Raw genomic sequence first — 144,179 nt, 5'->3', positions numbered from 1 at the left:
GTTCAAAGAACATGAGTCAAAGAGTTTGTAAAAGGCTAAGTGATATATCTGGTATTCCTCTGACCAATTCTTTAGGTAAATATCTGGAGATCCCCCTCCATAGTGATAGAGTTTCTAAAGCTTATTTCAAAGAGAGACTTTCAATAAAGTTAATAGCAAATGTGCTAGTTGGAAAGCTAAAACCCTGTCTATGGCGGGCCGGCTTACTCTGATTCAGTCTGCCAATGTGCAGTTTCTAATCATATTATGCAAGCTTGCAAATTGCCTGAGCCGGTGCTTAAGGACCTTGATAAAATCAATCGTCGTTTCCTGTGGGGGGATTCTACGGAGGGGAAAAAAATTCACCTCGTTCCTTGAAGAGAGGTTTGCCAACCTAAAGATAAGGGGGGGCCTATGGATTAGACAAGCAAGGGACAATAATAAAGTTTTACTTATGAAACTTCTGTGGAGAATGTGGCAGCTTCCTTCTTCTCTTTGGGTTCGCTTGTTATGCGGAAAATATAGAAAAGATAAGATTTTTGGTGGTCCCAATGAGAGAGTTATTAATTGTTCCTTTCTCTGGAAAGGCTTAAGCAATGTGTTCTCAGAGTTTTGCTCTGGGATAGGTTGGGATATGGGAAATGGAAATTCCATCAGTTTCTAGAATGACATCTGGATTGGTAAAAAGTCTTTACTAGAGGTTTGTACTTCCCCACCGCCTCTGGATATTCGGGATTGGAGGATTGCTGATGTGATTGACTCTGGGGGGGATTGGATTTGGTGAAAGTTTGATTCTTTCCTTAATATTGAAACTCTCTTGAGGATTAAAGGAGTTAAGATTAGTAATAAGAAGGAAGATAGGGATAGGAACTGTTGGGCTTTGACTAATAATGGGATGTATACTTGTAAATATGCCTTCGAGGCCTTCAATCAAATTTTGGAGTTTCATCGCCCTGATATTTGGAAAAGGATTTGGGCTTTGAAAGTCCCGTATCGCATTAGGAGCTTCCTATGGCTTGGTGTCAAGAATAGATTGCTGACTAATACTAATAGGAAAAGGCGACATTTGGTGGTTTCGGGGGCGTGTAGTAGATGTAGAGGGCATGAGGAAACCATTTGCCATGCTCTAAGGGACTGTTCTAGGAGTAGAGAGGTGTGGAGGAAAGTTCTCCCTAACCAGTTGTTGTCTGCCTTCTTGTCCCATCCTGGTCTTGACTGGTTTACTGATGGTGTTAATGGTAAACTGCTGGCCAATCAGGAGCATGGTGATATCATCTTTGCAGTTGTCTGTCACCAGATTTGAAAATGGAGGAATTTGGATATTTTTGAAGGAGAAACGGTTATTATTCCAAATTTGGTTGATTTCTTCTCTAAAAAATTCTGCAGTATTATTGATAGCTTCATAGAGGACCCTCTTGTTAAATCTATCCAGAGGAAGGCGGTCCATCTTTTGGGCTGGTGTAGGACTAGCAGAGGGTTGGTGAAGTTAAACACTGATGGCTCCTGTCTGAAGGATGGGAAAATCGCTGCTAGAGGAGTCCTGAGAGATGATGGGGGGGGTTTGGGTTTCTGGGTTCGCTCAGAATCTTGGGATGGGTTCTTCCTTTTCTGCCGATCTTTGGGGGATCTTTTCTGGCTTTAGACTTGCTAAGAGTCTGGGCTTGAAGAAGTTGCTTGTGGAATCTGATAACCTCGAAGCTATCAAAATGATATCAGAGGAGAATACTTTTTGTTTGAAGAGCCAGAATTTAATCAAAGGTATTAAAAGGATTTGTTCTTCCTTTGAGTCCATCAACTTTAGCCATATTTTCAGAGAACAGAACCGGGTGGCAGATCGTTTAGCAGCTGAGGGCCACGAGAAGATGTTGGGAGTCACTACTTTCGCTTATCCTCCTACTTTCCTTACTTCTCTCCTTTTGGATGATGTGGTGGGGTTAGCTTCCCAAGGCTAATCCCGGGTTAGGCCTCTTTTTTGGTTTTTTGTTTGTTTTTTCCTTTCTTTTTCTACCAAAAAAAAATAATTAACGTTTTAATGGATTTGTATGTTTAAATATAATTTATTTTTGGGGTAAATTCCAAAAAAAAAACCATGTGGTTTCATGTTCTTCCAAAAAAACCCTTGTGGTTTGTTAATACAAAAAAAAAGACTGTGGTTTGCGCCGTTACCCCGAAAAACGGAAAATGGCTTAACACCGTTAAAGTGCTGACGTGGCACATGGGTAAGGTTGGAAATTCAATTTATTTTTTTATTTTTTTATTTTTTTTCCTCTCTCTCTCCTCCTCCTTCCTCCTCCTTCTTCTTCTTCTTCTCTCCTTCTCCTTCTACTTCTTCTTCTCTCCTTCTCCTTCTCCTTCCTTCTTCTTCTTCTTTTTTTTCTATTCTTTTTTTTTAATTTCCGATTTCCAGATTTCTTCGGAAATCTGAAAATATTCCAGATTTCTTCGGAAATATGAAAATATTCCAGATTTCTGGAATTCAGAAATCTGGAAAATTTTCAGAAATCTGGAAATTTTCGAAACTTAAAAAAAAAGAAAAAAAAAAGAAGGAAGAAGAAGGAGGAAGAAGGAAGAAGGATGAGAGAAGAAGAAAAAGGAAGAAGAAGGAGGAGGAGGAGAGAAGAAGAAGGAAGAAAGAAGAAGAAGGAGAAGGAGGAGGAGAGAAGAAGGAAGAAGGAGAAGAAGAAGGAAGGAGAAGGAGGAAGGAGAAGAAGAAGAGAAGGAAGAAGAAGGAAGAAAGAGAAGAAGAAGGAAGAAGAAGGAGAGGAGAGAGAGAGAGAGATGGAAAAAAATAAAAATAAAAATTCGATTTTCCGATTTTACCACTGTGCCACGTCAGCACTTTAACGATGTTAAGCCATTTTCCGTTTTTCGGGTAACGGCGCAAACCACAGTCCTTTTTTTTTGTATTAACAAACCATAAGGGTTTTTTTAGAAGAACATGAAACCACGAGGGTGTTTTTTTGAATTTACCTTTATTTTTAATATTCCAAATTCTGAATAAATTAAATACTAAAATTTTGTATAAAATGACAAAATAGTAATAATTTAATAAAGGCTAAATTTATAAAAAAATGGCAAAAACTAATATGGAATAAGGGTATAAAAATGTCTTAACACTAACATAATAAATAATACAATTTTACTCTTAAAATCAGCACATTCGACGTTGGACGAATTTCAAACATTTTAAAAACAATACAACTATTTTATTCTCAAATTTTGTACTAATTGTATCTTAATTCGTGATATGGACGTTTTATCTTTATCTTTTTAGAATAATTTACGAGTTACTTTTGAACTAATAATTAAGTTTAATGTTTAATTTCACGTGTGTTTCAATAAATCAACGAGAAATAATAAAATATGTACTTTTAGTTAATTTTAGTAATTTTGAATCTCGTTTCATTATAAATAATATAAATAAAGTACTTCGGTTCCATGTTTGTGCTTTACAGGCTTAAGGAACGCACGCAAAATGCAAAAGACAAACGAAATGCCTAAATTGGCGTGTGAAGTGTGAATAAGATACTTTCGACTGAATTTCGGCAGTTAACAAAGTCAACCGAGCAAGCTGTCTCCTAGCCAAATTGACTCACACACGGCGTGTGGGATGTATTACACGAGCAATGATGCTCACCACACGGTGAGTGAAGCCTTGATTTTGTCTTGCTCAACCTAAAGCATAGGTCAACACGGCGTGTGAGACAGCCACACGTCGTGTGACCCAAATGTTGAAATTGTGTGTGAACGAACTTTGGACCTTTATAAATTATAAATTATGATTTATGCCTCGAACTTGATATAAATAGGAGTGTTTGGCATTATGGACACGTGGCACTTTATGGACCCACGGATCTAACACCACGTGTAAGAACGTAACCTTCAATCTAATCAAAGAACTTCTATGGAACATTTCCCATAGAGAGTCCCCCATGCGGCTAGGACGAAGACTCATCCCAGTAGAAGACTTTCTCTAAAACAAGACTTCCAATGAAGAAGGATTCCTAATACAGATAGGATTCCTAAAAGAAGAGGGACTCGACATACACCTTATAAATAGACAAGTATGATCGCACTAAGGGGTACGTTAACACTTTTATCTCTTAACCCATTCACATTATTCAACCCTTTCAAACACCTACTGACTTAGGCATTAGAGCGGGTTCGCCGGACTTTGGTCCTTCTCTAACCTTTTATTTTGTCTTACAAATGTATCCTATGAAGGTTCGGCGGGAAATTCGGATACATAGTTACAACTTCAGATACTCATCTAACATTGGTGCGTTGAACGTGGAGCTCGAACAAATACGTAAAATTCAGAAAAACACAATAATGGAAGAAAGAAATCACATATAGTCAGAAATCAACATAGAAGAATCTAACCTTGAGTCAGGGCACTTCTCAAGTCCTTACGGATGAGCTCCGCCATAGATTCTATTTTCGCAAGCCCATAGTTATCTATCAAAGGATGTGTTTTGGTGGTGCTTTGTCCATCATTATGAGACATTGATACATTTGTTTTCATTCCTTATTGATGCCTTTGCCGAGATTTGTATTCAATAGATCTTTTCAACACTTTATTATTTCTGTGTGGTGATTCTGATCCATCTGAGTATCTTTTGGTTTTGCACTTACGCATTGGGGACCCTCACACACCCATATGCTTTTTTTTTTAATTTACGATGGTATAGAAGAAATTCGACCTCTTTTTCCTCCCTCATTTGGTATGACGAGGAGTTAGATCTGGTCGTATCTTTCCATGTAAGACGTTGAGGGAACGATCTTCCTTGTAGGAATCCTTCCAATTGCTCCTAATGTAGGAGGAAGAGAGCGATCAAGAGTAATAGAAAAAGAAAAAAATTCGTACATGAGAGAACTTTAGATCCTGCTATTGAAAATAGATAAGAAAAATGATCGGATTTTGATGAATTGAAATTGTGAGAACCTCTCTAGTGATCCGGTTTCATTGGAACGTAGGAATAAGAAGTGGTTTTGGAAGATGAACATATCTTTTTTGAAAAATGTCGAATAGATAAGTAGCGAGAGTAGTAATTAGTTTAAAAAAATAAACTAATGGTAAATAGTAAACTCTAAACATGATAGAAGCACTAATAAACTAATAACTTTAGGTACTCAGGGGTAATAAACTGCTTCACAAAAGACGTTAGAAACATGGTAATCGAAAAATACACTAATTGTAAATAATCTATAAAATTACACATAGTCAAAACCTTTTTTCTTTCGACACATCAGCAAGTACTCTATAAGTTTTTGAGTTTCGGCAATGTTTGGAGCGAAACGTCTTAGACAGGATTTAGACGAGAATTGAACGGGTGTATTTTAGCCGAGGTAAGTAACTATCAACTATATTTTGAAGTTTATGTATATATATATATATATATATATATATATATATATATATATATATATATATATAATCAAAGAATTTTCAGAAATTGATATTTAAGGATTATACGAGTATTTTGTAAAATTGGGATTTTTCATGATTTTGCTTTTTATTGTGAAATTATGGTTCAAATGAAGCTATTGACTATACTTCTATGTGAATTTAAGATTTTACTTGATTATGTTGATTTAAGGCTTCATTTGGTTGATTTACATATATACATGTATGTTTTTGGTTTCAATATATAAATGAATTTGATGATTTCTTACGAATTGTTTTTGGATTGAGAAATCTGTTGCGGTTATTGTTGTTATTATTTTGGATTGAAGTCCAAATATGATTTTTATGAGTTGTGATATTTCGAAAGATTAAATGGTTTTGTCCATCTAGGATTGCACGGGGTAGGAGTTGTATTTGTAAGACCATATCTAATGGCGATATGGCCAGAGTGCACGGCTGGTAGTCCTAACTGTTAGGCAAGGAACGAGATATAAATGAGATATCTCGATATTGTTATGATCTACACGGGTGGAATTCGAGGATGGATACAATATTATATATTTTATATGTTTTTGGTTTACTACTTTGACTATATTATGAACTTAAGTTTTGAGTATATTTTATAAGGTTTGATGATTATATTATAAACTTAAGTTTTGAGTATATTTTATAAAGTTTTGATTAAATCCCTTTATAAACGTATATATGTATCTATGTTAAGTAAAGTTGGTTTTTATAGCTGATAGTTTCTTACTGAGATTTTTGTCTCACGTTTTTAAATGTTTTAATGTTTTTAGGTGATGTTGATGCTAATGATTGAAGATTATAGTATAAAGAATGATTGGAGTGAAAAATTATAGATACAAGTATTGTTATATTGATGCCAATCATTATTCGATTATTTGAAGTTTAAGAAAAATATAATATCGTACATATTAGTGGTTCAAACGTGATTCTTTTTGAAGTCTATAGAACTTGGAGATAGGTAAAATATACTTGATATATATGCAGTGGGACAGCTGGTCAAACAACAGGGAACAGCGGCAAGTACTCTATAATTGTGACAAGTATTCCTTTTGTTCCATTTTTTATATAGGCTTAATATATTATTTGTCTCATGAACTTGTCCAAAAAGCTTGATTGATCCTTTGAACTTTCAAAGTGTCCCGATAACCCACTGAATTTGCATAAAATGTCCAGTTAGCCCCCCTGAACTTGCATAAAATGTAATTAATTAATCATTCGGTTGTAAAAAAGTAAGTTAAATGCGGAAAATATATTACACATGCTTTAGAATGTTATTTCATAATTTATAAAATAGATTAAATCATATTAAAAAACAAATTTATACTTGTCCAACTATAAAACTTTTTCTTCTCTAAGCTGTGTGCAACATATCTTCCACATTTAACTTACCTTTTTACAATCGAGTGATTAGTTGATTACATTTATTTTACTCAAGTTCAGGGGGCTAATTGAACATTTTATGCAAGTTCAAGGGGCTATTGAAACACTTTGAAAGTTCAGGAGGCCAATCAAACTTTTTGGATAAATTCAAGGGGCAAATGATGTATTAAGCCTTTTATATAGACAAAAAGCATCATTAGGTCATTGATCTTTCATTTTTTGATTCATTAAACCCTTGATCTTTTAATTAAATACATTAAGTCCCTGATCATTTATTTTTGGTCTCATTAAGCCATTGATAACCAAATTAATAAGTTGTGAACATCTAATTCTGTTAAAAATACGTTATTAACTTAATTTGCATTTGAAATTATTAAAAAAATATATTTTTTACAGCTTGAATTAAGGTATTTACAGTTTTCCTATAGTCATATTACACATCCAAAACTGCTTTCAAACTGTGAAAAAATACAAATTTCGAATAGAGGTGCAATGAAAACAGTCTGTTAATCGAATTAAATGTTCACAACTTACTAATTTGGTTATGAAGGGCTTAATGAGATAAAAAATAAATGGTCAAAGACTTAATGTATCCAAATAAAAAAAATCAAGAACTTCATCAACTAAAATATAAAAACTTAGGGGTCCAATGATGCTTTTTGCCTTTATATATAGGGTAATTAATCTATTAGTCCATATATGTTGATAAAACACACTGTTTAGTCCCTGTATTTTCAAAAACACATGATAAAGTCCCTAACCTTTTTCTCGATGAACTGTTTAGTCCCTAACGTTTTTCTCGGTGAACTGTTTAGTCCCCGCCGTTAGATTCTCATGAAGATTTTGTTAGTCAATTTGGATTTGCGTTCTTCTTTTCCTTTCCTTTCAACTCTAATGCATCCGAAATCAACTTTGAGTGTTCTTCTTCTTGATTTTCTTCTTAATCGTTCAAATTCGTATCATTGGGTCTGTTCTTTTTCTTGTTCTCCATACAAATAGCTTCTTCTAAATTGGATTTCCTCTTCTAAAGTTTGAAAGTAAATACTAAAGGGTAATTTAGTCATTTCCGAAGTCATAAACGGTAAAAAATCTAACAAACAGATGGAAGGACTAAACAGTTCACTGAGAAAAAAGTTAGGGACCTTACCATGTGTTTTTGAAAATACAGGGACTAAACAGTGTGTTTTATCAACATATAGGGACTAATAAATTAATTACCCTTATATATATAATAGATTTCAAGAAATTACATATTAAAGTCATCTGGATATGTAATAAATGGCGTGATGAATCTAAATACCTAAATGGACCTCTTGGATCAGTTTTATAATTTAGCCATAATATAATTAGCTCAAAGCTTCATTCTCCGTAATAACAAAGCAACCATCATCTCGCACTATACGTCGTTAACCTCGCCCATTATCGCAATCGATTTCATCCAAATCGAGATCGATTGCTTAGACCCCAAACCTTATAATTATTGACTTGCGTCCTAGGTCCGAGCTGTTCCAAACTCAAGGTGGGTGATATTTTTCCTCCTTTCATTCATTCACTGATTATTCTACATATTTATGAATACATGTCTATTTTATGATTTCTCTTCGTCTTACTTATGATTTTATTGATGGATTCTTGGAATTCTTTTGTGCGATAGTGGTTAAAATTCTGAGATCGCTGCTTAAGCTTTGACATGGTCAATTTTAGTGACGAATCATCGTTTCCGGTTTTTTTTTTTTTTTTTTTGGTTATGTATATACGGTTGTCAATTGGGAAACTGAATGATTGGAAGCGAACAATTGATTGCCTTTTATGGTGGGTTTTTAAACTTCTGGTTCTATTATCCTTGAAATAAATTAGTTGGTTATCTTATTTCATTAGATCATTATCATTATGATTTGGTGCAATGGAAAAGTTTGAAGTCGTACAAATTGCTTATTGTTTTTCTTCTATATAATTTGAGATGTGCCTATTCAGTGCAGTTGTTTTGCTTGCCTTTTGAGTTATTCTAACGGTTTATACAATTTCTCTTTAGCAGCGCTAACTCTTACTTTGTGGGATTGTGATGGATACCAATAATTGGAGACCTACTGCTGCCCAAGGCGCTGAACCTTCTGTGGAGACAGGAGGTGATTGGAGGACTCAGTTGGCACCTGATTCACGGCAAAGAATTGTCAATAAGATGTTAGTATTTCATTTCGTTCAAATTCAATAAAAAGGCTTTGCTTTGCTGTAAATTTTGTTATTGCATCAAAAACTTTCATTAGCAGTAACTCTGTTCAATTTAGTAATTTATTTGAATGGGAGACATTGGAAATGACATTGTAGTTTGTTTGTATTAGGAATGAGCTTGATGCAACTTTATTTGTTATTCATATTCAAATTCTTTTCTTAAAACAATTGTGAACATCTATTTTTAATTCAACAGCGGAAAATGTGGAGTTTAAGTTTCTATACCTGCATCACAAAAGGCCAATGGTGGACTTTTAATCTTCAACTGAGCTTACATGCACAATTCAAAACAGATTAGAACTTTTCAATTTCAAATTATAATTGTTTTGCTTGGCATCCTTTTTTTCTAACATAGCAATGGGTAGTGGTTTGTCATGATTAAAAGTATCTATGGTTTTTGCTTCAATTTGTATGAGATGAGTGCATTACAATTTTATAATTGGAAGGTAAATTTTTTGGTTTACATTATGGAATGATTCTCAAAGCTTTTATGTACAAGATAAACCCATAATAATAATACATTAAACAAAATCATCAATTTCGCAATTAAGGCTGTAAATTTTTTACTATGTTAGTGTAAAAGATGCTTTTTGTTTCTAAAAAAGCAAAATCTCCAAGATACAAACTCCAAGACACAGGTGAACAAACAACTCTTATGGTCTGTTACCTCCAGGAAAAATAGTTGACGAGAAAAATGATGTGGTGGATAATGTGTTGCATATTTTCCAGTTTATGCAATTTTGCTGACATGCAGTCATATCAGAATATGACTCTGTAAATGCATTCCTATGCTATCGGCATGTTATCAATCGAGGTTTTCTGCAGTAGCTGCCTACTAACTTTCCAATGCTCATAATCTAAATTGAAAACTTAATCGTTTTGCATGCATAGAATGGAGACATTGGAGAAGCATCTTCCATTTTCTGGCCAAGAGGGGCTAGAAGAGCTGAAGAAAATTGCTGTGCGTTTTGAGGAAAAGATTTATACTGCTGCCATGAGCCAGGTGAATATAGGGATAGGTGATGTTAAGATTGAAAAGTACATTATTGTTTTTGTTTCGTCTAACTTTCTTCTTTTTTTTCCATGATCTCTGCTTCAGCCTGATTATCTGCGCAAAATATCTTTGAAGATGCTTACCATGGAGTCTAAGTCTCAAAATACAATTCCCAATCCTTTGCCATCCAACCTATCTGGCAACAACAACAGCCCCCCTGATTCTGGAGGTAATTCCTAGATTGAGAAGAATTATGTGAAATGCTAGTCAAACTGTTAACTTCATCATTTTTCCTTCTATATTACTGGAGAATCTAAAGTGACTACATATCCTCTCTCTCTCTCTCTCTCTCTCTCTCTCTCTCTCTCTCTCGCTCTCTCGCTCTCGCTCTCTCTCTCTCTCTCTCTCTCTATATATATATATATATATATGAAATTTGAAAAGTTAAAATTCTTGAACAGAAAGGCACAAAGGAAATACAAGACTTGGGGGCAGTTTGATAACCAAATTCAACACTTAAAATTAATGTATTAAGTGCTTATTAGTTTTAAGCTTGTTTCATAACATAACCAAAAAATTTCAATGAAGTCAAAGATCACTTAATCTTACAAGTCAGAATATTTAACTTAAAATTTCATGTTCAACATTCATAAAATTTTATATACAAATAATTTATATACTCTTTAGTTATGTTTACATTATTACTTTTCATATAGTTTCTTATGCAAATAATATTTATACCTGAAAATACATCAATATCCTAGAATTCAATATTTTATTTCTAATATTTTATCAAACAACTCCACTGATTAAGCATTTATAATATTCAAGACTTTAGTATTTATTTTTTTCAGCACTTAATTTCAATTCTAACAAACATCACCTTAGAGTTAGACACTTAGTTCTTTTTCACTAGAGGGATATTTTCTGATTTTTGAACTCTTTGTCCATCTATTATTTTCTTACATAGTTTCTGTTTTCGTCCATCCTGAACAGCGTCTCATAATATGCAGTCTCAAATTCACAATCAAGGGCAGCCTCTTCCTATGGCAATGTCAGCTAATCAGTCGCAAGCACGCCAGCAAATTTTATCACAGAATATCCCAACTAATATGGGATCCACAGGGGTTCAAAGTTCTGCCAGTTTGACATCTTCACTGCCTCCAGTTTCTGGCTTATCACAAACTTCTATCCCTAATGTTGGGCAGAATCCTACCATGCAGAATATTTCTGGAGTTTCACAGAGCTCATCAGGGAATTCAATGGGGCAGGGGGTGCCTTCCAATATGTTTGCCAATCCTCAAAGACAAATGCCAGGAAGGCAACAGGTTGTTCCACAACAGCAGCAACAACAACCACAAAATTCTCAGCAATATCTGTATCAACAACAACAACAACAACTTTTAAAGCAGAAGTTCCATCAGCAAGGAAATCTTCAGCACACGCTTGTACAATCTCACATGCAGCAACAGCAGCAGCAGCAAAATCTATTACAGCCAACTTCTCAGCAATCTAGTATGCAAACGTCATCTGTTATGCAACCTTCCATGATTCAATCGGCGAATCTCTCTGGTCTTCAACAGAACCAGCCATCTCCGGCTCAACAATCTGGGCAATCTACGCTTCAACATCCGCAATCAGTTCTTAGACAGCAGCAACAGATGCAACAGGTTGCAGTCGTTCATCAACAGCAACCACCAATGATGCAGCAGTCACTTTTGCCTACTCAACAGCAGCAGCTAATGTCCCAACAACCAAATGCTGCAAATATGCAGCAAAATCAGTTAACTGGGCAACAGAACAATGTCGGGGACATGCAGCAACAGCCGAGGCTGCTGGGACAGCAAAATAACCTTCAAAATCTCCAGCAACATCAGCAGCAGCATTTAATGGCTCAGCAGAATAACCTCTCAAGTATGCATCAAGTGCAATTAGGCTCACAAAGCAATGTCTCTGGTTTACAACAGCAACAGAAGCTGCTTGGAACCCAACCTGGAAATTCGACCATGCAAACTAATCAGCATTCTTCGCACATGTTGCAACGTCCCAAGGTTCCGCTGCAGCAGCAAACACAACAAAATGCATCAAACATGTTGCCAGCTCAAGGGCATCAATCACAGCAACAGCTATCACAGCAGCAATTGATGTCACAGATGCAATCACAGCCAACCCAGTTGCAACAACAGCTGGGTCTGCAGCAGCAGCCTAATCAAATACAGCGAGATATGCAGCCAGGGCTCCAAGCATCTAGTCAAGTGCCAGGCTCCTTGCTTCATCAACAGAATGTAATTGATCAACAAAAACAATTATATCAATCACAAAGACCTCTTCCAGAGACGTCAGCAAGTATGTTATACATCCTTGCAGTGCTTAGTAATGTGATTGTTTGCATATGAGGTTGTGTCTTAATATATTTTTCATACATGCCTAAGTTTCTATTACTATTTAATAGCTTAATGTTACATATCAATGGAAAAAGAAAGTTTTAAGGACTATTTATGATAACAGTTCTCTTTCATAGTTTACAGTTATTCTGTTATTTACACTTTATTCTTGTTTTTGTGTATTGCTTTCCCTCTAGGCTATATCAGCTAAGTTAGTTAGAATTAAGCTATTTTGATTTATTCTTGTGGTCCAGCTGCATGGAATAACAGCTGTCCTTGTCCTTGTAACTGTCCTGACCTCAGTCCTATATTAGGGGTCATGCTAGTACATTGTGAGGTATCCTGAAATTAATGAAGATTTTATTCTCTTCTTCTCTCAACTTCTCTCTTTTCTATTTCTATTTCTCCTTCTTCTTCCTATTTCTAATTCCTGTAGATCAGAACCGTAAGTTCTGACACTTCACAGTTCAAGTCAAGGTTGTTTGCTATTTAACTTTCTGAAAGATTTGTGAAGGATTTAAGGATCATTTATTATGATGTACCACATTGTTTGTCATAGGACTGAGTGCCATAATTTCCTTCACTTATTCTCAAACCCATTCAGCATGTATTTACACCTCAATTGCATATTCAATTAATTATTTCATTGTTCTTATTGTACAATTTCTCATAGCATCACTTGATTCAACTGCACAAACTGGAAACTCAAATGGAGGTGATTGGCAAGAGGAAATTCACCAAAAGGTAATTTCATTTGCTTATTGTGTGTTGAGAGGAAGCTTATTTGCTACCAGACTTAACTAAAGGATTTTCCTGTTTCATATGTACTAGCCTCAACATGCGTGCATTGTTATACTTTGATAAGTAGCTCTTTCCTTCAGTTTCAGTTTCTTGTGATTGTTATTAATCTGCATGATTCGTATTTAATTTCATTTACTTCAGCTATGTACTTTGAATCAATTCTAAAGATGAAAGGTCAATAGAGAAAAGTGCAAGTGAAATAAATAGACAGCTAGTTCAAAATTATGTGGTAATGATGTGTAACTGCTGCATTTTTATAGCCAGATTTGTTTTATTGCCATAGCTATTCATTTTCTATAGGCGAAAGTTCTTTTAGTATTTGAAAGAGCACAATTCAAAATTCAAATCAGGGATGACCAGTGACAAGGTTCATTTATATTTTTTAGGCTTACAGAATTTTTTTTCTTTTTGGAAGGGTCTTTTATTTTAACATCCATTTGTCCTTGGAAAAGTAGAATAATGCAATAAGTAATTTTGGAAGATGTAAAATGTGCTATATTGTCAACTAAACTGGCAGATTACTGGGACGTTTCATTCTTTTACATTTTATGACAATAAGCATGCCTTTGTCAAGCATCTGGCGATGTTCTCTTCTACAATTTTAGCTCTTAAGTTCTCATAGATTCCCCTTATGCATGCAGATGGAAAACTTCTTTATTTTGTTGTGTCAACTGAAGAAATGGAGCACTTCAAGAAATTAACTATTATAAGTATTAATTTCTTTTTTTTTTTTTATTTCTAGATCAAAACAATGAAGGAGATGTATTTGCCTGAACTAAATGAAATGCACCAGAAAATTGGGTCAAAGTTACAGATGGTGAGTTGGCTTGTTCTGCAATTCACTTGTGCTTTTATTATCTGTAGAAACTAAACATTAGTTTTCATTAATTATTTCTGGAAAGATTTGATGCAATTCGTGAAGCTTATAAGTATATGGTCTTTGTTTTCCAGCATGATTCTCTTCCACAACCACCCAAACTAGACCAGCTTGAGAAACTAAAAATGTTCAAGACCATGCTAGAGCGCATGATATCATTCTTGCAGGTTTCAAAAAGTAATATTTTTCCTTCTTTCAAAGAGAAGTTGTGTTACTATGAGAAGCAGATCATAAATTTTATAAAATCAAATAAACCTAGGAAGTCTATTCCTCCAATGCAACAAGGACAACTTGGCCAGCCTCAGATGCAGCAACCACAATCTCAGGTTTCTCAGGTGCAGTCCAATGAAAATCAAATGAATCCACAAATTCAGTCAATGAACATGCAAGGGTCTGTACCAAATATGCAGCAGAACAATATGGCGGTCATGCAGCAGACTTCTCTGTCTTCTTTATCTGGTGTTTCAACATCACAGCAGACCTTGATTAATTCACTGCAGCCAACTTCCAGTTTAGATTCAGGCCAAGGAACTCTGCAACAGAATAGTGTGAGTGCTCCTCAACAAGGCAATGTTACCGATTTCTCATCGCAGAGTGGTGTGAATATGCTTCAACCAAATATTCCTCTTCAGTCAAATCCTAATATGCTTCAACACCAGCATCTGAAACAACAGCAAGAACAGATGTTGCATTCTCAACAATTCAAACATCGCCAGATGCAGCATCAGTTTTTGAAGCAGCAGATGTTGCAACAACAGCAGCAGCAGTTCAACCAGCAAGCAAAGCAGCATTTACCTGCACAGATGCAGGCGCATCAAATGCAACAGGGGTATCAGATGAATGATATCAATGAGCTTAAGCTCAGACAGGGGATGGGGGTTAAGCCAGGTGTCTTTCAGCAACATATCTCAGGAGGTCAGCGCACTCCTTACACCCATCAACAGATGAAATCAGCAGCATCCTTTCCTATATCTTCACCTCAATTGCTTCAGGCTGCGTCTCCACAATTGTCCCAAAACTCTTCTCCACAGATTGATCAACAAAATTTACTATCATCTCTAACCAAAGCCGGAACTCCATTGCAGTCTGCAAACTCTCCATTCATTGTCCCGTCTCCTTCGACTCCGTTAGCTCCATCCCCCATGCCAGGAGATTCTGAGAAGCCTGTATCCGGGTTGTCCTCGCTGTCTAACGCTGGGAACATAGGACAGCAACAAGCAACTGTTGCTCAACCACCTGCTCCATCCCTTGCAATTGGTACTCCTGGGATATCTGCGTCACCTTTGCTTGCAGAGTTTACTGTTTCTGATAGTGGCGGTCACAGTAATGGTATGGGTACAATAGCTTCTGGCAAGTCAAGTGTGACACAGCAACCTCTTGAGCGCTTGATTAAAGCGGTTAGTCATGCCCCTTTCATCTTCTTGTTACTCATCACTTCCATGAAATCCAGTTTCATATTTGTTTTGGCTGATATGCTTATGCCTTAATTGGGATTCTCAGGTTAAGTCTATGTCCTCTCAAGCATTGAGTGCCTCTGTCAGTGACATCGGCTCTGTTGTCAGCATGATTGACAGAATTGCTGGGTCAGCCCCAGGTAATGGATCTAGAGCTGCAGTTGGCGAGGATTTGGTAGCAATGACAAATTGTCGTCTTCAAGCCAGAAATGTTATCACTCAAGATGGAATGACTGGGACAAGGAAAATGAAGCGCTATACCAGTGCTATGCCCTTGAATGTTGTATCATCAGCTGGCAGTGTAAGTGACAGCTTTAAGTTCAGTGGTCCAGATACATCTGATTTGGAGTCAACAGCAACATCAAGTGTCAAGAGGCCTCGACTTGAGGTATTAATTTTGTACTTTTGACTCCCTAGAGCTATTTTAAATATTCTGGATTCTCATGAGATGAGGTTCAGTTCTATATGATATGTATAACTAGTAGTAGTTTTTTTTTTTTTGCACACGTTGGGTGTTAGAAGAATATTCTAAAATTATTGGAATGTCCGCAATCATCCTTGCTGTATTGCTATAGGTGTTTCATGTATGAGGACCAGAACACTGAATTTTGGAGGAAGATGCTACAGCATTTGATGGATAATTTAAGAAATATTTTTGATATTAGAAAAAGAAAAACGGCCAAAAAAATCGTGGTGCAAGAAAATATGTAATTGGTTTCATTCATTGTGATTCACTGGCATATTATATTTCATTTTTAGCTTGAATGGCTTCTTGCAGGCTAATCATGCTCTGTTGGAAGAGATGCGTGAAATATATGTTGTAGCATCATCCTTGTTGTATTGCGATAGGTGTTTCATGTATGAGTACCAGAACAGTGAATTTTGGAGGAAGATGCTACAACATTTGATGGATAATTTAAGATTTTTTTTTCTGCTATTAGGAAAAGAAAAACGGCCAAAAAAATCGTTGTGCAAGAAAAAATTTAATTGGTTTCATTCATTGTGATTCACTGGCATATTGTTTATACTCATATTTGCTTGGATATTTCATTTTAGCTTGAATGGCTTCTTGCAGGCTAATCATGCCCTGTTGGAAGAGATACGTGAAATAAATCTTCGGCTCATAGACACTGTGGTTGATGTTAGTGAGGAAGATGTTGATCCAACTACAGCTGCAGCAGCTGCTGAAGGGGGTGATGGAACCATTGTCAAGTGCTCTTTCATTGCCGTAGCTCTAAGTCCAAACTTAAAATCACAGTATGCTTCAGCACAAATGGTAAGCTTTCAGACCTAATATGAAGTAATATGTTACATGGACCCTGATCGGTATTTATATGTGCTTTGCTATTTTGCAGTCACCAATTCAGCCCCTTAGGTTACTCGTGCCGACAAATTATCCTAGTTGCTCTCCAATACTAGACGAGTTGCCCATTGAAATCAGGTAATGGAACAAGGCTTTTTTAGTTCATCCCTTTTTATATCGGCTCTTTTTCTCATGTGCTGGTAGTTTAATATGGCATGGTTCTCTCTCTCTCTCTCTCTCTCAGCACAGCATTCATGGCACTTCCAATTTTTCCTCCCCTCTTTTACTTTTCCACCATTCTCAGTTTTTTATTTTCTTAAATCTTCCCTTGTTTTGAGGAAAAGGCTTTTCTAGAGAAGGAATATGATATAGCAGAAGTTGCAACAATCGATGCTTTGCAATTTGCATTTATGGTTTGGAAGGGAATTTCTAAAGGACCGATTTGGATGAAATGGAAGAGAAAGAGAGAGATGTTCTTAAAAAAAAGATAATATTTTTCATGGTGGATGTTTCATTTTGATAAAACATAATCTCGGAACCCTGGATTAAGCTAGGCATTCAAATGGAATAATAAGTGTCTAGTTTTTGAGCTTTTCATTCTTTATCAGTTCCAAGTTGAGTCTTAGAATTGTGCTTTAAGATGTTGAAAAATAATAACATGACAGAAGTTCGGCAAAGAGTAAGAGGATTTTTGAATAATTTTAGGAATAAAATGAGAAACGAGTCAAATCTCAATCGATTTGGTATCAAATCTCTCAAGGCACGCCATAAAAGCATAATTAATTAATTTAAATATTTATACTGCAGCATTATTGAACATGTAGAAATAGAACAAAGTTGTAAACAAAAATCTGTCAGTTTGTATTTCTGTGCGAACTAGAACTAACTTGACTCACACTTGAACAGTAAGGAATGTGAAGATCTGTCAGTAAAGGCCAAGTCAAGGTTTGGCATCTCTCTCCGAACCCTTTCCCAACCCATGTCACTTGGGGAGATAGCAAGGACGTGGGATGTTTGTGCCCGTGAAGTTATTTCGGAGTATGCACAACAGAGTGGCGGAGGCAGCTTCAGCTCAAAATATGGAACTTGGGAAAATTGCTTGAGTGCAGCATGATTGTTTTTGAAGCTAAAGAGTTTTTAACAAGCCTCTCGTTGCATCAGGTCAATCAAAGCAGTTTTCTGCAGATTGGTAATCTTCCGTGGTGTACAGTTACTGAATACATTATATATTATTTATGTACTTCTTTTTGTGCTTGGTAGAGAAGAACATGCATAACTGGATATGCATTAATGTAACTACTTTGCTCTGGAATTCTCACCATCTTCCTTTTTGTATTTCCTTGTAAGGTTTATTTATTTTAAATACATCTATGGCCTTAGATTTTAGGTGGAAAAGAGAGTAAATGCCAGTTTGTTGGTTTTTTATTTGTTACTAGCTTATTAGAGCAAGGCTGCAGTCCTCCAACCATGTCATTTTACCCATTTTTAACAACTTTTTTTTAAAATGCTCTCAACCAAGATTTTTTAGTGTTAGTGACTGTCATTCAATGAGTTCTACATGTTGTATAATATTTTATTTATTTATTTTTAATCAATATAATTGATAATTAATTACTACTAATTGAATAAAAAATATCTATTATTAATTGAATAAATGTTTATAATTTAATTAATTAATTTAAACAAAAATTGGAATGTCATATTTTTTGTTTAAATATTAATCGAATCACTCTAATAAGGACATAAGCAACGTAAAGAACTAAGCTTCAATCATTTTGCTATATTGTGGTTTGAATTTAAAAATCTTATTATCTGGTAATGATATGTGACTGCTGCATTTCTTTGTCATATATATATACACATTATTTTATTGTGTCAACTTGAAGAAATCGAGCACTTGATGAAATTGACTATTATATTTATTTTGTTTTACTGCTACTGAAGGAGATGTATTTGCCTGAACTAAATGAAATGCACCAGAAAATTGCACCAAAGTTAGAGATGGTGTGTTGGCTTGTTCACGTTTTCAACTTTATGTAATTTTAGGACATACGTAATGGTAGTACATGTAGTAATTTTAGATCCAAATAATAAAATTATATTGTTGGATTCCAACAATACGGAGGCATGGATCTCACAACCATCATTTTTCATCCTTCATCTTTATTTGCGAAGTGCTTATAAACCCCTAACAGATAAAAGAATGTACATTTTTGTCTAAGCTGAATTAAAATAACTTCGTTTGCGTTGTTAGGTCGTCCCGAAGCGGCGTGCCACCCCGGGGCTCGAGGATGGTGTCAAATATGCAAGAGTTGCGGGTAAATAAGCTAGTCCACGGTAACGGTAATGGTAGGGGTAGGGATAGTAGGTTACGGTTTGAGACATGGAACATAGGCTCTTTGATAGGAAGATTAGTTGAAATTGTAGATGTTATAAAGAGAAGGAGAATAAATATAATGTGCCTACAAGAAACCATGTGGGTTAGAGCCAAGGCTAGAGAGATAGGTCGTTGAGTTATAAGCTTTGGTACTCAGGAAAGGATAATGGTAGAAATGGAGTAGGTATTCTTATTGATCGGGAGTATATTGATGATGTAGTTGCGGTGTCTAGGAAGAGCGATAGAATTATGAGTGTTAAGCTAGTAACAGGGGATGAGGTTGTGAATGTCATAAGTGCATATGCACCACAAATAGGATTAGATGTCTCTATAAGACAAGCTTTTTTTGGGAGGACTTGGAGGAAGTGGTGCAACAGGTTCCTAGGAATGAAAAGATGGTACTAGGTGGTGAGTTCTAGGCGAGATGGGTTTGAGAGTTTCATGGAGGGTATGGTTTTGGAGATAAAAATGAAGCAGGAAATGATATTTGGAATTCAAATCAGCCCATGACTTTGAGTATCATGAACACATTGTTTATGAAAAGAACATCTCACTTAGTGACTTATCGGAGTGACGGTAATACGAGCCAAATTGACGTCTTCCTAGTAAGGAGTGCTTGGAGAAAGAGTTATATTGATTGTAAGGTGATCCCAAGTGAGAGTACGACAACCCAACATAGAGTAGTGGTGCTTGATTTTCGAAGTAGGAGATGTATAAGAAAATGAACACCACAAGAGGAGACTAAGATTATGTGGTGGAAACTGCAATGGGAGAATCAACAAAAATTTATGGATGAGATGACCAAAAAAGACATTTGGACTTATAATATGGATTTAGATATATATTCAATATGGACTAAGATGGGGCATAGTATAAGGGAAGTAGCGAAGGAAGTTCTAGGGGAATCTAAAGGTAGCATGCCACCGGGTAAGGACACATCTTGGTGGACAGAAGAAGCACGACAAGCAGTAAAGAGTAAGCGAGAATCCTACAAAATATTGGAGAAATGCAGGAGTGATGAGAACTACGAAAAGTACAAAGATGCTAAAAGGGAAGTAAAGAAGGTCATACGAGATGCTAGAGCAAGGTGAATTGGGATCTATATACAAGGTTGGATACGAAGGAATGGGAAAGAGACATATATAGAATTGCTCGGATGAGAGATAAGAAGACGCGGGATCTCGGAAAAGTTAAATGTGTGAAGGATGTGGACCAAAAAGTCCTAGTTGGAGACAAAGATGTCAAGGAACGATGTATGTCCTATTTTAATGACTTATTTAATGGAGATCGCGGGAAAGATGTTGGAGATATAAGTATCCCTCACGATATGATAAAAGAGTGAAGTCAAAATGGCATTAAATAAGATGAGATTGAAGAAAGAAGTAGGACCTGATGGCATCTCTATTGAGATTTGGAGATGTTTAGAAGAGAGATGAATTGAATGGTTGGCGATGTTCTTCAACAAAATTTGGAGAAACAATAAGATGCCATCAAAATAGAGGAAAAGTATCTTAATCCCTTTGTACAAGAACAAAGACGATATCCAATATTGTGCCAACGATCGAGGAATCAAATTAATGAGTCACACTATGAAACTTTGGGAGCGAGTATCGAACGAAGCTTAAGGAGGACGGTGAAGATCTCGGAAAACCAGTTTGCATTTATGTTAGGAAGATCAACTATGGAAGCCATCCATCTAATGAGACAATTAATGGAGCACTGTCGAAATAAGAAGAAAAATTTGCATATGCACTACTAGAAAATGTTGATTTTCTGACGGAAAATTCGACGGAAATATTTCCGTCGCAAATTTCAGACGAAATTCCGTCACTAAGGTGTTCCGTCAGTCTTGCTGACGGAAGTTTTAAGACGGATCAAAATTTCCGTCTAAATTCATGGCGGGCCAAATTCCCGCCACTCTTCTGACGGAACTTTTAGACCGAAAGACGTTCCGTCAGATTCTTTGACGGATATTCTGACGGAAATCTATTCCGTCAGATGTGTCTGACGGATATTCTGACGGATATTCCATCAGAAATATGTTTCCTTGTTTTCCATTAATATATTTTTACATTTTAAACCAAAAATCATATAATTTCAACTTAAATATTTATTTTTTATTACAAAAATAAATATCACTATTTGAAATTATTTCTTATTCTTGAAGTGTAAAAAAAATTTTACAGATAAAAAAATTACATTAATCCATTATTGATGTACTAGTTTATTCATATGTCCATTAGATCCTTTATTGATATATTTTAGAGACTATAGTTTATGCATTAGAGTCTAGGTATATATATATTTCTAATAGAGTTAGTTATTTATTAATCATGCAAATAATTACTATTTTTAATTTCTTTTAATTAAAATTGATTTACAGGGATAAATAATTATTATAGTTTGATGGATAATTTTCTTAATTTAAGATTTTTCCGTGTTTAATCCATACTTTTTTTTGAACCAATACTTTTTTAATCATTAAATAAAATTCTAACTAAACTTAACTAAATAAAAATAGTTATAAGGTGCAAAAATACCTGGAGCAATTTTACCCTTTACGGCTAAAATGGTGCACTTTTACCTGTAAAGTTGACAGCTAAGAGCAATTTTTCTCCTAACATTGATAAGTTTGGTCAATTTCAGACATCATTATAAAATACAGATATTTTGTTCCTTGTTCTGTACCTATTGTATATCTGTTGGTTCTAAAAAAAAGATTTCATGTTTTTTTATGATTTAATAATAGAATTGAAGATTAATATTTTAAATTCGGTGAAATATTTAATTTTGTTTTGTCAAACTCGAACAAAATATAGTATTTTTTTTAAAAATTTTATTTACAAATCTAATCATGTGTTTGTGATCTGTTACTAATTACTGATAAATTGACGCACATATGAAGTGTAGATGACAATATTCATAACCGAGAAGACAGTTTGATTTGATTATTTTTCAAATTGATCCAAGTTATCAACATTAGGTGTAATATTGCTCTTGACCACCGACGTTAGGGATAAAATTACATCATTTTAGACGTTAAGAGTAAAATTGCTTCTAACTATAAACGTTAGAGAGATTTTTACACCTTATCCTAAAAAAACGTGCATTAATTGTAATATTAACCCAATACTTGAGGATCACATACTTTCTTCAATAATTAATTCCTAAAAAGGCCAATACCCCCGTAGATCATATCATTGGGCCTTGGAGAAGCCTTGATAATCTGTTGAATGAAATGGGGCAAAAACGTCATTTTCACTTGGAAGATTGGATCTGGATCATTGATTCATTCTTTGATCGGATGATCCCAATTAAAACCCTAACTTTATTTACTCTCTCCCTCTTATTCTTTCCGCCGCTTTCTCTATTTTGCGTTAAATCGCAAATCAGACTCTCCCTCTCCCTCTCCCTCTCTCTCTCTCTCTCGACCCCAACTTCTTCCTCTTCGTTTTCATCCGACCAGAGCCACCCCTCTCTTTATTTTATTGAAAGGTTTGTGAAGAAAATAAGCATAAATTAAGGTAAATGGGAGAGACATGGACAAACATAGACGAGAAAGGTCTTGAAAAGGAAAAGTATGCGAAGAATTTTGGATCTGCGAGGACAAAACCTTGAGCTTCGGCTTCATGAAATTGCTGAAGATGAGGTTAGAATTTCTCCTGTACGCATAATCAAAACAGTAAGATAGCATTTTTGTTCCCTATTATGATTTCTGTATTATCAATGATGAACTGTAGGAAGCAGGTGAGTTTATAAATGGGATTCCTAAATCTTCTGATGGAAAGGAGACACCTTTGCAGTTCGAGCAGATGAGAGGTAAAACTCAAACATTTAATATATATTCACTTCATTTTCTATCTACTTCTCAAGAATAACTTGAAGTTCTCGCATACATCTGTAATTGCGGGTTTGCTTGTTATTTTAAAAGTTATGTTTTCTTGATGAAAGACAAAATTAATATGGTCTTTTTCTCTTGGTCTGTTGCTTTAGTTGAATCATAGGTAGTCAGTTTTTTCTCTAATGTTTCTAATTTTAGTTTTAAAATTCAGGGATTGAACAGTGTTTCTGCTGGATGAACATGGAGCAACAGAAGATGCAACTTACCGAATGATTTTGGTTTTATCTAAAACTTACCTTATTATATTTTAAAATGACCACATGTTACCATCTTTATACAACACTTGTCAATTAAATTAAGCATATTTTTAATATATGGATATGAGTAGTTTGAAAGGTGAGGACTCTTTGGAGTTGCAACATTGACTTGTGATTTTTTCTTCGATAGCTGGTGATTGATATGCAATATAAATAAAATGAGGTTTGGATGTTAATGGTAGATTGGTATGATAATGATTTATGAGTATGAGGTTTGGATTTTTTTTTTGTGGTAATCAACTACATCAATTGAATATACTATTATACTGATGTAATTACCATGAATTGAATGTTATCTGTTGGGTGAAATAAGGACTAAAGACTATCAGATTAGTTGCCATAATTATGTAACCTGTTTATATCTAATCTTTTTCTGTTTATTAACTTTGCTATTTAATCTTTCTCTTATTTTGAAGGACTAAAGGCTCTCTAGTGAACTTTGAAGGAAGCAGCTGGATCTCTTGTATGCATCTGAAATTTGAGGGCTCTTTGAAGTTCTTCATAGAACATCTACGAAGGTATTTATTTCATCTCTCTCTCTTTCTATATATATACATATATATACACGTTCTGAATTTCTTAGAATCATACCTAAATAAAAAGAAGCGAGCTTGAGCTGTAAATTTTGGTACTTTACTTATTCTTTGTGCAATCTGGAAACTGAACTTGATTGTTTATTGAAGGATGAGGGCTATAACCCTAAAGCCGGATTTTAAGAGGATTCATGAGAAACACTAGTTTATTTTTCATTGACAGACTACAGAGCTATGGCTCATCCAGTGGCCTCAAAATGAGGTAAACTTTCGTATAGATTTTTTTTAAGTTCTATAGTTATGGTATATATATAATACATGATAAATTGTGCAAATCAAATTGGGAGTTTATTCTTAACCATGAAAACTTATCTTAATATTCACATGGTTGGAAATCAAATTTAGCTTTTACTAATAGACAATCTGTAAAGTCTACCAAGTCGTCATCGTTTGATCTAGTTAAACTTTATGATACAAAAAGATTTTGATATAAGCAAAAACGGTATGATTGTTAAGAGATAATAAGATTTTAAATTGGGCTGATATTTTATTGTTAAAAGGTGAAAAGGGTTTTGGATAAATTTTAAAACTGCAATTTTCCTTTCCAAGGCAAAGTTTTAATAATAATAATTAAGTAGTGTTTAATGTTCTTATGTAGGGTATAATAATTTTGTTTTTGTTTTTTTGGTTAAAATGAATTAGGTGCCACAGGAAAGATCAGCAGCATACAACAGATGGGAGTATTTATGGGGCTTGAGAGAAGACAGTAAATGCATACCTGACTCGCCCCACACCCCTAATTTTGTTCTTGTCATTTTGAGTGTAATCAATACTTGTAAAACAAAGAAGAATTGAAACAGTTCTTTGATTTATTACATTAATGATTGCAAGAGGTTATCAGATGGAAGGTATTGAGATATGGTCATGTTAATTCATGTTGGTACTTAGATTGGTGTTGTAATAATTTTTAGTTTAGAATGTGTATATAAATTTGTATTACATAATCAATTAAAATTAATGTTTTATAATTATTGTTATTTTGGAGGTATATTATTCTTGTATGTACAAATTTGTGTCATATGATATTTCAATTGGTATAACCAATTAAATATATATTTTTTTGAATAACGTCAGTAAAATATGTTCCTGACGGATTTAGAGCATGGTGATGGTTTAATTCAGACGTTTATTCCGTCAGAATAATTGACGGAAACACGTCTGCAATTCCATCACAAAATGTTGATGTATAAATTCCGTCTGCATTTCCGTCAGCAGCTCTGACGGAATTCCGTCTGCCATCCGTCAGGAGGTCCCGTCATGGAAAACGTCAGAAACATTTGCGTCGACTGATTCACAGTCGTTTTCAATCCGTCAGAAATTCCGTGGGTAAAGACATTTTAGACGGAAATAGTATGATTTCTGACGGAATTTTCCGTAAGCGGGTATTTTCTAGTAGTGATGGTTTTCATTGACTTGGAGAAGGCATGTGATAAGGTACCAAGGGAAGTACTTTGGTGGGCCTTAATAAGGAAAGACATTTCGCGAAAATATATTGACATCATAACGGATATGTGTGAGAGAGCATACACAAGTGTACGTACCAGTCTTGGGAGACTGAAAAGTTCTCTATTACGATTGGAGTGCATCAAGGTTCCATAGTAAACCCATTTCTTTTTACCATTATTATAGATGAACTAAAGTGTTCACTTCAAGATGGTATATCATGGTGCATGTTGTTTGCAGATGATATTGTGCTGGTTGATGAGACGAAAGAAGACGTGGAGAGGAAGTTGGAACTATGGAGACAAACTTTAGAATCTAGAGGCTTTAAGTTGAACCGAAGTAAGACATAATATTTAGAGTGTAAGTTTAGCGACGATAGGAGTAGGGAGGCAGGGACAATCACCCTGGATGGGAGAGTTGTTCAGGCTTCAGATTGCTTCCGGTATTTAGGATCTATTATCCAAACGGATGGAGAAGTAGATGAAGATGTTGCTCATAGGATTAAATCTGGTTGGGCGAAGTGGAAGAGTGCTACAGGTTTTCTTTACGGCCCCGACATGCCTAATAGATTGAGGGGAAATTCTACCGCACGGCAATCAGACCAGCATTGTTATATGGTACGAAGTGTTGGGCAGTGAAACACTAAGATGTCGGTGGTGGAGATGCGTATGTTGAGATAGATGTGTGGTCATACGAGAAATGATCGGGTGTGTAATGAAATAATTAAAACAAAAGTAGGGGTTACATCTATTGAGAATAAAATGAGGAAAACCCGACTAAGGTGGTTTGGCCATATAAGACGAAGAGTGTTTAATGCGCCGGTTAGGAGGACTGAAGAGTGGCAAAAGGATGTAGTGGTAAGGGGTAGAGAATACCTAATCAAACTTGGAGGAGTGTGATTGGGAGTGATATGAGTTTATTGGGAATTGAGGAAAATATAGTAGTGGATAGGGCAAAGTGAATGAAGAGAATTTATGTCGCTAACACGATTTAATTTTACAGTTTTATATGATTGTTCATATTAACCGACCGGAATCATCGGAATCATTTTAGGATTAAGGTTTGTTGTTGTATTTTATGCAATCAAAGATTTATGTGGTTCATCGTTTTTGAGAGGGTATTTCCTTTATTGTATGACATTACAAATATTGAGATAATTGGCTAAAGATGGAATTTGAACTTTATAAAAAGAAATCACACGTGGCTTGTGATCGGGGAAGTTAAGGAGGCGGCACATGACAGCTGGGTTGGTATCATGGTAGTAACTAACCACAAGAGTGAAGTGCGAGGAAGAGGTAGACACGTGTAAACATGTGTCCATGTCTTCGGAATATATGTACAAACAAAACAAAGTTCCAAATATCTGTGAAACTTCCCATTCCCCTTTTATAGCTTAGATTCCTTCTTTATCGTTTTCTCAACTCATCTCCAATTCCAAAAGCATTTTACCTGCTTATTCTTTCCCCAACTTCTCCAATTTAATCACCACTATGCCCTTTTTGCCTTTTCGATTTTGGAGATCTTATCTATACTCAACCAATAAAAAACATATAGTATAATGAAATGTTTTAAAACCGGACCGGACGTCGAACCGAATTGACAACTGGATCAAAGGTTAATTGGTTCAACCGGTTGACTCGGATTGGTTGAACTGGATGACATCATAAATAATATATATATATTTTTTAATTTCATTTAAATTATAAAATTTATTAAGAGTTTAAAATTTTATTTTATGTATATTTAAAATTTAAATGCTAAATTAACATTGTTTATATTTCAAAGATTAATTAAGTTTTTAATAATATTTATCAAAATATATAAAAAATTAATACTAAATAAAATTTTAAATTTTATGTATCAGTATGATATATAAGTATATAATGTTGTTTTTAATCACAAGTTGAAAGCTAGTTTATCGGTAACATGTATTTAATGGTCCCTAAGAGCCTAAGTTCGAATCCCACCTACAATATATTTTTTTTAATTAAACATGTATGACTAGCTAACCGAGCATCAATCGGACCGAAAATTTGATCGGTTCACGGTTGAACCGGTCAAACTGACCGATCTAGTCCGGTTTTCATAACATTGGTATAATGTACCCAACTTCATTATAAGAAGCATCAATTTCTAAATTGCTCAAACCAAATTGATTATATTTGAAATTTTTCTTTTCTTATTTTTATAATTAATTTATTGATTAATTTAAAATATATTTATATTAAACATTTGATAACATTTGAATATTATCATTGGGATAAAAGTATAATAATGAAAGAAGAAAAAGAATTTTCAACATCATGCCACATCACGTAAAATGAAATAAGATACCATGAAGAAAGTTGAATAAGAATGATCCTCCATCTAATCTCATTCAACGTACATCCGTCATCATATCCATTCTGAACGATTTCAGGAGAGACCAAGGAACATTGCTATTAATATTGTTAAAGTTAGCAATTAATGCATTTAACTGGCACCTAATCATAATTATAGATATTAATGACGTGATTATTCAAATATAGCATCAACAATGATAAAATGTTATGAAAATTTATATAAACTAGTTTTTTACCCATGTGATGTATGGATTCATCTTAATATATAAATATTAACAAAAATATAATTTAATAATTACAATTAATGATATAAATGTTTTATATAAATTAAATATTATTATTTTATTTTCACATTTAATTTAAATAATCTTTTTATAGATAAATATAATAATATAATTAAAATTAATATATTATATATTATATTATATTTTTTATCAGTAAAAAATAATGAAGTGACACCTCAGCTCCATCGTTACTGTTTTATATTATACATAGATATGCAGAGAATTAGAGAGATTTTAGGGATTAATTTAAATTATATAGAACTGTTAGATATAGATATGCAGAGAATTAGAGAGATTTTAGGGATTAATTTAAATTCTGTAGAACTCTTAGATATAGTACGGATAAAATAATCTTTTTATAAATAAATATAATAATATAACTAAAGTTAATATATTATATTTTTTATTATATTTTTTATCAGTAAAAAAAGAGGAAGTGACACATCAGCTACATCGTTACTGTTTTATATTATATATAGATATGCTAAATTCGAGAAATTTTAGGTAAGTTCACTAAACCTTCTAAAACTTTTGTTAATTATTGTTATTTTTCTCAAATCCTATCCTGATTTTGATATTAGAGCATCCTCTACCAATACTAACAACACCTCACATAGAAGATATTTAGACCAAAGAAATTCACACTGTTATCAACATTTTACATATTAACATAAACAATTCCTTATAATTTTAACAAATATTAATAATCAATTACTTAATAATAAAAAATAAACTACAATGACTAACCACATCAACAACTACCATCTAACAACTAAACTAAGGGTCTATTTGATTCAGTTGTTAGCTAATAGCTATTGCGGTTAGGGCTGTAATCGAGCCGAGCCGACCCGAGCTTTGGCTTGTTCAAGCTCTGCTCGCTATAAAAGTAACGAGCTCGAGCTCGAGCCCGAGCCGAGCTTTAGCTTGCTCAACGAGCTTGAGCCGAGCTTCGAGCTTGTTTCGAGCCCAAAATCCTCTTTTGGACTTGGTTTATTAAGAAAATTATCTAACCATGAATTGTTTGTGAGTAAATTGTTGATTATATTTGTGAAGTTTACTCGCAAATAACTCTTTAATTGTGTACATAAACAAGCTCACAAGCAAAGTTTGTGAATAAATAAACAAGATGCTTACAAATAGTTCATCTATTACTCATTTATTATGTTTGTGAACGAACTCATCTAATAGCAAATGAAATAATATTAAGTTTAGATATTTGTGAACTAACACAAAACTAAAATTTGTTCATAAATGTTCTAATCGAGCCTGCTCGGGAGCTTTCGAGCCGAGCTTTGGCCTGCTCAAGCTTCGCTCGTTTACGAACCGAGCCAGTAAATCGTGTTCACGAGCGGCTCGTTTACAAATTGAGCCGAGCTTTTATCGAGCCGATCACCGAGCTGCTCATGAGCGGCTCTGTTCATTTACAGCCCTAATTTCGGTTGCTGTTATATGTTTGCGATTGGTGTAAACTATTTATTATTGTTGTTAGCTATTTAATTATTAGTGGTTGGTAAAATTATTTTGAACGGTTGCTGTTAGTATTTAAAATGTCTAATATAGATATGTTTTAAATTAATCAACAAATAAATTATAAAATAAGAAAGATAATTTTGTCAATAATTAATAATTGCAAACAACTGTTCATGAAAAGCCTAAAAATGAGTTTTTTTTGTAAAAAGCTCCACAACGCTAGAGTTTCTTAAAAAAATGCTAAACGATATAGCTAACCAAACACTATATTTCCTATAATTTGAAGTGAAATACTAAACGCTAATCCGAAAAGTTGAAACAAATACCCTCTAAACCGGGTAATTTGAAGTTTGAGAATTGATTTTGGCGGTCATATGATATGACACAAGACAATAAGTGGGGAATGAAGAGGAGAGGAGAGGGGTAACTCAGTCACACGAACTGACAACTCATCGAAAAGGAATTCATATTAATAATAATGCACAATATTAATTCTAGATTTGAGGTTGGACCACTTTTTTATTCTACAGTATTAGTAATTAATTAAAGGGGAAAGTTTAAATAAAACTTCTGTGTTTCACTCATTTTCAAATAAAGGACTGTAGTTTACTTTTTGTCAAAACAATGACTGAGGTTTCACACTTTTAATAATGCTATTAAAACTATCTTTAACGACCTGAAAATGAAAATTTTCAAGAATTAAAGTTGTTCAATGTCATATTTTCTATGGAACTACATTTTCGATTTTAGGAAATCATCTTCTTTGGAACTTTCTCTCTCTAAACATTAACTTTCTCTCTCTTTAATAAACATCATCTAAATAATCTCGAAATAAAAAAGTTGAAGAATTAAAGTTGCTTAGAATATTAGTATTTCTTAAAATATGTCATTTTTGAAGTTGTTAAGGGTGATTTTAATAGTATCAATCGAAAAAATCCTGATTTTGCTAAAGTTGAAAACCTCGGTCCTCGTTTTGATAAAAAGTAAACCACAGTCCTTTATCTGAAAATTAGTGAAATCACAGGGGTTTTATTTGAACTTTACCCTTAATTAAAGGGTATTGCTATATACCACCCCCTAATTCCGGTTCACCACACCCTTTTGACCATATTGCCCTTGCCATTTTTTTTCTTCCAAAACCTTAAAAACTCTCTCCCTTTCTCTCTCCGAGCACAAATCCCGGAATTTCCAAAAATGGATCCAAGCATTCCCGAGGATAATGATTTCGAACACGAGGTAATATTACGATTATTAAAAACGTAATCTGTTAATTTTGAATTTTTTTTTTCGTTGGTTTTTGCCTGAACGGGTGGCGCATACTGCCCGTTCCTTAGGCCGGCCGGATGAACTACCCGTTCGGCCTAAGGAACGGGCAGTATGCGCCACCCGATCCACCCATAGAACGGGTGGTATGCGCCACCCGTCCCACCTATGGACCAGTGGTACGCGCTGCCCGTTCCATCCACGGAACGGGCAGTACGCGATGCCCGTTTCCGCCTATGGTGAAACGGGCATCCTGCCCGTTCAGACAAAATTGGGCAGAAATTGCCCCGGACTATTTTTGCAGGGGAGAAATTGCCCCGAAGTATTTTTTTTTAAATTTAATGTCAATTATGCTAACATATTATGCATTTTTTGTATATTCAAGTACCGATAGAAGATTGGAAACCCGATAACATTGATTATAGTTCGCGTTTCATAACGGACACCGTTTTCCCTTCGTGTCAGGATGGTATTGATTGGGCAAAAAAGATAGCTATTCAGAATGGTTTTGAGATTGTAATATCTTCGCACAAACATGGGGGAAAACAGAAGCTGTTGCGATGTTCACGGGGTGAACGATATAGAGGTGTTGTTAAAGGTGTTGTAATGTTAAAGGTGAATTCTGATGAATTCTGTGTGGTTCTCTAATGTTGCAGGTGAATTCTGATGAATTCTGTGTGGTTTTGTATGGTTCTGTAATGTTACAGGTGAATTCTGATGAATTCTGTGTGGTTTTATGTGGTTCTGTAATGTTAAAGGTGAATTCTGATGAATTCTGTGTGGTTCTGTAATGTTACAGGTGAATTCTGATGAATTCTGTGTGGTTGTGTGTGGTTCTGTAATGTTAAAGGTGAATTTTGATGAATTCTGTGTGGTTTTGTATGCTTCTGTAATGTTACAGGTGAATTCTGATGAATTCTGTGTGGTTTTATGTGGTTCTATAATGTTACAGGTGAATTCTGATGAATTCTGTGTGGTTTTATGTGGTTCTGTAATGTTGCAGGTGAATTCTGATGAATTTTGTGTGGTTTTGTATGGTTCTGTAATGTTACAGGTGAATTCTGATGAATTCTGTGTGGTTTTATGTGGTTCTGTAATGTTAAAGGTGAATTCTGATGAATTCTGTGTGGTTTTGTATGGTTCTGTAATGTTACAGGTGAATTCTGATGAATTCTGTGTGGTTTTGTATGGTTCTGTATGGTTCCAATGGCCATATTCCAACGAATATATTCGAACAGGTTCGTTCCAACGGCCATATTCAAACGGATATATTCCAACGGCCATATTCAAACGAATATATGCCAATGGCTATATTTTCCATCTATAAAATTAAACAATTTTTCTACTTCAGTTATCCACATTTACTCTTTAAATTCATTTCAACGAAAACTCTCAACTATCAATGGCTTCATCTGATTTTACCAATGTGTTCCCCAATTTTCCTCCCGAGAAAAGCATAGTGTCAACTTTGAGTAAGTCTGATTGCACGGCGAAGATGCTTGATTACCAATACTATTGAATCCGTGTATATGGAGAGACATTTGTTAGTCCAGCAATGTTTCATCCTGAAACTCCATTTATGTTTTGCTTGAAGCTTCCGTCTGCTGGTGAGTTTCCAATATACTCACTACACATGGTATGGTTCTTATGTTATATGCATCACATGCCATTGGAATTCGCTCTAGAGGAATGGTTGAACAGTTTGTATGAAAGAAATATTCCTAGTCATATTCAAAAATTTCTGAAATGGTTTATGCCTATTGATGACTGGAAAGCTATGTTCGCCAGACTATTGCGTGATAATCAGAGGGGAATTATCCCTAGAAAAAATTTCAACTCCATCATCTTTTTAAGATGGACAGAGTCTGAAATTTCTCATGAGGTTCATCGAACTTATCCTTACTCGATCGTGCAAAATTGGGATCACTATAAATTAGAGGTTCGAGTACTACAGAGTATCAGCGCTTCAAAGAACGATTACCTTCCAGGACGAGCTTGGCCAAGAAATAGAGGAAATGCTCCATGGAACATTTTTCCTGTGGAATATGAGGCGAATATTGCAGAGGAGAAAGAGATATACCTTGCAATACAGTCAGGTGTAGAAGCGGCATCTTCACCAAACATTGACGAGGATGCGCAATACTCCTCAATACTCCCATCAGCAGTCACCATGGCACCATCTACGGGGATGCGCAATATCTCCCACACATCATGCATCAAAATGGTCATCTCGCCGAACGGCATGTGAAATGATGACGTGTCTGGCTGCCACCGCTCTACAAATGCCGTGATCAGAGCAACATCTATGTGACTGTGCATAATACCAGGTAAATGGAACATGCCAGATGACTCGATACACGACTGAATCGTCCTGGAAGAAGAACTGTACCAATATCTCAGCTTCGCGCAATACCCTGATCTGGTATGACACCTAAGGACGCCCCTATCCTGACCGGCCCAGATAGCACATGCAACATGTCCCAGAAAGCTCGGGATCACAGCACCATCAAATGGACCCCCGGGTACGGGGTCCTTCACAACCCAGTCATCCTCTGTAGCACTCCTCGAGCGCTTGCTGTTACCTGAAATTACAGTAAACGGTTTACATTAAATTTTTAGTATATTTTCCAATAATCACGATTAAAACAAATAAAAATAAGCAGGAGGTATATAGTCGCTCACTAATTGGGTATTGCTATATACCACCCCCTAATTCCGATTCACCGCACCCTTTTGACCATATTGCCCTTGCCATTTTTTTACTTCCAAAACATTAAAAACTCTCTCTCCCTTTCTCTCCCGAGCACAAATCCCGGAATTTCCAAAAATGGATCCAAGCATTCCCGAGGATAATGATTTCGAACACGAGTTAATATTACGATTATTAAAAACGTAATCTGTTAATTTTGAATTTTTTTTCGTTGGTTTTTGCCTGAACGGGTGGCGCATACTGTCCGTTCCTTAGGCCGGCCGGATGAACTACCCGTTCGGCCTAAGGAACGGGCAGTATGCGCCACCCGATCCACCCATGGAACGGGTGGTATGCGCCACCCGTTCCACCTATGGACCGGTGGTACGCGCTGCCCGTTCCACCCACGGAACGGGCAGTACGCGATGCCCGTTTCCGCCTATGGTGAAATGGACATCCTGCCCGTTCAGGCAAAATTGGGCAGAAATTGCCCCGGACTATTTTTGCAGGGGAGAAATTGCCCCGAAGTATTTTTTTTTAAATTTTAATGTCAATTATGCTAACATATTATGCATTTTTTGTATATTCAGGTACCGATAGAAGATTGAAAACCCGATAACATTGATTATAGTTCGCGTTTCATAACGGACACCGTTTTCCCTTCGTGTCAGGATGCTATTGATTGGGCAAAAAAGATAGCTATTCAGAATGGATTTGAGATTGTAATATCTTCGCACAAACATGGGGGAAAACAGAAGATGTTGCGATGTTCACGGGGTGAACGATATAGAGGTGTTGTTAAAGGTGTTGCAATGTTAAAGGTGAATTCTCATGAATTCTGTGTGGTTCTGTAATGTTGCAGGTGAATTCTGATGAATTCTGTGTGGTTTTTTATGGTTCTGTAATGTTACATGTGAATTCTGATGAATTCTGTGTGGTTTTATGTGGTTCTGTAATGTTAAAGGTGAATTCTGATGAATTTTGTGTGGTTCTGTAATGTTACAGGTGAATTCTGATGAATTCTGTGTGGTTGTGTGTGGTTCTGTAATGTTAAAGGTGAATTTTGATGAATTCTGTGTGGTTTTGTATGGTTCTATAATGTTAAAGGTGAATTCTGATGAATTCTGTGTGGTTCTGTAATGTTAAAGGTGAATTCTGATGAATTCTGTGTGGTTTTGTATGCTTCTGTAATGTTACAGGTGAATTCTGATGAATTCTGTGTGGTTTTATGTGGTTCTGTAATGTTACAAGTGAATTCTGATGAATTCTGTGTGGTTTTATATGGTTCTGTAATGTTACAGGTGAATTCTGATAAATTCTGTGTGGTTTTATGTGGTTCTGTAATGTTGCAGGTGAATTCTGATGAATTCTGTGTGGTTTTGTATGGTTCTGTAATGTTACAGGTGAATTCTGATGAATTCTGTGTGGTTTTATGTGGTTCTGTAATGTTAAAGGTGAATTCTGATGAATTCTGTGTGGTTTTGTATGGTTCTGTAATGTTACAGGTGAATTCTAATGAATTCTGTGTGGTTTTGTATGGTTTTGTATGGTTCCAACGGCCATATTCCAACGGCCGTATTCCAACGAATATATTCGAACAGGTTCGTTCCAACGGCCATATTCAAACGGATATATTCGAACAGGTTCGTTCCAACGGCCATATTCAAACGGATATATTCCAACGGCCATATTCAAACGAATATATGCCAACGGCTATATTTTCCATCTATAAAATTAAACAATTTTTCTACTTCAGTTATCCACATTCACTCTTTAAATTCATTTCAAGGAAAACTCTCAACTATCAATGGCTTCATCTGATTTTACCAATGTGTTCCCTAATTTTCCTCCCGAGAAAAGCATAGTGTCAACTTTGAGTAAGTCTGATTGCACGGCGAAGATGCTTGATTACCAATACTATGCAATCTGTGTATATGGAGAGACATTTGTTAGTCCAGCAATGTTTCATCCTGAAACTCCATTTATGTTTTGCTTCAAGCTTCCGTCTGCTGGTGAGTTTCCAATATACTCACTACACATGGTATGGTTCTTATGTTATATGCATTACATGCCATTTGAATTCGCTTTAGAGGAATGGTTGAACAGTTTGAATGAAGGAAATATTCCTAGTCATATTCAAACATTTCTGAAATGGTTTATGCCTATTGATGACTGGAAAGCTATGTTCGCCAGACTATTGCGTGATAATCAGAGGGGAATTATCCCTAGAAAAAATTTCAACTCCATCATCTTTTTAAGATGGACAGAGTCTGAAATTTCTCATGAGGTTCATCGAACTTATCCTTACTCGATCGTGCAAAATTGGGATCACTATAAATTAGAGGTTCGAGTACTACAGAGTATCAGCGCTTCAAAGAACGATTACCTTCCAGGACGAGCTTGGCCAAGAAATAGAGGAAATGCTCCATGGAACATTTTTCCTGTGGAATATGAGGCGAATATTGCAGAGGAGAAAGAGATATACCTTACAATACAGTCAGGTGTAGAAGCGGCATCTTCACCAAACATTGACGAGGATGCGCAATACTCCTCAATACTCCCATCAGCAGTCACCATGGCACCATCTACGGGGATGCGCAATATCTCCCACACATCATGCATCAAAATGGTCATCTCGCCGAACGGCATGTGAAATGATGACGTGTCTGGCTGCCATCGCTCTACAAATGCCGTGATCAGAGCAGCATCTATGTGACTGTGCATAATACCAGGTAAATGGAACATGCCAGATGACTCGATACACGACTAAATCGTCCTGGAAGAAGAACTGTACCAATATCTCAGCTTCGCGCAATACCCTGATCTGGTATGACACCTAAGGACGCCCCTATCCTGACCGGCCCAGATAGCACATGCAACATGTCCCAGAAAGCTCGGGATCACAGCACCATCAAATGGACCCCCGGGTACGGGGTCCTTCATAACCCAGTCATCCTCTGTAGCACTTCTCGAGCGCTTGCTGTTACCTGAAATTACAGTAAACGGTTTACATTAAATTTTTAGTATATTTTCCAATAATCACGATTAAAACAAATAAAAATAAGCAGATTTTTAAATTTTTCTTACCAGAAGACGATCCTGCGGTAGAAGAAAATCGTCTGTCTCGACCCCTCGTCACGATGCCACGATGTATGGGGATAGTATCAGAACTAGGACGAGGCATAGAGTCATCTCCGTCCATCTCTATATCAGCCGCCTCATCCTGTCCCTCAGCACGCTCCGCCTGTGCTGCATGTGCCCTCCGGGCGTCCGCCATGAACCGCTGCTGCTCCGTCCGCTCCCGCCGAGCAGATGCAGTAACAGGACGTGAAGACGTGCACTACAAGAATTCAAGCTTGTTGCGACAATTTAATTTGTCAAAATAAGTTACATTTTTGTCATAAGAAACTTCTTGTTACAAAGTGTTTTGTCACCATCCTAGTCACAATAAGCTCGTCTTAATAAGTTTTTAGTGACAAAATTGTATTACCTCATAATTAGTTTTTAATTATTATTACAACTATAATTTGTCATTAATCTAGCTATTATGACAAAATTTAATCTAGCTATTATGAGGTTGCCAGGACTCGAACCCTCGACCGTTTGGTCCCAGCAACTCTAATATCATGTCATGGAACCGTTTGAACTAAAAGCTCAAGATGATTAAGGCTTAATCGTATATCCTATATTAATCTCTGACACATTCTAATCCCCAAATAAAAAAACATTTATCAATCTATTATTTATTTTGGTAATTTTTCTTTTGTTACAAAATCAAACATAAATCATATTGTGATAACACTTTTATTATGAGAATATACTAATCACACTAATTATCTAGTGATAATTACTTGTGACAGCAAAAGTGTGATCTAATCTTTTTGTCATAACAAATATGTCAAGCGTGACAAATTCTAATCTGAATTTATGTTACAACATTATATATATATATATATATATATATATATATATATATATATATATATATATATATATATATATATATATATATATAACAAAAAGTGTGACCAATACTTCTATCATAATATTTACTAGACCATGACTTATTGTTACAAAATATTTTGATAAATATTACTGTCATAATTTGGTTTTGTTTTTTCATTTTTTACTAATTGTAATTTTATCATAATAAGTACATTAATTGCGAAAACAGTTATTTTATCGTACGAATGTTTCGTTACATCTTTATATATTTATGACAAAAACGACATGGTAATTTGTTTTTATCATAATACGTATTAAGTTCTACTTTCTTGTGATAAATATTTCGACAAAATATTTTTGCTCACGATTTATTTTGTTTTTTTTACCTTTTCTTACTAATTATTATTTGATCACAATAAATATATTAATTGTGATAAAAAAATATTTTTACGTATGAATTTTTGTCACAACCTTATGTATTTATGACAAAAATATGTGACAATTTTTTTTTGTCATAATATTCATTGACTGGTGCTTTATTGTGATAAATATTTGGACGAAACATTATTTTGTCATAATTTTGTTTGGAGTTTTCACATTTTTTACTAATTATTTTTTTGTCACAATAAGTACATTAATTGTGACAAAAATTATTTTGTCAGACGAATTTTCGTCACAATATTAGATATTTGTTGTAGCGGTGTGTCTGCGGTCAGATCCCGCCTCATCCTGTAATATTATTTATTTATTATATTCAATTTACCGTTTTTTTTTATTTTTTATGTGTTCGGATCTGCCTACGCCCGGTCCGTTTTTGGCCTGGGCGGGTGGCTTACACCACCTGGCCGACGGCGCAAACGTTTGGCACGGCGCGCGTTCCACCCTAAGGTGGAACGCACGGCGCATACTTGTTCCACCATATGTGGAACGCGTGCGCCGTGCGATCCACCTTATGGTGGATCGCATGCGCCGCGCGATCCACCTTATGGTGGGTCGCACGGCTCATACTTGTTCCACTTACGGTGGAACAAGTAAATCGCACCCGTTTGGTGCGATTTCTGGAAATTTTGCCTCCGATTTCGGAGGCAAAAATCATGATTTCGTTAATTATTTGAACGGAAAAACTTACCGTAATACCCATGTATCCTTTGCCCCTGCCTACTTTTGGTGCCATGTCGTTTTAGCTCGGTTTTTTGAAAATAGAAAGAAAGTAGAGAGGATTTGGAATTTTCAAATTTCTTGTTTGAAATAATGAGAAGGGCAATATGGTCAATAGGGTGCGGTGAACCGGAATTAGGGGGCGGTATATAGTCGCTCACTAATTAAATTATCTGCTTTATAAATAGTAGTAGCAGTACGTGTCTTTTCCCTTTATTAACCGCTATTCACTCCACTCTTCCATCACATTTACCTTTTTTAAAGGGTGTTGTTAAACCCAGCCCCATTTTCCCACCCCTAGCCCCGTGAAAGGACGAAATTACCCTTTCATAGGTTTTGGGGTAGAAAATTCATTTTTTTTCCTCTCTCGATGCAAGGGCGTATGGGCATCACGCCTCACCACATGGTGGGGCGTGTGAAGATCACGCCTTCCCGTGTGGCCGGGCGTGATAGCCCTACGCCTCACCGAGTGGTCGGACGTATGAGTATCAGGCCCGACCACTCGGTGAGGCGTAGGGCTATCACGCCCGGCCACACGGGAAGGCGTGATCTTCACACGTCCGTGTATCGAGAGAGCAAAAAATTATGTTATGTATCCCGTAAAATTGTGTTATGTATCCCGTATATATGCCGTTAAACCCGTAAATAGTCCGTTAAATGTACTTAACAAAAAAAATTTAAAAACATAAAAATTAAAATAAACATTAATAAACATAAACATTTATAAACGTAATATATACAATAAAAAGTGTTCAAATATATGAGTATCTAGTTCGCCCGACGCCACGCATCCATAAACGCATCCATCTCCCTCTTAATGCGTGGAACATCCTCGTCAGATCGGTGGGTAGCCGCTAGTTGGGTGACACGCCACAACCAGCTAACCCACTGCAAAAAAAATGTATAAATAAATATTTAAAATTATACACATATAAACCAATATAAAATAATAATATTAAAAAATAATAAACTTACCAATTCGCTGTTGGCGCGAGAATGCTGTACCGGTCCAGCCTGTGGTGCATGAAGGAGATGGGGATGCGAATACTGCATATACCAACCCATATAAACAGGATCACAGGCAGTGGGATCGTATCCGACTGGTCGGCATCTCCTCCGATCGATGCCCCGAGCCGATGGAAATCTCCGCCAGGTATCCTCAACTGTGACTAAGGAATGCGTGAGCTTGTACGATAACGACTTCCATGGTCGTACTGCTTTATCAGGTCTAATACGCTCAGCTGGGATAGGCTGAGTATATCCAACCTGTCGCAGCGCTCGGTCGGGCATATACGGCTCGACGATGTCTCTACACCGTATCCAACCGGCGTAGGACACCCGAAGCCGATCATCATCAGCGACAGGACCATAAGGCAACCACGTCACCTGGAAAAAAGTAATACTCAATTATAAAAATAATATACTATAAATAATAATTAAATAAATTCTAGAATTTTATAAATTACCTCTGCCGCCGTCATACGATCCAGCTGCCCCCAAAAGGTATCTAGTCGGGCGGTCGTCTTGCCTGGGACCCCGACCTTCCATCTCAGTGCACGGGCATGGTCAGCTCGGATCAGGTGAGCTCCTCTATGCGACCGGAAAACCAGAAAATACTCATATATCCATGCCTGCAGTAGGGTCAAACATCCGCATATACCGGAGCAATCTCCTCTGCTCGCTATCCCCAGCTGCCGGTACAACATGACTAATGTGGCAGACCCCCATGATAGTCCAGCTGCCCCGCTGACACCGCTGTAAACCTCATAAAGATGGGCCGACCTAATCCTATCTCCACTCTTGTCAACAAACAGAGTGGATCCAAGCATAAGCCACATCCACGCCGCTGCCCGAGTAGCGTCATCCCTACCCTCACCCAGTAGCCTCTGTACAGCCGCAACAAATACACCTCCACCTGACCATAAACGACTAGTCGGCAATAGAAGCTCATCCTGACTCACCCCAAACATCATCATGCACATGGCATGAAGCGAGTCAAAGGGGGAGACTCGGACACCATCTGACCGTCGATCGGGATCCGAAGAATATGCCACACATCATGCAGCTGGATAGTCATCTCACCGAACGGCATGTGGAAGGAGTTCGTATCGGGCTGCCACCGCTCAACGAATGCAGTCAATAACGGAGTGTCGAGGTTCCTGAACATGGCACGTGGAAGGTGGGACAAACCAGTCCTCTCGATCATCTCCATCAGCTGTAAAATGACACATAAAATTATAAAATTACAGAATGTTTTGTATGTTTATAGTTAAAAATACGAATTACAATAAATGTTGACACACTATATTATGCTTACCTCGGGTGACGCATCAGAAAACCACTGACACAAATCTTTGCATGCTGCTGATCTATTACAGCATGTCAGAAACGACCGAATCTCCCCTCCCAACATCCGTGAGGCAACATGTCCTAGAAAACTAGGAATCACGGAACCATCAACGGGACCACCAGCAACCGGTCCGGTAACTACCCAGCTCTCGTCCTCACTAGCTTTGGAACGTTTGCTTGTCCCTGATAATTATAAAAAATTATACAAAATTATACTAAATTATACTAGATTATACTAAATTATACTAGATTATACTAAATTATACTAAAAAATACTCAATTATACAAAATTATACTCAATTATACTAAAATTATACAAAATTATACTCAATTATACAAAATTATACTCAATTATACTAGATTATACTAAATTATACTAAATTATACTCAATTATACTAGATTATACTAAAAATACTAGATTATACTAAATTATACTAGATTATACTAAATTATACTAAAAATACTAGATTATACTAAATTATACTAAAAAATACTAAAAAATACTAAATTATACTAGATTATACTAAAAAAATACTAAATTATACTAAATTATACTATAAATACTAAAAAATACCTGTACCTGCAAAACGACCTCCTACGCGCTGGTCGGCTGTCTCCCCGGGGTCGGCTGCTCATCCCTCTCCTCAACCTCGGGATCATGTGCAACAGCGGACTGTCGCACTGCCCCGGCTGCCACATCGAGGTAGTCCTGCAAAGAATCGCTACCGGGCTCTCTGTCATCAAAATCAGTCGCCCCCTCTACGTCATGAATATCGGCCTGATCCGCAATCTGCCCTCTCCTCAACTGCTCCGTCGCAGCCCCTCTCCGCCTACGACGAGATATATCTATACCACGCAATCTCGTATGCCGTGGTGTATCATCCTCGTCCTCCATATCTAGACGACGAGCAGATGACGGGATGGATTTTCCACCCCTAGTAGGCCGCTCCGTCTACATAAAAAAATTATACTAAGTTAATAAAATTGTAAATATATAATAATTATAAAATTATAATAAATTATACTAAAGTTTTAATCAATTTATACCAAAATTATAAAATTACCCTAAATTAATAAAATTGTAAAAATCATGCTAATACTATACTAAAATTAAACTAAAATTAATAAAATGTTAAATAATATAAATTAAACTAAATTAATAAAATTTTAAATAATATAAAATTTAAAAACCCACGTGGACGTAAGGGAATCACGCCCGAACCATTGGTCGGGCGTATGAGAATCACGCCCTACCAATGGTTCGGACGTGATATCACCACGCCCTCCCTACGGTTCGGGCGTATGAGTATCACGCCCTACCGTTGGTGAGGGCGTATGGCAATCACGCCCTCACCAACGGTAGGGCGTGATACTCATACGCCCGAACCGTAGGGAGGGCGTGATATTCATACGCCCGACCTGCGATTCCGGCGAATTCCAACAAAAACCAAACAGATTCGTTACGAGCTCGAATTCAACGAAATAAAGCGGTGAATCTTACCATTTTATCTTTTCCTTTACGTCTTCTCTCGCCATCCATGATTCGGTTCAATGTGTTGTCCGGATTTGAGCAAAAAACGTTTAGGGTTCTAGAGAGGTTTTGGAATTTTTGAAATTTAGTCCAAAGGGTATTTCGGTCAATTCTAGGGGCTAGAGGTGGGAATTAGTGGCTAGGTTTAGTAATCCACTTTTTAAACTCCTTTTTCTCCTTTTCATTACATTAGGGAAAAGTTAAAAGAAAATATATATATAATTTTATGGATTTGCAGCTACATTAATATAGTATTTATTTTTATAAAAGAGAATATGTCTTTTACAAAATTAGATTAAATGGATTTGATTTATCAAGTTAATAAATGAATGTGTCGTATTACTAAAAATTAAGTTAATTTTATACTAATTTTGTTTTTGTATTTTTATTTTTTTTTATCTTTGTAAATTCTGCATTAGTCATAATCTGTAATTACATAAAGTTGTATTCCTTATTTTTTCTCCTTATACTTACTATTTTTTTTCATAATATATTTTTTTTCATAAAAAAAAAAACTAAAAGTAAACTATAGTTAATTTGAAACCAACAATTCCTTACGGATAATATTACCTAACCAACTAGAATGTAACTGGCAAGTTAATACATGGTGCAACTCCACTTGCAGGCTCGTTCCTGAACCTGGCGGGAGGGACGCCTGTCTAGGATTCAGAGATGAGAAGGGGTCCAATTATAATAATGTATAATAATATCATAGGCTTTTAAACTATACTTGATTAAATTAAAAAAAAATATGCTTTGATTAAAAATATTATCATCAGACTTTTTCCAAATTAAAAACGTTAGCATTATTATTATAAAAAACGTTGGCATCAGATTAAATTAAAAAAAAAATTATACTTGATTAAAAACATAAGTATGAGTTATTAAGTAGTGTTGCCAAATTCTCATATTCTTTCCAAATTTCCTAATAAAAATATTAGACATCAATTCCTTAATTTATTTCAGAGTCTTTCCACAATTATATGTCTCACCATCAAGTCTAATAAAGTTTCTAATTTATCTCTTCCTTTTTTTAATCAGACTTCAATCACAAAGAATATTAAACGGTAATATTATCCTTCATCTTTAGTCAGTGGCGGATGCAGGGGGTCAAAGGGGGCATTTGCCCCCCCCCCCCTCTTCATCCCTTAAAAAAAAGTAATTAATTTATTAGTCCTTATATTTTGACAAAACACACTGTTTAGTCCCTGTATTTTCAAAAACACATGGTAAGGTCCCTAACTTTTTTCTCAATGAACTGTTTAGTCCTTCCGTCTGTTTGTTAGATTTTTTACCGTTTATGACTTCGGAAATGACTAAATTACCCTTTACTATTTACCTTCAAACTTTAGAAGAGGAAATCCAATTTAAAAGAAGAAGCTATTTGTACGGAGAACAAGAAAAAGAAAAGATCCCATGCTTACGAATTTGAACGATTAAGAAGAAAATCAAGAAAAAGAACACTCAAAGTTGATTTCAGATGCATTAGAGTAAAGGAAAGGAAAAGAAGAACGCAAATTCAAATTGACTAACAAAATCTTCATGAGAGTCTAAAGGCATGGACTAAACAGTTTACCGAGAAAAACGTTAGGGACTTTATCATGTGTTTTTGAAAATATAGGGACTAAACAATGTGTTTTGTCAAAATATAGGGACTAATAAATTAATTATCCAAAAAAAATTAGTCCCAAAAAAATGGTTAAAATGCAAAAAAACCCTAACGTTTTGGGTCAGGAGCAATTTTACCCCTAACGTCTAAAATGGTGTAATTTTATCCTTAATGTTGGAAGCCAAAAGCAGTTTTACCCCTAACGTTGATAAATTGGGTCAATTTGAGAAATAATTCATCAAACTGTCTTCTCGGTCATGAATCTTGTCATTTACACTTCACACATGCGTTATTTTATCAGTAACAAATCACAAACATATGTTGGGATGTGAAAAAAATAAGAAAAAAATATTAAAAATATACTGTCTTTTGTACGAATTAGACAAAAAAAATTCAAAACATTCACCGAATTTATAAATATTAATCTCCAATTTTATGATTAAATTACAAAAAACATTATATCATTTTTTTTAAAGAACAAATTGATATGCAATTGGTGCAAAATAAAGAAAAACATGAGTGTATGTTATAATAGCGTCTGAAATTTATCTAATTTATCAATGTTAGGGGTAAAATTGTTCTTGGCTACAAACATTATGGGTAAAATTACACCATTTTAGACGTTAGGGGTAAAAATCGTTAGGGGTATTTTTGCTCTTGGCTACAAACATTAGTCGAAAAAAATTTTATATAGAGTTTTGACCCCCCCCCCCCCCCCCCCCTCTCTCCCTCAAATCCTGGATCCGCCACTGTCTTCAGTTCATCTTCAATTCATTAGTTATATAATCAATTTTGTTCTCTAATCACCTCAATGTGAAATTTCCAATTGCTAATAGCCGTTCTTTTTCTCTAAAAAACTCTATCAGATTCTGATTTACTTGGTCTTCAGAGACAATTTCAGATAAACGCATCAAAATTTTTTAATTTCAAGAACTTAACCGCTAAAGCCCGTCAAGTGATATGATTTTCAGATTTGGTTTTCATTTTTCTGTTATCATGTTTTGTGTCCTGAAGAGCATAAAATCTATTAGAACTATTTCATAATTTATTAAATTTGAGAATTTTGTATCTAGAAAAACTCATAGACATAATCTGTACAAGAAATTGAGTACTTAAAGTAATATAAAATGTTTTTATTAGATCGTAAAACGTAACAAAAAATGTTATTTTTATGTAATCTTTTTTATACAATTGACTTTTCTACTTTATTTTTTACTTGTACTTATTTATTAGGGTCCCACTTGATAACTCGTCCCTGAACCTCAAAATCTCAGAATCGGCCCTGCTTACTTGCAACTCAAGGAGAAAACTATCAGTCTGTTTCTTTTTGCCAAATATTAAAACATATCATTCTTTGGATTTTGCCCTAAAATGAGGCTCTTAATGAGGAGGATTTATCCTCATTAAGAGCCCGGTTAAATATTTTGTCCATTATGGAGCTTGGTTAACCGGGCTCGAAACTAGAAAACAAGCTTCTGGTTTCAAATTGCAAGAAAATCGGAAGCTTGTCTTCCACTTTCTTATTTTAATATAAAAAATAGAAACCAGAAGCTTGTCTTCCGGTTTCTATTTAATATATATATATTTTAAAAGCTTTGAAGAGTCTACCTCCGCTCTTCAAAAGAATTTAAAGTAAAATTTCAAAAAAATCCCTTTATTTTTTTAAACTTTTAATTTAATTTCAATCTTTAACTATTTATTTTTAAATTCATTAATTAAACATTTTCTTGCCAAATTAGTTAGTAGTAAATATCTAATTAGGTTAAAAATGTTTTACTCTTTCAAATGTAAGTTTGAAATTATATTTTGACAGTTTAAATTACAGTTTTACAGTTTCTTTATAATTACAGTTTGAAATATGGTTTTTGCACTTCGAACATTTAACTGTCACTTCGAACAATTTAAATTACAGTTTGAAATGGTTTAACTGTCACTTCGAACCGTAACTTTTCGGTGACTGAAATTATAAAAAAACTATAAACATTGTAATTTAAACTGTCAAAAATATAATTTCAAACTCACATTTAAAAGAATAAAACATTTTTAACCGAATTAGATATTTACTACAAACTAATTTGGCAAGGAAATATTTAATTAATGAATTTAAAAATAAATAGTTAAGAATTGAAGTTAAATTAAAAGTTTAAAAAAATAGAGACTTTTTTAAAATTTTACTTCAAATTTTTTTGAAGAGCGGAGATGGACTCTTTAAAGCTTTTAATATATATATATATATTAAATAAAAACCAGACGCTGTCTTCCAGTTTCTGTTTTTATATTAAAAATAAAATAAGAAACCGGAAGATAAGCTTCTGGTTCTTTGCAATTTGAAACTGGAAGATTGTCTTTCGATTTCGAGCTCGGTTAAACAAGTCTCAGAATAAGAATATTTTTTAACCGGGTTCTTAATGAGAAATTATCCTCATTAAGAGATCCAAAATAATCCTCATTCTTTCGAAAAAAAAATTTGTCATACATTTTATTTATTAACCGATAAAACCAGCCTGGATTTTTTTTTTTTTTTTTTGTTTACTTTTAGCCTTTATATTATGTCATATTTTAGTTGGATTCTAATTTTCTTTGTTTCATTCTACTTTCTTCATTTTTGCATTTTTAATATTTAGATGGTGTGTTTTCCAACTTTTCAAAATAGTAATTTGCGTTTATTCCTTATATAGTTTTTTTATTAGATTTATATAACACATGTGTTAATTTTTTTTTTTTATGCAAACAGCAACATTTTAAAGTTTTTTTATTTAAAAAAATTTGTTTATATATATTTTTGATTGAAAATATATATAAACAAAAAAATTTGTTTATATATATTTAATATTAATAAAATTATCTTTCTAGGGATAGGAGTAGATCGGAGTGGGTGGATGGTGGGGAGGCAGATTCAGCGGTTTCGACGGGGGGTGCTAGGGGTGCGTCGGTGCCGTTGGGGGCTTCTAGGGATGCGGCGGCCGATCGGGGGCTGGAAGGTGTTGGTGCCGCGGCCGCGGCCTTGGACTCGTTTTTCGCGGAGGGACGCGCGTATGATTCCGAAGTTAGAGGGCCGCTTCCGGTGCTTGGGCCACAGGGAGTAGCAGCCGTCTCTCCCCAGCAGGATGAGCATGCCGTGCGACTTTCGTTGGCCGCGCAGGCCGCGCAGGCCGTGCTGGCCGCGCAAGCCGCACAGACTACGCAAGCCGCTCAAGCGGAAGTTTCCGTGGATTTGGGAGGCCCCTCCTGGAGGGATAAGTTGCTAGGGGTGTCAGAGGAGGATCCCATGATGGAGGTGGATGCTTTTGAGAATGATTCCGGGGATTTTCTCTCTGATTCCGATTCTGAGGATGGAGAGCCTGATAACCCGCTGTGTCCTAGGATCCGGCTGTCCTCAGATGACAAGCGGGTCATGAGATCGAAGTGGAAATTGGCGTTAATCGTCACTGTGTTGGGGAAAAGGATCAGTTTCAATTATTTTGCCCAGAGGATCCAGGCTCAATGGGCAAAGAAAGGAAAGGTTACTATCACAGACCTTGAAAATGACTATTATGTCATTAAATTCACAAGGGCTGAGGATTTCAATGCTGTTGTGAATGGTGGTCCGTATATTATCTCCAATCATGTGTTGGCTCTGAGACCTTGGGTCCCAAATTTTGATCCCCATGATTGCTCTGTTAACAGGATCCTTACTTGGGTTAGGTTCCCGGGCCTACCTCTTGAATACTACAGTGATAGGTTCCTGAACAAGATTGGTAGCCTTGTTGGGAAAGTCCACCATGTTGATAAGACTACCATTGGGGCAGTGAGAGGCAAGTTTGCCAGGGTCTGTATCGATATTGATCTCGCTAAGCCTCTTCTTTCTCAGTTCTGTACTCAAAACAAGGTCTATCATATTGAATATGAAGGTATACACAACATCTGCTATGAATGTGGTATGTTTGGCCATACCCTTGAGGGTTGTCCTAAGAGGAGGAAGGACGTGGAGGAGTTGGTGCAACCTATCATAGGCGAAGCTGAGAAGAGTCAAGGGGAAGTAAGGAGCTTTGGCCCATGGATGCTTGCCAAGAGGCCAGTGAGAAGGAAGCCACGGGCTAATGTTAATGCTAATCATTCACCAGATATCAGTACGAAGATGACTACTCTCCAGATTGCTCCTGAGATCAAGGTCAGACCCCCGGATATTAAGAAGGGGATTGAGACTGGAGTGGACTCAGCTTCGGGTTCCGGGTCAAGGTTCGGTGTTTTGTCTATGGAGGAAGATCAAGACTCGGATCCTTCTGATAAGCAGATTGATTTAAGCATGCCTGGTCTGGAGTCGGTAGAGCATGCCTCTAGTCTGGGTAATTCTATTAATCCTCTCTTTGTCTCTAATGCTTCTGCTAAAGGCAAAGAGATTCCCCAGTCTATCCTGTCAGCTGGGAAGGGTTTGAGTAGGGAGGCGAGTACTCTACATCCTCCTGTTGATGCTCCTATTGGTAAGACTATAGGAGTGAGTAAGTTAAACATGAAGAATCCCAAAGGGAAACCTAAAAAGAACCTTCATGGTTTGAATTCTTTGGATAAAAGGGGTCCTTCTGGGACCGCCTCTAGGCTCTCCGGAGCCCCAAACAAATACCTGATCTAGGGTTTGGGCCTGCGTCTGTAGTCTCCCCCTCTGATGGACTTCTTCGTTTGGAATGTTAGAGGTGCGGCGAGCAAGGCTACCCGCATTCATGTCAATGATCTCATTAAACAGTTTAACCCTTCCTGCTTTGTCCTTCTTGAGACCAAGGTTAGTGGAGCCAAAGCAGATGAGGTGGTTAGAAAGTTTAAGAATTGGAATTGCGTCAGGTCGGAGGCTACTGGCCGGGCAGGGGGGATTTGGCTCTTTTGGAAGCCAGGTCAAGTCAATATTGATATTGTTACTATGGACAGTCAATTCATCCATAGTAAGGTGTGTTACCCGGGTAATAAACCCTTCTTTATTACCTTCGTCTATGCTGATCCTGTTTCGACTAACCGAAGAAGGCTGTGGGAGATCCTTCATTCTTTTAGCTCTAACATGGTGGAGGCGTGGTTGGTTGCCGGGGATTTTAATGACATTGCCCTCTTGAGTGATCAGAGAGGAGGGGGTAATCATTATGTGAACCGGTGTCTTAATCATAAGCAAAGTATGGATATGTGCGGGCTTTCGGACCTGGGTGCTGCTGGCCACAAATTTACCTGGAAAAGGAATAGTGTGTTTGTTAGGTTGGATAAGGTGTACGCTAATGTTGCAGCGATTTATAGGTTTTCTGAGGTCAAGGTACTTAATCTCCCTTTCCGTCACTCAGACCATTGCCCTATCCTCATTAATTTGGTCAAAGGAAATCGGCTGAAAGGTAATAGACCTTTTAGGTATCTGGTGGCTTGGGAGTCTCACCCCGAGTTTAAGGATTTCGTTAAAAGCAATTGGCATCCCCACTCTGATGTTCTCCTCGCTACTGAGGAATTCAGGAGGAATGTGGCTGTTTGGAATCAAAATACTTTTGGTCATATTATCAGGAGGAAGAACAAACTCTTGAGGAGAATGGAAGGTGTTCAGCGTTGCTTGGAGGTTCGTTTTGATCATAGCCTGAATGGTCACCTAAGAGCTTTTCAGAACGAGTTGGAAGCTGTGCTTAGACAGGAAGAGCTTCTGTGGTTCCAGAAATCTAGGAAGGCTTGGATTCAAGACGGGGACCGGAATACCAGGTTTTTCCACCTCTCAACGATCATTAGGAGACAGCGAAATAGGATCGAGGCTATTAAAAACGCCAGTGGTGAGTGGATTTTTGAGGAGGAGGACATTCGGCGCCTTGCCCTTGATTTCTACAAGGACCTGTTCAGAGAGGAAGCTGTGGACCTAGAGAGTGCCCACTCTGGCATTTCCTTTCCTCGTTTGGGGGAGGATGCTATTAATAATGCTTTCCATCCCATTGAGCTTAAAGAGATTGATCTGGCCTTCTCCAGCATCGGTTCCACTAAGGCTCCTGGTATTGATGGTATCCCCGCTAGTTTCTATCATAAACACTGGGACACTGTTAAAGAGGGTATATACAGCTTTGTGTTAGGTGTCTTTGGTGGTTCGAACGATATCAGTTTGGTTAATAAAACCCTCCTTGTCTTGATTCCTAAGGTTGCCAAGCCTTCTTCCTTTCTCCAGATGAGACCCATCAGTCTTTGTAATGTCTTGTATAAAGCTATTACTAAGATTGTGGCTAATAGAATCCGGAAGATCCTTCCGGATATTATCAGCCAAAATCAAGGGAGCTTTGTTCCTGGAAGACAATTGATGGATAATGTTGTTATTGCCCAGGAGGTTGTCCATTCTATGAAGATTAAGAAAGGCAAGAAAGGGATCGTGGCTCTCAAGCTGGATCTGGAGAAAGCCTATGATAGGTTGAACTGGAGCTTTCTTCTGGATAGTTTAGCCAAAGCTGGTATCCCGGAGAACTGGAGGAATTTGATTGGAAAGTGTATCTCCTCTCCTGTTTTCCAGGTTATGATCAATGGGGATATGTTGGATGAGTTCTCTCCATCCAGGGGTATTCGTCAAGGGGATCCTATGAGCCCCTTCCTTTTTGTTATTGCCATGGAAAGATTGTCTCACCTGATCCAAGAGGCGGTGAGCAAAGGGACTCTCCACCCTGTTTCCATCAACAGACATTGCCCCCCTGTTACCCATTTACTCTTTGCTGATGATGTCATGCTTTTTGTGGAGGGTAATGAGGAACAAATTAAGGCTGTGATGGATATCCTCGACTGCTTTTGTGAGGCTTCTGGCCAGAAGATTAACATCCATAAATCCCGTATGCTTTGTTCCAAGAATATGGATAATAGCTTGTGTAGAAGACTGAGTGAGATGTCTGGCATTCCCCTGACTCAATCGTTTGGGAAATACCTTGGGGTCCCTCTTCATAGTGACAGGGTGTCCAAAGCCTCTTTTAAAGACATTTTGGACAAATCTAACGGTTTGTGTGCTAGCTGGAAAGCTAATTCTCTTTCCCTTGCAGGTCGCCTTACTTTAATCCAGTCTATCAACTGCGCTGCTCCAAATCACATCATGCAAGCCTGTAAGCTCCCTGAGCCGGTCCTCAACGACCTTGATAAAATTAATCGGCGTTTTCTGTGGGGAGAGTCTGGGGATGGGAGGAAGATTCACCTGGTCCCTTGGAAGGAAGCCTGCCAGCCTAAGAGCAGGGGGGGTCTTGGTATAAGGCAAGCTAAGGACAATAATAAAGTCCTGTTAATGAAGCTTCTTTGGAGAATGTGGCAATCCCCCTCCTCCCTTTGGGTTCGTCTTCTGTGCGGCAAGTATAGGAAAGATAGAATCTTTGGTGGCCCGAAGGAGAGGGTTGTCAGCTGTTCCTTCCTCTGGAAAGGGCTTAGTGCTGTTTTTGCTGAGTTCTGTACAGGGATTGGCTTGGAGGTGGGTAATGGGAGATCCATTAGTTTCTGGTATGACACCTGGATTGGTGACAAACCGTTGATTGAGGTGTGCATCGCCCCTCCGCCGAATGATCTCCTCTCTTGGAGAATTGCTGATGTGGTGGACTCGGAGGGAGACTGGATCTGGTCTAAGTTCGACTCCTTTCTTAGCCTGGAGACCCTCCTTAATATTAGAGGTGTGAAGATTAGTAATCAGGAGGAGGATAAGGACAGACACTGCTGGGCCTTGACTAATAATGGTTCTTATTCTTGCAAATCGGCCTATGAAGCTTTTACCCCTAATAGGGCTGATCCTCCTTTGGAAATTTGGAAGTCCATTTGGGCCCTCAAAGTCCCATACCGCATTAGGAGTTTCCTATGGCTGGGAGTCAAAGACAGGCTCCTCACGAATGCAGATAGACACAGAAGGCACTTGGTTGTATCTGGTGCCTGTAGCAGATGCAGCGGCCATGTGGAAACCTTGTGCCATGCTTTGAGGGATTGCCCGAATAGTAGAAAGGTTTGGGAAGGGGTCCTTCCTCACCACATCCTTCCTTCCTTTATGGGGTTCTCTGATATTGACTGGTTCTCTGAAGGCGTTAATGGGAATTTGTTGGCCAGTATGGAGCACGGGGCTATTCTCTTCGCTATTATTTGTCACCAAATGTGGAAATGGAGGAATGAAGAGTTATTTGCTGAGAAGACTGTCTTTATTCCTGACCTCCGGTTTTACTTCTCGAAAAAACTCTCTGTTATTACAAAGAGTTTTGAAGGAGAGCCCCTGGTTCACCCCTCCCCGGTTAAAGAGGTCCAGTTAGTTGGTTGGAGGAAGCCCAGGGAAGGGGTTGTCAAGTTGAATACGGATGGCTCCTGCCTTAGTAATGGCAGAATTGCTGCTGGTGGAGTTCTTCGGGATGCTGGTGGCGCCTGGCTGGCTGGGTTTACCCATAACTTAGGTACGGGCTCCTCCTTTACTGCAGAGCTCTGGGGGATCTTGTCTGGCATTAAACTCGCCATTCGCATGGGTGTTAAAGACTTTCGGTGGAGTCTGACAATTTGGAGGCTATCAACAGGATTTCGGATAGACATGCTGTTTGTCTTAAGAGTCAGAATCTCATTAAAGCCATCTTGAGGCTTCGTCCTGCCTTCGATTCTCTTACCTTCTCCCATATTTATAGGGAGCAAAACCGCGTGGCGGATCGCTTGGCAGCTGCTGGGCATGGGGGGATGTTAGGTGTTTCTACCCTTTCCGTTCCTCCTTCTTTTCTGTTACCTTCTCTTCTTGAGGATAGGATTGGGGTCAGTCTTCCTAGACTGATCCCGGGTTAGGTTTTTGTTTTTTTTTTTTTTCTTCCCTTCTTACCAAAAAAATAAAAAATAAAATTATCTTTCTAATTTTTAAAATATTTCTTTTTTAATATTATTCTTATTTCTATAGCATTATTATCGAAATAATAATGTTTTATCCCATTCAATAAAAGAGTGTTTGTGATTTTTTTTTATTGCTAAAAGATGACTAAGATCTTCGCTATTAACAAAAGTAGTAATTTTTAGATTGATACTGTTAATTTCACTGTTGATAACCTCATGTTAGAAAATTTTAATAATTAAATTTTTAAAAGCTTACAATAATTAAACTTTTTTAGTAACTCATTTATCAAGAAACTACGTTTCAATTTTTAAAAATCATAATTTGCAGAGTTTTCTCTCTAAATATTAATTTTCTTTCTCCTAATAAAAAAACCCACATAAATAGCCTTAAAATTAAAATTTGAAGAATTAAAAATACTTAGTATACTATCAATTTTTGAAATTTTTTATTTTGAGTTCGTCAACTGTCAAAACTGAGAGTGTCAACCTAAAAATTTCTAGTTTTACTAACTATAGGAATTTCCTCCCGAATTAAAGTCGGGTTCGGGTGGAATCCTTGTTGGATTTGAACATTTTCCTAATTAATAAATTAGATAATTAGGAATCCTACTTGAATAAATCTTAACTTATTAATTAGGAATACTAATCTAATCAGGAATTAGAATAAGTATCCAAACAAGAATTTATCTCATCCTTGAAGGACAAGGAAGCCTAGCCTATAAATAAAGGGCTAGATCAGACTTAATAAACAGTAGGAAAAAGAAAATTCTCTCCCTCTCCTCTCCCTATTTTTGGTGCCACACTCGCTCTCCTTAGTTTGTGAGACTTCGTTCTTAGTTCGTAGATTAATTGTTCTTCATACCAAATAACTTTGGCATGAAAAAAACATGACTGATAATACAAGTTCGAGGTTCTAAAAGATTCTTCTGCTGCTTACTCAAGATTAATCAAAACTCTAAAAAGTATGCCGCAACCCCGCATTTGAGTCCATTTGATTATTTGGATGGTAAAAATCATTAACAATGAGGACACCAACCCTCTTTTTGCAATAAAAAATTATATGCACCAATTTGCAAATCGGCAAAATCACGTGAGTTATATTTGAAATTTGACTTTTTTATTTTTATAATTTATTTATTGATTAATTTAAAATATATTCATATTGGATATTTTTACATACTAACAACAATAATTAATTACAATTTTACCAAACACTAACAATTAATAAGTTAAGTATAAACAGCTAACAGCAACCGTAAATAGATAACTACAATAAGTAATATCTATCAGCTAACAACTGAACTAAACAGATCTTTAATCTGTTTGTGAAAAAATTCATTAAAGGATTCATTTCCTTTTTATATTAAAGTGATAAGGATTAAATTTGACTCTAACATTTTTTTAAGAAATCAAGATTTAGCTCCAATGTATAAATTTGTACAAATTTAACTTTAATATTTCCAAGCAAAATCATTTTAATCCTACATTATGGAAAATTTGAAAAAGTTGGTTTGCTTCTCATTTATCTGTTACATCACATCTTCCAACTAAATTTGTTGATAAACAGAAACAGTTTTTTACATGTTTGGTTAGTTATCGTAAGTAAATTATAGTAACACAATAAACATTTTTGACACATTAATAAAAAAATGTAATTTACTTATACATGACAAACCTAATCATTAGCATTTTAACATGTTTTTTTTTTGTAACTGTATTAGTGACACATTAAATGTTATGAATGTAATTGATGTTTGGAAGATCGGATGTGACAATTAAATAACAATCGAATTAGCTCTTTAAATTTTTAATAATATAGAGCTAAAATTAATCTTGTTTGGGAGCGATAGAGTTAAATTTGTATCATTTCATATGTTAGGATCAAATATGCGAGTTCTTATATTAAGCATCGGGTCTTCCATGTCACTCTCGGATGACCTCCAATTCACATTTGGACACGTGTATTGACCCCACGTAATAATTAAAATAGTGGGGTCTCTTATAATATACGTGGATCCATTTTACACGTGTCAAAATATGTATGGAAGGTCCTCCATTTTACATGGAGAACCGGATGTTTCTAATAATTTGCCCAAATTTGCACTTAAAAAAAAAGCGTTGGAGCCAAACTTGAACTTTATCCTTATATTACGATCCTGTTTGATAACGACTTTCAGCACTTAAAATTAATATATTAAGTGCTTATTGATTTTAAGTTTGTTTGCTAACACAACTTAAATATTTCAGTTAAGTCACATAATCACTTATTCTGGTAAATCAAAAAACTTAATTTAAAATTTTAAGTTGAACATTATTAACTAATATTTTTAAATCTATTACTTATTTTTAATATTTATCAAACAATTATATCATTTAATACTTTAATCACTTATAATATTCAACATGTAAACATTTAATTTTAAATTTTATCAAACACCACCTAAATCTATTATTCAAAAAGAAATAATTTAGTAGAGTTTAATTATTTTTCTTTCCAAATAACTTAATTAAAAAAAAGTATAAAGTTATGTGAAGCTTTACTTATATTTGTTCATTAAAAATGATTTATGCAAACAAATATCCACTTTTGAAGTGAAACCATCTCTATTATTATTCGAAACTTTTCATTTTAATAATCGAAAAATGAAATAAATACACCTTGTATGAGGAAAATGAGATAAGATAAGATAAGATGTAAAAAATCCTCCTATATAATAATATAATAGGAAAAGTATGAAAAATATGAAAAATATGCTTTGGTTTGTCTAATTTGTAAATAGAGGTACGTAGTTTAAAAGTTTACAAATAGAAATATGTGGTATATTTTATTTACAAAACAAAAAATTACAATTACACAGTTAAATTTTGATTACAACCAAATAAATTTTTATTTTAAAAAAATTATTCTTACATATCGACTAAACACAACCCCAAAGAACAACTCGCTAAATCGAAACGATAAATTATATGGTGGACATTTTACGTTTTTTACTAATTTGATAGTTTATAACATAAATTGATATTTAAGTTTATTTTACACAGTTGAAATTTGATTTTGAAGTTTGTGTTTTGTCAATATATAAAATGTATATTCAAAAAATAAAAAAAAATATTTTTGATTGTCATCATAATTTAACAATGTAATTTTAAATACTTTATTTTGTAAAAAAAACATACCACATACTCAATTTATAAACTTTTAAACCAATCGTTGGTTGGCGCAGTGGTAGCATGGGGCTGCGCTTGGTAGGGAGGTCTCAGGATCGATCCCCCAGAACGGCGATTGGGAGGGGTTTAAATACCGTAATCCTTGGACCCGTCCCGAATCCGGATTAGTCGGCCCAATGTGGTTCGGAGTACCGGATGGTTTAACCAAAAAAATTTATAAACTTTTAAATTACAAACCTCTATTTACAAATAGAATAAACTACGAGCATTTTTTTTACTTTGCCTAACATAATTACACCCTTAACGCTTTGAAAGATCACTTAATTTCACTTTCAACTAGAATTATACGACTTTTAATGATATTAGAGTCAATTATGTTAGTCGCTCTGCAAATAAAGTAGCCCATCAGTTAGCGGGTATATCTTATTCTTTGGCTGAGCTTTCAGTTTGGTCACATAGACCTCTTGATTTTTTGCTTGATGCTTTGTACTGTGATGTTTCTGTTTAATGACATCTTTTCCAGTTTCAAAAAGAAAACTAGAATTATACGTAATACTCTATGTAATTGTTATACCCCTATTTTGATTAGGTTCGATTTTATAATTAAATACTTTTGTAACCTAATGTGTGTAATTTATCCTAAAAATCACTCAATTTTTCACTTTCTAACAGCATGGGCACTAAACTCCAATCAATATCTCAAAATGGCCGTTGGAGACTATAAAATAAAAAAATTCAAGAATTAATGATATTCTAAACAACTTTAACTCTTCAATATTTTTGTTTTTAAGTCATCAAAGTATTATTTAGTTAGAAGAGGGAAAATTAATTTTTAGAGAAGAAAACTCTAGAAATGGTAATTTAAGAAAATAAACAGTTAAGCATCAGTTAAAATGGTAATTTTTGAACATTTCCATTTTGACATCATAAACAGTCAAGCATTAGTTAAATTTTAGTAGCAATAATATTAGAAAGTGTAAAATTGAGTAGTTTTTATTTTACGTTTTGAAATTTAACAATCTTATTATGGAAATGAGTAAAGTTTAGAGGCTACACGTGCAATTTATCCTTATTATATTAATTTTATTTTGAAGTCATAGTTTAACCTCATTATTGATAAAGGTTATATTTGTAAATATATGTCTGAGGTTACTTATGTATCAATATTGTATAAATACCCCTATAGTCAAGTTGCCTCATTATTTTTATAGTATCAGAGCCTCTTCCTTAATTGGCAAGGGTTTGTTTGAACGTGAATCAGTGGGAATTAGTTGGGAGCATTCTTATTGGAGCATGGAGAATGTTTTATGGGTGTGGAAAATCTGCAGTTGAAGGAAATTTATGTTATGGGAGCATTTTTGAAACATGGGTAGTTACACAACAGTTACAAAAACAAATGAGCAGTTAGTGATCATGGAGAATTCTTAGGAGAGTATGGTTATTTACAAGGCGGATCTTGATAATTTATGGGCTCCAGGCCAAATAAAATTAAGGGCCGATTAAAAAAAACAATTTTACGTACAATTTTGAAATATATTCCTATAAATAATAAACAAAATTATATTTCATTAATGATTGTACGATACATATTATTATGTTCACCAAATACCTTTATTTATGTAAAAAAAATTTTTAAAAAATGTTTCATAATTTCTTTAGATTAACCCCAACCTATAGTAAAACTTTCATAAATTAATACTTGATAAATTAATAATCTCTTTAAAATAATAATTTATTCTGGTCCCAACTTGAGTCAATTTAAAAAATGATCAATTTTAATAAATTAATAAGATAATAATTTTTTAGAACAACCCTTTATAAATACATTGTTTTATTATCTCTATAAATTAATAATTTCTTAAATACATATGCCAAATATATATAGATATATACTTAGGATAATTTAGCAAAATATAACTCTATAGTACTTTGTTTTTTTTTCTTGAAATTTAGCAAAATATGACTCTATAGTTCATTGATTTTAGACAAAAACTTTACTTGTTCATTGATTTTAGACAAAACCTTTATTTAAATTAGTAATTTAAAATTTATTTTTAAACAAATTTAAAATCATTCTATAAGTTGATAATTATTAATTTATTAATTAATTAATATCTTTATAAATTAATAAAATTTTACGATCCCAACATTATTAATTTATAGAGGTTTTACTGTATATCCAAAAAGTCAATTGGACCAATTTTATATCTAAAATATCAATTACTTGGGCCTTTAAAGTCCAAACGACAGTAATATATGAATAAAAAAAAAATTAAACCACATATATATATATATAGATCTAGAATTTTTTTTGGACCCCTCTAGTCCTGGTTATTTAGTGTCAGTTATTCATTTATTTATAAATGGGGGAGTTCTTGACAGAGAAACCGCTCAACAACAAAATCAACACAAAACTTCAAATAATCTCAATGACAAATCTCTGTTTCTAGTTTTCAATCTTTAGTCTTTCAATTTCCTTTTCAATTCCAATCTTTGCAATTTCAATTCCTGAAGTTTGTAAGAATTCAATTTCCCTTTCAATTCCAGAATTTTGTACTTTCAATTCCTAAGTTTCTAATCTCTCAATTTCAGTTTCAATTTCAAATAGTCAAGTTTTTATACACAATTCAATATCGTTTATTCTAATTAAGTCATCCTTTTTACGGTTTTAATTTTGAACCTTTAAACTTTTTCGTCCTTTTAAGCTTTCGCAATCGTTTGATTAGAATTCAGTTTTTATATTTTTGGGAGTTTTCTACAAACTTTCTGGCACGCTTGCACCAATCCGAAAAGGCAGAAACAGTAGTTATGAATTTTGTTTTAATTTCAATACATATGTGTTTCAAGTTATCATCCATCAGTAACATATAAATGCATGCGTACACACATGAAATTTTATTTTTAAATAATCTCGTGTGTGCATATTTGGTTTTGTTTTGGTGCACAATACAAGATAATTTCTTTCAAATATTTATTTTATTTTTCACATGCGCACATGTATTTTGGATTTGTATTTGATGAGTGATAATATAACGCACGTGTGGAGAAGTATTAGATATATATTAGGTTTTATTATTTTACAGCTGTATGGGTAGTTTAAGAATTAGTTAGTATTATAGGGACTAAATTAGAATTTTACTTCCTTTCCCTTTCCTAATCTTCTTGTATATATTGTATACCTGTGTAGGTATACGATTAACTTTTCATCTTCTTCTCTATCAATAAACTTTTAGTTTTCTTCTTTGTTCAATGTTTGATATGGTATCAGAGCAGATTAAATCGTTTCCGCTGATTGTTCTTCATTAATGATCTTCCGATCTTCTTCTTCTTCTATTAGAAATTTCTTTTGAGAAATTCTACTTTTCTTCCTACAGATCTTTGTGTTAGATCTGTATTATTTCCTCTATTTTCTAGAATCTTTTGTAAGATTCAGATCTCTTTTTCAAGAAGATTCTTGAAATTTTCCTTTAACAAGATGACTACTCCGGTGACACCGATTGCAACTGTACTTGATCAATCTTCATGTCCGACAAGCTTCTATTATATACACCCAAGTGAAAATACAAGTCAATCTCTGGTATCTTTACCATTAACAGGGAGTAAAGATTATCATTCTTGGGCTAGGGCAGTGAAGCGTTCTTTGACAGCGAAGAACAAACTCAAATTTATTGACGGTACGCTATTGCAATCAGATGTTGAGGAAGTGAATCAATTAGCATGGAATAGGTGTAATCAACTTGTTCTTTCTTGGATCAATAGTTCTGTCTCTTCTTCAATTTCACAAAGCATTACCTGGTTTGAGACTGCTTATCAGGTTTGGCAGAATTTGAAAAATCGTTTCTCTCAATCAGATCATCTGCGCATAGCTGAGTTGCAAGATGAAATTGCAGCATTGATGCAAGGAGATCTTTCAGTTACAGACTATTTCACGAAGTTACAGGTAATATGGGAAGAATTAGTTAATTTTCGTCCAATTCAAAATTGTGATTGTGTGCCAACTGGTTCTACTACTTGTATTGCTGTTAAACATGTGAGAGACCAACAAAGACAAGATTGCATCATTAAGTTTTTGAGAGGGTTAAATGGGAATTTTAGTATGATTAAAACTCAAGTGTTAATGATGGATCCATTGCCTAATCTTGAAAAGGTTTTCAATATGGTTGTTCAACATGAGAGGCAAATTCATGAAGGGGCTGATGTAAGTGTTCTAGGCTCATTGGGTGCCACTATTAATTTTTCCCAAGGCAATAGTAGGAATATTGGGGTTAATAATTATCGTAAAGGCACCAACAATGGAGGGAATATCAAGAAATGCAGTTTTTGTGGAAAAGAATGGCATACTGTTGATCAGTGCTACAAGAAGCACGGGTTTCCTCCGAATTTTAAGTCAAATAATAATAAGAAGAGGGTTATAGCTAATATGGTGACTGGAGAAGAGGATTTAGGTGGAGATATTGTTCAAGATTTGGGTCAAACTCCAGCTGTTCAAGATTTATGTTCTTCAATTTCTATTCCTGCAGCAAAGTATAATACATTAATGAACATGTTGCAATTGTTTGAGTCAGGACAAATTAATCAGTCATCTATCAATGCCTTTTCTACTCATAATGTAGCAACATTTCAGCCACAAGGAACACAGTCAGGACCAACTATGTAGTCAGACTTTGGAAATACATCTTATCCAGGTATTTCTAATTCCAAAATAAGACATGCGTTTATTCTTAATACTCAAGTCAATACAGTTGTACGTTGGATTTTAGATTCAGGAGCAACAGATCATGTTGCTACTGATATTAATGTGATGATTGATGTTGTTAGTGTGCCTGATATTTGTGTGTCTTTGCCAAATGGTGCTACTATAATTGTTAATCAAATTGGAAAAGTTTTTTTAACTAAGGATATTTGTATATATGATGTTCTTTATATTCCTCAGTTTCATTTTAATTTAGTGTCAGTTAGTAAACTTACACAAGACATGAATTGTGTGGTAGTGTTTACCCATAATATGTGTCTTTTACAGGACAAAATGACACTGAAGAAGACTGGTATAGCTGAATTACATGATGGGCTGTATGTTCTTAATCAAGACTTGAAAGAAGTGAAAGAATGTTATGTGAATAATGTGCACAAGACAACAAATACAAAGAATTTAATTTTTCCTCTTTGGCATTTTAGATTGGGTCATTTGTCACATAGCAGATTACAATTTTTGTCTAAAGAAAATGTGAATATTGAAACTTCTGAGAATTACTGTTGTGCTATCTGTCCTTTGGCTAAACAGAAAAGACTTCCTTTTCCTATTAGTGAATCTATTACAGAAAATTGTTTTGATTTGGTGCATATTGATGTGTGGGGTCCCATTAAAATTCCTTCTTTGGCTGGCTTTAGATATTTTCTTACCGTGGTTGATGATTTTAGTCGTTTTACTTGGGTTTATATGCTCAAAAACAAAGCAGAGGCTTCTACTGCTATTAAAGTTTTTTGCAATTATATTCAGACACAGTTTGATACAAGTATTAGAATATTAAGGTCAGACAATGCTTTGGAGTTACATTTGCATGAGTTTTATCAGGATAGAGGCATTGTACATCAAACTAGTTGTCCTCATACACCACAACAGAATAGTATTGTGGAACGAAAACACCAACATATTTTAAATGTGGCTAGGTCCTTAAGGTTACAAGCAGGGTTACCATTGCATTTTTGGACAGAATGCATTATTCATGCTGTCCATCTCATTAATATAGTTCCTACACCATTATTAAATAATCATACTCCTTATGAAATTTTGTTTCAAAAGAAACCTAACTATGACCTTTTAATGGTTTTTGGTTGTCTTAGTTTTATGACTATTTTGACAGCTAAGTCAACTAAAATGGATGCTCGTGCACATCCATGTGTATTTTTAGGTTTTGCAGCAAACACTAAAGGTTATAGGTTGTATGATTTAGTTAATAGAAAGTTTGTCATTTCTAGAGAGGTTTCATTTTATGAAACTTCATTTCCTTATTTGCAAAAAGCACAACAAGGAGGGCCTGTTCTTGTTCCTAATTTAGATTTCCAAGCACATTTTACATATGAACATGATCATATAGATTCTGTTGTACATACTGATGTATCAAATGTTCATTTAGATGTAGTACATAGTCACATTGAAGAAAATTTAGATGCCGCAAATACTAGTGAAAATTTACAGCAAGAAGGACATGAATTTGTTAGAACTAGTGATACATTACAGGGCCAAACTCAAAATCAATTTTCACAAGCTGCTCTTCCAGTCCAGGGAACTTCTTTATCCAATGCACCAATCGTTAATGTTAGAAGATCTGAAAGGACTAGGAAAGCACCAGAATATTTAAAACAATTTCATTGTAATCAGTTAACTGCACAAGTTAGTATTCAAGAGTCTAATATTAAATATCCTATTTCTTCAGTTATTAGTTATGATCAATTATCTGATGCACATAAAAATTATGTGTTAGCTGTTTCTGTCATACCAGAACCTAAAACCTATAAGGAAGCAGTTCAGTTACAATGTTGGAGAGATGCTATGGATGCTGAAATACAAGCTTTGGAGAATACTAATACTTGGGAAGTTGTTGCCTTACCACTAGATAAACAGACAATAGGTAATAGGTGGATTTTTAAAGTAAAATATAAGGCTGATGGTAGCGTTGAGAGGTATAAGGCTCGTTTAGTTGCCAAAGGTTATACGCAAAAGGAGGGTATAGATTATCTGGACACCTTTTCTCCTGTAGTAAAGATGACTACAGTTAGACTTGTTTTAGCTTTAGCTAGTTTATACAATTGGAGTTTGTTTCAATTAGATGTGAATAATGCTTTCCTCCATGGTGATTTAAATGAGGAAGTTTATATGGATTTGCCACTTGGTTTTAAAACTGAAGGAAAGAACCAAGTTTGCAAATTAAAGAAATCTTTATATGGTTTGAAACAGGCTAGTAGACAATGGTCTTCTAAATTGTCCGAAACATTAATTAGTTGTGATTATATCAAATGTCCATTTGATCATTCATTATATATTAAAAGAAAAGGAGATTATTTGACTTTACTTTTGGTTTATGTTGATGATATCATTATGACAGGAAATGATATCTTAGAAATAGATAGTATAAAAAGGGTATTAGATGAGAAGTTTAAGATAAAAGATTTAGAAGCTTTAAAATACTTCTTAGGTTTGGAAATAGCTAGAAATAAAGAAGGTATTTCAGTCTGTCAACGCAAATATATTTTGGATTTGCTTTCTGAAACAGGTTATTTGGCTTGCAAACCTGCTGATACACCAATGGAGTCTACTCTTAAGCTATCCAGGACAACCGGGAAGCAATTAGAGGATAGACAGCAGTACAGGAAGATTGTTGGCAAATTAATTTACTTAGCCAACACGAGGCCAGATATATCCTTTTCTGTCAGCTGTTTAAGTCAATTCCTTGACTGTGCAACAGATATTCATATGCAGGCTGTTCATAGAGTCTTGAGGTATCTCAAGAAAACACCAACACAAGGCTTATTTTATCCTAGCAAGGGTAATTTGCAACTAAAAGCTTTTAGTGACTCAGATTGGGGAAGCTGTATAGACACCAGAAGATCAGTAACAGCTTTTACTGTGTTTCTTGGAGGATCATTGATTTCCTGGAAAAGTAAAAAGCAACCAACAGTTGCAAGGAGTTCTAGTGAAGCAGAATACAGGGCACTTGCTTTGACTACTTGTGAGGTTCAATGGTTCTTATACATGCTGGATTACATAGGCATCAGTCATCAACAAGCTGTTTCAATCTACTGCGATAATCAGTCAGCAATTCACATTGCTAACAATCCAATTTTTCATGAAAGGACAAAACATATAGAACTTGATTGTCATTTTGTGAGAGAGAAGGTGCAAGCAGGGGTTATTCACTTGTTATCTGTTTCTACCAATCAACAACTTGCAGATCTGTTAACAAAAGCTTTGGGAAAGTCTCAATTTGAAGAACTTGTACACAAGCTAGGACTGAAAACTATATACAGTCCAGCTTGAGGGGGGATATTAGATATATATTAGGTTTTATTATTTTACAGCTGTATGGATAGTTTAAGAATTAGTTAGTATTATAGGGACTAAATTAGAATTTTACTTCCTTTCCCTTTCCTAATCTTCTTGTATATATTGTATACCTGTGTAGGTATACGATTAACTTTTCATCTTCTTCTCTATCAATAAACTTTTAGTTTTCTTCTTTGTTCAATGTTTGATAAGAAGACATCAAGAGATTTGTGATTAAGTAGAGTACTCCATTAAGAATTGACTATGTATGGTGCTCAGTTAATAATGATTGAAAATTGGCCAACTTTCAAATGTTAAGTGCAAAATTTGTCCATCTTGTAAACGTTAAATTATGATTGTACTGTTTATAATGTTAAAAGTAAAATTACTTTTGGCCGCCAATATTGAAACTATTTTTATACATTTGCCCAAGAAAGATTAGGAAGACACAATGGTGTTTACATGAATCCTGAATGACCAAATTACTAGAATCCTATGGTTAGAATGCTTTGAATCTCCATCTTAAAATTTTAATGAACCTGAATATAAAGGTAAATTACCAAATTCATTTGATCATTTAGGGTCAATATGAGTATTACTGAAATGGAAAAAAGATAAAACAAAAAATGAAACACATTATTACATAATACATACTCAAATATATTAAACTTTTAAGTTTATTTAAACATACAATAAAAAAAAGTTTTTTTAAACATAATTTGAGCCATAAAAATTAAAATAAACTTTTTTGAGATCCAGAAATTTCTAGGTTAGTTATTTGGTTTCCTATTAATTATGTTTTCTCTTATTTGTTATTTTTATTCCTCGACAGAATCTAAACTAATGGCCTGTTTGGTTTCCCTATTGTTTATTATTAGAAAAACTGTTTTTCTAAAAAGTACAAATTCTGTACTTTTATAAAAAAACTACTTTTCAACTATAAAACGTAAATAAGAGGCGTCTAACCAAACACTTAAAACTCACCATTTTAAAGTGAAAAGACAAACATGAAGAGAAAAGATAATCAAAAGGCAAACATAAGGAGAAAAGTAGGTAATCAAACACCTCTTATATTCTATTTAACCGAAGCGTAAACCAACTATATTTATATTTAATTTTCCAATGGAATATTTAAATCGAGTTGCTCGCCAAAGTGAAGAAGGGAAAGCTCAAGGAAGATTTAGCCAAAAAAAAAAACTATAAAAATAACAAATAAGAGAAAACATAATTAATAGGAAACCAAATAACTAAACTAATGGCCTGTTTGGTTTCCCTATTGTTTATTATTAGAAAAAATGTTTTTCTAAAAAGTACAAATTCTGTACTTTTATAAAAAAACTACTTTTCAACTATAAAACGTAAATAAGAGGCGTCTAACCAAACACTTAAAACTCACCATTTTAAAGTGAAAAGACAAACATGAAGAGAAAAGATAATCAAAAGGCAAACATAAGGAGAAAAGTAGGTAATCAAACACCTCTTATATTCTATTTAACCGAAGCGTAAACCAACTATATTTATATTTAATTTTCCAATGGAATATTTAAATCGAGTTGCTCGCCAAAGTGAAGAAGGGAAAGCTCAAGGAAGATTTAGCCAAAAAAAAAAAACTTTCAACAATTAATTAGCACTGTTGATTATTTCCATAGCCGAGACATTTTTATTTTGGTTTCAAGGAGAGAAAAATATATGGGTTTGTTTTGATTTTGGTTCGCACTCTAAATTACATCTTAAAAAAAATAAAGAAGAGAGTGAGAGAATAAAAAAATGGAGGAGAGATTATGCTTTAATGGTAGAGAAATGAACCCCATTTAAGGATATTTCAATAATTGTATAAGGTGTAAGTCCCACGTTTTCAAATGAGTATGATAAAAAAATGCTGACATGTCGAGTTGACTTTCCTTGACTAGTTATTTTTCCAAGTTATACACCATAATGTGAGGTCACATATAAGGTTGTACATTTTAGTATGCAAAATTGATGGTTGTACACCAAAGTGTGAAATGGTACAAATGTTGTACACCACGTATGTAATTTACCCTAACATGTATAGTAACGGACATATGAATCATCTTATTTTTCTTATTCTAACCCAAACAGTGCTTTGAGGCATCCACTTGAGTTTTTGGCATATTTCACAAACAATGGACAAGTCCAAGCTACCACACAAGCTTCTGAACCGTCTAGTTCTCAAGACGAATCAGTAATTTCTTTGTTCAAAGATATTTCCACCACATTGCTAACAATGGAGCTTATTGTATGGGCTTAGGAAATCAAGTAGCCTAAATAAATTAAGATATACAAGAGAGTATGCATGTCACTCTCCCGACCACCATGGAAAAGAATCCAAATGGCTCTATAGGGAGACGACTCATGCAATTACTTTGTGGAGCGGAAAGAATGTGGATGCACCTAAGCCATCTAAGGTCCAAGAGGCCTAACCTCTAAATCTGAAACTCCCACTCGGGTAAGTATCGAGAATAACAGGAAGATTGGTGACCAAGTGGTCCTTTCTAAGATACATTTTTGTCGGAGGTTAAGGAAGAAAAAGATTGAGCAACAATATTCTAAGTTCTTAGAAATTTTTAAGAAACTACATATAAACTTGCCTTTTGTGAAGGTATTGAAACTAGACATGTTCATAGATTCGATGGCCCTCCCAACCTGCCAAACTTATAGACAATGGGACGAATTTGGTCAAACTAAAATTCTAATTAGCTCGGTCCGGTCTAAACTCGAAGATACCCATTAATCATGGGTTGGGCTTGGGATCTTTATCAAATCATGTCTCAATCTCGTCCTGCCCGTAATTATTCATATATTTATATTTTATTTATATATTATTATAACTTATAAATTAAGATTTATAATATTATATGTTCTTAATAAGACTCGAATGTAAAAAAAGTGTTGCACCTCATTTGTAAACCTTATTCATATCTAGTTAGAAAACTTATTCATATTTAATTAATAATATCTATATATAATATAAAACAGTAACGATGGAGTTGAGGTGTCACTTCCTCATTTTTTACTGATAAAAAATATAATATATTAACTTTAGTTATATTATTATATTTATTTATAAAAAGATTATTTTATCTGTACTATATCTAAGAGATCTACATAATTTAAATTAATCCCTAAAATCTCTCTAATTCTCTGCATATCTATATCTAAAAGTTCTACATAATTTAAATTAGTCCCTAAAATCTCTCTAATTCTCTGCATATCTATATATAATATAAAACAGTAACGATGGAGCTGGTGTCACTTCCTCCTTTTTTACTGATAAAAAATATAATATATTAACTTTAGTTATATTATTATATTTATTTATAAAAAGATTATTTTATCTGTACTATATCTAAGAGATCTACATAATTTAAATTAATCCCTAAAATCTCTCTAATTCTCTGCATATCTATATCTAAAAGTTATATATAATTTAAATTAATCCCTAAAATATCTCTAATTCCTTGCATATCTATATCTAAAAGTTTTACATCTATATATAATATAAAACAGTAACGATGGAGCTGAGGTGTCACTTCCTCCTTTTTTACTGATAAAAAATATAATATATTAACTTTAGTTATATTATTATATTTATTTATAAAAAGATTATTTTATCTGTACTATATCTAAGAGATCTACATAATTTAAATTAATCCCTAAAATCTCTCTAATTCTATGCATATCTATATCTAAAAGTTATATATAATTTAAATTAATCCCTAAAATATCTCTAATTCCCTGCATATCTATATCTAAAAGTTTTACATCTATATATAATATAAAACAGTAACGATGGAGCTGAGGTGTCACTTCCTCCTTTTTTACTGATAAAAAATATAATAAAAAATATAATATATTAACTTTAGTTATATTATTATATTTATCTATAATCTATATATAATATAAAACAGTAACGATGGAGCTGAGGTGTCACTTCCTCCTTTTTTACTGATAAAAAATATAATATATTAACTTTAGTTATATTATTATATTTATTTATAAAAAGATTATTTGATCTGTACTATATCTAAGAGATCTACATAATTTAAATTAATCCCTAAAATCTCTCTAATTCTCTACATATCTATATCTAAAAGTTATATATAATTTAAATTAACCCTAAAATATCTCTAATTCCCTGCATATCTATATCTAAAAGTTTTACATAATTTAAATTAATCCCTAAAATCTCTCTAATTCTCTGCATATCTATATTCTATATAAAACAGTAACGATGGAGCTGAGGTGTCACTTCCTCCTTTTTTACTGATAAAAAATATAATAAAAAATATAATATATTAACTTTAGTTATATTATTATATTTATTTATAAAAAGATTATTTTATCCGTATTATATCTAAAAGTTCTACAGAATTTAAATTAATCCCTAAAATCTCTCTAATTCTCTGCATATCTATATTCTATATATAATATAAAACAGTAACGATGGAGCTGAGGTGTCACTTCCTCCTTTTTTACTGATAAAAAATATAATATAAAATATAATATATTAACTTTAGTTATATTATTATATTTATTTATAAAAAGATTATTTTATTCGTACTATATCTAAGAGTTCTATAGAATTTAAATTATAATTATTAAATTATATTTTTATTAATATTTATATATTAAGATGAATCCGTGCATCGCACGGGTCAAAAACTAGTATAATAATAAAATTAAAACCTATCTGAAACTAATATATAAAACCTATGTAACCCTTATCCAATTTCATCTCCTTCTTCTTTACCTAACTAGTCGCCTACATCTTTCCATTTCCATATCACATTCATCTTTGGAAATTAAAATTATATATATAATTCATATTATGTAATTTAGTATGGGCGAGTCAAGACTGGGTCTAAGATTAATGTTCTCTAATACAAGCCAGTCTGGCCCGAGTCTGAGGAATATTTAGTACGGGTTAGACTGGACCTAGATAAGAATTCTTGTTCATAAGCCTGAGCCCATGCCAGCCTATGAACAAGTCTAATTGGAACAAATGTTGGCTTATATCAAGTTTCTTAAAGAGATTTTCTCCAAAAAGAGAAAGTGGGAGATTAATAAAATGGTAGCTTTAAGGGAGGAATGCTCTGCTATTGTTCTCAATAAACAACCACCCGTTAAAGGAATAATGGAGCTTTTCAATCCCTTGTACCATTGTGATATGTTTTTCTCTCGTGTATGAAGTGATTTAAGGGCATCGATTAATTTAATGTCTCTATCAATTTTTAGGAAATTAAGGTCAGAGGAGCCAGGACCGACAAATATGACTCTTCAATTCGCATACTGCTTCTATAACCCGATAAAAAGGTATAATATGACTCTTCAATTCACATATTACTTTATAGCCCAACCCAATTTGTTACAACCTTAAGGTAATCATAGATGTCCAAGATGGTAAGTTGATATTAAGATTGAAATAGCATAGTTATGGATGTGCTTGTCAAGGTGGACAAGTTCATTTTTTCCACCGACTTCGTATTCATCAATGCGGCGAAAGATAGTGCAGTACTTACACTACAAGGTAAGTCATTTCTTGTAACTGTAAAGGTAATAATAGATGTCCAAAATGGTAAGTTGATATTAAGATAATGCAGTACATATACTTCTAGGTAAGCCATTTATTACAATCGCAAGGGTAATCATAGATGTCCAAGGATGGTTAGTTGATATTAAGATTAAAATAGCATAGTTGAGGATGTACTTGTCGAGGTGGATAAGTTCATCTTTTCCACCGACTTCATATTCATCAACGTGGCGAAAGATAATGCACCACATATACTTCTGGATAAGCCATTTCACTACAAGAAAATTGCTCTTTGGCAACAACCTTTTGCAACAAAATCAAATTTTATAGCCATAAATAAATTTTGGTAACGCTATATCTTCATTTTTTACTGTAAATGACCCAACACCACCCTTCGAATTTTTTTGGGGGCCAATGGAAAATAATAGTTTTGGTAACAAAAGCTTAATTACTCTAAATTTCACAATTTACTGTAACAAACACATCTTGTTGCTTTAAATAAAAAACTTTGCGCAACCCAACAAGTAGTTGCTAAAGTTGTTTATTCGACTAATTAAGAAATAAATGTGTATATTAATAACTCTTGCTGTAAATTCTCCTCCAAAAAAAATTGGTCTCGCGGGCTTTGTGTAGAAAATAACTAATTTTCGCAACAACGATATTGTAGCCGTAGAATAAACTTTGTACAGCTACAAATACGGTCGTTGCAGGTAATAAGTTATATATGGCTACAACCCTGTTGTTGTGAAAGATATTTATTTGATTAAAAAATATATATTTTCTCTTTTCTCCCTCCATAACTTTTGTAAGGCGGGAATTGTGGAAAAAAATTGGGAATTTAGCAACAAAGATTTGGTAGCTATAAATAAACACTTGTATGGCTACACCCTGAAGTTGTTGCAAAACCAGTTATTTGATTAATTAAAAAGACATGCAATTCATTTATATAGATATTTCTACTAAAAAAATTCATTTAGTGCGTTTTTTAAAAGAAAATAAGAAGTTTGGCAACAATGTTGTTGTTACGATAAATAATATATTTTTAGTACGAATTTAAAGACATAAAATAAATTAGGTTTCTGCCACTCTCCCTCCAAAAATTTAGGTTGGCGGGCTATAATGGAAAAATGCTAGATTTGGCCACAACAACTTTGTTGCGGTAAAGGAAAATATATATAACAACAATGTTTTTATGTTGCGCTAAATATAAAACATTTAGCTTCGAAGTATATTGTTGAAAAAGCATATTATTAGGTTTATTAAAAATAAAATTAATTGATATTAACATTCAGCACTAAAAATGCGCAGGGAAGTAAAAAAAAAAAGGAGAAATATCCTCCCACCTACCCCTATCAATTATCTTCTGTACCTTTCTATTTTCATATTTACAAAATCTCTCTAACTGTAAACATTCCTCTTTCAGCACTCGTAATCGATGGGAAGGGAAGTAAATTTGTCGGTGATTGACATGGTTCAAAGGGCTGTCGAATGCTTACTAGTTGGCGTTTTTCTAGAAGCTATCTCCTCCAATTTTGATATTTACAGGTATTTTTCAATTTATTGTGCGTTTTATGTTGTTTGGTTGTATGATTTTTATTTCATAGTCATGATTTGCTTTCTCGTTGACGTTAAGCTCTCTTCCACTTTTATTGTTTGTTTCTTATTGTATATATATGATGCCTTTTATTGATTAGGGTTTTAGTTCAGGATTTTAAATTTCCGTTTTGTGTTTCTAAATTGTAAATTCAATTTAGGGTATTTGATTTCTTGCACCCCATTGATGTTTTTGTTTGTCTATGAGTGATTTCGAAAATCTATAGACAAATTTCTTGTGGGAAATTCATCTCTGCTCAGAAGCATAGGCGTTGGTTGCCGATGAATCATAGATGGAGAAAACAACGCAAAGCCTTTGATAAAACTGTTGAAAAGGGGGCTGCTCCTCTTCCATTGTCTGGTGATGATGTACTAATGCAATGTAGCCGATTTACTCAAATTCTATTTGGCAAGGGTGGTACAAAGAGGAAGTGGGACGAGACAAACAACTTGTATGGATGGAGGAAAAAGAGCATTTTTTTAGTTGCCTTATTGGAGACATGTCAAATTGCGTCATAACTTAGATATGATGCATATAGAAAAGAACGTTTCTGAGAATATCATAGGTACATTGATGAGTATAAAGGGTAAGACAAAGGATATAATAAAAGCTAGATTGGATTTGATAAAAATGGATATAAGGCCAGAACTTCATCCAATTGTTGATGAAGATAAAGTATGCATACCTGTGGCATGTTATACACTGAGAGGCAATGAGAAAGCTGCATTTTGTGAGATGTTTCAAAATTTAAAGACTCCTGATGGGTATTGTTCAAACATCTCTCGATGCATAAAAGATAATGGCCGGAAGATGTCATACATGAAAAGCCACGACCACCATGTATTTATGGAGCAACTTCTGCCAATTGCTATCCGTGGACTCCTTCCAAAATATGTTTGCGAGCCATTGATTGAATTAAGCTCCTTCTTTTAGAACTTGTGCTCAAAGAACTTGACCATGAAGGATCTTGATACTTTAGAAGGCCAAATTCCTCTCAAATTATGCAAAGTATTTTCCACCATTTTTCTTCTCTATCATGTTACACTTAGTTATTCATTTGGTGGCAGAAGCAAAGATTGCAGGTCTAGTGAGATATCATTGGATGTATCTTATAGAGAGGTATATGTGAATGACTTACATTGGTATTTTTTTTTCTCTAATACAATCACTTCTTACTTTGATTTTATATATCAGGTACTTGCGTACTTTGAAATCTTATATTCGCAACAAAACATACCCAGAAGGTTCAATTGCAAGGGGTTATTTAGCCGATGAATGTTTAACCTTTTGTTCGAGGTATATGGATGATATAACCACCAAGTTTAATCGCCAATCTCGGAATGATGATGGTGAAAATGATGAGTCTAGCATAAGTGAATTGGATATTTTTAGACCGATTGGTCGTCCTTAAGGAAAGCCTACTCTTTATCATCTTAGTTCATAGGAGTTTGAACAAGTTCACTTATATTACCTCCATAATTGTGATGAGGTCTTAGAACTTGTAAAGTAAGTTCATCTTAATTCTAGTGTATAAAAGAAATTTAACTGCTAAAATATCTAATTCCTTGATGATTTCACACTAACTAAAAATATTAGGGAGCACAAAGAGACACTAAATCCAGCGCCTCGGAGCGTAGAGAGGAGACATAAAGCGCAATTTACAGAATGGGTTCGCAATCGTGTATGCAATATTCTTAATTTGTTTAGATTCCCTGAATTTTGTTGTTCATTATGTAATAATGATTTGATCATGTTTTCCATGAATAGGTGGAGCATATATATAGAGAAGGATCTGTGAATAAGGACTTATATTATTTAGTTTGTGGTCCTTTGCGCACGGTTAGGTGTTATAGTGGATATATTTTGAATGGATTTAGGTTTCACACCCTTGATCGACAAGAAAATAGAAAAACTCAGAATAGTGGAGTCATGGTTCGAGGGGACGACGAGTTAGATAAAGAGTATTACGATGTTCTTAAAGATTTTTATGAGCTTCAATATCCTGGTGGACATCATGTTTACGTTTTTAAGTGTGGTTGGTATGATGTTCAACGTCAAGGAAGAGGATACAAAGTGGATGAATTCGGAATAACTAGTGTATATAGAGAACTATCTTTAGCCACATATGAGCCGTTTGTATTAGAATCACAAGTGGAGCAAGTGTTTTATGTACCTCAACCAATAGACAACAATTGGCTTGTTGTGATAAAGACAGAGCCTCGAGACTTATATAAGATACCTGAACTCAACATTGATGAGAATGTGTTAGATCAAAATGATGTTGAAGCAATGCAACAAGAAAAGTGTAGAGATTCTACTATAATCATAATGCAATTAAGACAAGTAGATGCTATTTGCTTGGCTACAAACCATTTTATGGTGGAAAGAGGAGCTGATGTGGTCAAATGGGTTAGCAACGAATTGGAGAATATCAAACATCAAAAGCACAAGAAGAAACGAAAAAGAAACACTGATTTAGATTGTTTCATTGTTGATGATGATGTTGTGTAACTTGAGTGTATTTCATGTCGTCAAGTTTTTATTTTGCTTATCACTTATTGTTAGCTATTTGCTTGTAATGTTGTTCTTTTAGCTTGTTTAAGAAATTTAGATCTGAATGTCTAATTAAACTCAAGTGTAATAACTGTTTGATTTTTTGGGCGCCTTTGATTTAATATTTTTTGTTTTTAGTTTTCATTAGTCAATTGTATTCCAACTAAGTTATAGTGTTAAGTTTACTTATTGGAATGATATATCATTATAAGGCACAAGTAGGTCTGAAATTGAATTGTAAATTTTACTAACTTCTATGTTCTTTTTATAATGCAGATATGGTGGTGCAAGGTCAATCAAAGAATCTAAAAAATAGCACCAGGGGTGGACTAAGAGGGTCTTTAAAAATTTGTGACAATGAGCTTGAACACATTGAGGAAGGTAATATTGATTTTGGAGATATCAACAATGCAAATATGATGGGGGCGCAGTCGAGCTAGGATAATAAGGAATAACACTGGAGCTGGAATAAGAAATCTCGTAAACTCTATCAATAATGAGAATATACGCATCAACGAAGATGATATTAATATAGATGGTATTGGCTCTAATACCAACAATCCTGCACATAAAGAAAATCAATATGATGATCAGATTTCATCTTCAACTGATCAAGGTAAAGGTCTAAGAAATGAATATTTTGTTTTTATGGGATTTTGGCCTGATTCTAGGTCTGATTGCATAGTATTACATAATTCTGATTTTGGCTACATATTAACAAGCACAAAATACTCAGGTCTGATTTTTCCTAATCAATTTATTAGTACAGATTAAGGTTATATCTTTTAAACATTTAGGCCTGGTTACTTTTATTAGTACATAGTATGTTACTTCTTTTTGCTAATCAATTTACTTAATGATGATTAAGGGGGGAGCAAACGAAAATATGCAAACAATCTTGCTAGCAGACTTCAAACTGTGTTAACTGCCCATGAAGCAGCAGATCCAACTCCTATGGAGGGTGATGTAGTACGAGAAAATCCACCTCGAAAGGTCAGGACTAAATATTTCCATGAAGATAGGCCAACAAGAGATGGAACCCACAAAATAAGCTAAACAGTAGTCAAGGTAAGTACGATATCTTTGTTCATTATTATTTTGTTTAATTTATTTTTTCTTAAAGTTTGCTGTCTGCTTTAAATCTTTATTATGACAGTATCGTTTTAGCCTCTGCCACAAGTGCTAAAAGGAAAAAGGGTCAAATAGGCAAGTACAAAAGCTTGGCACTAGAAAAGAGGACTTTGAATGGTCAATTTAAACTTGACATCGAGATACCTGATTTCGTTCTCCAAGATATGGGGGAAAATGCCAGGCCCTTGGTGAACTTTTGTGGTTATGTTGCGTGGACAACAACTCTAATAGATGGAGGAGATTGGCCTATCGTCTTTTCTAAATATGGTCCATCAATGTGGTTACAAGTGAAGGTATATTTTACTAGTTTAATTAATGAACATTAAGACTTTATCATTATATATTTTTATAAGCTTTTTCTTGATCAGATTATAGTTATAACATTAGCCTAAAAATAAACAGAACAAGTTTGACATTAAGGATTCTTGTACACAACTACTTCGACTTCAAGCATTTGCAACAGATGCAATGCACGCTTGTACCGCTTCTGGAAGTGTCGTTTGCATACTTACTACAAAGAATATGGTTCTACACATGAGGAGCGCTTAGAAAACCCTCATGCTGATTTTTCGTATGAGAGTTGGAGAGCTTGTTGTGCTACATTTAATTCTGAAAAATTCAAGGTAAGCTCTCAATAACTATCATCCTTTTGTTTTTACTTTTGTCTTTTGTTGTTCCACTAATTTAGCATAAAAATGTTTTAAAGTTTATCTTTTATGTCTCTAAATGAATTAATAACTTATTGATATGCCGTAATATTGAAATGCAGAAACGAAGTGAAATAAATCGCAAGAATCGAAAATCAGATAAGTGGTGTAAACACACCACAGGGAATTTATCTTTTTATGAAGTGGAGCATATATTGGTAAGATGTCATAATGTAGTTTGTAAAATATGTAATGTTTTTTAAATACACAGATACTGAAAAAAGTTGGCTATAAATTTAGACAAAACAAAATGATGGTGTGCTTCCTCCTGCGGATGTAGTCTGGATGACTGAACATACATGCACAAATGGCCGAGGAGTACTTGAATGGGTTAATGATAACCACTCTAAAGAAATACATGTAAGTATATAAATTTCTCGTATTCTTGATCAAATACAATGCTACTATTTTTCTTCTTTTTTGTAGACACAACTCCATCAACTTGTACAAGACAAGGACAAAGAACCTGAAGGGGATCAAACTCGTCCTCAAACACAAAAAGAAATGTTGCTTCATGTACTTGGCCCAAAATCTGGGTATACTCGAGGTAAAGGCAGTGGGTATGGAGGCTCAGCTAAAGCAAGGTTGCAGGAAGAAATACAACAACAAAACTCGCAAAAACAACAAGATCAAATTGCTCGTCTAGAAAGTGAGCTAGCAGCTAATAAGAATAAAATGGAAGAATTCAAATTAGAGCAAACATCTATGGAGAAACGTCTTATGCAGATGATAAGAAGTAACACTAGTTACAATGAAAACCTTTTAATTCTTTTTATTTGGAAAAATTAAGTGTTGATTGCGATATGCATGATTTCTTAAATTAAAGGTAATAGTTGTAGGCTTAAGTGAACCACATTGTTTGCTAGTAACCACTTAGTGTGCGCATCTCATGATTTTGATATTCCTCTTCTCTTCCAATTTGTTCTTGTGTCTGTTTGCATAGAGGTGTTAGATTTTTTAAATGGTAGCTTATTAGGTTGTACTAATTTAAATAACGCTATACTAATATTATGTCTTGTGCAACATTATTCTACTTTAGCTAATCATTGGCACTTTCTGTTCATCTATTATCTGAATAATATAGCATAGATCTATAATGTCTGGTTTGTTCCATTCAGTACGCATTCATTGCAAGTGCATGAAAATGATAAAACTAAATCCGCAGATCACTAATAATCTGAGGTAAATGTTGACTGACTGTAAAAATCAGAGTGAGATATTCAATTAGGTCTGTTGAAATGTCCATTTACTTGTCCATTTGCTTCACATTTGAAAGTCTTAGTATGCTAAATTTTGTCCATTTTCATAACTTGTTGTACACCAACTTCTATTCAATTTTATCTCATCATATTCTCTAATATATCTTTGATAAGTCTGAAATGAAATTTACGCTTCAATATTTTAAGTACTATGGTCAGTTTGTAATATATATCCCCGATATCCATGATCACTTTCTACATGTAATCAATATGTATTTAATTGCATGTGATATTTTTTTTGTGAGAAATATGAGAATGTCCAACTATAGGAAATATTTTTCAATATTTAGCCACTGATTGTCACTATGTTCTCCTTAGGTTAACCGTTCGATGGAATCATCTCTTTTGGTTGATTTTTTATGGAGGTGATCAGATTCTTAATCGCTTGAGTTCTTTCAGATCCTGCACTTGCGCTCTGGCACAACAAGTGTTGGGTAACACAAGGCAAATTTCTCCAGTGTAATGGCGCACAATGCCATGAATTTGACATAAAGGAAATATAAAGAGGAGCAGTTTATAAGCAAGATGTCAGATTGCTTTAAACATGATTTAAATGATGTTGATGGCATTAGCATATGCTTAAAACAATTCCAAATTGTTTTAGAAGAAAATGCACATCTGCTGGTGCTTAATCAACCTCAACAAAGAAAATGGACTACTGAAATTCATAGCAGTTCCTCATTAGAAAGTTGTCCCACTTTTTTATTAAAAAAAGAGTGGGACAATGCAAAGACAAGCCGTATGGGAGAAAGTAGGCTTGGGAGGTCGGTTCAAGTACAAAAACGTGAACAAACATTTCCCACAAAAAATCTCCCCATGAAAAAAACATAAAGATCTCACTAAGAAGAAGCCTAATGATTTAATCAATTCGAAGGGCATCTTTGAACCATTTGAACATAGGTGCAATTCTTTGGTTCTAAGGTACTATGTTTAGGTTTTTGTTTATGATTATGTGTCTGTTTGGACTAGGTAAAGACCAATGAATATATTATTGTTTGAGGAGATTACTTAGAACTTTGTTGGGGAAGAGAAAAATAAAGGGTTAATTATAGCACTCTGTTAGTTCAATGTTTTTATTTCCCTAAACAAAAAAAAAAGTAGAAAAAGAGAGGGAGAAATTAGAATGAACTTCCTAGAAATTGAAACGAAGATGAAGATGAAGATGAAGATTCATGAGATTTAATGATAATTGCTTTGGGTGGAAGAGAAGCAGAAGGTAAGAAAGAGAGAAGAGTGAGGTATGATTTTGTGTGTTTGAGCCATTTATGAAAAAAATGATAATTGGTCCCTTGAGTTTTTTATTTTTCAATTGATAATCACGTGTTTATTTATTTCATGAACTAAACACATGGAAGGTAATTGTTTCGTCCAAATTTTAATTTAATCTGATTTCGTAATTAATTACTTAATTCGGTCTAAATTATGTAGGTTGAAATTCAGGCTGATTGAGTAATTTTACCATTTGTAATTATTTTATTAATTATTTTTTCGTTAAAAATTATGTAAAATATAAAATTTTGGACTAATTTAACAATTTATTAAAAGTGTTGACTGAAATATGCAATTGAAAATCAAATACATAAATAATCACATTTGCGTGGAAGTTGGCATAACGGAGGAGACAGTTGGGTTAGTTTCACAGTTGATAAGACCCAGACCCTCCTATGCTCAATTTTCGTTTTTACCAGATTGAAACAACAACCCATTTGACCCGAAAACGAAACCCTAACTCACTTCCGGATTCTTTCTACCCAATTGGTCCCACCAGCCGACCTTTGCGCTTGAAATAAAGACGTACCCTTGTGAAGACCTCTTATTTACAATCGGCCCATCCCTTTGCCCACTATATATCTCTTTCTTGCTTCGCTCTAGGTTTGCCGAATTTACTTCCCTCTCGCCGCCGTTATTAAACAACTCAAATTTACATTTCCCTCCCTCTCACTGGTACAACAATGGCGACCTCAAGAAACAAATCAACCGCAACATATCTCTGCCCCTGTCGCAAATCTTCGCCTCTCATCTCTCCGTCGCATTCCTCATCGGCGTTGGCTTCGTCAACGGCTGCCAGTTTCACATCTCGATCCTCTTCTTCCACCGCTTCTTTTTTACCACGCGCTACCTCTCCCACGCGCGTTAACATGTACAACAACATCTATCGCCACAACAACACCCAATCTTCGCCGTCTGTCAGATTATCGATCGATCGCTCAATCTCTCCTAATCGGTCCCTGTCGATGAGGCGGCAGACTTCTCCTGCCAGTGCGATGACCAGTCAGAAGAGGAGTTGCGCTTGTTCGCCTACGACGCACCCTGGCTCTTTCCGGTGCGCTTTCCACAAGGCATTGATGAGAAACAGCCGGAAAGATAATCGCAGTGGCAGTTCTCAATCGGCGTCGTATCACTCCAGTAGTAGATTGAACTTCAGGCGTTCGGCGATGACGAATTCGCTTGTGAGAATCGGAGGTGTGGAGGGGGAATTAGTGAAGAGAGCATTATCGGCTCTGATTCGGCCTTCTTCGCACCATCTACGTCGCCAAGCCGCTTTCGAGCCGAGACCAAGCCGGCTTTCCGTCATGTCTAAGGCCGAAGAGGAAGAATCGTAATTATTTCTCTTTGGTGGTTTCTTGATCTGCGAATTGGGAGTTTCTTGATTTCAATGAATTTGTTGTGGTGTTGTAGAATTGATAGCAAATGATAGATCAGATAGTTTTTGTAAAGATCGAAAGTGGTGTAATTAAAATTTTGCCCAAGGATTTTTGAATTTTTTTCCTTAGTTCATAATCCACTCAAGGAAGAAGAAACTGCTTAACGGTATTTGATCGTCCAATCAGAATTCTCTTTCTTTATTTCTTTATTCATTTCATGTCCATAATTTTAATTACTATCTCGCTATCCCTTGTAATTAATAACAATTACATACTTTTCTTTTTGTTGGTTCAACTTTTAATTTGTTTTTATTTTCTTTTGATATTCTCCATATTATGGTTGTAAAAATAGGACAAGTTAAAGAATTGAAAACGATAAAGAATCAAAAGGTTAAAAATTCAATAGGTTCAATATTGTTAAGAAAAAAATATAACCACTTGCTTCATACATGTTGATAATTATCCTTCTTTTGGGTAGAGATCCTCTAGAGTTGAAAAGCCTCTAAAATTGGTGGAGTTGTAATCTCAACCATTAATTGCAACATTAATAGATGAAATTTAATTAATAAATTTTAATATTTAATTAGTCATTTATTGATCAATCAAATTTCATATATTCATTTTGTAATTAATGGTTGAGATGCATATAACTCCACCAACTCTAAAGGATTTCAACTCTAGAAGATCTATACCCTATTAAGTCTTTGGAAGGCTTTCTTGAGTTTTGACGATACATATTAAGTCATTGGGAGGCATTTTTGAGTTTGATAAAGTATAAGGATATAAAAAATACTTATGGAAGTGATAGTTAGTTTACTTGTAAGATTTTCTCGCCTCTTATCTTCTATCTATTTGTTCGCTTACTAGCAAATGATGACATAATGTATAATTTCGGATGTTATCAGAACCCCCCCTAAAAAGAAGATCAAAAAATCCTTTAGGGTTGTTCGTGTTCTAGACATGACATCCGTCTCCTCAAATGTGCTAGGTACTTATTACTTCCTGACAAACACAGTTTTTTTATACCAATCAAATTAGAACACGTCATCATGGTTTCTCAGATTTCGAGGTGTCTACATTTCTCTCTTTTAAAAGGAATAAAGGCAAAAAAATGCTTCCATTTTTATGCCTTTTCATCTTTTGTCTTCTCTCCCTTCGTCTTTGCCTCTAGCGATTTCTGGTGAAGGTTTTTCCTCTCTTTGTTGATTCTGTTCGACGGTCCCTTTATGTATTTCTCATGTAAGTGTCCTCTAATACTTCTAGAAATTGTTTCTTTCCCTCCCCATTCCTTAGTTGCTTTGCACTTATACTAGTATGAGTCCAGATATCACTAGAGAATTAGTTGGTGAAGACTCTGAAGGTACCCACTCCGACCACCAACTTCCACCCGTCCCTTCTGCCTCCAATCAAACCTTTAACTCACCTTTTGGTGAAGTGGAGGAGACTAGCTCCTCTATACCTAAAGCCCTTAGAATGTCTTCTACAGGGTCTATAGTGACCTGCGATATGATCTATACGTTGAAGCTGAAGCTGAAGGAGGCGTATCCCTGGTTGGTTGAATGTATTGTTCCCACCCCCAACCAATGTCCATCACATCCGTCAGCTGAATGTTTCACCATCTACCTTAGCCATATTTACAGGGGGTTTTGATATCCTGATCCAGAAGTGATAGGAAAAATTCTTCATTCTTTTGAGATTCATACCTAGCGGATAACTTGAAGTTCCCCTTTAGGCCTAGAGTTTTCGCACATTTCACTCACTAACATAGAGGGTGGGCGAAGATCACTGCACTTGTGCATGAAAATATGGGTCTAGACATGGCCCATTCGATGAAAAAAGATGCAAACATCCATGACTAGATACGAGAGTTTTTCTACATTAAGAAGGTTGGAGATGAACCTTTGGAATTTCCTCAGTCTTGGAATGGGAACCCTAAGTACAAGCGCCCAATATCTCATACTCCCAACATTGCTGAGGCGAATGCCATAAAACTACTCCAATCAGTTACCCGAGAGCAATGCAGATATGAGGAAGCTCTATAGTTCATATTCGCCAAGAAGCCTTTGGTGGAAGTCATAAATGGGACTATGACATGCGTTTCTTATAGCTCCCTTGTCCAAGGTAATCTATTTTGTTCTTATACTTCTAATTGGATCTTTTTTTTTATCGTTTTGCAAGGACGTTGACGATGTGCAGAGCAAAAGAAAAAGCTGAAGGAGGTGAGGTCTCAATAGAAATAGAAAGGAAAACGAACCTCTTCTTCCATCGAGGGAGGGAACATCGCTTCCTAAAAAATCCAAATCCATCACTCTGACTTTAGGGGGACATGGTTCACACGGATCACAACCTTTTCTAACAGGTCCTAGTTTACATATAGGATCTGTTCTTCCACTTGACCGGCCCCGTATCACTGTTACCTTTTACACGAGTAAAAGCATCTTCCTTTAACTAGATTAGTTCATCAATTTACTAGGCTTACCGTTTTTCTTTCTCCTAGTTGGAGAAGCCTGCTTTAGGCAATTATTAGTGCGCTACAAATGGTCAAAACGTGTTATTGATGGATACGCCAGATTCCTATAGTTATGGAGAACAAGAATAAGTTGTCTCTCATGGGTCAACAAGTTGAAGGAGAAATTGGCAGGCGAGGACAAATTGGCGAATAAGGTCAAAGAATTGAAGGAGAAGCCCAGCAAAAGGTGGAGATTTATGAGCTTAAGCGTATCAGTAGGCTCTGTAACTTTTTCTATGGAGAGCGGATGCATATGCCGTATAAGCGTATCAGTAGGCTCTGTAACTATTAAGTTGTCTGAACCACAACTTCTTCTAATAGAGTCCACATCCACCTCTGATGAAACATCTTCTCACCTTGTTGGTGATGACAAAAAGGGATAGAACAGGAAAGAGAAAGAATCAGAACCCAAAGAATAAGATCAACAAACTCAGTAGTCTAGGTCCTTAGCTATAGGTTTATAAGTTGTTTTACTTTATCCAATTCATAGTATCTTTGTAATCATTATTAATACAAATTCTGAATTATGACTAATTTACACTTGTGCTTAAATTTTATAGTCCGAATATTTTTAAACTGTTCATGCCATACTCTGATAAATTATTAAATCATGTTCTGATATACCTTTCAAAATTTCTTAAACTCTGATGTATGTTAAGCTTTGATACTTTTTGCTATTAAGCTCTGATACTCATCTTAACATTCTTTTCGCTTTGAGATTTTTTTGCTATGAAAATATTTAACCTTCTGATTGTTTTCTCACTAGCTTTATAGAGGAGTATTCAGTATAAGTTCAGTAATTCTAAGAGAGTAAGTAAAATTTGATCCATCATCTGAATATTTTTGTCATCATCAAAATGGAAGAGATTGATGAAACTCAATTTTTATGAGGTTTTGATTATAACAAAAATTACAATTAAAGAATTAGATCCCTCAAGTAATTAAAATTCAAAATTAAATATGTCTTTATCATCTAACAATTTTGTTTAAGTGTTAAAAACTGTGTAAGGCATATTAGACTTCTTTTATATAAAAGAAACCACAAGAGGCTTTAGCAAATTAAAGGCCCAGTCAGAAGCAAAGCCCAAAGATCAGAATCAGAAGCAAGCTCATCCTAAAGTCAAAAGAAGACAACTATATCGTCTTCCCAACCCAACAGCTTGTCCATTCTGGATAAAACGCAAAAGACACTCAACTTTTATTTTCAAAATATAATATTTAAAGAAGTTTTTAATGATATAGACTGATTCATTTATTATACATTTTTTTTTTCAAATAGAAGTTATGGGTTATATAATATTTGAATACTTACTGATATTTAAGTATTCATTGATATTTTTATTGGATAGTTTTAATATTATTGAGTTATTCATGCATAGTACGGGTGTACAGCTAGTATATTTTTAAAATTTTAAAAGTATAAACTTTTGTACTTAAAATATACCATTAATTTTTAAGCAAAAACAATATAAATAATAATTGCTAAATTTATAAAAACTCTAATATCAGAAAGCTTTCACTTTAATTTCTTAGTTTATATATGCTTTCCCTTATTTAACAATTGATGTTACTAATATTAAAATGTCGGGTTATAAATTTTAGAAGATTTAATACATTGGGGAGCTCCTCTAAATATCAAAATAATTTGATTGAGATGTTACATTAACTTCTAAACTTATTTAATTAAAATTAAATAAATAAAAATAAAAGAATAGGGGTCAAAGCAAAAATATAAGGTTTGGGCTTTGACCTTTAGAGTAATGTGTGGTGTTGACTGCAGAGTGAAGCCGTCGGGGTGGAAGGCTTCAACTCCAGCTATATATATAGTAACTTTGTCAATTTGATTGTCCAATCCTAAATAAATAAATAAATAAGTTGACTTTCCCTTTCTGAGACCAATAATTACATTCTTTTTCCTCAATTTAGAGAATTTCTTAAAATTATGCATGTGTATGAAATTATTGACAGGCTGTAGTGTATATTAATGATTAGAGACTTCAATTTCCTTTTATTTCTGGATTTCAACTAAATGTGTGATTATTATATATTGATATAAAGCTTTTATATCTCTAACATTTACGGTCAGGATTAATTTTATATAAAATTATTTTCAACGTAGACAAGTTAGGTCAATTTAAAAAATAATTTATCAAACCGTTTTCCAGTCATGAAGCGTGTCTACAATTTATATATGTGTCATTTTATCACTCATTAGTAACAGATCACAACTGTATTTTGTACGAGTTGGACAAAGTGAATCCAAATATGTTTATCGAATTTAAAAATATTCATTTCCAATTAAATTATTAAATCATACAAAGTGTGAAATTTATTTTTTTAGAACTAACAGAATAAGTAACAACTCGTACAAAATACAGTTGTGATCTGTTACTAATGAGTGATAAAATGACACATATATAAATTGTAGACACGCTTCATGACTGGAAAACGGTTTGATAAATTATTTTTTAAATTGACCTAACTTGTCTACGTTGAAAATAAGTAACAAAATAAGTAACAAAATATTTGTGTTTTAGGTTCTACTTGTTTTGGAGTTAGAGGAGGTTAATTAAAGGGGGAGTTATTTTCCTAATCTTGTTTGGAAAGAAGTTTAAAAGGAGGTGACTCTTTCTCTTATATTGCTGAACTTTCAGCCACCATCTATATGCCATCAGCCTCGCCTTTGATCGGGGGTGGACTAAGTTATGGGTTGAAAGTGATTCGTCGTATGTGGTACATTTTATTCGATCCCGCTCACAGCATGTTCCATGGACACTCAGACAAGACTGATTAAAATGTCTCCGTCATCTCGAGTCAATGTCTTTGGTTATCACGCATATATATAGGGAAGACAATCAGGTAGCTGATTCTCTGGCCAACTTTGGCAAAACTGCTCCTAGTGTGGTTTGGTGGGATGATATTCCTTCGTTTTGTGCTTTGGCCTGTTTTTGTAATCTAGGAGGGCGATATGATTACCGCTTCGCCTAGTCTGACACTGTTATTCTGCTTTTTGGCTATTGTACTCTCTCTTTTTCTCTTTTAATAAATTTGGCACAGGTACTAGGCTTTCTGATGGGGATGTCAACCTCGTTGGAATGTCCGCCTACTGTTTACCCTGTTTGCCGGTCTTTACTTAAAAAAAAAGTTTAAAAGGAGGTGAAGGTTAAATGATAGTTAAATGAAGGTTAGAAAACCTTGAAATAACTCCAATTTCAATCCACCAAACTGGTAAGATCAGGAGGTTCACTAAATAACATCTTCTCATCTCCCTTTAATGAATCTTGTTAAACCTTCATCTAAATAAACCATTAAGGTTAAAGCACAAGAATTAAGAAATGTAATTAATTTTAACTAAAAGACTTTGTTACCTTTGTATTAATTGCACATACTAATTAATTTTTATCTATTTTCAAAATAAAAAAGCAATTTAAAATATACTTGGTAAAACATCAATTAATATGTATGGATTGAATCAAAACATCATATATTAATATATAACAAATAAAATGCTTTAGAAAGACAAATATTATGCAACACAGTGGCGGAGCCAGAGCTCCAAGTTCGGAGGGGCTCCATTGCATGGAGATTTTTTTTCTTAATAATAACTTAAGGCTTAGATTCATAGTAGTCAAATCAAAATTTTTAAATTTTCGTAAATTTGATCATATTTGTAAACATTAAGGTACAAAACAAGTGAGATTCAATATAAAGTAAGGATAAGGTGCAAAAATACTCTAATGTTTACACCTAAGATCAATTTTACCCCTAACGTCTAGAATGGTGCAATTTTATCCATCGGATAAATTATTCATCAAATTGTCTTCTCGGTCATGAATTTTGTAACTAAAAAAATACAATTAAAAATAATAAAAGAGAATGAGGTTAATAATGATATTTTTAAAGGAGGATGAGGTTTAAGGAAAAAAATTAAAATGAGATAAAAAGTGATGAGAGGAAGATTCAAACATATCACCAATTAGGTATAGAGATTCTTTTAACTATCACTACAACCAACTATGCAAACTTAGTTTTATGTCATATAATCACATTCTACATTATAAGTACTAATTTTAACTATTTTGGGGGGCTGCTCGGGACTGAACCACTATTCGTCAAGGGTGTTCCGGAGGGTCGGAGAGTCGGGAGACCCTCCCCTACCCCCTAGCTCCGCCCCTGATGCAACACATCATATTTTGCTTTGGATAGAAATATATATATCATATTTGAACATAACAGATTGTTTGGTATGTTGTGTGTGTCCATAAAATTTCTATTTAGCTGCTACCATCACTTTTAATTTGCTATTTATGTTTGTTTGGCACATGTTGTGCTGCCTCTTGTAAAATTAAAGAGTATATTTTGAATTTTACTAGATGTTTGGTATAACTCTTTTTTTTTATGAGATTATTCATGACTTTAGTAGATAAGATAAATTACATTATGCTTCTTATTACAACTAAGATATCAAGTTCTATTTGTCTCTCTTATGACTTCTGCCATCACTTTTAATTTGATTTAATAGTCTTTATGAAAAATAAATTCTAGCTAATCTACTAGTTTCAAAATCTGTCAACGAAGCTTACAATTAATTCTCTATATGATCTATTTCGGACAGGGTAGTAAGAAAGATCTTTCACATCATTTGTGTAAATAGCTTGATTATACTTATCAGGCATCACGATTTTTATTTGGATCTTATATGTGTGAGCACACATAAGGCAAATAATGGCCAATTTGGTCTGAGTGATAAAAAGTTGAACCTTTGATTTGAGGTTCGCTTCCCCACTACATCAAAATTTAGCCCTTATTAGTAAGTAATAGGGATAAGTACAAAAAAAATGCATGTGGTATACCGGTTTTGCGAACTGGTACCTGTGGTTTTTTTTTTTACAAACTCATGTCTGTGCTACATGCCGTTAGCAAACAGATGCAAAATTGACTAACGGTGTTAAAATTCAAAGAGAAAATAGTTAAATTGGTCCTTATATTTATTTATTTTATAAATTAACACCCATAATTATCTAATTATCACAAATAAACCCCAAAATTAAAAATAAATATCAAAAATACCATCTTTTAATTTTTAATTTTCCTTCTTCTTTCTCTATCTTCTCTCTCTCCTCTCTTCTTCTTCTTCTTCTTCCTCCTCCTCCTTTCTTCTTCTTTTTTTTTAAATTTTTTTTTGAAATTCCCGTTCTTCAACGTCTGTTCAAGACGTTGAAGAACGTCTGGAATTTCCAGACGTCTTCAACGTCTGGAATTTCCAGACATTGAAGAATGTCTGGAATTTCCAGAATTGAAGAACGTCTGGAATTTCCAGACGTTCTTCAATGGAAATTTCAAAAAAAAAATTTAAAAAGAAGAAGAAGAAGAAGAAGAGAGATTTGTGGTTCTTCCTGATCTTGGGACTGGGTAGATCTACTTTTACCAAAATAATTTTTTATTTATTTTTACAATCAAAATATGTTATGATAACCAATATATGTTCAGACACTTCTTTATCTTTCCTATGTTGGTTATCTACACATGTATCACCAATGACACTTTTTTTTTTTTTTTGAATATATCACCAATGACACTCTGAATAGGAATTATGGGCTTATCTTTTCAAACTTCCTTCAAAAGTTTAAGGAGAAGGTGATTTGTCTTTAATCAAGTAAGCCCACAATTTTTTATTTCATTGTCGCCATAGCAACTTGTTTTCTCCCATTTGAGCCTGAGTTTCTTGCGGTTTTTGCAAGCTAGCAATTAGTATTGCATTAGGGTCCATATTAGTGTTTCGGGCTATACTAGTCCTATCTGAGGTTTAGGTGATCGATTTGAGGGGTTTCGATGTCACGTTCATTATTATTGAGGGTATCCTTTTCGGTTACTATTAAATTTAGTAAAGAGTTTGGGGTTATTTCAGAATTCGTATGGCGGGAAATAATATTACCTTGATTAGAGTCTTCATGTAACCCTCGAAAATATGTCGAATTAGGATTTTTGGAAAAGAATGTCACTGAGTACGTCTATGCTCATAACAACAAATGGTCGGAAATGTAGACTTATAAGGTGTTGTCTTCTGTGTACACTCTGATGTCAAAGTTAGTAAAAATAAATATGAGAGAAAAAATGCTTAATGTAATAATGAGAATAGAGAGTTACCTTTACTATTTTTCCTTTTATATAGGTTCAAAGCAGTGTTGAATGACCGTTTTACCCCTTAGACGGTGAAACAATATGGTTTGTGGATTTCATTATCAAGAGGGGCATTTAAAATGTTATGAGCCAGTTTAGTGGTTTTAGTCTTAAACATATATTATGAAAGGGAAAATTACAAAATTGGGTAAAATGTGAGACCCATTTACATATTTAGACCATTTTTCCAATCCATTCTATACTATATTTTGTAACTTTCCTAAAATACCCCAATCTTTCATTTTCCCCTTCCCCTTCATCTTCCAAATCCACGATTTCTCTTCCCCTATCAGACCCGTTAACGATTCAATCTCGGTTTTGCCAGTATCGGCTCGATACCCATTTCGCTCCTATACGCAGCAGGTTGCACATCAGTATCAGCAAAAATAGCAGATAATTTTTCAGGCGGGATTAGTGGATCCGAAACAGAGAAAATGAACAATACCAGGAACAACATACTTCCTTGGAGTCTATTCCGTAAGGCTCGAACTTGTAGAAAGCTTCTAGTTTGAAAATGAAAGAAAGTAGAAAGCGGAGCAGTTGCAGTAATGCTTTCACCATTGTTATGATCTGAATGTTACATCTCACTTCGCATATTGTGCAATATGCGAAGCATATTGCGAATTTGCGAAGTAAAATCATTCGCATATTGTGCAATATGCGAAGCATATTGCGAATTTGCGAAGTAAAATTATTCTTCTAATTAGCATATTGCGAATTTGCGAAGTAAAATCGATTTTGCTAATTAGCATATTGCGAATTCGCGAAGTAAAAGTCATATATGCGAAGTCAGACGGAATGGAAAATGAAAAAGACTAAAATTTTTCTAAGTGTCATATATACATGAAGGGTATTTTTGGAAAGTTACAAAATATAGTCTAGATAGGTAATGGATTGAAAAAATGGTCTAAATATGTAAATGGGTCTCCCATTTCACCCAATTTTGTAATTTTCCCATTATGAAAATGTATTCATCCAACATTCTAAATATATCATAAATATAAAAAGTTTGGTCCTTTTATTCCATAATACAGTTCAGGTCAATGAGGTTTTATTCGCGGTTTCAAATAATAATAAATTTTCAATTTTACCTGATGAAAGTCAATAGTACAAATAGGTTCGGTCATAAAGAAAAAGTCAACGATTCTAAATTTTTTAATTGAGTATTCATTCCAGGTAAAAAAATATCTAAGATTCATGATCAGCTCTATAAATAGGATTATAAATGAGGTAAGGATTATCACTCCCTGGTTGTGAATCTCTTAACCTAGTGGTTGAGAGCTTACATATACCGTGGGAGATCATGAGTTCGAATTACATCCGGGTCTGGTTCTTTTTTCGCACACAGCGGTGCTGTTTTCTTTAATGTAAACGCATTGTGTGCAAATTTTTTTTTTTTTAAAGGATTATCACTCTCACTTATTGATTTGATACAAGCTCAATGATAAAATTTAATAGGGATAAGCTGAATTGAAATTATCCTATATTAATCTATTAGCAATCAATTTTTGTTTATAATAAATAAAAAAATATTATAAAATCAATCTATAACACAATAGCTTTATTTTTTAATTTAATTTATACCATGCATAACACAAAAAAAAAATTCATTTTTTTAAACTTAAATCAATATATAACATAATAAATTAAGTCAATATAAAATGCAAAAACCTTAAATTTATAACCATAATTCATCAATTAATATTTTCAATTTATCCCTGATTTTAATCGTCCAAAATTATCATAAGTAAATTAAATTAAACAATCAAATAATAATACTAAACTAAAAAAAGCCAAATTAAGTCCTCAATTAATAAATTAATATTTTTAATTTTAATCATAATTTATCACATTTTCAAATAATAAAAACTAAAATAAATTTTAAAATAACAATGGAGACTAAAAAATATTAGTATATATGCATCATGAACTTTTAAAAACTTTATTGCTTACCTAAATTTATATAATGTTTTATTAGCTCATTAAACTTAATTAAAATATCATGATGAAGCCTCTAAATCTTGAAAAAATGCTCTAAAGATCTAAAAACAAAAATTTACTTTTTTTAAAAAAATTTAGAATTGTAAATTAGACTCTCTTTTAGAATAGATATTTATTTTTTAAGTTTTGAATTTATTTTATAAATTTAGCTAAGTTGAAATGTATATCAATTTAAATAAGTTCAGAAACTAAAAAATTAGTAAATAATCATGAATAAGTTCAAATGGTTAACACATTATTTTAAATAAATTTAGATAATTAATGGATTTTTTTAAACAAATTGAGAAAGCTAATTATAATTTAAGGACCATTCAAACTACTGTTAATGTACTTCTAAAAAAGCAACTACTTTTAAAATTAGGCTATGCTTACTTTGTTTTTAATAAAATAAGTCTTACTTTGTTTTTACCACTATTGAATGAACTTATCACCGCAAACCTTTAGAAGATGTTCTAAAGGTACTTTATATATAAAAAAAAAAGTAGATGTCCAATCTCTAATGGGCCGAGCAGTTTTTATATTTTTAAACCCAAATTCTAAAATGACTTTGTTTTAAAAATTAGGCTTAATTTTTGTTTTTATGTCCAGTCAATTAGCACTGGGCACCATATTTCATCTCTGAGTGCTTTCGTGTTCCAATAAAAAAAAATAAAAAATAAGAGACGTTGACATAAATAGGGATAGTTACACAAATATTCCCCTTTCAATAAATAAATATAAGTTTCCACAACTAGTAAAACTAATTCTTATTTTGTCAGATCTCTAAAAAGTATATATTTCCTGTATTTTAATCCCAACTGTTTTTTTGACAAAAGCAAAATAAAAAACTACTTATTTCATAATAGTATGAATTTCTTGTGTGTATTGATAAAAAACCAAAAACAATTTACATAACTGTAAAATAATATTCAAATTTGAATCATCATGTAATTTTCTCACATAAATATTAGGGTATTTTTAGAGTAATATTTTGGATCAATCAGTTCGACAGTATTAATCATCAATCCAACCATGCACATGTAATAGTATTGAAAACCATCGGAGGATTAATACTGTCAAATTTCTCACCGTAGAACACCACCACCCTCTTTGGGATAATCAGGGACGGAGCCAGCCCAATGTCTGGGGTCCGAGTCTCTGCAACCATCGGCTCCACTCTTGAGTATCTGTAGTTCCATTTCTCGCAGTCCCCTTTAATATAATCTACATAAATTTTAGATAGTAACATTTCATTGTTTAAAGGTAGATTAGATGATTAAAGTTATTTGTTTCTTTTTAAAAGATCCTAGGTTCAATTCCGCCCAACCTCAATTTATTTTAAAAAATGTTTATTTATTTGAATTTGAATTTTCAATAATTATAAAACTATGTTACCATTATTAATTTATTTATTTATTTTCATAACACTTTTGAACTCATTTTTATTATGTCTTTTCTATTAAAAAAATTAATTTCTTATTTTTGAGACTCAAATAACTTAATTTCTAAATTAAATTTTAAAATTTTAAAACTAAAAATAAGAAAATGTAAAAATCTTTTTACGTTGAATATATTTAATATTTTAGCAAAAACACAAAAATGATGATAGTTTAATATGTTGGAGGGTAAAAAAATTGTCCAACCCTAATGGACTGAATTTTGAAAAATTACTCATAACCACACACTTAATTTTAACCCCAACTCTAATTTCATGCTCCACCACTGGGAGGTGATCGTAACAAATGGGGGTGCTCCACCCATTCGAAACTCTTTGGTTTTTTGAAGTTGAATTATTTGGATATAATACGAATATCAAAACAAACCCCGTAGGAATATGTTCTTTCTCAGAGAAAGAATCTCGACGGCAACATAAAACATACTTGGGGATCCATTCACTATAATATAGTATCACCGATAAAAAAAAATATATATTGCTATATTCCCTTTACCAAAAATGATATCTTTTCCTTTTTTTTTTCTATTAAATCTCCAAAAATTTGGTGGTAACTAACTAACATGTGTTTCTAATTCTATAATTAGAAGGGATAATTACTAATCTGACCCAATCAAAAACCCCAATTTACATATCTAGCCCATCTTGCCTTAAAGTTACCAAATTAGACACTTTCACCCATTTTGGACAAAACTAACCTTAGTTCTATTCGATCAATCGATCGATCTTCTTCTTCTTCTTCTTCTTCCGCTTCTTCTTCCGCTTCTTCTTCTTCTTGTTGTTGTTGTTCTTCTTCTTGTTCTTCTTCTTCTCCATTTCAACTTCTTCTTCGGTTCATCTTCTTCAATTTTTAATACCAATCGTTAGCGATTTTTGACATATTATGTTCAATTTCCCGTACAAATGGTATATTTTTAGCTTATACGCTTACTTTTCTCGTTGGTTTTGACTCTTTCTTCATCTGTAATAGTATCGTTTCAATTTCCTCTATTTTCCATAATTTTTTTCCATTTTTCTCAATTATTGTCGCATTTGGGACGAAATTTTCGCATTTCGTCACAAATGCGACAAGAGTTGTCGCATTTCGTAGCATTTGCGACGAATGCGATAATTCTTGTCGCATTTGCGACGAAATGCGACAATTCTTGTCGCATTTGTGACGAAATGCGACAATTTCGTCACAAATGCGACAACAATGGAGGAAAATGGAAAAAAATTATGGAAAATTGAGGAAATTGAAACGATACCATTACAGATGAAGAAAGAGGCAAAACCAACGAGAAAAGCAAGCGTATAAGCTAAAAATATACAATTTGTACGGAAAATTGAACATAATATGTCAAAAATCTCAAAAATCGCTATCGATTGGTATCAGAAATTGAAGAAGATGAACCGAAGAAGAAGTTGAAACGGAGAAGAAGAAGAAGAAGCGGAAGAAGAAGAAGAAGAAGAAGAAGAAGAAGAAGAAGAAAAAGAAGAAAAGAAAGAGTAGATCGATCGATTGATCGAATAGAACTAAGGTTAGTTTTGTCCAAAATGAGTGAAAGTGTCTAATTTGGTAACTTTGAGGCAAGGTGGGTTAGATATGTAAATTGGGGTCCTTGATTGAGTTAGATTAGTAATTATCCCTAATTAGAAGCTGTAATTCCGTAAGTGATGATGTCGGCTAAAGCTAAAAAGAAGAATCCAATTTGGCTACCATCACCCATCCTTTGATCCCTTCTTAATGCTACAACCATTGAATGCTTCACTGTTCCTTCTTCTACCTTTACCCACCAACTGACCTTTTTTACACTCCAAAATTCGAAACTGAGGATGCCAAAGATAGTGCTAAAAGCAGGGAGCAGACCACCATGGGTAGGATTAGCGGCTGCTGCATGGGTTCAGATAGCTGCAGGGAATGCTTACAATTTCCCACTCTACTCTACAGCGCTCAAAAAAGTACTCGGTTTCAATCAACAGCAAATTACTATCCTCGGAGTCGCTAATGATATTGGAGAGAATGTTGGCTTGATCCCTGGAATTGCTATCAACAAGTTCCCTCCTTGGGCTATCCTCGCTGTGGGTGTCGTTTCTTGTTTCTTAGGTTATGGCGTTCTTTGGCTTGCTGTTAGCCAAACCCTCACTGCCTTGCCTTATTGGCTGGTGCGTCTTTCATTCTTACCAAATTCATTCCATTCAACTAGTAGTGTAGTTGATTTTGCTAGAATTGAAGTCCTTTGTATTCATAGAAGTATGTATTACACTGAAATACATTTAGGATTTCATCCTTTGCCTGCAAAACTAACACATATTTCATGGAATTCAGATGGTTGCTTTATGGATACATTTGAGATAAAGGAGTAATTTGGCCCTTGTTTCCCAAACTCAATTTGCTACAAAATGAAATTAAGTTTTTGGTGAGAAATTACATGGTGTTGATTGGCCGGAGAATATTGTAGTTATTTGGTTGATCTCCATGTACTTTTGAAATGAGGGAAGTCTTGTTTGGACATTCATTTGTTTTATAGTTCAAATCCTGCCTCTGAAGATGAGAATATCAACTTGATTTCTCAAAACTGTTACTAGTTTAATCTGATGATACCATACTAGTTTCAAGACCTAATCATAGGATAATCTGCTGCCATCATCCTTTTAACTAGAAATCATTTCTTGATGAAATCCTGGTAGTTCTGTCAAACAGGGATACTTCAATTGTTTCTTTTTAGATTAGTGATTGTTCCTTTCTCAATTTCCTCTGGAATTTAGAATTTATGTGCTTCCCTTGCAAGTGTTCAACATCTACTAGCATACTTATTATGAAATAGTCATGAAATTTGGTGATTTAATGAATGATCTCTATTGCAACTGTTTTTCTGCTTTTACTAGCGATATTTAAGATGCATGTACAACTACCAACTTAAATATTCCAATCAAAAAATAAGAAAATGATCAGATATGTCTTGTTCCTTAGTAAACTCCATCTTAAGAGTCTTAATGGACCTATGTTGGTAGAATTTCAAAATGGCAATATTAGAGGTAATTTATCTGGTAGTTCTTCCTTGTTAGAAGGAACTGTGCCACTTAGTATAGGCTCTCTACAATTCCGATAAGTGGTTTTTGTTTAGGAATCTTATGCAATTTCTTTTATAAATTCAGACTAAGAAAATTGGATAGATTCCTGAAACCATTGTTTAGGGAATACTTTTTGTAGAGCATTCCATTGAATATTGTCCTTGGCTAGCTTTGTCTGAGAAGTTCTAAGATGTTTGAGGATAATAGGTAATATAGTATTCAAGTGATCATCAGATTTGGACTAAGTTCTGGTCACGAGATTGCAAAATTTAATTTTGGAAAGACATACGTCCACTGTTATTTGAAACAGTTGTTATGAATGCAATGCTGCGGAGTCAACTAGTTAAAGAGTTGTCTCTCAGGCAATCCACAGGGTTCTGAAAATGACTCATTTCATCTTTTCCAGAGATTAAAATCTTAGTAAGGTCTCTGATAAGAGGGTTTCTGTAACAGCTAATATATAGAAAATTATTGGAATTCGATGAGGGTAATATTGATTTAATGATCATTTATGTGAAAGATTTATTCAGGAGGAGTATAAGATGCATAAACATGGTAGTTTTGAATGGTACCAGACAGAAAGAAGATGCTAATGAGGAGGATGGAGACTAACTGATTTATATGGATGTCTCAATTTGGTGCATATGATAACTTCTGAAACTGGTGGTGTCTTCTAAAATTTATGACAACAGAGATAAGAGTGAAGAAACAAATCATCCAAGTGTGTTATTCTGGAGTTGTCAATATGGCTCTTTATTTTCACTGAAAAATACTGAATTAGAAGGAAACGGATGAAACACATTGCTTCACATTTCGATGCATTAGGGATGCATTTTTGCACTACTTTTTATGGATACATCTAATGATGATAGTATGCAAGTGCTTGTGAGTAGTGATTAGTACTTCTTTTATTTGAAATTTGTTGATTGAAATTTTCATAAGTTTGTCATGTATCTGATATGATCAACTCATAGTTCGTTCCAATTATCCATTTTATCGTATATGTAATTTTAACCTTCTATGTTTTTTTGCTCTTGCAGCTATTCATTGCACTTGTTGTTGCCACGAATAGTAATGCATGGTTTGGTACAGCTGTGCTTGTGACCAATATGAGAAACTTTCCCCTAAGTAGGGGTACTGTTTCCGGCATTCTCAAAGGTTATGTTGGCATATCTGCTGCAGTATATACATTGGTATACAATCTTGCACTTGATGATTCAGCATCAAAGCTTCTGCTGTTTCTTACAGTTGGAATTCCAATTATATGTTTACTGATGATGTATTTTGTCCGACCCTGTACTCCAGCTTCTGGAGAAGAAGACTCTTCAGAGCATGTCCATTTTATTTTTACCCAAGCTGCAAACGTTGTGCTTGCGCTTTATCTTCTTATATCCACCATAATAAGTGATATGGTGTCTCTAAGTTATGTTGTTTCATATGTTCTACTGGGCATAATGGTTGTTATTATCTTATCTCCTCTTGCAATTCCTGTGAAAATGACTCTTTTTCCTGCAAGACGTAAGAACAATATCCCAGAAACTGATTCTTTCGAAAGTCTGGTTTCGGGAGAAGGTGAATTGACCACAGCTAATCCTTTGTTGGCACCATCTTCATCGGCAACACAGCTTGGAAGTTTTCTCGAAAATGATTATACTTCAGATGTAGAATACCTCCTTGCTGTGGGTGAGGGAGCAGTGAAGAAGAAAAGGAGACCTAAGAGAGGGGAAGATTTTACATTTCTCGAGGCCTTAGTCAAGGCTGATTTCTGGCTTCTTTGGGTGGTCTACTTTTTTGGGGTTGGTTCCGGAGTTACCATTCTCAATAACTTGGCTCAGATTGGTGTTGCATTTGGTCTTGATGACACAACAATATTGCTTGCAGTCTTCAGCTTTTGCAACTTCGTCGGCCGCCTTGGGTCAGGAGCTGTTTCTGAGCACTTTGTCAGGTCAGTACTTGACTTGAATATTAAGTACTATATTGATTTAAAATGTCTGGAACCCTAATATGAAAAATTCATGTCATTTCAGGTCAAGAACGATTCCTCGAACGGTGTGGATGACATTAGCACAAATAATCATGATTATAACGTTCATTCTGTTTGGATTTGCCGTTAAGCATATTCTATATATTGCAACAGCTCTGATTGGTGTCTGTTATGGGATTCTCTACTCTGTAATGGTGCCAACTGCATCCGAGCTTTTCGGGTTGGAACATTTTGGTGTAATATACTCATTTATGTTGCTAGGAAATCCTGTAGGTGCTCTTCTTTTCTCAGGGCTGCTTGCTGGATATGTTTATGATGCAGAAGCTACTAAGCAAGGAAGCTCCTCAACCTGTGTAGGTCCTGACTGCTTCAGGGTGACATTCTTTTGCCTAGCCGGATTTTGTGGTTTGGGTACCATTCTGAGCATAATCCTAACGACTAGGATACGGCCAGTTTACCAAATGCTTTACTCGAGCGGTTCTTTTCGTGTGCGACAATCTTCAGGGCATTGAGGAAGATGAGCTTAGTATGTTATTTGATAAATGATTAAGAGATACCTATTTTGCAGAGTTCATAGGAGTATGGTAACTTAATGGTTATAGGCTGACAATGCTGAGATATTTATTAATACCCCTAAATAAGGAGTTTGGCGTATAGGTAGGTTAATTAGGATTTGTTCAGTAAAAACTCTTTTACTGACTTGAGAAATTTAGGGGGAGATTTCCAATTTATAATGTTCCTAATCCTACCCTCATCATGTATTAAATTTTGAGCCAAAACTGAGATAGGATGATCCTCAGTTTGTGCTATAAGATTCAATATTATCCAAAACAAAGAAAAATTGGTACATGTATTCTTTGTTTTCCATTCAGGAGTTTAGTTATCCTCTTACTATTAAAAGAGAGAAATAATCTACTGAAATGGAATTACCTCTTTTATTACTTCTTTTTTTTCTTGTTCTAACTTCTGTTTTCAATTCCTTTATGAACTAAGGAATATAGTTCTCTGCAATTTTTGCCAGATCTTAAATATCTATGTACAAATTCAGCCCAATGTTTTTTTTTTTTTGGAGAAAACATGTTACTCCTATTTTTCTTTTTCTTTTTTTTAGATTTTTCATCAAAACCAATGAAGTATTTATTAGCTTGTTAAAATGATTATCCCCTAGCGTATGAAATTGTGCTGTGTGCTATTTTATTCTAATGTTGTCCAATCAAACATTAATTATGTCTCAAATATGTAGCTATTACTAATATACTTACAGATAACTTATCAAAATGCTAATAAAAAACTGTAGTATGACAGTCGTAATTTCTTGTGTCTATCGGGAAAGAAATCAAGTAGCCGATGCATTTTTTAGTTTTGATCGAATTAGCGTGGATTTACATTGGTGGGATATGCATCGTTTTTTTTATTCTAGTTAAAATAGTGATAACGTTAACGATGGATACTTATATCACTTAGCCATTTAGGATGGATACTTATATCAGTTCATTTAGCCATTTGGTTTGCTTCTCGTTGTACTTTTCATTCTTTATTTATTGTATTTGAACTCAGGTTTGGGGGTTGCTAGGTGTCAATCTAGTTGGGATGTCCCCGCTCCTGGTCCCTACTTTAATAAATAAATTGGCTAAAATATTTACTATATTACTAAAATTGCATCGTGTAATAAATCTGAACATTTCAAGAAACGATATCTGAACTTTTCAAGAAACAATAGAGGTAAATCTAGATCTTATCTGAGTATAAAAAGTAAAGTCTATGAAAGTAAATAAAACTGACTTGTTGAAGTTAATTTGTATCTTCACAATCACCCTTTTTTTTTTAATATCTTCCCCTGTTTTAGACCATTCTAAAGGAAAAAAGGCAGCTAGCTTGATAGAGATGGAATTGGTCAATGGAAGTGAAAACATGAAGAGAAATGCAGTAAAATTTAATATATGCAAAGAAAACTATAACAATCAGTGTTGAGAAAGACACAAATAATAGTCTAACACACCCTTCTTTTCTGTCAAAACTACAAAAGCAAAGGTAGACAATCTCAGTGCTCAAACTGACCCTTCATCCCAAAGTATACCCTCTGCCCCACCCTCCACCCCCCTCTAATTGATCAAAAGCTAAAGCTATTTCCTTTATCACTCAAACATTACTCTTTTTTTCTTTTTTAAAAAAGAAAACCATGAATTGGGTGAGAAATCAAAAAGAAAATTCAAGTTGGTTTCAAATTCTGAAACATAGCATCCCACCTGATTTCTTCAACACCAGTAGCCCAGTAACCATCATCTTCTTCAACCTTGTGATCTTCTTCTTTATGATAAACCATAGGACTTGAAAAGCTGTCTAATCTTGGAGCAGAAACCATAAGATTAGTTCCATTTGTAAGCAGCAATCTATTCTGTTGACCAATTAACAACTTGTTATTCCTCTTCAACATACTAACTCTCCATTTACCATAACCAGCAGGCCTAGGAACCACTACAAGTCCAGAAGAAGCAGACTCATCATCATCTCTCCCAACCCATGTTCTTATATACTTTGAAACACATCTCTTTGTTCTCTTAATCGCCACAATAACTCTTGCCATACCATGTCGACCTCCTGATCCTCCTCTCTCCTTTCTGGCTACCTTGAGGATTTCTAGCCTGTGTTTGGCTATGGATATTCCCATGCTCTGAAGAAATTCATGGTTGAAATATGCTAGATCTTCATGTTCTAGCTCGTTTTGTGAAAAAGCAACCCCATATTCATATACAAGAGATGGTTCTAACCCCGTTTTTGATAGCCAGGAGAACCAATCCATTTGGGGAGTGTTTGTTTGGAGGACTTTGAAAAGTGTGAACTAGTATATAAGGTGACCATGAATCATGTGCTTGTTTTTGTGGAATATAAGATAATTCGGTGCACACGTGCTTGCCATGTGGACGATTTCATAACCATTGATTGGACAACATATGATTAATCAATGGCTATGAGTGTATGCATATGGTGTGTATACAATGGACTTACTTTATTAAAATAGTTAGGGTGTGGTGTGGTTGAATCTTGAGAGTGACTAAAGATAAAAGGGAAAAGAGAGATGTGGGGTTTACATTACAATCTTAATTACGTTTCTCTCCAAATATGTGCTAAGTTATCAAATTTCGGAGTGGTCCTGATTTAATGAACCTAGTAAACAAACAAACTCATGCATTTAATATATTGCAATAAAATGTCTAATGATTTCCTCAATTTTGAAAATCACCTTAATATCAGTCCCTTGAGATAAGGTTACCAGTACATTTGGAGTGAAAGTTTATAAGGCAGCTCCCAGATAAGCCGAGCAAAGAATAGCCGTGTCCGCCAGATTTGAGTATAAAAAAGAAACCTTCACACATAAGTTTTGATTTGGAAAAATGATAATTTGATAAAATCTTGACATGTCAAAAGGTGCTAACAGAGAATAGTTATAAAAAAAAGGTACATTGATTATATATATATGGGGGTCATTACGTATGCTAAAAAAAATCCTAGCCTTTGTTTTTTACTTTAGTTTTTAGATTTGAGTATTGTGTGACTTGAGCTTCAAAGTGCTTATAGCGATGAGTCATCAGATTTGCTCAAATATAGGAGAAAAGGTTGAGCCTATTCTATTCAAACTCATTCTTAAATTTATGTTATACATCAATTGGTGCGGCGAGTGTGAAGCTGAGATTCAGTAATAAATACATCGGTATGAATATGACGGACGGAAATCTAATAAAGAACAAAGGAAAACTATTTATCAACAGAATGTTGAGAATATCAGAGATTAAGAGTGTAAGAGATTAATATATGATATATGATTGAGCCTTAACTATCAGTTTGAGCTTTTAGTCAAATCGGTTCCTTGATATGGTATCAGAGCGTGTAAGTGTGTGTTATAGATTAATATATGATATATGATTGAGTCTTAACTATCGAGTTATGATGTCAACAACAAGTGAATTATAGTGGTTAATGTATTTGCTTAATGATTTATATGTTCAACATCCACAACCTACATTGCTTTTTTGTGACAATATGTGAGCAATACATATAGCAAAAAATAAGCAGTTTCATAATAGAATAAAGCACATTGAGATAAACTGTTATGTCATCCGGGAAAAATGCAATCTGACAAGGTTCATCTTTTGCTTGTTGCATTTACTCATCAATAAGCCAATTGTTTCAAAAAGGCCTACATTCACCATTATTTCATTCGGTTTTGCAGGGATCAGGCATATTAAATATTTCACATTTTCATCTTGACGGGGGTATTAACCATATAAGTTAACTACACATTAACTACGGCTTATTTGTAACTAAAGATAGTTAGAATTAGTTAGTTTGTTAGGATAGTTAAACGTTTAGGGTTTATATAAAGTAGTTAGTTGCAGTAGACTTCTTCTCTTTTTTTTTTAAATATACTGTCATTTCTTCTCATCTTCTTTTATATATTTCGAATAGTAAAAAATATAATTTTAAATATAAATAAAATAAATAATGCATAACTATTTTAACTGAATTATATGTATACAACTAATTAACAAGTAGATCTAATGTCTTAAAATAAAAAGACTAAATACTTGATACATAATGTTTTTATTTCTTTGTAAAATTTGTAAACTCAAGTTCTTCCTTCTTACTAGTGGAATTGCAATGGCATCAATCACGGCATGGGAAAATACTAGTGAGTAGTGGAGACACAACTACTCTACTTGTCTACGTACAACTTCAACTATATATATATATGTGAAAATAAAACTTATCAAAGTGCGGTTAGTGGAGAAAAGTGGGCAAATTCTACCACAAATATTCAAACTTGCCTATACTTTTGCTTTTCCTCAGATTTTGTGGTCGTCTCAACTCTTTACATTTCATCACTTAGCTTCGCGATCTCTTTCGACTCAAAATTGACATAAATTTAGCTTCTTTTATATTTATATCGCATTGAATACATCTTTTAAGATATCTTATATATCTATTTTAATACGTCTGCATTTTGATGTGAACTCTTCTTTCATTACTTTGAAATAGAAATAAGAACCTTTCATTACTTTGAAACAGAAATAAGAACCTAAAGGACACAAAGTATTACATTTAGTAAATCGAATGGACTAATTAATGTTATGTAGATATATAAAGTGACAGTAAGTATTACATTTGTTGAGTTGAAATGAATGATAGGTTGGATACCAAGTAGATGGTGTTAAATGATAAAATAAAACAAGTTTAGAATAGTGGAAGTATTGAGCCTTTTTTTTTTTTTGAATAAAGTATTGAGCATATATATTTCCATCCAATGCTACCTAGACCTCTTCATGAGCCGCGCTCGGGTTGGATTCAACGGACTTTTATCTAAAAATGTTCATCCCAGACCCAGTCCATTTTATATAAGCCCATCTAAATCTATATATTATTTTTACTAATAAAAAATAAAATTTATACTTAAAAATAAATAATAATATATAAATGTATAAATTTATTAATTATTATTAATAGACGGGCCGAGCTGGACTGGCCCATGCTATTTTTATAAATTCCAAACCCGTCCAAAATATAGACGGGTTTTAACAGGCTTGGATCAGATTGGACCTAAAGATAATTTTTCTTGTCCAAACCCGTCCAAAATATAGACCAGTTTTAACAAACTTGGATCGGATTGGACCTAAAGATAATTTTTCTTGTCCAAACCCAGTTCAAAAGACACAGACCTGAACGGGTACCCGGACCCGTCAACAAATCTAATGCTACCTAATGATTTGAATCATCTAATAATTTCTATGGATTTCAACCAAATTTTGTTAAAACTCTAATAATGTGCTAATTAATTGAATTCTTGAAATGGAAGAAACCATATATATGTGACTTAAAAGAGTTTTAAAGTGATAGGAAGGTTGATTAATCAATTCAATATAGTTAGTTATAACTTTGGATTAAAGCCTTTTAATGTGTAAAATTTCCATTAAGGGTGCTCCTTTTGACCATTTCTATGCATACAAACATTGACTATATAAGTGGTGCCTTTTTCTCTACCACAAAATAAATAAATATATTTGGTTGCTAACTTTCTGTTTAATTAATAATAACTACATTTAAATTATTTGATTTTTGGAATCTGCTTTTCTTGAGCAATAGAAAAAGTGGGAAGGCTTGGATATATAATATTAATTTGTCTTATTATTAATTAAGTTGAGTTTGACTTCTAGTTTAATTAATTGTTGCTTTATTTTATTTTATTTTATTTTTGTAGTTGTTGTCTACCATGATGATCACTGCCTAATTAGCAATTAGTAGTAATTTAAGGCATCATTAGGGAAATCAGAATATGATCAATTGAAAAGTTGGAACTGCTGACCTCTTGCTTATCAAGAAAAAAATAACTAAGTTTCTCAAAAAAAAAAAAAAAACAAATACTGTTGGCATATTATAAATGAATTTGAATTTTCTTTTCTTTAAGCTTAATGATAAACTAAAAATTGTAGGCCTGGGTCAAATTTTGGTTTTAAAAGATTATTAAGGAAATTCAGTCATATTTTATAAATTTATAATAAAGAAAAAGAAAAACAACAAGGTAGACTCTATAATATAATTAATTTAAAGCAAAATAAATATCATTTTTGAGATGACTTTTTTTCTTTTATTGTGAATAAAATTTGTAGGTAGAGTCATCCTAGTGATAAATTATAGTGTTTGTATATTGTTGATTTAGACTTAAATATGGTTTTAGCGTAATTATATTTTAATATTATTACTATGCCGTCACTATTTAACTAATTCTTCTTTTTTCTATTATTATAACACTAAATTATGTTATCTAATACCCCTATATTACCAAAAAAAAAAAAAAAAAAGTAGCCTCTATTATTATCTTTACCAAAATATAAGCAATAAATTATGTCATCTAATTTATAATTAATTAGTAACAGAATCAAAATTGGGATTAATTAGATCAATAAGTTTAGTTCTATAATTAAATATAAAAATTATTCAATCTTATGTGTGAGCTTTGTTTATTTACTTGTGTGTAATGTTGGATAAAGAATTAAAAGCGTGAAAGTAAATTTTTTTATCATTCCGATTTTGTGCATTGAATCTCCTATCTTTTATGTTAATATGTTATACTTTTGATTTTTTTTTTATCAGGCGGTTTGTTTTACCTTTTGTTTATTGTTTGTTGTTATGGTTTGATGTTTGCTGTTGGAAAAAACTGTTTTTCCAAAAAACAGATATTTCCTGCTTCCGTAAAAAGCTACTTTTCAAGTGTAAAAAGCAAACAGGAGATCACTAACCAAACACCTAAAACTTTACATCTTGAAATGAAAATGCAAACATGAACATGAAAATGAGCAACCAAACTCCCTCTAAGTATATATTTGTCACATTAATAAATTGTGAACACAAAACTCAATTAACATACGTTATTCATTTCATCTGTGTTTGGAATTATATGTTTTACAGTTTGAAATGAGTTTTTTTTATATATTTTTTCTATAAACATATCACACAAATATAAAAACATTCATTTTGAACTCTTAAAAATGTAAATTTCAAATGCAAATGAAATGATGACACTATATTAACTGAGATATACGGTGTTATCATTTCAAAAATATTTATTTTGAACTTTATAAAAACATTCATTTTGAACTCTTAAAAACATATCACACAATCTGTGATGAGATATATGGTGTGATGATGAAACCATTATTATTTACTCGTAAATTGCATCACAATCAATGTATATTGTCACACTTCAAAGCAACGGTAGTGTATCTAGGAGTTGAAACTCGGACAACAAATAACTCAACCATTTGAGTTTATAAACGGTAATAGTCATATCTCTATACTTGCTTCAACTATGGATTTACTAACAGTGATTTATTTCTTTGGAGATACCAGACTATCAGGCCCGTCCCTGAGCATGGGCAGGAGGGGCGCCTGCCCAGGGCCCATGGTTGAAAGGGGTCCAATTATAGTAATGTATGGTAATATTATAGGCTTTTAAACTATATATACTTGATTAAATTCAAAAAGAAAATATATTTTAATTAAAAACATTGTTATAAGATACTTTCCAAATTAAAAATCTTGACATTAGATTAAATTCAAAAAGAAATTATACTTGAGTAAAAACATGGGCATCAGTTACTAAGTAGTGTTTCCAAACTTTCTAATTTATCTCACATTCTTTCCAAATTTTTTAATAAAAATGTTGGATATCAATTCACTAATTTATCTCAGAGAGTATTTCCATAATTATCTCTCTCACCCATCATTTCTAACAAAATTTCTAATTTATCTCTCCCGTCTTTGCAAAACTCTATCAGATTCTGATTTACTTGGTCTTCAATGACAATTTGGAGAAATGCATCAAAATCTTCCAATTTCAAGAACTTAGCCGCTAAAGTCCGTTAAGTGAGATGATTTTCAGATTTGATTTTTTATTTTTCTGTTATCATATTTTGTGTCCCGAAGAACATAAAATCTATTAGAACTATTTCATAATCTATTAAATTTGAAAATTTTGCATTTAGAATAATGCTCATAGACATCATTTTGTATAAGAAATTGGGTACTTAAAGGAATATTTTTTTTAATTGAAACACGGGGTACTTAAAGGAATATAAAATGTTTTTTTCATATGAAATGTTTTTATTAGATTGTTTGTTAAATGTAACAAAAAAAATCATTTTTAAGTAATATTCTTTTATACAATTGATTTTTCTATTTTATTTCTTACTTGTACTTATTTATTAAGGCCCTAGTTAGTAACTCGCCCATAGGCCTCTAAAACCTCAGGATCGGCCCTGCAGACTATTGCCAAGGAATGTACAATATCCATTTACCTATTTCCTTGTAATTTTGCACTAACCTCAATTTAAGTTGTATAATCTTGTTAACTTGAAATTATTATCACGGGGATAAAACAATTTTAAGGTATTAGTGTCTCTCAAGTACATTGGTGTTTTCCAATACAATTGAGTTGGTGCATGCATAAACTAACTCAATTGTTGGGTAATGCATGCTCTATAGGATCAAGTAAACTATTCCTCTTCAATACTTATCTAGATCTAAAAAAATATATAGTCATGTTTGGGTTGATCTAATTTACTTTGTTAAAGAACCAATTAAGAACATATCATCAACATAAATCATAATTTCTATGAAATAACCATCCATAACTCACGTGAACAAATAATAATCATAATTGGATTTTTAAAAACTTAATGTGTAGAAGTTCTTTGTACTCTATCCTCTCTACCTGGTCATACACTAAATTATTAATTTATTTTATTTAGTTATTTAGATTATTTTTTGTAAATTTGTATATTATAATTTTTAGTTTTATAATTTATTTATTAATTAATTTAAAATATATTACTAATTAATTACAATTTTATTAAATACTAATAATTAGTTAGATAATAACAATATCTAACAATAGCAAAATAGTTAACTGTAACTGCAACGGAACAGATAACCACAACTACAATAGCTATTACCTAATACTAAACTAAATTGATTCAATTTGAAATAATTTTAATCCTTTCTCTTTTTAAGAGAAAAAAAAAATTCAGGGATGGCTAAAAATAAAAATGAAAAATAAGGTGTCACATGCAAAGATGTGGTGGGGTTGATTTAGTAATGGAAAATGGGTCCAACACATAACTATATCATATGTTATGTTGTCTTTCATATTCACATGTTGTCTCTAATCTAATCTAATCTAATATATAGGGTTCACGGGCATTTTAATTGTTTAATTACATTTAGACAAAAATTTAATTAAGGAATCTCGATATTTGTAAGAATGCTAATTGGATTATATTTATAGAATGAAACGTTATATTTGTCGGATGTTATAACATTTTATAGTGCAGATTTTTGGATGGATTTCAGACACAAAACATCCCATGTTATAACATCATTCTGCTCTTTGATTTTCTTTTTCCCACTTTCTCACTTGTCTCTCATTTTTCTTTCTTTTCTATAGGTATTTTTCCTGATCAGCTATTTACATTTATTTATTGAATAAATTTTTTTTATTAATTTAACAAGGTATATTTGATAGTTTTTTTTTCATTTATGGGTAGTTGTGGTGCTTATTTCGTGAAAATTTATGTAAAATATGAAGTTTTGAATCGATTTAATAATTTATCAAATGATCTTGTTGAAATGTATAATTGTCAAATTAAATATATAAATATACAACAGTGTTTGAATTTGGATTCAATAGGAAAGTAACAGGAGGTAGTGGACGTGAGGTAATGGGTGAAAGTAGTTGGGAGCAACTTTGCTTTAGAGTCAGGGAGCTTCTTTGGCTGAAACGTGGAGCATCCTTACTGAAAAGTTATGTGCATAATATTTACAGTATAAATATAAAGTCAGCAGCATAAACAACGGAAAAATAGAGATAGTGGATGAGAGCAGTTAAAGAGTAGTCTTGCTTTAGAGTTAGTAGGTGAAAGCAGTTACGGAACTTCATTGGCTAAAACGTGGAGCATCCTTACTAGGAAGTTATCTGCATAATTGTTACAGCATAAATACATAATTCAAGAGTTGAAAAGATGGTCAACAACAATTAACAAAAATTAGACTCAACATCAAAAGAGTGTTTGGTTACTCACTTTTCTCCTCCTGTTTTAAGTGTTTGATTAGACAACCTTTGTTTGCCTTTCATAGCTGAATAGCAGAGAATGTCTGTTTTTTGGAAAATCACATTTTTCCAACAGCAAACAGTAGATAAACCAAACGGATCCCAATTCTCTACCAATTTCAATTTCTAATTTTCAATCCTTGATTTCGCACTTCTCTTTTCAATTTCAAGTTCTACAAATTCAATTTCTATATTTGTAATCCTTCAATTTCAAATATTTAAGTGTTTATTATCAATTCGGCATCGTTTATACTAATTAAGCCAATCTTTTTACGGTTTTAATTTCGAACCTTTAAACTTTTCGTCATTTAGCTTTACACAATCTTTTGATTTAAAAGCCAGATTTCATACTTTTGTAATTTTTCTACAAAATTATTGGCACGCTCGCACAATTCCGAAAAGGAAGAAACACTATGTTTTTAATATAGTTAGAAAAAACCAACCAAAAATATATGAAACTGCTTCAATTTATCCGATGTGATAGTTAAATAACAATCAAACCAGTCTTTTCAAATTTTCGATTTCAAAAGGTTAAAATTAATCTTATTTGAAAACGTTAGAGTTAAATTTATATTATTTTATATATTAAAACTAAATTTATACTTATTTTAAAATGTTATATTAAAGTGAATGAGGTAATGAACTTTTTTAGGCAAATGCCTTTAATTCTCATTAAAAATTAAAAGTCTAATCTTTACATATTTATATTCTTGATAGGTTTGCTCTCCAAACAAAATGACTAAGCTAAGGAATTAACACCATAAGGAGGATGACACATGGGTGAATCCGGACCATTGATGCTAGGGCAAATATTGGATGGTTAGGATTAAGAGTGGTTGTGACTGGGTGTGTGATGGTGCATCATTGGGCATGTGTTCCTCTTCTAGAATATACCTAAAGGTAAATGGACATAAAAGTCACCGATCTTAGTGAAAGGACTTTATTACCCTTGGCAACTCAAAGGTTGCCGACAGATAATTTATAAGTCTTCCAGACTTATTAATTGTACTTTGTGAACTGTAAACTCTTCATCTTCATGCCTTCCTCCTTTCTCGAACGTTTATGTATTTCCTCCAAAGCCAAAGGCTTTCTTCTTCTTTGTTGAACAATCTTCCATGAGTGCATGTTGATGTTATTACCCTCCCTCAAACTATGCTTGGTAAATATTTAGCAAGCCTAGTTTGCTAATCAGAAATCGGAGGTGAGGAGAGTGTTGGGCCTTGTTGAAGAGGTCGACGAGCTGCATGGCGGAGGAGATGGGCATGAGTCGTATCAGACCGACCTGAATCCTTTCTCTCACAACGTGACAGTCTATATCGATATGTTTGGTTCTCTCATGGAAAACGGGGTTCTGGGCTATGTGCATCGCCGATATGTTGTCGCAGAAAAGGAGAGCCGCCGATGTGGTGGAGATGTCGAGATCGGTTAATAACGTGGTGAGCCAGTGCAGTTCGCAGGTCGTGGAGGCCATGGCTCTGTATTCCGCCTCCGAGGATGACCTAAAGACCGTGTTTTGTTTCTTGGATCTCCAGGAAACAATGGAGGAGCCCAAGAAGGTGACGTAGCCGGTGATGGATTTGCGGGTTTTCGTGCAAGATCCCCAGTTGGAATCACAGAAGGCCTGGAGATGGAGGTTATTTGACGCCAGAAAGAACAATCCGAGGCCGATGGTGCCTTTGAGGTATCGCAAAATTATCTGAACTCTCTATTCATAATCTGACGTGGGTGCATGTAAATGTTGTGATAACTGGTTGATGATATAGGACAGATCCGGTCTTGTATGAGTTAGATACAGCAGCTTTCCTATTACTTGTCTGTATGCTGTGATATTTGTCAAAAGGAGGGCATGCATGTGGGCTTTGTGGTTTGGTAAAGCTGGTGTATGTGCTGGTTTGCAGTCTAGTAACTCATGTTCCTGTAAAAGTTCTAATATATATTTCCTCTGTGACATGTGCATGCCTTTGGAACTGCGAGCAAATTCGAACCCGAGGAAATAGTGGATTGGTCCAAGGTCCTTGATTTTGAAGGCCTGGTTGAGACGCTCCTTTGCCAAGGCTATCTCCTTGTCGTCGTTTCCTGCCAAAATTACATCATCCATATAGATGAGCAATATAGTAATGGAGTTCTGTACCTTCCTAGTGAACAAGGAAGGGTCTGCATTTGACTGTCTGAACCCCATTTTTCTTACTGTGCTTGTGAGCTTCATATTCCATTGCCGTCCGGCCTGACGTAAGCCGTAAAGTGACTTGTTTAATTTGCAAACGGCTCGGGGAGCGGCATCAATCATGCCTGGTGGCAATGTCATATAGACCTTTTCGTGCAACTCGCCGTGTAGGTAAGCATTGTCTATGTCGAGCTGCTGAATGTTCCATTGTTTTGCAACCGCTACTGTTAATATTGTTCTGATGGTAGTGAACTTTGCCACAGGTGCAAATATGGTGGTGAAGTCTACTCCCTCCTGTTGAGTATAGCCCTTAGCCACCAGACAGGCCTTGAATCGTGCCACGCTCCCATCCGCTTTGTGTTTCAGCTTGTAGACCCACCGGCATCCTATGGGCTTCTTGCCCTCAGGTAAAGAGACTATCCTCCATGTATTGTTGGATTCTAGGGCCGCGAGCTCATCGTTCATGGCTTGTCGCCAGTTTGTGTCTAACATATCTTGTTTATATGTGGCAGGTTCTGTGTGGCATGAGACGTTTATGACAAAGGTTTGTTTCTTGGGAGACAACTTGTGGTAGGAAAGATGTTTGTTGAGCTGGTGAGGTGAATTTGTGAAAGTAGGCAAAGGGTCACCCTTCATCAAGGCTACGTAGTAGTCTTTCAGGTAAGTGGGAGCCCTCCTTGCTCTAATTGGTCTGGTATTCATTTGCTCTGGTTGTGATTGCGGTGATTCTGTTGTAATGGTTTCTGTTTGTCTTGTCTCTTGGGGGTCCGTATCCATGTCATCATCGTCTTCTTCTGGTATTGTTGTGTGAGTTAGATCTTGGTCTGTGTCACTGCAGTATGTTGTGCCTTCTGCCTTGTTTTTGTCTGAAAATGGGAAATGTTCTTCAAAGAACTTTACATGCCTGGAAAAGAAAACACTGTTAGTTGATAGATTTAATAACTTGTATCCCTTTGTGCCCCCTTTGTGGCCGAGGAATACACATCGTATGGCCCTGTTAGTGAATTTATTTTTGTGTCTGTCAAGGGTTGAGGCATATGCCAAACACCCGAATACTTTGAGATCATTGATGTCACTCTTTTCCTTGTAGATGCGCTCATACGGCGTTTAATGCTGTATGGGCGTAGATGGCAGTCTGTTGATGAGGTAAACCGTATGACTAATTGCCTCGGTCCAAAAGGCTTTGGGTAAGCAGCTCTGCATCATCAGGGTTCTAGTCGTGTTCATAATGTCTTGATGCTTTCTTTCGACACGTCCATTCTATTGAGGTGTTTCTGTGCAAGACGTCTGGTGTACTATGCCCTTGTTTTCATAAAAGTCTCTCATTGAAAATTCTGGTCCATTGTCTGACCTTATTGCCTTTACTTCCCTGCTGAATTGTCTATTAACATGATTACAAAATGCTTGCAATGCATGTCTTGCTTCTCCTTTGTCATGCAACAGTGATATCCAAGTATACCTACTGTAGTCATCCAGAATGGTTAGGAAATAACGTTTGTTTGTGTGTGATTCCTTAACCGGCCCCCATATATCAACATGAATTAGGTCAAAAGATTGTTTTGCAATGCTGTTACTTAATATGAAAGGCAATTTCTTTTGTTTGGCTCTTTGACAAACATCACATGGCATTTCTTTGAAAGACTTATAGTCATTACATTGTATTCCTAAGGCCTTAAACCTCTCATAAGAGGGGTGGCCTAGGCGAGAGTGCCATACATTTGCCTTAATTGAATGTGAAACAACAGAAAAACTTTTGACTACATTTGGTAACGGATCCTCTAAGAAATATAATCCTCCTTGTTGCTTAGCCCAGCCAATCATCTTCCAGTTCTTGGCATCCTGTATTACACATGTTGACCCAGTTATGATGATGCACATGTCATTAGACTCTAAGATTTTGCTTGTTGAGATCAAATTGTAATTGAACTTTGGTATGCATAATACACCTTTCAAGGTGAGCCCTTTACTTAATGACACTATGCCTACATGTTCAGCTTTAACCTTTTCTCCATTTGGTAAACTGACCCAACAATTTTCTATTTTTGAGCATGAGCTGTAATAACCGACATTACACACAATATGGTCAGTCGCTCCGGTGTCAATGATCCATTGAGGCATGGCATTTTTATCAAGAGGGGTTTTAGAGGCGTTACCGGAATAGCTGTCCTTGTAGAAGGCGTTCACGCTGCTAGTGGAGGCTTGTGCTTTCTGTGGTAAGAGTGCCACTAACTTTTGATATTGTTCTTTGGTGAGACTAAAATGATTCCTTAAGATTTGTGTTATCTTCCTCCCCTGAATCTGACCCATCCTTGCCGCTATTTGTTGCAGAATTAGCTTTGGCCTGTGGTGCCCGGAAGTTGTTTCCTTTCGGCCTGTTCCCATAGCTTGGGGGATATCCGTGTTTTTTGAAACAGATATCCTCGGTGTGACCCGTGTTGCCGCAGTATGTGCATAAGGATGTGTTCTTGTTGTTTCCTTTGCGGTTGTTGTTAGCTTTGTTGCGGTAAGTGCTCTGCTTGTTCTGTTGGTTTGTGAGTCCTGCGAAAGAAACATTCTCACCGCCATCACTTTGTCTTGCAGGTGCGAGACCAATCTGTCTCTCGTGTTGAGTAGCTAAGGCGAATGCCTTGTTGAGCGACGACAATGGTTCGATGAGCAGTATCTGCGAACAGATGGTAGAATAGGCTTCATTCAAGCCTTGAAGGAAGGTTATGACCTGGTCAGCCTCCTGCTGGTCACGTAGTGTTTTGAACGCATTACATTCACAGGATGTCCTACAGACGCACTTCGGCATAGGCCTGAGATTGGTAAGTTCGTTGTAAAGGATTTTGAGGTTCGTGTAGTACTCGGTTACAGTACCCGCTCCTTGTTTTAACCCATGCATTTCTCTGCGCAGCTCCAAAATCCGTAGAGAATCTTTTTGAGCAAAGCGTTCCCTCAGATCTGTCCAAACCTGATCGACTTTATCAAGCCACATAATGCTCCTTGCGATCGAAGGAGACAAGGCGTGGTGGATCCAGGACATCACCATGTTGTTGCAGCGTTCCCACTGACTGTACATGTTGTCCGTCGTCGCCGGTGCCGAGATCGTGCCATCCACAAAAGAGTATTTGTTCTTGGACATTAGAGCAACTTTCACAGACCTTGACCATTGGTGGTAGTTCGGCCCAGTCAAGACTTGTGAAACCAGTGCCAATGTCGGTGTCTTGTTTGGTGGGAGGTGATAGGGGCTATTCGAGCTAATGATCGGAGGATTAACCATGCTTTCGTTTCTGGATTTTTAGCAGGGTGATGTTATTTCTCTGATACCATATTAAAGTGAATGAGGTAATGAACTCTTTTTAGGCAAATGCCTTTGATTCTCATTAAAAATTAAAAGTCTAATCTTTACATATTTATATTCTTGATAGGTTTGCTCTCCAAGCAAAATGACTAAGCTAAGGAATTAACACCATAAGAAGGATGACACATGGGTGAATCCGGACCATTGATGCTAGGGCAAATATTGGATGGTTAGGATTAAGAGTGGCTGTGACTGGGTGTGTGATGGTGCATCATTGGGCATGTGTTCCTCTTCTAGAATATACCTAAAGGTAAATGGACATAAAAGTCCCTGATCTTAGTGAAAGGACTTTATTACCCTTGGCAACTCAAAGGTTGCCGACGGATAATTTATAAGTCTTCCAGACTTATTAATTGTACTTTGTGAACTGTAAACTCTTCATCTTCACGCCTTCCTTCTTTCTCGAACGTTTCTGTATTTCTTCCAAAGCCAAAGGCTTTCTTCTTCTTTGTTGACCAATCTTCCATGAGTGCATGTTGATGTTATTATGTTATGATTAAATTTTGTCATTAAAACTTTTTTTTTTTTTTATTCCTCAAAAAAGAAAAAAGACTTTTGTTTTAAGTAGATGGAGTCGATCTACAATATTTAGTAGACCCTTGCTTTTTCTTTAAACTGGATGATAAAATATATAGGTAATTGTATTTTTAAATTAGGAATAATTTATTAGGGTAATAACATAATGATTCAGTTGTTAGTTAGGTTACTTAATTATTGAAGTTTATTAGGAAACAAAGAACTACTCTTAACTGTATATATATTCAAACATATTGAGTGAGCTACTCTGAGCTAAGTGATGGTGATATAATGTTTGTGGAATATTTGAATAAGCTTTTCTCGCACCTAATTTTGTTTTGTTTAACTCAAAAACTATATCTACCCTTTATGCATGCCAATAATTGCAATGCAGATCCAACTTAATTAATTTACATAAGGTATAAATTCCACATTGTTATTTTGAGAATGTGTAAATTTATCTTTAATAATATGCAATGATATATCAATTTTATCTTTACCTTAAAAGAAAACATGTGAATACATTAGTTTATTATTATTTGATTTATTATTTAACTACCAAATCTTTTGAATATCAATCAATTAAAGTTCCTTATAATTTCAAATCGTTTAAACTAAATCTTGAATCCCAGATAAATTTAGACATTATCCCTAATTAATGGGTAAATTACACCCATGGCCACTGAAATATACTCATTTTAACATTATGGCCATTGAACTTCAATTCTTAACAATATAATCATTAAACTTTACATTTTTTAATACTGGTGGTCAGTCAACTTTAACTAACTCCTCAAAATGAACGTTAACGAAAAATAAAAATATTCAAAAATTAAAGTTGTTCATAATGACATTTACCATGAAACCATATTTTTTATTTTCCAAAATCACATTTTTTAAGCATTCTTTCTCTAAAATTTCACTCTCTCTCCCTAACCAAACAACACCTAAATGACCTTAAAACGATAATTTTCAAGAACTAAAGTTCCTTAGAATTGCATTAAATCTTCGAATTTTTTATTTTGACACTGTCAACGGTCGTTTTGAGGCGTCGAGTTGCCATCGGTGTTAAAAAGTATAAAGTGCAGTCGTCATACCATTAAGAATTGAAGTTTAGAGATCATAATGTTAAAATGAGTAAAGTTTAGTAGCCATGGGTATAATTTACCCCTAATTAATTGGTCATTTGTATTTGGGTAAATTTCAAATAAAGCCCCTATGGTTTCACTAATTTTCTAATAAAGGACTGTGGTTTATTTTTTGTCAAAACGAGGATGAAGGTTTTCAACTTTAGCAAAATAAGGACTTTTTCGATTGATACCATTAAAATCACCCTTTACGACTTAAAAAATGACATTTTAAGAACTACTAATATTCTAAGCAACTTTAATTCTTCAACTTTTTTATTTTAAGATTATTTAGATGATGTTTGGTAAAGAGAGAGAAAGTTAATGTTCAGAGAGAGAAAGTTTCAAAAAAGATGATTTTCGAAAGGGTAAATTTGTATTTTTCTTATAATTAATTTTCGGCTTAATACATCAAGACCCCTCTGAACTTATTCTAAAAGTTTGATTACATCTCTGAATTTATAAAGTGTTTCGTTAACTCCTCAATTTGCTTAACATAATTTATTGGCCACCTAAATTTAACTTATTAGTCCTCTGAACTTGTTTAAGTGATATACAGGTGCACTGATTTCTATAAAAGAAAAAAGTTGATCCGATTAGGGTCCTGACAAAACGAGCTTAAAGGCCTGAACCATAAGCATAATGGGCTGGAGGAAAAGAGCCCAATAAGGCCCAAACTGGAGGCAGTTAGGCTGAAGTACCTCTCCAGTCTCTAGTGGAACTTGATTTCTGGGAATGTCCTAGTCTTTGTTTCAAACAACCATGCACAGACTTACCGTCACCGCCTTTTCGACAATCAATGCTACGCCGCCGCTTACTCCGCTTTCGCTCTCTATCCACTTCCCCTCTCCCAACCCCGCCAAACCCACAAACATATCTCTTTCAATTCAACAAAACTATTCAAGAGCTGGGCAAAGTCGGCCGAGTCGAAGACGCCCGCCACCTGTTCGATTCAATGCCTCAAAGAGATACCTCGTCGTGGAACTCCATGATCTCTGCTTATATCCAAAATAATAGAATTCTGGATGCTAAATTACTTTTTGAAGTTTGTGAGTACAAGAATGTAAGAACATGGACCACCTTACTATCTGGGTATGCAAAAGCTGGGCTTATTGAAGATGCTAAAAGTATATTTGAATCAATGCCGGAGCGCAATGTAGTTAGCTGGAATGCGATGTTGTCTGGGTATGTAAGGAATGGTGATATAAAGAATGCTAGGAAGTTATTTGATGAAATGCCCGAAAAGAATGTTTCTTCATGGAATTCGATTATAACTGGATATTCTCGTTGTGGCTTGATGAAAGAAGCGAGGGAGTTGTTTGATAATATGAGAGAAAGGAATTGCGTTTCTTGGATGTTGATTGTTTCTGGCTATGTTGAGATAAGCGAGTATAAAGAAGGGTGGTGTGTCTTTTTGATGATGATGAGAAGTGGAATCAGGCCTGATCAGGCAATTTTGGTGGTTAGCCTTTCAGCTATAATGGGTTTAAATGATTTGAATTTGATTGGCGGTTTGAGGACCATAGCGATTAAGATGGGTTGTGAAGGGAATGTTGTGGTGGGTACTGCTATTTTGAATACATATATGAGGACTGGGAATTTAGATAGTGCTTTTGATTTTTTTGAGGCAATGCCAGAAAGGAATGAGTACTCATGGACTAGTATGATTGCTGCCTTTTCACAGTGTGGGAGATTGGATGATGCAATTGCATTGTATGGTAGAGATAGTGAAAAAGACCTTGCTACAAGGACGGCAATGATTGCTGCATATATGCAGAATGGGAGAATTGATGATGCTAAGCTGATATTTGGTGAGATTTTGATCCCAAATGTGGTCTGTTGGAATTCTATGATTGGTGGATATGCTCAAAATGGAATGTTAGAAGAAGCAAAAGCTATGTTCTTGCAAATGCCTGTCAGGAATGCTGCTTCTTGGGCAGCCATGATAGCTGGCTTTGTACATATTGGGAGTAATAAAGAAGGTTTGAAGCTGTTTACTGAGCTTCATAGGACTGGGATGATTCCAAATCATTCAACCTTTACCACTGCTTTGTTGGCTTGTGCTAACATTCCAGACGTTGAAATAGGTAAACAATTACACTGTCTAACTATTAAGACTAGGTACCAGTCCAATCCATATGTGGGAAATGGGTTGATTTCTATGTATGCGAAGTGCAATAATATAGGAGAATTTTCCCAGTTATTTAATAGATTGAATGTGAGAGACACTGTCTCATGGAACTCACTTGTCTCAGGACTTTCGGAGAACAATATGTTGAATAATGCAAGGAACACTTTTGAAAACATGCCAATGCGAGATGTGGTATCTTGGACTACCATTATATCGGCATATGTGAACGCTGGTCAAACAGAGACTGCTTTGCAATTGTTCCTTGACATGTCATCAGCTGGAGTTAAACCAAATGACCTAACAGTTACAAGCCTTCTAAGTGCTTGTGGCGGTCTAGGTGCAACCAAGCTTGGAGAACAATTTCATGCATTGGTACTCAAGCATGGCTTTGTCTCATGTGTATGTGTTTGTAATGCTCTAATATCAATGTACTTCAAGTGTGGTAGTCTGGATGGCCTTGATGTCTTTGAAGGGATGGTTGATAGAGACATAGTCACATGGAATGCTGTTTTAACTGGATGTGCACAAAATGGAATTGGTAAAGTAGCAACCAAGCTTTTCAAGCAAATGGAAGCAGCAGGAGTTTTGCCCGATGAAATAAGCTTTTTAGCTGTTTTAAGTGCTTGTAGCCATTCTGGGTTGGTCAGCGAAGGATGGGACTATTTCATTTCTATGAGTCAAGATTATGGGATGACCCCTTCAATTTATCATTACACTTGTATGGTTGATCTCCTTGGGAGGGCTGGACAGCTCTCAGAAGCTGAAGCTCTCATCCGAAACATGCCTGTAAAAGAAGACTTTGTTATATGGGATTCGCTACTTGCTGCTTGTATGATACATCGAAACATGAGATTTGGCCAAATGGTTGCTGAAAAGCTTTTTCAGATGGGAACACGGAGATCTGGGACTTATGTCTTGTTGTCAAATATATATGCATCTCAAGGCATATGGGACAAAGCAGGGGAAGTAAGGAAACTCATGAAACAAAATATAGTGAAAAAAGAACCAGGAATCAGCTGGATTCAGATCAAGAACAAGGTCCACTGTTTCCATATGGGAGACAATAATCATGACGAGATCAAAGAGATTCACTTGGCACTAAAACAATTCTATGGACATTTCAGAATGTCAGGCTATGTACCAGATACAAATTTTGTGCTTTTTGATGTTGAAGAGGAACAAAAGGAGAATGATCTTCTCTACCATAGTGAGAAACTTGCAGTTGTGTTGGGGTTTCTGAGAACACCAAATGGTGCTCCTATTCAAATTATGAAGAATCTACGCATTTGTGCGGACTGTCATTCTTTCATGAAATTCATGTCCAAGTCTACCCAGCGTAAGATTGTCATCCGAGATGGCAACCGATTTCACCATATCCAGGATGGTATATGTTCCTGTGGGGATTATTGGTGAGCATCGCTTAGCAAAGTAGCAAACTGAAACCTCATTTTCTTCGGTGTCAAGTACAGTACTAGTAGAAGTTGCTTCCCTGAGATGCAATGATTCTCTATGGTCAGGCTTTCTCTGTGGTTGTTGTGTTTGGGGTGAACGCCAAACAGTGCTCGTATTCAAATTGTGAGAATCTTTCAACTGTTGAATTCATTCTTTCATGAATTCATGTCTTAAGATTATTGTTCCAAATGGCAACAGATTTCGCCATATCCAGGATGGTTGTGAGGGCTATTGGCGAGTATAAGGTAGCAAAGTATCAAATTGAGACCTCATGATCCATTTTGTCAAGCACAAAAAATTGCAGAAGTTGCTTGCCCCAAGACATAATGGTGCACACATTCTACCATAATTTCTTTTATGTTTTTTATTTGGATTTTTTTTATTACTTTTTTTTTCTGAGTATATATTTCTCTAACTGAAAAGAAGTCTTTTGTAAATTCTGGGCCACAGAAAGTCATTGATTTGATATACTTGATTGGTATAGATACAGAATCAAAGAACATGATATCCAATATTGAATCTCATAACTGTTCTTAATTGTCAAACGACGATAATGTGATGAAGAAGTTGCATACCTTTATTTATATTTTTGGCCTCGGAACTTGCCAAATTCTAGCCTCTGACCTTTTATTGGGTGAATTTAACCCTTCACCTTTCAATTTTGACAAAATATACACCCTGATAGACAGAACTTTCACATGTAGGGTCCATACGTCGTTGACTGACAGTGTCCGAAATAATATCATGTTATGTAACTTTTTTTACTAGATTTTGACACCTAGGATCCAACAATAACATCGCATTTTGGATGCCATGTGTCAAAATTTGCTGAAATAAGTTAGATGATATGGCGTTATTACGAGTGATAAGTTCAGGGACCAAAAGTATCATTTTTCCTATATTTATTATATATCGATTTTTAAATAAAAACTTACTAGTTCCATTCCACTATAATAATCACCAAAAACTTACTAATAGAAGCATTTAGGCATGCTGACTGAAGTAAATGTTATTTGCAGAAATGCTTGGTGACACAGTCACACAGTGATGAGAAGGCATGACTCTGAAATTATCAATGACCACCGATCATTATCATGGAGATGTACATACATTAGCATAAGTATTACTCGTGCATGTGCACTTAATATTTTTTTTTCCTCATCTTCTCAGAGATGGGGTAAAAGAACTGGTTCATCTCAATGAAGGCTGGTCAGCTCGTTATAGGTACCAATTGCTAGAAGTGAGATGTTATTCTGAAGCAGAAGTTATATTTTGCTAGAAGTGAGATGTTATCCTGAAGCAGAAGTTATATTTTCTGAAAGGAATTCGGAGAGAATGTTCAGCTTGTACTACCACAAGTATACCAATTGCTGTACTAGAATAGATTGTGCCAGACACCTTATGGTTTTAATATTAAGGAAATCTGGGAGTTTCCTGGTTTGCAAATATTTGCACATGCAGTTTTTGGCGCCATTGGATCATTGGATCCTGGTTACGTTTGAGATGTGGAAATAAGATGATTCAGCAGATTGTAAATGCTACTCAAGTATCTATTATTGAGTAGATATTTTGGGGGTTTTCAAGTATTCTGCCTTCTAGCTGTGAATAATATTTCAGCCATTCTGCAGTATCTCGAGTTGTTTCTTCAAATGTAACTTGTTTTTGGATAAAGAAGCAATTATGGGTCAGATTTTCTTCACTGATGTGATTTTGTAACTTGATGAAAAAGACCTCAAAGGTTATGTCTTTAAGATCATGGGGATAGTTGGTATTCTGGTAATCCACAAAGAGCTCCTCCAATTAAAGAGTTATGTAATATGTATTTCTTTCCACAAAACTGTATATAAGCTTTTCGATAATGGTAACTTCTGCACTCCATTTCACATATTTGTATTTTCATTATGGAAGGCAGGTAAAAAGAAAAAGAACAGAAAAACTTTAAGCTATAGCTTCTGATTTTCCTTCTTAAAAAAGAAACTAAATTTGATGAACGTCGCCCATGTGCTTTATATTTCACTAGTTGATCTAGTAGCCCGCTCTTCAACTTTAGCGTTAAAGCGTAGCAGATAAAGAGTCACATTGGATGTTAAAACATAGCGGATAAAGAGTCGCATTGGATTCTAAACTATGTTTGCATAAGCAATTTGGTCTAAAATGAACTTTATCAATTAATTCAATCTACAACTTGATATGTATCAATGTACAATTGGTGGTTTACTAACACGTGCGTCATTTTCGACTAATTTAACCACAATGCCAACTTTAAGAGTCAAATTAACTGTCGAAATTTAACCACTTGGAGCAAAATACCATATTGCTGAACCTGCTTGTGACATAAAAAGTTTCAAACTTTGGCTTGATACAAGTCATAAATTGGTCAGTAAAATTACATATTACACAGCCTAATTCTCTACATTGTTCTTTTTCTCGCACTGCAGATGCAGGTAAATACTCATTGTCATAATACACAGATCATATACTTCAAAGAATTTCATAGTAGCAGTAGTATTTCAGTTAGTGTATGTAAACTATGTTCATCGCCAGAAACAACAACCTAAAATAGAAATCTATATTACCTCTACTGAAATTCTTGTTTTTTCTATAATGAACTTACAAGTGATGGTTTCAACAGAACATTGCCCCTAAAATTATTTTAACTACAGAACTTGCCTGTTGAGAAGCCATTGTAACTGAGGATCAGCACACCCGTCAAATACTTGGAAGCATCGGTATGACCTCCTAGCATAATTTCCATCTGAAACAATGTTCTGCAATAGGACACCAAGCTACATTTGACCTCACTGTTAGATATGATTAGCAGATAGTACAGCATAAGAACAGAGAACGAGCCACCACCGCGTGTGGAAACTTCGCAAATTGTTTCTTTCCAACATAGAAACTAGAACTCAACAACTGATAAAAGTATCAATCGGATTGGGAATTGAGGCTGTAAATATTTCCAACCACTCCAATAAAGCTAACTGCAACTGCCATGGTTAACATAAACAATGACAAGCACTTCTCTTTAAAAGTCAAACCCTCCCCGCGATTACTTAATCTCAATGCAACAAGAGGTGGAAATATGAAACCCAATGAAACTGCTGTAGTTGCACCTGTAAATTTGAAAGCTGTCCAAATATTGGGAATCATGGTAGACCCAAGATAGATGAGTCCCAATAGCACTGTTGTTAATACCAAAGATCTCTTCCTACTCTCTGAAAGAGGAGGTGCTCCCTCAAACACCATGGAATCCACCGTTTGCCGTAAAGAGAAATGAATTACAGGAAACACAAGAACCAAATGAAAAATATACCCAACCCTCACAATATAATCCAAGGCAGAGCTGTAAGGAACTCCAAGGTCTGCATCAAAATTTGTCAACACATCAGATTCAGTATCTTTCCCAAAAAGTAAATACCCTGATATGGCCGTGGAGGAATAAACTGCAATGCAAAGAGCAGTTGTGATTCTCCCCACTTGGTTCATCTTCTGGGGCGACCTGGCTTCGAGCTCGTTATATATAGGCTGAACATTGAAGTGGCAAACATAAGCATTTGTCATAATGGGAATCACCACAAGCAAATCAAGAATAGCAGTCTTTGAGCCGAAATCTGGAGTCAACCTTGGAGCTTCAATGGTCCCTTCAACAATCTTAATGAAGGCAACAATAAAGCATACCACAACAAATACCACAGCCAAAGCTACAGAAGCAGCTGAAGTCATGGTTAGCGAATCGATCTTATTAAGAAAACAAAGGGGAGCTAGAAAAATAACCAAAACAATCAAAATCAACAACCTCCTGTGATCCCAAACCCCATGCCCTAACCATTGATCAAAAACCCCCATGTGATGGAGAGACCCTGACATAACATCACCCATAATGATCAAATACACAACCATAACACCAGCATTGTTCACAATTATGCAGATCTCTGATAAAATCTTAGCAGTTTTACCTAAAGCTAATTGAACAACTTCACCATATGAAGAAGCCTTACAGAGTACAGAAAACCTAATCAACAATTCCACACTGATTTCAGAGAGGATACCCATCAGAATTATCAACACAATCCCCAAAATCAATCCAAGAACCTTCATTGTAGCTGGCAAGGCCATGATCCCAGCCCCAATAATAGTTGTTGTGAGGTTAAAAACCGCACCATAAACGCCAGAGCCTTTATTGGCTTTGGAGGCAGATGATGGATAATTATCAATGTCAAAATCATCATCACCATCATTTAAAATCTTAACCTCTTCGTTCCTGAGACCTTTAAGATTCTCTGAATCGCCAAGAGCGAGCATTTTGAGGTGGGCTTTTCGAGGATGAACTGGGATTTCAGAATCGTTATGCACTTGTAATTCTACATATGAATTCTTGGGAATAGCTGTATAATTTCTATCCATTGAATAGAACACAAAATCGAGAAAAAGAAAAAGAAAGAATCTTACGATATTTACCTTAGAGATCCTTGAAATAGAGGAGAAGAAAGAAAGAAAGATTGAGCCCCTCTGCCTCAAGATCTATAGTGGAAGTCAACCTAGTTTTCTCTTTGACGCGGAGGGAAAGAGGGGCAAATCACAGAAATTTTGAGCTGCAGGATGAAAGGTTATTGTAATTGGTGGAATGGGAATTTTTAATTTTCTGTTTTTAATTTTCTTTTTTTCAGCTAAAAGTCATGCCACGTCATCTGGGTCCACAGGATTGAAGACTTTATGTTTAGAATTTAGATTTTGGGGAGTCGGCTTTTTTTTTTCTTTTTAATGGAATGAGCTCACAACAAATCTAGAATAACAAATACAGAATATCCACAAATTTATTATTATTACAATTATTAATAAACTACTTAAATTTATATATTTTGAGTAGATAACGAATTTTTTTTTATATCATTTATCTAATTATTATTCGTTTGGGAAGTGCCAAATGTGTAATTAGAGGTAAAAATTCACACGAACCGATTACATGATATGTAATTATGTTTATGTAATTCAATAATAATTAAAATATATTTATGAATCAAAATTATATAATCACGTCACTACAAACAGTAAATTCGCAATTTATGTAAAAAGTTTTTACAGTATAAATACATTTTGTAGATTTCCAAGTATGTTATTCTGATTACTTCATTCACAAAGAAGTATCATAGAGAGAAATTCAAAAGTCGAAAGATAGAGTTTTGTGCAGTAGCGAGCCAGCACCGAATGTTCGGAGGGGCTTTAGTGTACGTAGGAAAAAATATTCGCCGAAAATGCTATTTATTGTACGAGTAGGACAAAAAAAAATCAAAAATTTTTAAAATATAATGTCTATTATACGAGTTTGACAAAAAAAATTAAAATATTTCGCCAAACTTATAGATATTAATCTCCAATTCAATTATTAAATCATAGAAAATATGAATTTTTTTTTAAACGAACTGATATGCAATTTGTGCAAAATAAGGAATAAAATATCTATGTTTTATAATAATGTTTAAAATTGACCAAACTTGCTAATATTAGAGGTAAAATTGCTATTGGCTGCCAACGTTAGGGATAAAATTGCATCATTTTAAACGTTGGGGTAAAATTGCTCATGACAGTTAACATTAAGAGTATTTTTACACTTTATTCCAAAATATATTAAAAAAGAATAATTGATTTAATTTGATATAATTTAAATTACAATTAGGTAGATATAATTTTTAAATCTCAATTTTTATATAAATTTCCTTTAATTTTCTTTTAATATTGAAAACTCATTTTTTAAGTGTTGATTTATTTTCAAACAAGTTAAAGTTAAAAGATAAAAAAGAAAAACAACAAATTTTAACTTATTGGGAATTGCATTTCTCCTGTAAAAAGTAAATATGTTGAAGTTACAAGGAAAGTACAACAGAGAATTAATTAAAAAAATATCGAATCCTTCTCTTCTTCTTCCCTATTCTTTTCTTCTCCACCATTTTTCTAACTCTGAAACTTACTCTCCATTGAAGCCATAGTTTTTCTCTTATCGATTTCCCTTACCCAAAAATTGCAGTATATCTTCTGCAATTGAAGCAGCCGCCATGGCCGGAGGGGCTCCAGCCATGGCGGCTCCTGGCGGAACCAGAGAGAAAAACCCCTCTCTGGGGTTTTCCGGCGGGGCCGGAGGGTCGACCGACCCTCCCCACCCCCTCTGGCTCCGCCCCTGGTTTTGTGTTTAGTTGTTTTACAGAGAAAGAAGGAAAGGATGATGTATATGTCTGAGAATAAAAGTTATATTTTATCTTTCAATTTCTTCCTATTTGTAACAAATTAAATGGATCAAATTTGACCGGTTCGAGTCCCATCAAAAGTGACTCGTTCAAAATATCATACAAATCTCACTCACGCTTGATAGGACCAACTCTCTACAAGATTCACATTGTTGGTAAATATAATGTGTGACGATGCATACGTCAAGAGCGTGTGTGCTATATATTTGTTAGGATTATATAGACTTCTCAAATAATTGATCTTCAGATGATTTTGTATCCAATACCCCCCAGATCACATAACATATCATTTCTCAAACGATCTCAATCACCATTTATCATATAAGATCGCATTTACAATTGTGTTTTATGGCATCAGAAAAACATAATTAGTCGATCAATAAATACATCACAATTAATATGATATTAAAATTGTATCGTGTGATCTTTCTCTTTTCTCGAATCTCAAAAACATAAAACATTAAATTAGAACTTGAGAGACATATCAAAGTATTAAGGGTATACTAATGAGATTCATGCAAAATTTAAGGGTCTCACACTATGTGTGAGCACGGACTTTTTCCGGCCTTAGTGATGAGTCTATGTTACACTCTTGCTGACAGTTTGTGTGAGTAAACTCCACACATCACGTTGTGCGGAATGCAAGCTAAGACATGGACCCTGTTGTTTCTGCGTTCCTTAACTTACTTTACTTCATTTTTATCAAGATCCATAAAGTTTAATCTTTCTGAGATTTAAAAAGTTCCTGCGCTGACATGTAGGTCACTGATCGAGTACCCTGGTCTCCGATCGGAGACCATAAACGGTTTTCGGGTTTTTTCTAAGCAGTTTTTTTTATAGTTTTGAGAGTTTTCTCCACTACTTAAGTGGAAAAAATTGACAAAACCAAGAAAATAACAGTTTTACACCAAAAAAGAAAGTTTTCAAAGAAAGAGAAGGGATTTTTAAGTGAAAGTGAGTGAAATTGCTTGAATTAAGTGAAAACACTTGAAATTTAGTGAAAAGATAATTGTTGAGGAATTTCTGTAAGTGCACAGTTTTCTTGTAGTAATAAAAGATATCAATCCCAATATGAACAAAGTTTATTACTCACTATCACTTTTATCTGTTTCTTTTGTTTACAGTAAATCTGAATTTTGTTGGTTTAAGTTATCAGATTCTAAAAATCTAAACTAGTCTACAGTAAACTATGAACACCTTTGATGAATAGATGAATATTATGGAATCAAATGTAATGGATGTGCTTAAAGTATGGTTTCGTAAATATTTTTCTCACTCTATAGACTAAGTTAATTTAGTTTCCAATTTACTCTCTCGATATAAATCAGAGTCCTTTATAATTCATATGAAGCATTAATTCCTAGTTCTCACTTAGAGAATTAATTTCACTGTCATACAAAATTACAAGTATACAAGTTAACATACGGCAATCATTCAATAAACTTTATATCTCTAGCGAATACCGAATGATCAATTCCTTATAATCTTAGTTAGAATTAATCTCTCAATTTGTTTCCTAACTTAAGAATATCAATATATTAAAAGATCGAGAACATCCATATAAGGAAACTCTGCAATGGAATTTACTGTAGTAGATGAAGAACGCTTACACACCAAATTTACTACATTTGAAGGTTCCTACACCAAAATAAACATCATTTCAAGTCTTATTGTAGAGAAAATACGTTTATCACAACTGTTTCTCACTATTTGTCGATTCTGAAGTCATTACACTTCCACCTCTCATTTACCGGTGAATCTCAGTTCAAATACGTGGAAATCCACTTTCTGTTCATCTTAATTTTCTGTTGCAGAGTCCAGATTGCTGCTCAAGTCTCAATCAGGTGTTCATCGGCCTACCACACTCCAAAAACTGGAAAAGCGTTTCAGAGGTAACTTCTGAAATGTTTTAAAAGCTCATCCCTACTACATGTTATCTGTTTATTTATTTTCACATTTTACCTTTGTTTCGGGTTTCTGACACGTAAACAGAGGGTCTGCTCGTAGGGTGGCCCCCGATCGGCGACCTAGTTCCCGATCGGGGACCTCTGTTACGTATAGAGTATCATGCCAAATCGGTAACAAGGATAGACGGGTAGACTCGTGTTTCCATGTTCAGGTAGGGTAGATTTATTTCGGTAAATTTATTATTCTGTTATTTTTAATCACATGAGGCTAAAATCAATCTCGGGCTATAAAAGTAGATTAGCTCCTGCACTTTGCAAATGTCTCACCAACTTTCTGAATTTACTTATTTCGTAACAACTAAATACAAAAACCAAAATACTAACTTGTTGAAACACATTTCCACAATGATTTTGATTTGACAAAATTATTTAAGTTAGATTTAATTTTCCATGATAAAATATTCTAACACATTGAATTTAAATTCTTTGATTTAGTTAATACTAATGTGTTTGTTCAATGATGAGTTATTTAAATATAAGAGCTTAAGACATTAAAAGATCAAGACCCAAAAGCCCACAAGAGAATGTCAAAACCCAAGTCAACAGAATCAAGCCATGCGGCCCAGCAGGAAGAAACGAAGCCCAACAGCAAGAAGGATCGAGAAGCCATTCTCAATTGCTTCATGTTGAAGCTGCTGAGTCAAACGGATAGAAGACAGGTCAGTAGTTGACCTGAGTAACTTCAAGACAAAGTCGTTCCACTTCGAGAAAGTTTCAGAAGACGCAGGAAGCTGTCTGGAAGACTTTGTCAAAAGAAGATGGACAATCTAACGACTACCAACCAGACGTACCTGGCAACTGAAGAAGGCAGAAGATGCAACGTTCTTATTGGCCGAAGGCACTGAGCACTGATTGGGTGAAAACGACTGTGAGCCGTTTCCCTCCAACGATTATTTCGAAATTTAAAATAACCGGTGCCTCAGATGTCACTATAAATAGGTCTCTCAAATGCTTCATTCGATGCAGATCTTCAACCAAGTCACCAAATAGCTACTTGAAGTTTCTGTCTCAAAAGCAAAGTAAAAGAGAAATCTTACACTCATTCAAATCTTGTGTAAAAGTCTAGATTGTTTAGCATCTAAAGTGTTCTGTGTAATTAGAACAAAAACTTTATCAATTCTAGAAGAATAGAATGAGATACTGAGTTGCTCGGTTATAGCACTCAGTGGTAGAGGTAATGTTGAGTAGAAGAATAGAGGAAGGTACTCTTGTATACTCAGTAACTATTGTAAGAGGTTTGTGCTCTACCTGAAAGAGCTCAGTAGTGGATTTCAAAAGGTCAGAAGGATTCCGGAGACTGGACGTAGGCAAGGAGGCCGAACCAGGATAAGTCTGCTGAGTAATGTTTTTCTAACTCTTACTCCTTATATACTTGCTTTGTGTTGTGCCTAGTAAAACGTAAAACGTACTCACTGAGTTGCGTGATCTGAACACTGAGTTCGGGAATAGACTTAAGTGCTATCTCATGACTCACGATAGAAGCAGCTTTAGTTACTAATTAACTAAACTTGCCTCTGATCCTACTCAGCATCACAGTGCTAAAAGACTTAGTAAAAGTCTTTAAAAAAAAATCAGCCTTAACATGAATTTTTTTAAATAGTTCCTAACTCCCCATTGGAACTAATCTTGTCACGCTATACGAGACCAATATAACTATCGATCGTCGTCCATTCGATCTCTCAAACATGCAATATTAAAGCCATCTCCAAAGGCTCTCTAAATATAAAGAGAGCCCTTGGAATCCAGCTCCAATGGAGCTGGATAACCTTGCGGCAAAGATGCCGCAAGGTTTGTGGTACTCTAAATATAGAGTACCATTTTGCCTTGCGGCATCTTTGCCGCAAGGCAAATCACATATTTTATTTTATTTTTTTATTTTTTTTTTATTTTAACTTTAGTTTTATTTTATATTATTTATTTTTGTTTTATAAAATATGTTAATTATTTATTAATTGTGGTATTTATTTTAATTTTATGTTTATTTATTTTTTTGTAGCTTTTATTTTAATTTTTTTATATATTTATTATTTATGTATTATTTTTTTAGAGATATTTGTGTTATTTAATTTTTAATTGTAATGTTATTTGGTTTATTTATTGTGTATTATTTGATATAATAATAATAAAGAGCATGTTTAGAGATGGCCTACCTGTTATTGTATTAGTCAGACATTGGCTAATAAAGTTGTTCAAAATCTTGTTATGTCAGCATGAGCATGCATCTTCCTTTTATCTCGCATATACATGCGCTGCCGCACTATTTTTTAAATAAATGCAAGGATCTGTTTATCATTATACGTTTAGAAAACTAAAGTATTCTTTACTATTTAACTTTAATAACATTTTTTTAAAAAAAATAAGAAAGAAAAAAATAACCAGTTTTAATTTAATTCAAAACTTACAATTTAAAACTCAATATTCACTACTTAAATTTAAATATTAAAAAACAATTTTTCATCCTTCCTGAAACACACTCAAAAAGGAAGACAACCAAACAAACAGGGTCAGTGGTCATTGGTCTTTAACATTTTCCTCCCATTATTTTTTTCACTTTCTCTGAATTGCATTCATAGGTTAGAATACCAGACATCCCCAAAAACATCAACTAATGAATGGCCATTCATTATCCTGTTAAAACCGAATCAAACCGAATAAATTCGGCTTTTTGGTTCGATTCTGAATCGGTTTCATTTTATAGAGAATATCAGTTTTTCAGTTCGGATCGACTATGCAAAAATTACTTAAAAACCGAACCGATTATGCAAACCAAACTTAACCTGTCATCAACTGTCACTATTTTGCAAACCAAAAGATTATATATAACAGAGATAGTGACATAACCACTCTCTAAATGGAGCTGCTGCTTCACACTCATTCACAATAATGTCAATGTCATCATATCAAGAAAATAAGACACCATGTTTATGCATAGGATGTAATAATTCAAAAGAAGCAATCTAACCTTGAAGTTCTGTGAGAGCTAATGATGAGGACCTTTTAAGTATGTCAATATTTAAATAAATAAAATTTCCTCCAACCCTATATAACTTTGTGGGATCATTTCGTTTTTTTAGATGGTGGTTCTATTTCTTCCTCCTCATCTTCTTCCTCATCGTCATCTTCATCGTCATCATCGTCTTCATCATCATCATCATCATCATCCTCATCATCATCACTACCTTCTGCATTACCATTAACCTCATCATCCGAATCCTCTTCGTCGTCATCATCATCATCATCACTCCCTTCCTCTCCAGATGAATCATCAGCGTCCTGATCATCATCACAATCCTCATCCTCAGAATCACCAGCATCCTTGTTCTCATCTGCAGGTTTTCCTACTCTATTTAGTTCAGCCATTGGAAACCTACAAAATCATCCTTCTATCTCATTACTTGTTGATCCTTGGCAAGGAAAATTTGACGAAACATTAAAGAAAATAAAAAAGAGATTCGGTTTCACCTCTTTTCAATCACAGTCGAATCAGATATCGCGCCTAAATCATCTCTTTGTGATATCTGTACATTAAAAATGTAGAAGTAAAGGCAGACATTAACCATATAGAACAGCTAATACACTTAAAACAGACTTACAAAATGCCTCAGAAATGTAATACCCTCAACACATTAAAACGAAAGTAGTCCTACCCCATATCTCCCAAACAAGTGAGCAAAAAGGATAAAAACATATCAACAACATTGAATGAAAATAACTTGTGCACAAGTGAGCAAAAAGGATAAAAACGAAATCCCAAAGCAAGAATTAGAGACTGAAGAATACACATTATACAAAAAGTAAAATTCAATGATATTCCCTATGAATGCAAGGAACATTTAGCAACTTCTAGGGTTTCCTTGGATGGGGTTGAGGAGAGAATTTTAATGTAAGGGGAGGGTGAAGTGAGGTAGACTGAAGTTATTGAAGGAGAAACAATCAACCTTGCTTGGATGGAGGTGAAGGATTTATAAGGTTAAATAAGTTTATTTTGAAAGTTTTACAAAGCTTCAAATCCACCAATTTGTTAGGCCTAAATATAACCTTCTCCATTTGACTCTTAATCAAAGCAGACTCTTAAAAAATGGAAGCTATAAACATTACTATCCAACAAATATGACCTTTTTTTTTTTATCTTGGTACATAGCATACCTTCAAGGACATGAACTATTTTCTTGCAAAAGAAAAATTCGATCTACTGTAATATACATCAAGAACAGTAGCATAGGACTGCTTGAATAATTCACTATATCCTCAACTTAGAAAAATTGGAAGGAGAGTTACAAATCCAAATAGTGCTCCCTCAGTTTCAACAGGAGTTTGAGCAGAACTAAGAAGAATTTTGTTCATATAATGATTCTGCCAACAAGTTCAGTTCCTTTTAACACAAAAACAAATCACAATCTTGAAATTCCCGAGTAACATTCCGAGTAACTTTGGTTGAAAAATCGTAAGCAAGAAACCCTCATACAAAAAATACCCAATTCCTCAGACTCAGAGAAGAGAACAACCCATCATCAAAATCAAATGAAAGCCACAAATAGATGTTAAAAATTGCAATAAAATGACACAAGAAACAAGGATTAGAGAGTAAGATTGAGAGAAAGAACAATGTACCATGAAGAGAAGCGATATCAGAGACTTTTGAGCAAGCAGGACAGTCTCCAGCGCCGCAGCTTGCAACGTGGGAAACAAAATCCTCTTTAAATTGTCAGTAGTGTAGGTATGTGATGATACACTATCCATTCTTCCGATAAGAAAGGAGGAAATATAGAGAAATCAGCAAGAAGAAGAAGAAGAAGAAGAAGAAGAAGGCAGAGACAAAGAGACACAGAAAAATAGGAAGGTCAAGTATGAAAGAGGGTTTTTTGGTTGGGTGAGACAAGGAACAGCTAAAATCATTAGGGTTTTGACCATTTTTATGGTAATGTTTTCTTTCGGTAGGTCCCACTTCTGTCTATCCAATTCATTTCGGCGTGGGTTGCATGTATCAGAGCATCTCTAGTGGTTCTAAGGACTGATCTGTAAATATTATTAATGTCTAACCACTATTTTATACAAAATTCTTTGTATCCGGATTTGATCAGTTTCTAAATTTAGACACTGATATTTGGATTTGAGGAAGAAAGCAAGAAAGGCAGCAGGTTGAATAAGGATTGCTACTCGCGTGATGTGTCAAAGCATGAAAAGTGGCGTGGTCTTCCTACACAGTGAGGGCGTGTTTCCATTGATTTTTGTAAAGCAACCATATACTTCACCATGGGTCCCATGCAATTTTCGCCAAAAAAAAATTGGTTTATTTTGGTAAAATTTCTGTTTCAAAATAAAAAATGGTAAAATTTTAATTCAAAGATAATTATTTAATAAAATCTACATTTTATCTGAAATTATAAAAAAAAAAAACTTTACTAAATCCTAATTATTTGCATTAAATTTTCTGCATTAAATAAATTATCAAATTTTATTTTTATTCAAATAATATGACAAAAAGCATTTTTTATTAATTATTACTGATTGTTTAATAATATTATATTATTAGTATTATTAATAACAACTCTTCTCAAATTTCAAAATTTTCAATTCATTAATTTTCACCTTTTGAATTCGAAACATAAGCAAATTTGATCATATAATTTTTCTTTTTTTTTGGGATAAGGTACAAAATAGGTTTAAGGTTTTTGGGAAAGTACCAATTTAGATTCAACGTTCAAAATAATATCAATATAGACTTAACGTTTACAACATAATATCAATTTAGGTTTAACGTTTAGAATATAGCATCAATTTAGGCATCACGTACAAAATATCACCAATATAGGCTTGACGTTTACAAAATAATACGAATTTAAGCTCAATGTTTACAAAATATATCCAATTTAAGCTAAACGTCACAATTAAATTAACCATATTATATTCGTTTGCTATTAATTTATATGTTATCTTTTTATTTAGTTCTATTTTCTTATTTATTATAATACAATTAATTAGTATTTTTGCCCATTAAAACCTTATATTTGTTTTTCATCAACCATTTCATGACTCCTAAATTCCATAGCTCACGTAATATATGCAAACTAAAAGTAATTGAATATCCACAATATTTCGAACACTAGCTAAAATAATATTGATATATGTCACTGTTCGAAATATTGTGGATATTCAATTACTTTTAGTTTGCATATAATATGATTAATTTAATTATGACGTTTAGCTTAAATTGTATATATTTTGTAAACATTATGCTTAAATTCGTATTATCTTATAAGCGTTAAGCCTGTATTGGTGCTATTTTGTACGTGGGGCTTAAATTGATGCTATACTGTAAACGTTAAGCCTAAATTGATATTATGTTGTAAACATTAAGCCTATATTGATGCTATTTTGAACGTTGAGCCTAAATTGGTACTTCTCCAAAAACCTTAGACCTATTTTGGTACATTATCCTTTTTTTTTTTGGCTTTACGGAAATCAAATTTCATACACGTGCAGGGTGGTTCGGTAAGTTTGACCATGTTCAGTTAAATTTATAAACGAGTCAAGTTTCAATATGATAAAATTAAGTTGAAAAATTCACAAACAAACATGATTCTTTATATTAATGCGTCCTCAATATTCTTTGTATCTCTGTTGTTTGGTTTTGAAAAAGTCAAGAAATAGTATTCCATAATGAAATGATAGATGTTTAGTGATTGAGACTTAGAGTTTCGTTGTGAGTACTTGAATTTCCAAAGTTAAGGATTGGTTTATTGTAATTGTAAAAACAATGTATAAGATGGTAATTTATTATAAACTATTTTCAGTTTTAGGGTAGTCAACCTACCAGAGTTTAACTCCTAGAATAACAGTCTTAATGTAAATATTCATTAAGCCTTTATCCATTGGGACAATTACAAAACTAACACCTTTTAAAGGGTTAGTTTTCTTTTCTAACACACTTTCAAAATCTCACCAAAACTAACACATTTCATTAACTAAATTCCAACCTTGCCCTCATCTCTAACACTCCGCTCCCGCTCTTCAACATTCGAACTTCCATCACTCTAACCTAACACCCCTATATTCCTCTCTCTAACTTTCCGGCGATTCATTGGCCGATTCTGTACATTTCATCCGGCGAATCTCTGTTACTTCGAGTGGACATGGCGAGAACACCAAGCTCAGACAACGAATCGAATTCAGAAGGAAGAACAAAAAAGAGGGTAAATAACTTGACTTTACATTTGCGTTTCTCTCTTCTATTGCATGTACATTTGTTGTGTTTGAGAATGAACATTTCGTTTCGTTTCGTTTCGTTTCGTTTACTGCTTCTAGTGTTAGGGTTTTTTCTGGGTTCGTCTGGTGTTAGGAAGTCATTCGGCTTGGTTGAAATTCGTCAATGTGTATGTTCATCGGCAACCTAATTGTAGATAGTACATAGTCATAGACCGCCTAATGGCCGATAGAACATCCATATCGACGATATATTGCCGATATAACATTCATATCGTCGATCATTTTGCCGATAGAACATTCATATCGACGTTATATTGCCGATAGAACATTCATATCGACGAACTATTACTGATAACTCTCTTATTTTAGCATACGCTAGCTCATTCTAGCTCAACGTTATAATTAGCTTAATTGTATGTTCCCTTATGATATGTCTACAATATTTTTCAGCATGATCGTGTAGACAAGAGGAAGAGAGATAACCATGGCTCTCCTTCAAAGAAGAAAGCCAAGAAGAAATCTGGATATAAATACAAAAAAGCATTTGGAACGGAAAGCGTCATCACAGTTAGGTGTAACCTAGAAGCAGCAAACCAGATAAAGGGGTTGTTAACATCAGACCAACTAAATCCATTTAGGAAGAGTTGCTTCGGCCAGTATTTGGAAATGACCAATACAGTATTTGCAGGAGTCCTCTGCCATACCGTTTTAACAAGGGAGATCATACGTGAAGACCTCAAACCCAGGGAGCTTTGCTTCAAAGTTAGAGGGGTTGAGTTAAGATTTGAGGATTGGGAGTTTGGACTCCTAAGTGGGTTATGGTTTGGAGACATGGAAGCATTTCTCGAAAGGTTCAGTGGGATAAATAAGCCATATAGATTTAGGAATAATTTTTTTCCAGGCATCCCTACACCATCCTATAAAGACGTGGAAACAATTATGCTGCAAACTGTTTGGAAGGATGAATCTGATCAGGATGCAATTTCATTTGCCATGTTGTATTTTGCCATTGGCTGTGTGTTGGATAACACTCGCGAAAAAAAAAGTTCTTCCTTGGGTGTTGGAACTTGCTGAATTTCCAAGAATGTTTAACGAGTTCTCGTGGGGTGTTTGTGGTTGGGATGTGACCTACAGGTCTCTTGTTAATGGGATAGATGGTGGAAAAGACCGAATTGATCAATTGGTCGCTTATAGGGAGAAGTTAAGGACTAACCGTGTCTCATACAACCTATATGGTTTTGCACACGTATTTCAGGTATGATGTGTGTATATTCCGTATACTAGAAATGTTGGTAATAGGCATAAATAATGAATTGGAACTTTGTTGCAGGCTTGGTTGTTGGAAGTATGGGATGCCACCCGGACATGGTATGAGAAGAAAGGCACTCGCATCCCACGATGGCTACGATGGAAAAAGATCGGTATCGCTAAATTGCCCAAAGTCCTAGCCATTTTTGAAGTAAGTTGACCAAGCATTGTGCCTATATGTGTCACTATTGTGCTATACATCTGACTGGCTTGTTTATTTGTACATTTGTATTTTTAGTCGGGTGTAAAACCAAATGCCACGAAACTTACAGCTGAAGAAAGAGAGAAAGAAAGCTCATGGTATGATCATCTAGTAAACCATGTGGATGGTCTGCAGTGTAATTATGACCAAGTGTTTACCGATTTGGAAAAGGGGCAAGAGGAGGAAAAGGGGCAAGAGGTTGCAAAGGGGAAGGAGATGGAAGAAGATGGGAAAGAGGAGCAAGAGGATGAAGGCATGGAAAAGGAGGAACATGAGGGATTAAGTACATATGAAGGGGGATATGTTGATGTAGAGGATGACAGTGAATCTGAGACTGATAATGATGAAAATGCCTTCATTGTCTCACCTAGAGTACCTGTCCAGAAGAAGAAACAATCTGGTCTGGAACGACTACTGAGGATGATGTTTGATGAGCACGAGAAGAAAATGAATGACAAGTTTGCTGAGCAAGAGAAGATGATAACTGAACAGTTTGGTCAGCAAGAGCGGATAATGAATGCCTTTGTAAATAGATTGTCCGTTGTAGAACGTGATGTGCAGGAACTGAAGTCACAACGGGATGTTGATATGTATGAGATGGAGATTGGAGGACAAGGTCTGGAGGATAATGAGAAGACGGATCAGGAGGAGATGGAGAATAAAGAGCAGGAGGAGAGGGAGAAGAAACAGCAGGAGGCGAGGGAAAAGAAAGAGCATGAGGAAAGGGAGAAGAAACAGCATGAGGAGATAGAGAAGAAAGAGTAGGAGGCGAGGGAGAAGAGAGAACATGAGGAGAGGGATAATAAAGAGCAGGAGGAGATGGAGAAGAAAGAGCAGGAGGCGAGGGAGAAGAAAGAGCAGGAGGAGATGGAGAAGAGAGAACATGAGGAGAAGGAGAAGAGAGAGCAGGAGGCGAGGGAGAAGAAAGAGCAGGAGGCGAGGGAGAAGAAAGAGCAGGAGGCGAGGGAGAAGAGAGAACATGAGGAGAAGGAGAAGAAAGAGCAGGAGGAGAGGGAGAAGAACGAGCAGGAGGAGAGGGAGAAGAAAGAGCAGGAGAGGGAAATTGTTATAATGATTGATGTAAGTTTGTTTTTAACGTTTAATATAGTGCTTTTACCTGAGGTCATAATGATATAATCTGTGTTTCCCCGCTGGTGTTTTAACAGGATGAGAGCCATGACGACCATGATGCTGAGATCGATCATGGACATCTTACTCTTCTGGTTAACCAAGTTGTCCAATCATCTTTACCTAGACGTGAAGACAATGGAGAAATAGAAGATTTGACTATCGAGGTTAAACATGAGGAGGAAGGGCAGGGTAAAAGAGGAGGTAGAGGAGGAGGAAGAGGAGGAGGAAGAGGGAGAGGAGGGGGGGTAAGGGATGCAGGAGGAAAGGATGGAAGGGGAGGGAGAGGGACAAGAGGAGGAAGAAGAGGGAGAGGAAGGGATGGAAACATCAAGGAGGAAGAAGTGAAAGGGAGACCCCAGCGAGAAAAGAAACGTGGGAAAGACGTTAAGTCACCATTCATGGATCCTCGGATGGAATATCATTTTGATGATGATGATGCCCAGTACCCTGTGGAACAACACGATGGTCGCGATCGTATACAAGGACACCTTATACAGGCATATGACGACTGGAAGAAGAGTACCCCCCATGATCAGCTGAGGACGTTAGGTGGAACCGATTGGGGACAGACTGTATCGTGGTTTGAAGAGGTAGAGATAACTGGAATAAAAGTGGGAGGCCTGATAACGGTAATCGATTGATAAAGTGGGCGAGGGCTCGCGGGTGCCCACAACAGCTGCGCAAATCCAATGATTGTGGTGTCTTCCTATGCTTGTTTGCTCAGCATTATGTTGAAAAAGGGCCATTATGTACGAATTATGGATTCTCCGGGTTTGATGGATGTTTCTATAGGCTGCGGGTGTGCTTGGAACTCTTCAACCAACGATTGTTGAACCAGAATGATCTAATTACACGGCCTAATTTGATTGGATTGTAATCTTTTGTAAAATGTAAATGTTTGTTGGTAACTTATGAATGTAAATTGTTGGTAACTTATTAATGTGAATTATTGGTGATAGACGCTTGTTGGTAATAGGACAGATGCGAACATATCGGCGTCTATATAGCCGATATGGGACCATATCGGCGTTAACATTGGACATATGGGAACATATCAGCGTCTATAGACGCCGATATGGAACCATATCGGCGTGTACGTAGGACAGATAGGATCATATCGGCGTGTCTGTAGGACAAATGGGATCATGGAAGGCGTGTATACAGTCGATATGGGAACATATCAGCGTCTATATAGTCGATATGGGATCATATCAGCGTGTATATATGACATATTGTTGCGTAAACTCCTGATTCAAAAGACACAAACTCTCAATCGTTTAATTATCATGGAAAAATACACAAATTATCAATACATAAATTATCAATACATAAGATAGAGTACATTATTTGCCAGCTGAGTTTTTAGAGCAGCTTGCTTCACTCGATATTGTTGGTGGAAGCCGAGATGGAACTCGTAACATACTAGTACAATTCGCTTGATTATGACCAGTATGCTCGCATCTGGTGCATCTTGTTGGAGTTACCTCCTCGCCCCTTGACGGTATTCGGCTTTGATTTCTCGGACATCCCACTCTAGGCGCAGCCTTTTTTGGAGGAAGCACCCGCTTAGGAGTCTCACAAACTTTCCATTCAGACTGGTGGCCTAGTGGATGTATGGGTTCATGGTAGGCCAATCGTACAGTCTCATTTTTGTAGTATCGATGCACCCACGCATATGCATTCTCTAATCGATATAATGGCATAGTCACATATAATGGCATCACATCGGGTTTATTCCATCTACAAAACTCACCGAAACCAGCAATATCACTGTCATCCACTATGTGTGCTAATCTTCCAAAAAGTTTATTTGGACCATATGTTGTGTGCATTGCCATTTGTATGTCAAAACAGGCTGCATCAACATTCAAGGAAGCGTGAATTCTATCTCTCAAAGTTTGATAGTCAGTTGGTGTTGAAAAATGGAGCACCTTAGATTGACCACCAACGTATATCATAGTGTCCATGGGCCCCTCTTTTTTCCATTCTCCATCCCACGAAAGCATACACAGACAAATATTCGGGGTGGACATATTTCTGCATTATCATAAACACAGAAGTAAATTATATAGTATTGTAACTAAACGAAGAAAGCTAACGAAAATTATATATTATTGGTATACACACTTCAAACTATAAGATATGTCGATATATGTCGATACAACTTAAATATAGACACATATCGGCACATATCTACAATGTATTCTCGTGATAGATGTCGATAGTGATCATGTATCGACTGATTTCGACGAAAGATCAAAAGACGTTTTTCTAGAATGATCTGTTAAGCGGTGCCTTAAATGCATGTAATGATCACTTTGACTTTCACTCTCAGCATTAAATACGTCGATATATGTCGATACAACATACGTTTCGACACCTATCGGCACATATCGACATATAAAGGCACATATCTGCGAAGTATTGTCGTGATAGATGTCGATAGTGCTCATATATCGACATATATCGACGGAATATGAATAGACTTTTTTCTAGAATGATCTGTTAATGAGCATTAAATGCATGTAATGATCACTCTTATTCGCATATGAATATATAGTCTGTTGAGATTCCCCATGCATATTACAGTTCCTTCATCTATAAATAGACTCGTTGTCTGTTCATAGTTTATTATTCATTCTAGTAAACTCTTCAGCTCTCAAGTTTATCAAAAAAATGGCAGCAACACCACCAGGATCACCATAGTCGCCACCACCACCACCACCACCTCATCCTCTGCCCGAGTTCGAAGAACTCATGGCTGCTTTCATCCTTTCGTTCCGTGATGGAGACACGGACGAAATAGTGAGGTTCATGAGGGGCATGGCACACACCATGTCTTGGGCTGCAGAAGAAACGTCTGACCTTCTGGAGTCAGTCATGGGATAAAACAGGCGACTGAGGAGGACAGTCAGGCGCCTCAAGAGGGACTTGGAGAAGTCCAGGAAGGACTACGCTGATGCGTTAATGGGTCCTGAGTACCTTTAGTTTATTATGTGTTTTTTTTTTGTTTTTAATGTTTACGTACTTTTATTAGGTGTTTTGTGTTTGTTTCTTTTTTTTTTGTTTATGTGTTTTGTGTTTTCCTATTATGTTTACCTGTGTTTTTTTTCGTTTTTTTTTTCGTTTTATGTATTTTTTTTCTTATTTTAATATAAAAATATGGTTATGTTTTATGTGCTTTGTGTTTGAATTTTATGATTTAGAATGGAAAATCACACATTTCTGTCTGTCGATATTCATCTTATATCGACAAATATCGACACTGTCGGGAAAACCGTGGATTGAAGTTCCAAATCAAATGCATCTTCTTACAACAATGTCACTCATTTTAGGGTTTCGCACGAACAGTAATAGCATGAAATGGCAACAGCAATGATATACATTGGGTTTTAGAGAAAAAAAATGATACATCTTAACCATGAATAGGACGAAGCTTTAAATATTGTAAATAAATGTAAAACTTACATGATTGTGTATAAAATCTTGAAGCACACACTGTGGGTTGGATTGAATGTTGATCGGCGTCTGTAAATTGATCCCGTTCTTTAGAGAGAGAGAGATAGTGAGAGAGAGAGCGAGAGCGGGAGCGGGAGGAAAAGGGGAAAATGGGGGGGGGGGGGGGGAAGACAACGTTATAAAAGGTTAGAGATGAGGGTAAGGTTGGAATTTAGTTAATGAAATGTGTTAGTTTTGGTGAGATTTTGAAAGTGTGTTAGAAAAGAAAACTAACCCTTTAAAAGGTGCTAATTTTGTAATTGTCCCTTATCCATTCGTTTGTCACTTGAAAAGTAAAAGATGAATTAATTAATCTAAACTTTTCTTATTATTTGTAAGTACAACAAAATTAATTTCTTTCTGATTTGCATTTCTCAATTTCAAAATTTCATCCAACTCTTAAAACTTGAGACGAGGAGCTAAAGAAACAATCAGCTTCCATCACATTTATATCTAATTAAAAAGTTTATGCAAGAATACCAGTTAAAACAAATAAAAATAGGGTAAATTATAAAACTGGGTTAAATGGGAGGCCCATTTACATTTTAAGACCCATTATCAACCAACTTACATATATAGACTATGCCCTTAAAACTTTCCAGAAATGCCCTTCATATATATATTAGAACTTTTGCATTTCATCCCTAAACCATTCGCGAAACTTGAACGACGAACACCAAAAATCTCGAACGACGAACATCTTCAACTCCTCCAATCTTTACATTTCTTCTTCCAGCGACTTCCAACCGATTCCAATGGCAAGAACCGGCAAGAAGGTATGTTATTGTGTGATTTCTGTTTAGGTTTTAACGTTTCTATTCTTATACTACGGTGATTTTACTTCTCATGCGATTTAGAAGTAGGGTTTGCAAATTTATTGTGTTTTTTCGTTGGTTCATAGCTTCATTTTGTTATAATGATACTTAGAAATAGTTAAAATCAGTTGGGGGGACCAAATTTTACAGAATCGACCAGTTCGCGAATATGAGTTTACTTCACGAAGAGCAAAATCTGCGAAGTAAACTCATGTCCACGAAGCAGTCGATGCATATGCTATTGTTCCGCATATGCGAAGTCGCGAATGCGCTTGTCAGTTCGCGAATGTCATATTCGCGAATTGAGTATTTACTTGACTAATTTGATATACTTTATAATTTGGAAGGGTGATCATTCTAAGTCTAATTCCAAAAAGAAGAAGAGGACATCAAAGACACTTAAGAAGAGTATCAAAGACACGTTTAGGTACCCCTACGCCTATGATACGAGAGCTACTATCACAGTTCGTTCTGATGCTGAGGTGATGAAGAAAGTGAAACAAAGATTATCCACAGTGCAGTTGGCCATGTTCAGGAAAACATGTTTTGGTCATTTGGTGGACTTCGAAGTGTATTCGTTGTCCTCTCCTCTATGACATGGGGTTCTTACAATGGAGATCAATCCGAAAGAGGGTAAATCTGGAGAAATGTGGTTCCAAATCAATGGTGTTGAAGTGAAATTCGGTCAGCGTGAATTCGCACTCGTAACCGGATTGAGACTAGGTGATCCGTTACCAATTTTTAAACGGATGAGCAATTATAAAAGGGAAAACAGATTGAGGAATCTCTATTTTGGAGGTAGAGAGAGCATAAATCACAAAGATATATTCAATACCTTCTTAGAGACTAATTGGGAAAAAAAATAACGATGATGCGGTGGCAATGGCTATGTTGTTCGTTATACACAGGTTCCTACTCACAACTGATGCAGTGAAAAAGGTTGATGACAATATCATCAACCTAACTGATTTTCCGACTGTATTTAACTCGTTTCCATGGGGTGTGCCTGCTTGGAATGAGCTGTACAAGACGATGGGACGTGGGATCCCTGAAAGGAAGAAGGCATTTGACGCGTACAATGCGGAAGAAGGAAAGAAGAAGGCCGTCCCATATCAGCTTCATGGATTAGCATAAGCGTTCCATGTATGTTTCCTATATTCATGTGATTTACTAAATGTTAGATTTCAACTGTAATGATTTTTATTTAATACTTTGTAGGCTTGGATACTGGAGATATTGCGTGCACCCCCTAAATACTATTTGAGGAGACCAAAGAATGTGTACCCTCGTATATGTCGGTGGATTAGTGCAAAGAATATAACTTATTTAGAAGCTGAAGAAATATTTAAGGTAAGTACATATGTCTTGTGTACAGAATTAATGTGTGCTTTGGATGTAAGTAACATGTGCTTATGGAGTTGGGTTTGATTTTTCATGTTTTCAGTCAGCTGATGTGCAAGCATCTGAACTTGTTATCGAGGAAGACGAGGCAAAGTGCGATTGGTATATGCCAATGAAGGATTATTTTGATGGGAAAGCTGTAGACATTGACCTTGATGTGTTATTCGCACCTTATAAGGGGTCTGAGCTAAGTCAAGAAGAGGAGAACAATGAAGAAGAGAATGAGGTACATAATGAGGAAGAGAATGTTGTAGAGAGTGAGGAAGAGAATGTTGTAGGTAATCAGGGCGAAGAGGATGTTGGAAATGAGGAGGAAGAGTATGTTTATATAGATGAGGAGGACAGAATTAGAAACGAGAAGAGGTGTAAGAAGAAGAATGAAGTGAATGTACAGGCAAATGAGGAAGAAGAAAGGAAGGCAAGGATGCGGGAGAGATTTGAAATGTTGAAGGTGGAACTTAAAGATTCATTGGCAGATGAATTCGAGCGGAAGATGAGATCGGAGTTCAATGAGTCTAATAGGCGGGAGAGAGTGGAGTTGAAGGAGGAGTTGATGGCATAGTTGAAGGTGGAGTTCAGGGAGGAATTGAGGGCAGAGTTGAAGGTGGAGTTAAAGGGAGAGTTGAGGGCGGAGTTGAAGGACGAGTTGAGGGTGGAGTTGAAGGAGGAGTTGATGGCGGATCTACGGGCTGTGAGTAAGGCAGATCGGATGGGAGAGCGTATTGGATGTGATATGTATACTAATTTTGACTTTGTGGGGGAAATAGGTGGGGATGTGGGGGAGGCGAACGTTGTAGAAGAGCATGGTGCGGAACAGAGTGGAATAGATAAGAAGGAAGAGGGTGAGAGGAAGGAAGAGCAGTGTGGAGAGGATAAGGAAGAAGAGGGTGAGAGGAAGGAGGATCAGTGTGGGGAGGTGATTGAAATCGGCGATGACACGGAACCACAAGAGATGCTCCCTGAAAAGGTATATGATAGTTTATATACATGTAGTTTTATATTTATTTTTAAATATGTTCCTTACAGGATGTTGGTCGTTATGTTTTGACAGGAAGCAATTATCACTTCAAGCGAGAACACACAAGCCGTGATAGATGATGTGCATCAGCTTCAGCCGTTAAGGGCGGTGCGACAAAGGAAGCGATCACATCACGTGATAACACCGTACACGGAGGAAAAGAAAAGAAAAAGGTGTAAGCAGTTGGCTATGAAGGGAACTAAGAAGGTAGCCAAGAAGGGAACTAAGACGGTAGATCAGTGCATGTATATTGTCGTATCACAAAGTCCCACCTTTCCTAGAGCACCTCCTGTACCTACGTCATGGTCAGACCGGATTGATAAGGACGATGTGTCTACGTATGAGGTATGGAGGAATTTTTGCAACAAAAAGTCATCAAGGCCCGTTAAAGGGACAGAACCACTGCAGCCGGAAATCCCGTGGTTCATACAAGCTGAGACACCGGGAAAATATTGGGACGGGGAGGTATTGCTTTTAAATATTATGGTTTGTTTGTTTGTGATGCATATGTTTGTGAAGAATGTGTTTGACTTATGTCTATATTTCTTTTTTAACTAGCACATCAATGCATTCATGTATCTGTTGCGGCGCCAATCGTTCGAGAATGGTTTAGATGCGGACTGGACTACATGTGATAGCCAATTCACCGGATATATACAGTTGTCACACAATCTGGATATGGGCCACGTGTGTAATACTATCAATGGGAGAGATGACATGTTTATGAGACCATGGAAGGGTTTGAAGCGAATATTCATGCCATTCAACATAAAAGGAAACCACTGGATATTAGGAGTGCTAAATACAACGAATATGCACATGTACATATATGATAGTTGTCTTTCTAATGACAGTGAGGAGAAGCTTGGTCAAGTACTCCAGAAGCCCATGACCGTACTTGCATACGCTATTGGCAAAACCATAGGGTGGACTGGTCAAAATCAGGACAACCGGATAGGGTGGACTAGGCTACCGGACACTCCACAACAGAGAACAACATCGAACGATTGTGGGATGCTGGTGTGCATTTTTTCTCAACTTTTAACAGCTGGTCGGCAGGTGCATGAATTAGACCCAGATGACGGAGATTTCCTTAGATTACGTGTTGTCCTTGAAATTTTCCATGGCAAACTGTATAAATTTTGAGTTTTACTATTGGTGGTTTTTGTACTTGTTATATCTTCTGTTATATATTGTGCCCATTGCATTCGCGAATTCGCATATCACTGAATTCGCGAAGTTGTCAGTTCGCAGTATTCATATTCGCGAATGTACCATTTCATATGCGAATCATATCAGCTTCGCGAACATACCTCCTGATCCGCAAACTGGTGTATTCGCGAACATCAACTTCACGGACATAC

General features: G+C 34.8%; 7 protein-coding genes and 1 long non-coding RNA gene across 13 annotated transcripts; 5 read left to right on the top strand and 3 right to left on the bottom strand.

The window, feature by feature from the left end:
* Positions 1–8,101: 8,101 nt before the first annotated feature.
* Positions 8,102–18,262, top strand: LOC136222098 (mediator of RNA polymerase II transcription subunit 15a-like). Of its 3 annotated transcripts, none has more exons than XM_066009575.1 (12): positions 8,105–8,312; positions 8,829–8,974; positions 9,914–10,025; positions 10,122–10,245; positions 11,013–12,362; positions 13,074–13,144; positions 13,944–14,018; positions 14,153–15,475; positions 15,579–15,920; positions 16,608–16,808; positions 16,888–16,973; positions 17,742–18,262. In XM_066009575.1, the coding sequence occupies exons 2-12, from the start codon at positions 8,856–8,858 to the stop codon at positions 17,947–17,949; spliced, it is 4,011 nt and encodes a 1,336-aa protein (XP_065865647.1). In that variant the 5' UTR covers positions 8,105–8,312; positions 8,829–8,855; the 3' UTR covers positions 17,950–18,262. The 3 variants fall into 3 exon arrangements, with proteins under 3 accessions (XP_065865649.1, XP_065865647.1, XP_065865648.1); XM_066009576.1 differs by having other exon boundaries at positions 8,826–8,974; XM_066009577.1 differs by lacking the exons at positions 16,608–16,808; positions 16,888–16,973; positions 17,742–18,262 and adding an exon at positions 16,311–16,553 and having other exon boundaries at positions 8,102–8,312.
* A 4,305-nt stretch (positions 18,263–22,567) lies between these two features.
* LOC136224770 (uncharacterized) lies at positions 22,568–24,934 on the top strand. Of its 2 annotated transcripts, XR_010686608.1 has the most exons (6): positions 22,569–22,861; positions 22,953–23,031; positions 23,265–23,331; positions 23,787–23,888; positions 24,054–24,165; positions 24,606–24,934. It is a non-coding gene; the product is annotated as an uncharacterized lncRNA (long non-coding RNA). The 2 variants fall into 2 exon arrangements; XR_010686607.1 differs by having other exon boundaries at positions 22,568–22,861; positions 23,265–23,888.
* Positions 24,935–78,428: 53,494 nt separating this feature from the next.
* Positions 78,429–79,764, top strand: LOC136223283 (uncharacterized). Its single transcript, XM_066011211.1, has one exon. It carries the CDS (start codon positions 78,788–78,790, stop codon positions 79,436–79,438), a length of 651 nt encoding a protein of 216 aa, XP_065867283.1. The 5' UTR covers positions 78,429–78,787; the 3' UTR covers positions 79,439–79,764.
* A 13,550-nt stretch (positions 79,765–93,314) lies between these two features.
* LOC136223169 (protein NUCLEAR FUSION DEFECTIVE 4) lies at positions 93,315–97,574 on the top strand. The gene is made up of 3 exons (XM_066011037.1): positions 93,315–93,747; positions 95,697–96,601; positions 96,684–97,574. Exons 1-3 carry the CDS (start codon positions 93,418–93,420, stop codon positions 97,150–97,152), a joined length of 1,704 nt encoding a protein of 567 aa, XP_065867109.1. The 5' UTR covers positions 93,315–93,417; the 3' UTR covers positions 97,153–97,574.
* A 978-nt stretch (positions 97,575–98,552) lies between these two features.
* On the bottom strand, positions 98,553–99,489 carry LOC136223213 (uncharacterized). The gene has a single exon (XM_066011099.1). The coding sequence runs from the start codon at positions 99,438–99,440 to the stop codon at positions 98,850–98,852; it is 591 nt and encodes a 196-aa protein (XP_065867171.1). The 5' UTR covers positions 99,441–99,489; the 3' UTR covers positions 98,553–98,849.
* A 15,702-nt stretch (positions 99,490–115,191) lies between these two features.
* LOC136224223 (pentatricopeptide repeat-containing protein At1g09410, mitochondrial-like) lies at positions 115,192–119,906 on the top strand. 3 transcript variants are annotated; one of them, XM_066012496.1, is made up of 3 exons: positions 115,192–116,534; positions 116,703–118,359; positions 119,050–119,906. In XM_066012496.1, the coding sequence occupies exons 1-2, from the start codon at positions 115,247–115,249 to the stop codon at positions 117,989–117,991; spliced, it is 2,577 nt and encodes an 858-aa protein (XP_065868568.1). In that variant the 5' UTR covers positions 115,192–115,246; the 3' UTR covers positions 117,992–118,359; positions 119,050–119,906. The 3 variants fall into 3 exon arrangements, with proteins under 3 accessions (XP_065868568.1, XP_065868567.1, XP_065868566.1); XM_066012495.1 differs by having other exon boundaries at positions 115,192–118,153; positions 118,229–118,359; XM_066012494.1 differs by having other exon boundaries at positions 115,192–118,359.
* A 601-nt stretch (positions 119,907–120,507) lies between these two features.
* Positions 120,508–122,652, bottom strand: LOC136223962 (amino acid transporter AVT6E). The gene has a single exon (XM_066012142.1). The coding sequence runs from the start codon at positions 122,432–122,434 to the stop codon at positions 120,956–120,958; it is 1,479 nt and encodes a 492-aa protein (XP_065868214.1). The 5' UTR covers positions 122,435–122,652; the 3' UTR covers positions 120,508–120,955.
* A 6,380-nt stretch (positions 122,653–129,032) lies between these two features.
* On the bottom strand, positions 129,033–131,128 carry LOC136223359 (phosphopantothenoylcysteine decarboxylase subunit VHS3-like). The gene is made up of 3 exons (XM_066011309.1): positions 130,848–131,128; positions 129,699–129,754; positions 129,033–129,603 (listed from the first exon to the last, which is right to left on the bottom strand). The coding sequence occupies exons 1-3, from the start codon at positions 130,974–130,976 to the stop codon at positions 129,294–129,296; spliced, it is 495 nt and encodes a 164-aa protein (XP_065867381.1). The 5' UTR covers positions 130,977–131,128; the 3' UTR covers positions 129,033–129,293.
* Between the last annotated feature and the right edge of the window lie 13,051 nt (positions 131,129–144,179).

Source organism: Euphorbia lathyris, chromosome 3, assembly GCF_963576675.1.
Source record: "Euphorbia lathyris chromosome 3, ddEupLath1.1, whole genome shotgun sequence".
In the NCBI taxonomy this organism is placed as follows: Eukaryota; Viridiplantae; Streptophyta; class Magnoliopsida; order Malpighiales; family Euphorbiaceae; genus Euphorbia; species Euphorbia lathyris.
This window is presented reverse-complemented; position numbering and strand designations above follow the sequence as displayed.

Bases quoted from the DNA above. Each gene is read 5' to 3' on its own strand.
- LOC136223283 (XM_066011211.1), top strand. From the start codon at position 78,788: ATGGCGACCTCAAGAAACAAATCAACCGCAACATATCTCTGCCCCTGT.
- LOC136224223 (XM_066012495.1), top strand. From the start codon at position 115,247: ATGCTACGCCGCCGCTTACTCCGCTTTCGCTCTCTATCCACTTCCCCT.
- LOC136223359 (XM_066011309.1), bottom strand. From the start codon at position 130,976: ATGGATAGTGTATCATCACATACCTACACTACTGACAATTTAAAGAGG. The intron at 129,755-130,847 runs GTACATTGTTCT...TTTAATGTACAG, and splicing joins TGATATCGCTTCTCTTCATG to ATATCACAAAGAGATGATTT. The intron at 129,604-129,698 runs GTGAAACCGAAT...ATGATTTTGTAG, and splicing joins TCGACTGTGATTGAAAAGAG to GTTTCCAATGGCTGAACTAA.
- LOC136223213 (XM_066011099.1), bottom strand. From the start codon at position 99,440: ATGGATTGGTTCTCCTGGCTATCAAAAACGGGGTTAGAACCATCTCTT.
- LOC136223962 (XM_066012142.1), bottom strand. From the start codon at position 122,434: ATGGATAGAAATTATACAGCTATTCCCAAGAATTCATATGTAGAATTA.
- LOC136222098 (XM_066009575.1), top strand. From the start codon at position 8,856: ATGGATACCAATAATTGGAGACCTACTGCTGCCCAAGGCGCTGAACCT. The intron at 8,975-9,913 runs GTTAGTATTTCA...TTGCATGCATAG, and splicing joins CAAAGAATTGTCAATAAGAT to AATGGAGACATTGGAGAAGC. The intron at 13,145-13,943 runs GTAATTTCATTT...TTTTATTTCTAG, and splicing joins AAGAGGAAATTCACCAAAAG to ATCAAAACAATGAAGGAGAT.
- LOC136223169 (XM_066011037.1), top strand. From the start codon at position 93,418: ATGCCAAAGATAGTGCTAAAAGCAGGGAGCAGACCACCATGGGTAGGA. The intron at 93,748-95,696 runs GTGCGTCTTTCA...TTGCTCTTGCAG, and splicing joins CTGCCTTGCCTTATTGGCTG to CTATTCATTGCACTTGTTGT. The intron at 96,602-96,683 runs GTCAGTACTTGA...ATGTCATTTCAG, and splicing joins GTTTCTGAGCACTTTGTCAG to GTCAAGAACGATTCCTCGAA.